General features: G+C 39.1%; 1 protein-coding gene across 2 annotated transcripts; it reads left to right on the forward strand.

Moving 5' to 3' along the window:
* The first annotated feature begins 12,753 nt into the window (after positions 1 to 12,753).
* Positions 12,754 to 100,702, forward strand: USP25 (ubiquitin specific peptidase 25). 2 transcript variants are annotated; one of them, XM_033052136.2, is made up of 26 exons: positions 12,754 to 12,839; positions 33,304 to 33,381; positions 34,438 to 34,582; positions 43,482 to 43,605; positions 49,178 to 49,340; positions 61,990 to 62,076; positions 66,672 to 66,809; positions 67,648 to 67,724; positions 68,444 to 68,517; positions 70,004 to 70,152; positions 72,478 to 72,605; positions 73,362 to 73,457; positions 73,758 to 73,919; positions 76,331 to 76,539; positions 76,750 to 76,820; positions 80,222 to 80,450; positions 81,672 to 81,869; positions 83,289 to 83,428; positions 86,135 to 86,248; positions 87,989 to 88,084; positions 91,302 to 91,480; positions 92,205 to 92,283; positions 94,041 to 94,120; positions 98,646 to 98,769; positions 99,473 to 99,668; positions 100,105 to 100,702. In XM_033052136.2, the coding sequence occupies exons 1-26, from the start codon at positions 12,795 to 12,797 to the stop codon at positions 100,275 to 100,277; spliced, it is 3,354 nt and encodes a 1,117-aa protein (XP_032908027.1). In that variant the 5' UTR covers positions 12,754 to 12,794; the 3' UTR covers positions 100,278 to 100,702. The 2 variants fall into 2 exon arrangements, with proteins under 2 accessions (XP_032908027.1, XP_032908026.1); XM_033052135.2 differs by lacking the exons at positions 86,135 to 86,248; positions 87,989 to 88,084.
* The last annotated feature ends 21,194 nt before the right edge of the window (positions 100,703 to 121,896 follow it).

The raw sequence follows: 121,896 nt of genomic DNA on the forward strand, positions 1-121,896 counted from the left end.
ATGTGCTATTTAAAAGAATAGAAGAAATCTAAATTCTAGGAAATGTATTGTGGCAACAGAACAACAAAAAATACTGGGTTTAAATAGGAAAAAAATTAAATTGGGGGAAAAAAATTCTGTAAAAGAGAAAATCCAGTTCCTAACCAGGTCTGTTTAATGACAATTTCCTAAATCTGCAAATACTTTTGATTCATAGAATAATGAGTCATCATTCTGTAAATACTTTTGATTGATGGTTTTAAAGGGAGAGAAGATTCTTAAATGTCAACTCACAAATGCAAGTGGATCAGATCTCCTGAGCCACCTGCTTGTTTTAGTGGGGACGGCTTGATCATTGTGTGGAAGCCGTTCCACGTGTTCCTCAGAATGGTGCCTCAGCACTGAAGTTTAGTTGTGCCCTTCTCTGTAAACTGGGTGAAGATATTTTCCCAAGCTGTAAATATCAATAGTCTCAGAGGAATTATGCTTTTGCAAAGCATAAGGCTCTCAATTGCCTGAAGTGTAGGCTGCTGTTGTGCAGGAGGAAAGGGGAGCGTTCAGTGATGGTGTTTGTCTTTCCAAGTTACCTGTGATGGAGCTTGGTGTTCCTGGGGGTTGCTGGACACCTGCCCATGGGAGTGGGGAATGAATTTCTTGTTTTGCATTGCTTGTGCATATGGCTTTTGCTTTCCCCATTAAACTTTTATCTCATCCCACAAGTGTTATCACTTTTACCCTTCTGATACTCTCCCCCATTCCGCTGAGGGGGAGTGAGCATGTGCCTGTGCAGTGCTTAGGTGCTGGCTGGGGTTAAAATTCTGTATATTTTAAATTGGGTGTTACCTTTGAAGCCTAAAGAACATGTCAGATAAGCTGCTACCAATCTCACATGTCACCATGGAGTGCTGCAAGATAGGTCTCACTGGGAGCTGGCCAGCATTGGCAGCAGAAAGCTGGGAAACTTTATTTTAAAGACCACCTTCATAACTGGAAGAGGTGTTGGCAGAGGCAGAAGCTTTTAGTGTGAAGGAAGCGGAGTCCATTCATTAGTTCTCCTTGCTATGTGGAAATTCAAACATGAAATAAAAAGAAGTAGCTGTACTGTGCAACTCATCACTGTGCAATGTGCTTTGACTATAACACCCACCAAATGTAATAATCATCTATGGGCCAGATTATCTTTTTCCTCTGAGGATTTTGACCTGTTTCCTGTGGAAACAGATTTTTCTCATGTCACATCCATGCATTTCCCATCACTCTGTAAGCTGAAGAAGAAATATAGTCTGACAAATTAATTAGCTGGAGTTCTCCTATGTAGGAGACCATGTAGGAGTGTGTAGACCTTAGAGGAGTATTTGTCACCAAATGAACATGTCTGTGCTAGTTCAAAATGCCCTTCAAGCTATGTCTAAATTATTTCTCTGTTCAAATGAGTTACTCCTTCTTGTGGGTGGACTCAAGAATCTCGTCCTTCATCTTACAGATTCATGGCAGAATAACTTAGTCATATGAAGGAATGCAGATAACACCTCCCTTGTACACCATGCAGAGCTGTTGTAAGCCAAGGAGTTGTACAGGTAACAGACTAGTAAAACCAGGCCTGGGATGTCTACCAAAACAATTGAGTTGCAAACTCTGCATAGTAAAGTTAATCTAATTTAGCTGTTTGTATAGATTCTTAATCATACATGTAATGTGTACAAGTTGACATTAAAGTTAGAATTAATTACATCTTTCAACTCATCCATCTAAATGAACAATGCTTTGCTTAATGCAGCTTTGTTTTTTTAAATATCCTCCCATTATGCAGCAACTGAATATTCCTGTTTTACCTTGGCTTTTGTGTGTGGGAGAGGTACTCTGGAAACTAAATATATCCTGTATTAATTAAAATATGTATGTCAGAAGGACAGCAGATAATTCTTCTTTTTAGTTTTATAATTAAATTTGAACATGAAAAGAACTCCGCCAATTCAAAATTTTAAGTTCAATTTTAGATCTATGTTTACATCAGTGAGAGTGAGCAACAACTGGCTCCTGTATTTTATAACTGGGTACTTAGTAAAAAACAACCATTTTTGAAATGGAGTTTTGCAAATACTCAGAAAACAGGAAGAAACAATGCACAGGGAAAGGGGAAATGGAGAACAAAACATGGAGGAAATAAACAGACATTTTTGCCATCTAAAGAAATGGGAGGGAGAGAAATACCCATGAAATACAAATCTGAACATGAAAGTCTTGCTGAATTCTAAAAATGACTTGCAGTGTTAGATTGTAATTTTCTTTCTCTGCTTCTTGCCCTGTTAATGCCCCACATATCCCACATTTGATGGCCTTTGTACCTACCTCCATGCCTCATGTCCCGTATGAGCCAGCAAACTTACCCTGGCTCCCCTTGAATCCCATGAAGCTGGCATATCCCATGTTTTGTGCCAAGAGCCCTTTGCAGAGGGTTTCCACCATTCAGGATACAGCTGGTGGCTCTGACTAAGAAATGCTGAACACAAGGGCTGGTTTTTGCTCTCAGCTGTCTGCAGTAAGGTTTCACTTCTACCTTGGATGCAACAGAATTCAAACCTGGAGATATTGTGAACTGGGTGAGCTGAACTCAATGGACTAGAATTTTCCCACTGAATTGCTCTACTTACAAAGTGCCCAGTTCACCTGTCACACAGGTATGCTGTTATTCATAACTTGTGTTTATTCCTTGAACAAAGCAGTTTAGCCACTCTTGCAGCCCAGGGACAAGGAGGGGGACAGCCTTGCAAATTGTGCTGAGGTTGTTAAGAGGCAGAACTGCTCCAGCTGTTTTTTGTGTGCTGTCCTTGCCACAGCTGGTCTGCAGGGGTGGAGCACCTGCACGTCTCTCAGCACAAAGTCTTCTTTCTTGCCCCAAACCAGCTTTTCTCAGCACTTTAAAGAAAATTGCTGGACTTTGCATCTCAGTCATGTACACACAGCCCCAGCATCTGCTTTTCTGCAAGGATGGTTTTCCCTGGCAAACATTTGATAGCAAATTGTGGAGGGCCTAGAAACAGAAGAAGGAAATAATTAATGAGTTTGCAAGGACTTCCAGGCTTTTTTCCATGATATTTCAGAAATCAATTCTTAGTCCCATATAACAGACAACAGATATCTATTGCAAACATTCTCAACCAAATGAAAAAAATATGTGGCAAGCAAGCACCAAAGATTGCAAATATATATTTTCCAAAACTGCCTGTAATTATGCAAAGTAAATTTTATGCAAAAAGTGGCGCCACCTAAATGGCAACGTAACATATGCACACATTCAAAAAGACAGTCTTTTCAAACAAACTATTGCCACAGTCATGCAATAGCTTGAGTCTTCAATTACAAGTTAATCTATCCTAGTAAAATGAATTCTTTAATGTGGGGGTTGGGGTTTTTATGTTTTTCACTACTAAGAGTTTCTACTCTTCCAAGTTGAAACAGTAGAGGCATTACAGGGGAAGGCAGAGGTACCTCCATGTGTGGCAACATGACAGTAGTTTTGCTGCAGCTTTTCACTTGGCAAAGTAAAAATCCAGCTTTAGATGGCTCAGATGTTACCAAAACATGCCTATAGCTAAAGTATTGTAATTTCTCACCTTAAACTCAGGCACAAGTACAAAGCCAGCACATTGCACCAACTAAATAATGGACATCTGGGTTTGCAACCTATATAAACTTGTATCCTTCTTCTCTTCTTTAAGGCAGTTTCACTCTGAACCACAGTGCTGTAACTTCAGCCCAGCTCCCTGGGGAAGCTACAGGAAGAAAATGCAGGCTGGAACAGTCCTGCTTTCTCTGGGTATGCAGCAAAGTACTGCAGCCCAATGCCACGAGAACAGTTCTATTGGCCAGGAAGCACAGAAAAGAAGGTAATTTGGCAAAAACCATAACCATCAGGGTTATTGCTACTACAAAAGTTACTGCTTGTGTTTTGAAAGGTTCCAGAAAAGTCCATGGAAGGGGTTTGAGATGTGTTGGTGCAGATGCAATGATAGCTGTGTCAGAAGCAGAAGGTGTTGCAACTTCCTAAGTAGTAATAATAGATGGGTTGATGCTATCCACTTCCCTAGTTTGTCTTTTCCTGCTTTGTCATGAGGGTGTCTGTCTGGAAGGGCTAGAAAGCGGAAGACTCTTCTGTTTTGAAATATTTGCAATCATAAGCAGCCAAGAAGGAAGTGCATGCCTTGACAGAGGCAGAGTGCATCCCAGCAGTCAGAATGACAAGCTGGGGTCCAAGCTCCTCTACACAGAAGGGAGAGTACTGGTTTTGAAAGTTAAGAGTCTCAGTTGGCCTTTATAACTTTTCCTGTGGCAGTCTTAGGGATGTTGTGTCTGTCAGTAAAGACACAACATTAATGAACCCAAGTTTAGGTCACTTTAAAAAGTATAGCAGGCATGAAGAATAGATCAAAATTTAATATATCAGAAGAAGTGACATTGATTCTGAGAAAATTTATTCCTTCATCTAGGGCCTTTCAACTCTGATTCTGAGGAAATAGATGCCTTCATATGGGGTCTTTCTAGGTGAGTCCTCAAATCCGTGACCCTTGAGCCAAACTGACTCTACAGTCCATAACACCTGGTCTTAAAGTAAAGATCCCGGAGCCAAAGTTTTCCTTCCACTGAATTCACCTAGTGCAGATCCAAACTCAATTTTAGAAGATCCTGACACAGCATTTCTTAATCAATAAACTAAATTCCTGATCCAAACTCATAATTGTGTGAATAAGTAAATCCACCCTTTGAATCCCAGAACTTTACGCAAAGATGTTGAATTCATACATTACATTGATCCATGTGTGTCTCCTCTGTGGTGACCAGAGTCCATTAAGGAAAAAATTGAATTCTTTTCACTGTACCCTGGCCACTTTCCAGGCTACATGCTGCACAGCTTCCACATCAGTCACCTGCCTAACATGGTGCAGAGAGCTGCTTGCCCTCATATTGTGGGGTTGTCCCACAGTCTCTCCTTGTGATTGTGTCCTACAGTTAATGCTTTGCCATCCCTGAGCTCTGTTTAACCATTCCATCTCCAGGCCTTGGTTAACAAAAGTAGAGCAAGCCCTCAGAACGAACAGCTTTGCCCACATTTCTACGTGGACAACTAAACTAAGTGTATGAGACATGACCTCCTTGTAAGCTGACCAGCTACTGATGATAAATCTTCTCTGTCTCACCTTCACACTCAGCTAATCAGTCTCCATCTTTTCCACGTGATTAACTGTTTTATTATCTCAATTTTGTCCATTTTTATATCAAACACTTCCCTTTGGTTTTTGCCTTTGGAGGTTTTCTTGTTTCATTGACTCTCTGGAATACTATATTGAGCTTGTTTTAAATTGCAAAGTGTGCCCATGTGTAGTGTGCCTCAATGAAACATGCATGAACTGCTGTTCCGAGCGGCTCCCGCTGTCATCCGTACACTGTGTTTCTGAGGAGGCTGCTGCTCCCAAGTTCCCCAAAAGCACTGCCTAATGTCAGCACTTCAGTTCCTGTCTCCATTTTAAGCCATGGATTCTCCCTCTCCAAAGTTAACCCTTGCTGTAGCTGTTCAGCACAGAGTCCTAGCTATTGTAGCACTCCCCCCCTTTTGCATGTTCAGTTCCATGGCAGTAAAGCTGGCCCTGAGGATGGTTTTCTTTGGAAATGTGTACCAAATGTGCAATTGTGTTAAAAGCTGAATAGAGTTTTACTAGTGAATACTAAAGATCATCAATGAAAGTCCCCACTGAGAAGCGAGTGCCACTGGAGATCATTTCTCAAACAGTCTGACTAATGCAATTTATGACCCTGTCTCATCTCCTCAGGCTCCTGTTTAGCTAATGTGTCATCCTTTCAATCTTATGTTTCACCCCAGCTGTCCATGTTTTTACATTTAAAGGCTTTGCATGAGCTGTGCCTGATACTGTAGTAGTAAAGGTCACTAAGCTGACTTTACTATTAGGTGGGTTTCATTTTTATACACCAAACGTGATGAGGAAGAGTCACAGTGAAATCTGTTGACAAGATCAGCTTTAAATGTTGAACATATTAAATGACTTTGCTTTCAGTTGGTCTTCTCAGGTCAAGGGGGGACTGGAAATCTCATTAGAATATATAAAGTGACAGATTTTACGGCGCCAAGTGTACTCTTGGAGCCCAATATTGTCCCTCATGTGAATACACAAAGAGTAAAGTTGCATATTTATTTGGAGGTTGGACTACAGCTGTGTCTATAGCAGCCACTGACAACAGCCACATCCACCCTCAATGCATCTCTAACAGGGTTAATAGCAATAAAGGCGTCTTAAAGGGCTGTTATATATTGATAAAAAACTTCCTTTTTCTTTCTTTCTGGTAGGTAACATCCCCAGAATTAATTAGTAAGATGATAACTTTTTAATCACCCAAATAAACAATGTGCTTAGATAAAACCAGTCATGTATGTCAGGTGAAATGGTCTGCAACTGTCAGCTTTCTTCTGTACCATTTAGGCAAATTACGCTTGCTGGTTGAAACCATGACAAGAAAACAAAATATTTTTTTTTGTTTTCTCTTATGTCTTCTGACTTACAAAACTGCTGTTGTTGCAGTCAGTAAATGTGGTCAGACACCATGGATTGCTGAAGCAACATGAAGAATACATTCTTTTCTGCCAAAAATATGTTTTAGAAAGCATTTAGTTTCCATATGCAGGTAAAAAAATACAAGATGGTCTGAGCCTGACCATGCACACGTCAGTAATATTTTGTTATCTACTTGATTTTTTACATATAATACCTTAGAGTCAGTAGTAAGATACAAACCAAACAGACACTTATTCAAGAAAATTAAGGACATGTTGTCTCATAACTGGATATAAAAGAGAGGAAACCACTCTGGGAATGTAAAAATGTAAACATGCAGTTCTTTTTGAGGAAACTTCTACACCTTTTACTCAGTAGTTTCATGTGATGCAGACTGAGAGTTATTAGGTTTAAAAATATATATTTAAATAGGCTGAGGGCATGAAAATTTTTTTCAGCTACAAAAATCCTAAAAGATCCTATTAAAATCCTTTCTTGGGGAAAAAAAAAAGTTGGAATTAAATCCTACTATGGAAGTCACGGTCATTTGAGAAGGACTGTCTGATCTTTTCTACTTTTTTACAGGATGAATACAATTAAACTCATGCTAATGCCCACCATGGTCTATAGAAAACTGCCTGTCTACAGCTGAGTCAACAGAAAATTAAGATTTATAAAGGAAAAAAAAACATACAAATAAAGAGCAAACTCCTATCTAAATTTTTAGACAAACAGACAGTTATCAGAAAAGTTTGCTAAGTGCTGAGGAAGCTCTTTCTGTGTGTATGGTTCAACTCTGCCAGGGCTGAATACCTAAGAACATTCCCTAAATGGGAAGCAGTGGTATTCCCCAGTTCATCTTCCCAGAGAGCACTTGATAGCTGAGCTCTGAGCATGCTGATGGGGTGAATCAACGTGGCATGCAGAGCCTTGGGTTCTTCATTTAAAAATACAGCCACTGAGGGAGGCAGTAATGATGTTTGTTCCTTTTTTAAGGTCCTTCCATTTGGAGTACTGTCCCAGGAGGATTGATGGAGGATTTAAATGCTGTTCCCTCCTACACTGTCAGGGGTTTGGTGTCCACATTCCTCTCATTCCCCTCATTCCAGAGGAGTGGCCAAACAAAGGCTGCAAACCAGGCTGTGATAAGGACATGGTTGGACCTGAGTAAGGATCATTAAGCTTTAGTTGTGAAACATGAACCCTTATGTAAAGCATCTTCCCACCCATTCAGAAGTCTCTTCCTTGTCAGTAGGGTAGGATATTAGGCACGTGCCTTCCCCAGTAATTTAGAATGCTGTAAGTTGCTGCATGTTGTACATCCCAGCTTGAAGCACCCAAGGCCATTCCATACCTAGGACAGGGAACTGGGTAACTAGCTGAGGTATTTTAACATCACTCTAAGAACTCAGTGTGAAATTATGCACTACAGTCTGAGGCCTTTAATTTCTTTGCCTTTGATTGTGGGTGACTAGAAAGACAAAATGACAGAAGCAAACCATGGGAATTTTGTGCTAGTCCCATCAACTCTGACTCCTAGTTTTATGTGTGGATTACAGGATCCTGATGGAGAACAACCCTGTATATCCACACAGACCATTGAATGTAATTGTCTAAGAAAACAATTGTCTGTCATTATTCATTTAAGGAAGAGTGCAGCATGCATTTACATGAGTGCATGTATGAGAATCTTGTTTAGGAGTTGTGATAGGCTGTCATCATGGTCAACAAGCATTTGCTTCAACAAAAAGCAAGAAATGACTGAGAAGTTGAATGGCAGGGAAGAACAGGGTGGTGTTTACCACTTGAAAAAATACATGCAAAGTAAGAATGGGGGAAAAAAAAGCAGAACTGGTTTGATTACTTTGTAATCCAAAATACATTTTTAGACCTTGAAGTGTGAGTGTTATACACTTACGGTACTAAAAGTTATAAAATGTTAAATTGTTTCAAAATAAACGTTATGTAATCATTAGGTAAAGTCTAAACCAGGGGGAATGTTAATTATTATTTTGCTTAAAATGAATTCAGTGGAAATAGTGATTTGTTGTAAAACATGCTTATTTAAATGAGTTAGCTTTTCAATGACAGAAAAAAGTAATTTTGAAACACTTCTGTAAGTTTCTACTTGAAAAACACTGGGTAACGCCTATTGGAAGTAGTTGATGAGCTCTAAATTACTTTCAGCCACATTAAAAAAAATGTTATGGCCTGTCAGGAAATCTGTGTGAAATAATATGATCAATGTGCAAGGGGGGTCAAGAAAGTAAATAAAATGTGAAGATGGCTAGGGTAAAAAGAGCACTTTAACCAGGTTCTTGTAAAACCCATTATTTCTGTGGAATTCAGCTGCAATTGCATAAACTCAGGAGTCTACATCTGAGAATTTTTATTTTTAATGTAGCACCTGACTTTAAGAAGGTACGTGGCCAGACATCTGCTGTCAGGAAGCAATTAGAAGGTCAGGGACCTTAAATTCAAGGTCAATAAACAATGGAATATGAAGTTGTGTTTTGAAGAGCAACAATACCACCTCATTTTAGTTTTAGATTTTCAAAAGGCTTTCAGAAGGCAATTGCTCTCTTTCCTGACTTTGGCTCGTTTTTGTTTTGGTTCCCTTGGATGATAACCACCAGGAGATTTTGCAGGTGCCAAAGCACTGCTTTGATGGTTACTAGTGACAGAGAGTAATTGCCAAATGATGATTTCAGAAGTGTCATGCTATAAAAGCTGCTTGAATGGCTGCAGGTTTGTCAGTTGGCTGCTGACTATTTACTGCAGAGCCAAAAGGCCTAAGTGAAAGTGCTCTGAGATGGGGTTTATAAATGTGAATGCAGGGCAGCTCTTGTCCAGGTTAACTACAGAACCTGTGTTTGTAGCATTCACTGTGCTTTTTAAAGCAGTGCTTTCTCATCCCCAATACAGCAGGTTACACATTTGGGAAAAGAAAACCAAGAAATCCCAACTTCCCCAGCTGTAACTTATGCAGCCACAGTCTAATTAAAGCCCTAAATAAATGTTGCACTTAATTAAAGACAAACCCAAGTCTATTGAAAATGGAGGGAAATAATGAGCTATTTCTTGTTGTACATGATCTTTGTATACAATAAAACATGTGCTAAAGTGTTTTGTGGTTGGCTGATGTTTTGGCTGCTCTTTGCAAAGATGGGAAAACAAGGATTCCTGTGAGCAGGCACAGGCTTTCCCTCTAAATGGTAGCATGCAGATCAAGAAGGCACAATCACTTACTGATTTGAGAAATAGGTGAAATGAAACTACCATCACTGAGCCTGGGTCACCCTCTCTTCTGGGCCAGCACAGCTGTTCCTGCAGCCAGTCAGTGAACCATTTTGGGGAACTGATCTAGCAGAGGAAAACAACCAGTTTAGGGGGGAGGGGAGTCGGTGCTTGTATTTCAGGTGAATCACTTCTCCAGCACTGCTGGTGAGGAGGATGTGCAGACAAGGGGGAGCCTTGCTTAGCGGGGCCAAGCCAATTGTTTAACAACCAAACCATGTTTGGTAACAGCCAAACGCTGTAATATTGTTAAAAGGTGAGGAGCAACTAAGGGGAAACCCAACAAACTTCTGTGGAAATACGCACGTATATATTGTTCCTTAACTGTGGCCCTGACAAAACCATTAGTGTTTTCTGATGAGGTACAAATTCCAGTCCTGTGCTCAATGTACCTCATAGAGAGCTTAAGCTGCCAAAGGAACAGGGAACTCTGCTCCCTCTGGTTCCCAGCAACGCCCTAAATACGCAAGTACGACACAATCCTCATTTGCATGGCTGTGGTTCAGATTATGCATTTCAATGGCAAATCCCTGTTTTGGGACTGGATTGCTCAACCTTTTTTAGTTTAAAGAAAATTAGGAAGCTGGAGGCCTTAGAAGTGATAATTTTATTGGGGTAGAGGAATTTAATGGAAGATGATACTTTGTCACCCTATCCTGATTTAAAGGGAATTGAACAAAATGTATGATTTCTTCTTTCTTTCTGGACACATTTTATTTTAGGACACAGGAAAGCTATTAAATGAAACAGTGAAAACACTTGAAAAAATTATTGCAAGATAAATGTATTTCGTTTAAATGCTAATTTTTAATAATGTTTTCAAATAATGTAAATAATGAATAGTTTTGATGAGAATTAACATAGCACATGTCAAAAGCACAGTGAAGAAGTTGTAAAAATGTATACAAAATAGCATGATTATATATTAGAAGTGGACAGAGGAATTGGACTGGCACTCCTGCACAACTGCTACAGAAAAGCTTTTTAAGAAAAGCCCCAAGCTGCTACTGTTGTCTTTCTTACATGTAGCCATCAGTCTGAGCAGAAAGAATTTCTGCTCCTATCTCCAGAAAAGTAATTTACAAGCCATTTCTGATCCCGTTACGTTATCTGCATACTTTCTTGTCTTTTGCACAATAAATTCTTTGGGAACATTAATTTTAAATATTGCCTCGAATATTGCAGCATAAAAGGAAAAAAACATTAAAACCGATACAATCTATGGGCAACAAACCTGAGAACTGCAACTATTGATTACATTGCAACATCTCCTACACAGAAGCTACAGTGAAATAAAGCAGTGGCTGCAGGTTGTCATGAGCTGTGCTTGTGTTTTATTTAAAGTCCGGGATCTTCCAGTGATGTTATTACCTGATAACCTCAGTTTTAAAAAGATCCATAATCTACTCTGGGGAGAGGAAGGCCTTGAATTACAGAGTCGTAAAGACTGTGCGTGACAGACAAGCAGTAGCCGCAATTCACTCTGTTGCATTAGGTTCCCAGCTCGTGTTTTTTAGGTACTTGGGGCTCTCAGAACCCTGCTGCTCTCTGCAGCTTTTCCTACTGACTAAGCTTCATCAGCCTTGGAAATGGAACTGGGACACAGGTACCGTGCACTGGGCAGGCATTCAAAATGTGGGGTGGGCTTCAATGCTGCCCTTCACCTGCTTCTGGGCAAACGTATTTTGGCCAGCCGAGTCTTTTTGCCCTGCTTGTGCTGATGCCCAAAGCAGAGTTCCTTCTCACCCTTTCCTTAACACCCCAGAGCAGAGTGACAGAGGGACAATCTCTTCCCTAATACTGTTTATCTGTGGTGTCAAAATTCACAGTGTGCTGCCAAGCCCAGCTAAACCTCCCTTCCGTTAATGACATTCCCGTACAATTGGAATTCTGAACCATCACCTCATGGCTCACCCAGTCAAACCCAGCCAAATCTCAGGGAAAGGAACACCTGCAACTTTAGGATGCACCATTGCCGTGTCTAGTTCTGGGCTCCTCAAGGAGCTCCTGGAGAGAGTCCAGCAGAGGCTACAAAGGTGATAAAGGTCTGGAGAATCTCTCCTGCAAGGAGAGCTGGGCCTGGTTAGTCTGGAGAAGACTGAGAGGGGACCTCATTAATGCATACAAAGATTAATGCACACAGAGTGGGTGCCAAGAGCACGGTGGGGCCCAGCAATGGCCATAAACTGGAACACAAGAAGTTCTGCATCAACACGAGGAAGAACTTGTTTCTGTTGAGGGTAGCAGAGCACTGGAGCAGCTGCCCAGGGAAGGTGTGGAGTCTTCTCTGGAGACATTCCAAACCCACTTGGACACACTCCTGTGTCACCCGCTCCTGGTGACCCTGTCTCGGCAGCGGGGTTGGGGCGGGTGATCTCCAGAGATCCCTTTGAATCCGAACGATCCTGTGATTCTGCGATTCATTTTTTGATACGGTCTGTTGTCGCTACGAGGAGCGACAGCGCTGGAACCAGCGCCGGCTCCGAAATTCCCTGGCGATCCCCTGGAAAGCGGCGCCGGTCCGAGCTGCTCTCGGTTCCCCCGCAGCGGGGCAAACTTCGCCTTGCCCGGGGGCCCGGCGGAGGACGCGGAGCCCTTCCCGGGGGAGGAGCGGGGCGGCCGCGGGGCTCGGCGGGGCCGCCGGGCGCTCCCAAGATGGAGGCGGGCGGTGTGACAGGGCGGGGAAGGGGCCGGGCGGGGGCTGCGCCCGGGGCAGGTGCGCGGGGCGGCGCCGCCGGGAGCCGCAGCCGGGCCGAGGGCGGCGCTCGGCGCTCCGGGAGTGGCAGCGGGGCCGAGCGGGGCTGCGCTGCTCCCCCCGCCGGGCGGTGACTCGGGCTCCCCCTCCCGCTCCGCCTCCCGCCCCGCTCGCCCAGCCCGGGCCCGGCCCAGCCGCCGCCGCACGGCGCCGCCGCCACCCGCCGAGCCCGGGGCGCCGCCGGGAGCCGCGCGGGGGCCATGACGGTGGAGCAGAACGTGCTGCAGCCCGGCGGCGCCGCCAAGGTGAGTCTCCGGCGGGGCCCGGCCTGGAGCGGCTCCGCGTCCCCGCCGCGCCCGGGCCTGGCCGCGCCCGCTCCGGCCCCCGCCGTTCCCCCCCGCGCCCGTGCCGAGCTTCTGCCGGGCCTTCCCCGTGCCGCGGCCTCGCCTGGGCCCCGCCGCTCCGGCGGCCGCGGAGCCGCGGCAGGGGCCGCTGCCGGCCCGGCCCCGGGTCATCCCGGCCCCGGGCTTGGCGCTGCCCTCGGGGGAGCCCCGGCGCGCTCCCCGCGGCCCCGGGCGGGCCTGTTGCGCTCGCAGGCTGCCGGGAGGAGCGGCGGGTCCGGGGCTGGGCAGGGGGAGCGCGGGGTCCCGGCCGAGCCCCCCGTGGGCCCGGGGGAGATGCTGCACATGCCCGGCGTGACCCTGCAGTGCCGGCATCCGCGCCTGCCAAAGGTGAACGCTATTTCCAGCGAGTGACGCGCTCCTGCTGGAGTGAAAAAGTGCCGGGTTTAGGGACTCGTGTTAACGTGCATCATGGAACGGGGCTAAGGAATGACGGCGCTTACTGTGCGCCAGGACTCGACAGAGAATGTTTCCCTGTCAAAAGAAGAAAAAAAAAGAGATACCTTCTAAAGCTTTCCTTCGCTTGAACTGAACTGCCAAGAGAAATGTCTAATATTAAATTGCAATGCTTTAAAAGTGATATGTGTGTTTTAGAGGTAATTTGTAGGTTAACACAACTCATGGTGGTATGACTGTTGCCTCTTCCCTGATTTTTATGAATGTTTTAATGGCATGTGCTGCCTTCCTAAGAGGATAAAGGTGTATGTGCTTTGGTGTAGTCGGTGTGGGAGTTAAATGGCTGCAGCCGTAAGAGTGGACAGGGGGAATGTGCTGATCGGGGTGTAATTGGTCACAGTGGTACAACTCGCATTTAAGAAGCTTTTTTGGAGGGAGGGCGTGTCTGGCCGAGGACTGCTGTCATAGTTGGAAGTAGTTGGCAGTGAAGTGATTTTGGCCGCTTCAGCAGGAAGGCAAGGGCTGAAGGGACTGATTTTGTTCCTCTCTCAGTGTTTTCAGTTGGGGTGTGCTCGCAGGGTAATGTAGCAGATTCGCTGCTACATGTGCCTGCTGTGTTGGGAAACTGATGTTGCTGCTCTGCAACTGACAACTTCAGTGAGCAAGTTTGTCTTTTACTCTTGTCAGTTTACTTAATATATTGTGATTTTCACATCAGATACATAGTGCCTTCTGGACCCTGAGCAGTGCTGCCTATTTATGCTTTTTGACAATAATCTTGAAGAAGAAATGTTAGTTTCCAGCTAAACTAGAAGGATCCATAGTTAAGAGTTGAACTACTGCTTGTGGGTCAGTAGTTCAGATTTGCTTGAGTTTCAAATCGAGGATAAGACCAAAAGGAGGTTGAAGATTGATTGTGGTATGCACCAGGTAATCAATGCTGCAGTAAAAAATAAAGCTAGCAATAATTCTGAAGTTGTAATCAGCATCTATGAGTGATGGTCACCTTTTTAAGTGTCTAGGGAAACTGAATAAAATATCAAGGTTTTTTCATGGCAGGAATTTTTTTATTATTATTATTATTTCCATTGAATCATTTGCAGGTTATTTTATTATCTGCAATTGCTTGTTATCCGTTTTATCCCTAATTGCATGCATTTAGGGAATAAGGGGAAGGCAGATCTTAAAAGTGCTTTGTTAAAAAGCTTTATTTGACTCCAAAGTGAGTATCTCATTACTTAGTGAGATTAATGACTAGCTAATTGGATGACAAACTTTAACATTGATCAGGTGTTTGCATGTAAGAAGGCAAATGGTGAAGGTGCAGTGGGCTGATGGATGGATGAAAGGCCAAGAGGCTACCATAGCACTAACTTACTGTTTTCGCTTGAAAGGGAAAAAAACATTTCTGCAAATAAGGGAGTTTGTTCTGAACACCTCAAAGTTTTGTTACAATTGTTTTCTGTTAGCATGAAGAAGCCACACACAAGCAGAAATATACTGGGTTTACAAGAGATGCCTGAGTCATCAGCATACCTTATTCGGAGCCGAGGTTCCCAACATTGTTCATCAGATATTTTCTTACTGTCATACAGGAAGTGTGTGTCAAACTTCAGCAGCACTTGGTGATGTAGGTTTGTATTAATAAATGCTGTAGCTACAAACAGCCCATTTCCCACTGAAGCTATCTTTAGTTTATTGTGTAATTAAAGCAGCTGCATCAAGTCATAAGAAGTTTTTTCTTTCATCTCTACTGGTCATCTTGACCCGTAGTTAAAACTTGTAATTTATGTCCTGAAGCAAATAATTAATCACATTATTCTTGTTGCTCATGCTCCTTGTGTGCTTCTCTGACATTGTTCTGCATCTGAAGGTTATAGGTAATGTTCACAGTAAGACTAAAGCATGTGAATAAAGGTAAACAACGTGAGAAGTTTAAAGAAAAGTAGCTTCTTGTTTTGTCCAGTCTGTTTCTGATTTCTGTCCTGTCCTTTTTTTTATTGTTGGGCATTTTGCTGCTGAGGAATTAAGGCACGTGTGCTGCATGATTTCCAGAACTCCAGGCAGCCTTACATGGCTGGTGCCTGTGTACATCAATTTTCCTCCTGGAGGAAGATCTTCCCAGCCTGCCCCTCGTGCTGTGCAGACCTTTCCCTTGGCCAGTGTCCCCTACACAGTTCAGGGGCTGTGTGAATGGTGATTTTTCTGGGAACTGGAAGTTACATTGTGGGGAGGTCGAACATGTTACAGCATTGCCTCAGCTCTGATAATTACTGTGATGGCCATCTCAGAACAGCAGATTGAAGAAGCTGGGTTTTAATTGTATTTAGTTGGCCTCTCAGCAATGCGTGTTATCAAGTTCTACTGCTTCTGGAGAGAGCCTGACATTTGGTTGATACACGGATTTGAAGGCTGTTTTATCTGTCCTTTGGTTTCCCACACCCACTGTTATTTCAGACTTGTGATTGAGCAGTGCATTGGCAGTGTAATCTCAGGAACAGTAGAATAATAGTAGAATAGAGCTGTGTCAGCTCAGCTCATTTTTCTTTTTCTAAAAGAAGCACAAACTTTTAAGGATATTTACCACTTGAAATAATGCCTGGCTTAAAGCAAGTATGATACAAAATTCTTCTTTCTCGCTGTTTTTTGGGGTAAAAAGGTAAAAATTGTGCTAGTTCATTTGTGCTTCTGCTGTGCTTGTCCCGTGGTTTTGATGTACTTATTATTTAAAGATTTAGCTAATAATATGGCGCTGAGTATTTTTTTTTTCCTAAAAGCAATAGCTGCTTCATGCAGAGGATGATAGAGTCATCTGTCTCCACCAATTGGCATGATGCAGTCCCGAATGGCAGGAAGTGATTGCAAAGTATCTGCTTTGAGCACCTGGTACACAAAGAAGGTATCTTGGGAGCTGTGTACTCTTTTTTTTTTTTTCTTTTTGTCCTCATCTTTTAGGTGGCAACCTTTCAAGGATTTAAAATCCAAAGCTTTAAAATCTCTGTATTTTGAGAGTTGAGTTCAGGGTTGCCTGGTGGATTCAAGAGGCTGCAGGCTCCCTCTCTCATCACGAGGCCAGAGCCACTCTTGCCTGTGACCAATGTGCAGGTGCCCCTCTGCACCTGAGAAATGGCCCCTGGGTCATGGAATGAAGATGGTTTCTGCACGTCCCCATGAATGGGGAGCTGTCTGTGTTTGCACTGTGTGACAGGCAGGTTTGGAGGGCTTGAATATGGGGGGTTACAGCTGCCAGTGCCCAGAGTTTTAGTACTTCTTTGTCCAGGATGAGCAGAATAACAACACTGGTTTACTGAGTGCAACAACTACTAAGTAATTTACAAACATTACTTGAAGTACTGTGGAGTTAGGCATCTTGTTCTGTATTTAAGAAGTTCATATAAAAAAAAATATATAGTGTTTGTAGTTACACCTTTGACACAGATTCCTGTTGATATATCTGAAAGCTAGAGCAAGGTGCAAAGGCCAGTGATTCAAAGTAATTTTGAAAGCCCTTGTCAAACTGGTCTGCTGAATGCCTTGTGGTTTTGTGACTGTTCAGATGGATTTTGGTGGGAGTGGGTGGAGGTGTGTGTGGTTAGTTTTGGGTTTGTCTTTTTTTCAAGCTTACTGAATCTTGGAGCTTGAATCTCAGTATGATATGATATGAATCAGCACCTTTATGAAACCTTTAACAGCAGTTTAAAACTTCCTGCTTTCAAAAAGCCTTTCACAGAAATTCAGACTTTGATTGTGTTTGTAGGAGTTTACAAGTGTAGTGCTATCGTTAGAATTTTTCTGAAATAATGTCTTTAAATATGTTCGGTCCACACCTTGAAAGAAAAAAATACTGCTTCAGAATATCAAAGTGTAAAGTTTATAGATTTTCTTGAAAACCTTTTGTAAGGTTTTCTGTAATAAATTCTTTACACATTCCCTCCACTCCCCACCCCCTCTCCAATTTTTAGGATAACCATAAAGACATAAAGATAAGTGGAAGGATTATTGAACAGTTGCCTTTCTTACACTCTTGTGACCAGCATCCCCTTAATTCTGTGGAGATACAGCTGGTGTCCATGGACTTGGTAACTAAAGGGGAATGAAAAGTAGAACAAAAGATGAAATTTCTGTTCGGTTTCTGGCTAAATCTTCTCCTTTTCCCTGCTGAAGGACCCATCCAAGAGTTGACAGCCCAGTGTTTCAGTCTCTGAGCAGCTGGCTCTAGAGCTCCAGTGATATGAATGGTGAGGTTCAGGGATGTTGTGTGTGCGGGGGACCATGTGGCCAGGTTGGTAAATCGACCTGGGGCCTCAGGGGAATTTGAGGATGCCTTTTCAGGCTGGGCCCAGATCTTTGCAGAACCAGCAGGGAGGTCCCTGACACTCACCTGTGCCAGGAGTTGTCTGAGGAGCTGTATCGGTCACCCCCATACAGCCATTGCTGGCAGTGCCAGTGACAGGGGGATTATTGAGGTGCCCAGGGCTGCTAAAGATATATTAAAATAGTATTGCTCTTCACTTTCCCTAGTGAAGATACTGATTTTCAATTCCCAGCTGGTCAAGAGTCAAATGTGACATTCCTGGTATTCCTTAGCATAAAAAGTAAACAAAAATCTTAAGAGCTGTGTCTTCACTTACATGTTTTTATGTAGGAATAAATTCCTTTAAAGGCTTGAATTTTTGGTTTTGTTTTGTTGGTTGTGTTTTTAGATTTTTGAAAACAGGCTTTCTGTTCTTGTTAGGGAACAGAACTTTTAAAAATCTGAGGGGAATGTGTGTGTATGTGTGAGTTGCTGGGACATGACTGAGAGAGAAAAGTCTTTTCTACTTTCTCTGAGTAGAAAACCACAGTTGTGGGAGCAGATTTTCTTGGAAATGAAAGTAAACCTGATGGCTTTCACTTTTTAGTTCTCTTGTGATAACCACTGTGATTATTTCAAACTGGGTGAAAGTTGCCTTGAGAGACAGTAAAAGGTTTTGTGTGCATGTTTTTTTTTTTGTTTATTGTTTTGTGTTGGGGTTTTTGTTTGGTTCTTTGTTTGGGGTTTTTTTTTTTTTTTAGCTGTGTTTGTTATTAAACTTGCCCATTAAACCCTGGTGACCACTGTGATGGTCTTCAGTCAGCATATGGACACCTTTAAATTGGAAGATTTCAGATTCTCAGCAGGGGCCTGTTAACTTGTGCCTGGGGTAGCATCACTATTCAAATCACAAGTTAAGAGTATTAGGTGAGTAATGTAGGAGAGGCTGTTGTGACAATGTATGTCAAAAGAATTTTATAAATTCAAGGTAGAGTTCAGTCTTCTTTTCACATTATGAAATAGAGATGACTTTTGTTAGCTGATGATTACACTTTATCAGTTGGGGTGCTGCTAAAGAAGTCAACATCTGCCAAGAGTGGAAAATATTAGACTGGAGTGAAAATGGGTTCAGTTTCAGTAGTCAAGTGAATCTAATGTCACTCAGGTGTGACTTCTGCCAGGGAGCTGAGTGTGTGAGATACAGGATGAAAGTTCCCTCTGTTCCCTTTGGTACTGTGATATGTCCAGTGTTCTGGTTAACGGGTGGTCAAACATAATTAATAGGGAAAAGCTGATACTGTGAATCACAGGAGTTAATTGCGTGAAAAACCATGCAAATTGAAAGCTTTCTGTAAGCTCAGCTTTTTTATTATTTAAAAAAGAGAGAGAATGCTAAAGCTGTGGGGCTGATGGAAAGATGAGGTGGTGAGATGCCTTCCTGCAGAGCATACCTTGCACAATAGTACAAACTCAGGCTTTGTGCCAGGTAAAGGTACAAACTCAGGCTTAGTGCCAAGCAAAAGAAATACTTCTGGCTGTTTCCTCAGGTTGATGAATGCCATCTCTTGCTGTTTCTTGAGAACACTTTTAATTCTTATTTTGGCAACACAGTGTGTTCTGAGCAGCACGTGTCAGATTTTTCCATGTTACTTTTCATTAATACTGTGCTGAATATGTACGTTGTCATAAGCTATATTGTGCCTGCATGGCTCAGCCAAGCTTGCAGGTAAAATTGGGAGCAGCTGTAGTGTGTGCAAAATGTTGCTTTCTTCCAGCATGGTAGTTTGCTTTCTCATTGTATTGCAGGGTTTACTTTTTTTTTAAATTGCTAGATTTCTGTATGACTTCAAAATTTGCAATTCGCTAAGAGCTCTACAGACCATTAGTGCCAAATTTTCATGAGACTTCTTTTTGAATGATCATGTTCGTACCATCTTTGTGCTCTGTCACCACCCCGTTTTTCAGAAGTGGATAAAGTATCTCTTGGCTGCAGAGGGTTACACTTCCCTGCCTCAGCATTTGAGGCGAGTACACCAGCCTGTGTTCTGGAGTGGCTGTGGGGGTGTGCTGACTCCTGCTGACACTCACAGGGCTCTATCTTATGGTAGAGGGATGCCTTTAGCGTCCTGAACTACGCGGTAGTTTTCCTGTGGGTGTTGAGCAGAATCTGTGGGTTTGGGCTTTCGAGTGAATGAAATGTTAAGCAACATTGTCTCAAAATGTTGAGGTTGCTGTGAAATGCTATGGAAGAAGAACTGTGTCCTAAGAGGGTGTAGAGAACAGATTGACACAAAATTGCACGAACTGGACACTGTGATGACTTCAGTTGGTGTCAGGCTTTCTGAGTTCTGTTTAATTATGGAGTGGTTTTCCCATGTATTTAATAACATCATTCATTCTAAGCATTCGAAAATCACAATGAAAATCATCTATTCAGACTAGACTCTTGCAATTTAAGAAGGCACTGATTTTTTTTTTTTTTTTTTCTGGTTGGGTTACATAGTTTTCATTGTTTTGTAAATGTCATTAGCTTTTCTTTGCCATAAAGGATGAAATTCAGGAGCATGATGAAAGCCATGACCCTGAGAGTTTCCCTGAAATCTGGTGTTACCTGCTGATAGGGCTTCAACAGGAAGAGCACTGTTGCGAGCAGTAGCACCACTGAGTCCACAGTTTTAAGGTATCTCTCTTCCTAAGGGTGTTGGAGAGGTGGAATCCAAAGGATATGTGATGTGGAACAGCTTGAAGGCTGGAGTGCAACTAGGTTAACTTTGAAAACATCACCTGACACAGATTTGTATATGTAAAACACTTTTTTTTAAAGGCATATGAAATATTGGTATGCAAATTCTAACAAGGTTTATTTTGAGATGCACAGCTTTGACTTTATGCTTTTGTTTAAAGTAGATTTCTGAATTATTTTACGTGGTGGATTCTTGCTGAAAAAAATTATACTCTGCACAGTATTTCCTTTAAAACGTTTCTGTTATCAACTAATTGGCAACAGTCAAGCTTATCAAAGTTTAGGTGCCAAGAAAATGTGGATTGTGCTTAAAATATCCTTGACTAAAGCTTTTTTTAGGCATCAGGTGAAAGCATATTTTCAGCTTTACGGTAAGCTGAGGTAGACAGAACAACATATTTAATAAAAACTTGTCAGAGAGGCATTAGTGCTTTCAAGGCATATTTTCAAGGAGCTGTTTAAATCTAATTGGCCCTTGTATCTTAGCGTACACAGAATTTGTGGAAATGAATGCACGTGATAAATGGCATTCTATCCCCCTGTGGCTTCATCCTGCCAATTGTCACCATTTCACTGGTGTTGTACCCCAAAATCCAGAGGGCTCCCTTTAGAAGAGGGAAATGTTCATTTCACATTAGGGTCTGAGTCTGAGGCGTAAAACTTTGATTTATGCAGCTGCATTTCATGCCAGTTTTTACTTTTGTTGAATAGTAAATGGTAGGCTTGAGGTCACATATGATTTATGTGATAACTCTCCTTCTGACAGCTCTGTGACTCCAAGGAAAGTCAGATACCTGTGCTTGAAATTTCTATTCCTATTCTCACACCAAAAATGGCACTTTCTGATTTTCACTCAAATTTCCATTAAAACATAAAGCCACTTTGAAAAGTTGAATTTAGCTGTGTTTTTACTGAGATTAAGGCAGAAAAAAAAAAAGGAGGATGTCACATTGAAGTTGAAAATAGTATTCATTTACATCCAGGTGTGTGCTGTGAGAGTGCTTTAAAGTATGCATCTAGGAAAGGCTGGGTATGCGTTGGCACATGATGTTCCCTCATTCTTTTCAGAAGAGGAGATGCCAGGAACAGACTTTTGGTTTTGGTTTCATTTTATTCTTCTGAAAGTTAGTTACTTTGAAACAGAAATTTCTCCTGGGACCACAGTTGTTGGAAGAGTACTTTTCTTTTTTTCCCCCCTAACACTTTACAGTGTATAGGTATAAATGGCCTGGTTAGAGGACTGAATACTATATTGTATCCCAGAAATCTTAGATTATGACTGAGAAAGCATTCCTATACTTTGCAGATATTAACTTTTGCTTTGTGTTGATATAGAACCATGGGAAAATATATGAGAACATTTTTAAGTTTATAGATAGGATGGTTTTTTTTAAAGCTAAATGGCTTTACAGACAACTTGCACAGGGATTTCCCTTCTTGCTGTTACCCATTTTCCCATCTGTCAGCTGCTTTTCTTCAAATTTGGCTAGTATCTCTTATGTAACTTCCCACCTCTTTGAGGACCCCTTGTTTCTGTTTAGAGACTTCCCCACTACCATGTAGTTTTCTTACTTTAGAACATTTTAATTATTTGGTGGTAGCAATAAGTAAGTTTTATTAATTTTATTAATTTATTAATTATTTATTTTATTTACTTTATTTTATTAATTCTGGCATCTAAACTTGCAACTTTTTTTTTTAATGGGTTACTACAATTAAGTCTTCTGTCTGTATCCTATTACTTGTTTGGAAATTAAAAATAACCAACAACTTATTGACAACTTTTAGAAGTTCTCTCTGCTCTTGCACATGTTTTATGGGACTTAGTACTGAAAGCCACAGAACATCTCTTGTGCCAGCCCTGTCTGGACCACAGTTGTCCCCTTGCCTGGGCTACCTTTTTGGGTACAGTCTGCTGGTCTACAGGGTAAGCTCTGGATTTATTAATGGTGAAGACAAACAGATTTCCCCATCATCACCAGTTCCAGCTCTTGCTAAGTTGCCATGAAGCTTTTTCTGGGGCTGATTTTAAGGTGACTGGTAAATGTGCTAGTGCTGAGTGGAGGGTGTGTATTTGGTACTCATTTTATTCAAATTAGCTTCTGAGGCTTCATGTAGGTGTGTGGTGATGGCAGAAAGTCATTCTTGGTGATACTTGGTTACGACATCACTGACACAGGGAACACTGGCAGGGCTAAATGACAGCAAATAGTGCTTACAAACCAAAGTTGTAGATTTCTTGAGACCATGTCTGAACATATTAGAGTATAACCCCTTCAGCTTTCTGTGGGAGGTGAGGCAAATGTGTATTTCAATATAAGGTAACTCAAAATCCATTAAAAAGCCCCCCCAAGACTTTAAATATTTTTTTTTCTTCATGAAAGAAAATGACCTAGAAAATTTCAGTTGCCCTCTGTGGAGTGCAATGCTGAATTTACTATTTCTTTAATTATGAAGTAGTAAAATTACACTCTGATCCCTGGTACAGATCTCACCACATCTTTGAATACTGTGGTATCTCTGTTTGAGGTTTCTGTCACCATCACCTGCATCCACCGAGGTTATTACCCAGAGTGAGTGAAAGCTGCTGAGTGCCCTTCACGGGCCGTGGTGTGGCAGTGGCCTTTCCACAAGGACACAGCCCATGCCAGAGCCTTCCTGGTGCTTGACCCAGGAAAAGCTGTCTTGCCCCAGAAGCTGAAGCTGCTGTCAGAAGCCTGTCACCTTCCAGGTGACCTGTTAAACACTGCCCCAGATTTCACGTGGCTTAATGCTATCTGTAGGCTTGTTCTTGTGCAGAGCTGTGCTTTGTGTCTGTCCTTGCCCACATGCCCTTCCCCAGGCTAAAAACATGTCTCTTCTCACAATTTCTCTTTAGATGATTAATAGAGGGCAAGATTAGCTATTAAGTAATTTTACTGTATGCTGCAAATAGTGGTGTATGACTTTCCTGATGTAATTTTGTCTTATAATGCACCAACAGTTGGGGAGGGGGTGACCAATCGAGGCTGTGGGATGAGTTCACCTCTGACAGACCTCACTGCTGTCCCCCTCTGTTCTTCTTCCCAAGCCCTTTGCGTTATCTCCTCTAACTTCTTGTGTAACTTCTTGTGGCCCAAGATGTGGGCAGAGCAGGCAATGTGATCAGGAGCAAAGTGCTAGGAGACCTAGGGGTGCTGCTGAGGCTTTTGGGAATCCCTGGAGCCAGGCAGAGCTGCTGGAGGTGGCCTTGAACTGTTGCTTTCAAGAGGCAGGAGGGCAGACGTGCCTGGGTACGTGCCCACTCTGTGATTACAAGGCATGTTTCTGTAGGAAATCGTGTTACTAATTTTTTTTTTTTTTAATTGGACTGAACGAAAGAGCCTTTATTGAAAGGCTTTCTGTTAAGTTCAGTTGTTTGGTATTTTTTCCCCTTCCTATTCAAAACAGACAGCTGAGCTCTTTCCCCAAACGTGTCCGTTCTATTGAATACAGTGGACTCTTTGTAATACAGATGTTTGTGAAAAAGTGCAATTTAAATTTGATTTACAATTTCTCTGCTGTACTGTGCTGAATTTTGTGTGGAAAAATTGTGAAATCTTCCTGTTATCACTTACCTAAGACATGCAGCAGAGCTGTTTGAGGTGAAGTGCAATCTTTGATCTTTGTGCCATTAACAGCTGCAGTGAATGAAATCCTTCTGGATGTGCACACCTAAAGCAGTGAATGGAGAAGAGTGTATGGCATTTCAGCCCATGCAGGAGTGGGTGTGATTGTGCATGTTCATCTGAGAGAAGTGTACACCAGGAGCACCACATCTCTGTCACTGAGAAGTTTTTAATTGATCTCCCATTGGTGTAAGTTTTCTGCAATAGTGCCTATGTAGGATGGGGACTGCGGGAAGCTTTCCTCCCCATCAGTTTCTCTCATTAGATAAAAGAAGGATTAAAGTAATAGCAGTAAAACAACTCCATAAGGCTACTGCTCCACAGCAGTTGAACCCAATGGAAATTGATGCTGTCTTTGTCTTATCCCCTCCCTTGTCCCACCTCTGACTGTCACTAAGTTGTCAGGAAATCAGTGAATGCAGAGAGTGGCTCTCTTATGGTTTATTGAGAGCCAGAGGTTTGGGCAGGTGGTGGTGCTGGCTCCTGGGGATGAGTGGCATCTGGCAACACCAGCCTGGGCTGACCAGCACTGGCAGGAGCTACAGCCTGGGAAGAACAGCCGACTCCTCAGAAGCAGCTTGTGGTCTGACAGCCCCTGTGAGTGTTATTGTTTGTAAGTATTGCAGAGCTTGGGATCCCACTGATCTGAGGACACTTGGAATTTCCAGAGCTGGTTTGTTTGCTCCTAGAATAGCTGCCCTTGTTATCATAATGACAGTGAGGAGGATGAATGGGGCTAGCTTGGTGTTTCCTTGGGAGTTCTTCTATGTTGTGCAGAGCAGGGTGAGGCTATTGTGATGTCTGTTTGGAGTAAAAACAGCCCTATAAATGCTGAATGTTTGAATGGGGTAGTGGGATTGCCTTTTCCACTTGGGAGTTAAGCCTGTGAGAGGGCTGTGAAGAGCATCTAACATGAGCCAGAATAGCTTGTGTTTGATGTGATGGATTAAACTGTGATTGGGATGCAAAGGAAAATATCTCAAAGTGTAAAAATGTGGATCTCATGGCAGTGTTGTTTCAGACCAGAAAGACAAGACTGAACATTTTTAATAGTGGCTACAGTAAAATTATACCCTAGGCAATAGTCATTCCTGTGAGGGGAAAGCTTAAGTCTTGGTGGTGCTACCTGTTCAGAACTGTAAAATGGGATGTTTATGCATGATGATAAATATCTGTGAAGAGGAGCAAAAAAAAGTAGGAAATAAACTTTTAGAACAGAAAGTAGCCATGAGAGATTTGAAAAATATAATAGAATCATAGAATTATCTAGATTGGAAGGATTCTCAAAGCTCATTTTGTTCCAACCCCCTGTGCCATGGGCAGGGACACCTTCCACTAGACCAGGTTTCTTAGAGCTCCATCCAACCTGGCCTTGAATAGGAATGGGGCAGCCACAGCTTCTCTGGGCAACCTGTGCCAGGGCCTCACCACCCTCACAGTAAAGAATTTCTTCTGAATAATAATCTAAACCTACTCTCAGTTTAACACCATTCCTGCTTGTCCTGTCACTCCAGGCCCTTGTAAATAGTCTCTCTCCATCTTTCCTGTAGGTTCCCTTCAGGAACTGGAAGGCCACAATTAGGCCATCTCCAAGTCTGCCCTTTTTTAGCCTGAATAGCCCCATTTCTCTCAGCCTTTCCTCATATGTGTGCATGTATATGCTGCTTTAGCAGGATCTTGATAATCTCCTGATGATCTCCCCTTCCAACCCCTACCCCTGTGGTTCTGTGTATTTGTATTTAGGTACACCAGTTTGGTGTGTACCTGTTATCCTCCAGCCTCCTCCTCCTTTCTTTCTGTATTCCATTGTCTCTAACTGATCCCATTGGCTTCAGTTTGCCATGACTTGGGAATGTTTTTGGCAGGTCACTTGGTGTTGAGGTGGGATGACCTGTGAGACACTGGTACGGTGGCACTGCCCAGCTGTTATCCATGGTGGGCTCTTGGAGGAATCCCCCTGAATTTTATGTGTAGTTTACAGATAATACATGCCTGGTACTTTGAAAGACTCCTCCTGCTGCCACCTCTAACTAATCACATAACAGGCCTGAATTGGAGCAGAGAGATTTTTGCTAATTACTGTCACAGTTAGTGGAGTATGCAAGAATCAAAAGCAATTTTTGTGAAGCAGATTTTCTTGTGGCAGTTCCAGTGAATACAACCTGAAGTTTAAGTTGTGTCTAGTTAAGTGAAACTGAAGATCTCATTGGTTTTAGTGTAGTTAATTAATTTCAGAGCTACTGTGATTACTATTGGGAAGCTCACTGTTATGCTGAGCAGGGTATGGAGAAATCATGATTGTTTAAAAGACACAGACCTCAGAATTCTCAGTAACTTTACATTTCTGACACCTCTCTGTTTTCAGTAAGTACTAAGGTTTCTTGATTTATCATCCTGTCACTGAGGCTCATTTGGGACTAGCTATCAGTAACAACTGGAAACATGTACTCAAGCAACAGTGTTCATAAATCAATTCATGGACTAATTTTAAAATTTCCCCCTGTAAACTGAGCAGGTGGTTTCCTGATCACTGCAAGAGTATTCCCCATGCAGGTGATGATTTGGCTCGTAACTTCTGGGTGGTTTTATGTAAATGTGTGCACATATGTCAGAGGTGGGTTTACCTTATATTTCATGTCAGAGAATACAAACCAAACTCCTCAAACCTCTCCTTAAAATCTTATTTCAGAATCTTGAACTATTAGCTTGAATAAAGACAAACATATATGCTGAGAGTGAAGATATTTTATTTTTTTTAGCCACATATGAGGGTCAGAATTGTGTTTATATGAATGCATAATCTATGTTGTATAGAAACCTTAATAGCAAACATTAAAATTCATTGAAAAGTCTTTCGTTAAAGCATGGAAATCTTGTGAGGGTATTCTGTGTGTTGTCTGGCGTCAATATAGGTTACATAAAGCTATGATTAAGTAGAATCCTTAATTTAATTTTTGAGAGAGGAGCATACACACTTAAGTAGTGCACTCAAGCCTTTTCCCCCTTTAAGTTTTATTTGGGCTGGGCTGTGGTTGGCTGGAAGTTCTTGCCATACACCGTGTCCTTTTGCTCCTTGAAGTAACTTTTTGCTCTCAGTCCAGTTGCACTTTGTGCAAGCTGCTGCTGTAATTGTCAGATTTTGGCAACCTGTGCAGAGCAGTCCCAGACTGAAAATCTGCTGTCTTTGTGCATGTCCTTTGCTCTCCACAGGTGATTTTTATCTGAACCAAAACTGAGGTGCATTTTGCGTTAGAGTGTGTATAAAAATATATCTCTACCTACTTTCTTCGAGGATGCAATGTCATGTAAGAGGTTTCTCTTTTCATACCTGAACAAAAGGAAACCCAGTTAGCAGATGCTGGGCAAGGGAGCCTAATTCTGTTGTGCTTTAAGGAACACCTTAGAGCTGGTGCAGAGATTTAACTTGGTCTTTGCACTAGCAAAATAGTGCTTTAAAAATATATGTGTACATATAACCACTTTCTAGTTTATAGATTTTTATAAATACATTTATTCTGCACACACACAGAGAAAAATCTTGAGGACAGAGCTGGGAAAAGCAAAGCCTTCTGGAGCTGACTGCACGTTTTCCCTGTGTTTCAACTCAATATTTTCATGGAAGGAGTTAGTTTTTGTTTGCCTATTTGGAACTTGACCAACAGCATATTTAGAAAATGGTTAATGTATCTCCGTTGCTGGAAGCTGTAATGTACAGCAGTGTCTGTGGGCCTTTTAGCTATTCCTGAGAGATATGATTAATGTGGCAGAAAATTATATTCACAGTAGTAACTGAGGGTCTTTAGCATGCTTGTCCTTTGTATGTTAAACTATTTCTGTTTGTTTGTTTGTAGCAGAAACTTAAAGCCTGTTTGTAGAGGATTACATTCATCTAAGCTCTCAGTGTTCTTCTCATTACGGCAGCTTCATATGAGAAAACCAGCTTATTAGCTACTTGTCTGCAAACAATGCCATTAGCAGGTCCTCTGCAGCTCAGGCTTCATTTGAATTGTCTTTAATATGAAATACTTGTGCTGTGTCATTTGGTTTTTCCTCCAATAAATAGGTCTTATAAATCAGTGTTGCACTAGAAAGTGAAGGAAGTCAGATTTGCATGGAGGACCTGAGTCATGATGCCATTCTCATCATTTGCATCTCCCTCTTTCTTTCTGTCTCTAATAAAAAGTATTCATCCCTCAGGAATGAGAATCATGGCCTGGGTTGCAAGGCTCCGTACAGATCATCTCATTCCAACCTCCCTGCCATGAGCAGTGACACCTTGCACTAGACCAGGGTGTGCAGAGCTCCATCCAGCAGCCTGTCCTTGAACCCTTCTGGGAATGGGGTACCCACAACCTCCCAGGGCAACCTGTTCCAGTGCCTCACCACCCTCACAGTAAAGAATTTTTTCTTGATACACAATCTAAATGTGCTCTCAGTTTGAAGCCATTGCCCCTTGTCCTGTCACTCCAGGCCCTTGTAAATAATCTCTCTCCGTTTCTTGTAGGCTGCTGTCATGGGGTGAAAAGCTGCAAGTCACCCTTAAACCATCTCTGTTCAAGGCTGAACAATCCCAATTCTCTCAGCCTTTCCCCACAGGAGACGTGTTCCATACTTCTAATCAGCTTGGTACCCCAAGTGCACTTTCATTATGTACTGTTGAAATGTGAGCTGTGTAGTGAGGCCATAGATCCTGTTTTCTCCTGCTAATGGTTGGATCATCTCATTTGTTCCTGAACATACAACTTTATCTGTGCTTGGAAATGGAAAAGGATTGTTTTATCTTCTGAGTTTTTAAGTGTTTGTGTTGCAAATACAAATATTTGGATGCTGCCATGAATAAAGCCAAAGTGTGCATGTGCATCTTCAGAAGCTACAGAGAGGACAAAATAGATCAAAAGGTGGCTAAATTTCCCTCAAAATTTATCTTCACTGTAATTCAGTATTAGTCAGTTTATGAGATTTGCCTTGTTCAAAAAAAGCATTTGTATCATTTAGCTTTTTACTTTGATTGTAGGAAGTTATCAGAGTTTACAGTACTGTTGTGGAACTAATTTGGGCACAGTATCTCCCTAAGCTGATAGTGGTGCAGATCCTTTTCTGCTTCACTGGTGCTGGCACAACTACTGAATATGCTATTGTGTGAGACTATAAACCAGATAATCTTAATTGGGCATTTCCTGAGAACAAGGGAGGGATGGCTGAAAAAGGAGAGACTTGGAAATAAGGGCATGCATTCCTAATACACAAATTCGGCTTCCATCCAGGAAAATGGGAGAATTTCCTGTTAGTTAAAACCTTCCAAGAGCTGAAAGCCTGAAGATACAGAGTGCATACTTCAGGGAGCCAGAGGAAAGGGAAAGGCTGGGAATAGCTTGTGCATGAAAGCCCCAGGGAAGTGATGTGGTGGGACTGAGGGCTGTGAACAGCTGGATCGCAGGGCAGCCATAGCATCAGTGAACCATCTCCTTTGTGTGGCCAAGGACTTGGGGTACCCTGCAGCAGCTGTACCAGCACAGTCTGGTGTCTGAGATCAGGTCCTGGGGCTTCTTAGAGCTGAGTCAAATGCTGTTCAGGCTCCATGGAGATGGGTGTGCGTGTGACATGTGTGCACATATGTGCTAACACTGCAGATATTCCTGGAGTCTTGACTCACTAAACGGGAGGATCTCTGCTAGAGAAAAGATACATACCCAATCATGTAAATTTGAGGATAGGATGGCAAACAGAAGTGGGTAAAGGCAGATTGGAAAGAATGGAATATTTGGTTTGTGTCTCCATATGAAAAGAGGGGCTGCTTAATAAATTGAAGTACAGTGAGTAATAATTCAGAATTTGCTGAGGCAAGGTTGGAAAAATAGGGAATCAGGAGAGAGCTGCATTGAAAAAATACAGCTGCTTTTTATGTTAGAAGTGATAATTGTGATCTGAAACTTCCCTCACTGACCTGATTTCATGAGCATGCATTGGTACTTCAGACACTTGTCTGCTGCCTTCTTCATTTTTTATCTTTGTTTTAGCATAGGGTGAACTCTTTTGGGTATTTTTGCTGAGAGTGATTCATTATTATAATTGTTTAATATTTGTGTGTTTTTGGACGTTTGATAGTCTATATGCTACAGTCACTTCAGCTTGTTAGCCCAAGCTTCTTGAGCTTTTAGGGTAAATGTAATCAGAATGAGCATTAATAAGAGTAAGGAGGGTGGCTTGCTTTATATATAGAAGTCTGTATTATTGTATTTCTTTTTCTACTTCCCGTCATACAGAAGACACTTAACTGTTTGACAGTTGCACAAGCTTCATTCATGGGTAATAGCAACATAAGTTTCCTGTATGCCACAATAACCAGAGCTAAAGGAATATTATTCAAAATAAATAAAATTTAGCCATTTTTACTTTGCAAATTAGTACAGATGCACTAAAGTCACATCAGGAATTAAGTAATATAAGCTCTCTAAATATGGTTGCAATTGTTTCATAAGTGACTCAAGTAGGGAAAAAAAAGGCAAACAGAAAATTGAATCTCATCCTCTGATAGTGAATGAGGAGAGGGTTTGATAGTTGCCTGCTCTGTCACTTGTAATGAAAAGAAATAGAATTACTTGTTTAATACAGTTTCATGGGTGATAACATATGTCATTATAACAGTGAAGGAGAATAATGAAAAGTTGAACATCCGGTCGCAGAAAAGGTCACTGCACAGTGAAGATGATGGTTGTAGTTGCATCAGATTTGTGGGGATGAGGGCAGATGGTAAATTTGTGGAAGAGAAGTCAGAGTTTTTAGCTGCCTTATGCAGTTTTACAATTGTTTCTGAACATCTGGTAGTCTATTAGCAAGTATTAAAAGAACATGTGGATCAGGTGGAAATTTCAATTGCACTCCTTCTAGAAAGGGAATGTATCCATTCTTTAACTTGTGTGATTTGAAATAAATCAATTAGAAATAAGTGGCAACTTGTCCACATTTAGCTGAAGAAACAGTATTGTCTAAACCAGGCAAATGCCCCAAAGCTCAATTTCAGGTATTCAGGAGAGCTGTTAATTTTCCTCTTAATTCCTGTCGCTTCTAACAATGATCCTTATGGATTCCCCATGTGTTCTTTTAATTACCAGTTAGAAATTCTGGAGCTGCATACCTCAACCTCTTGGTCCTGAGAACAAGTATACTTAGATACTTAAATCATCTCTTGATGAGAAGGAAGCATCTCTGGGTCCAGGTCTGATCTTTAAATGTGTATGTCCATGGGAAGGGAGCCTTGAAACGCAGCTTTTACACTGGAGTACTGAAATGTGGGCAGAAACTACAGATGTCTAAGTTTATAAGTCACAGCTGTGCTCATAAATTAACAGCCAATATTTTGAACTGCTAAGAGATTGTTTGTTGATAAACTGTCTCTTCTGTCTTTTCCCAGTCTCTGTAAACGATGAATATCCTCCAATCAGCCTTTTCAAGTGTTGTATATATTGTGGAAGATACAGAAATCTGTTATAACTTGTTGTTATAATAATTCATAGTGAAACTATTTTCTGGTTTTATTTGCCATCAACATGATGGTGAACAAAAAAGAAATCCACTTTATTTCCATGCCCTTGAACTGCTACTGCCAGTTTTAATGCTGTTGAAAATATTTTTTCCCAAATACTCTATTTCAGTTCTTTGATTTTTGCCAGACTTAGGGGCAGGAAAGCAACTTTATAAGGGAAGCAAGTTGTGGCTTTGTACAGTGCTATGAAATGCACAGAATAAACAAATCAGGGGATGAGGGATCAGGATAGAGTGGGAGTTCGTTTTCCTGCATCACTTCACTTTTCTTGTGCCAACAGAAGGGGTTTTTAAAAGGAAAAGAAAAAAGAAAGAGGCAAATTGGATTGTTAGCAGTGTCTCTTAGGATCATAAATGAAAGGAAGATTGTGTATGTAATTCATAAACATCCTGAACTATACGCCTTCTATTTCAATTTATTAGGGCATGAAGTAGTGCCTGCCAGGTTAATTTCTCACTGGGGAATTCAGCATTCATGCAGATCTTAATTTCCTCCTCTATACAAAGCAGTGATAAGGGAAGAATAAGGGTATTTGAATATTTGATTCTAGATAATTCAGTTTAAAGTTACGTATTTTAGAAGTAGCTGCAAGACAATTATAGCTGCTATTTTAAAATGAATTTGGAGAGTAGCAGGAGAATGTTTATTTGTTCCCGATAGGAAATATGTTTTTGTCATGCAAACAAAACCCTGTACTTTACAAAAAGTTGTCTTTCATGGATGAAATTATGGTTTTGAGTTCAGGATGTGGTGGGCAAAGAATAAAAAAGAAAAAAACGTTTGCAAATGTTTTTTCTCCATTTCCCATCTACCAAAGGAACAATTGAATTTGTTATTATGGAACAATGGTCAGTGGTCTTGTATTTTCATGGTTTTCATGGTTAAGATGCTTTTAATGGTTAACAGGAGTTCAAGGATTGTCTCAGCTTAGTGTCTGATTTTTGCTTCTGTGATGAGACAGCTGAGCATGAGCAGAGTGAATCATCTGTTGGCTTTAAACAGGGGTGGAACCAGATTTTTATTTAAATAAAACAAAACCAAGCCTGAACATTCTTATGGAGTGAATATTTAAGAGACCCAGAACCTCTTCTTTTTCTAATACCAAATGTTGCTTTAAACTTAGTTATGGGTGCTGACTTAAGTGATTTTGATTCATCTGGTCTAGGAAAGCAGTTTGGATGGATTCCTAAAGTTCTGTTTCAGTATCAAGAAACTTGTTTTGTTTGGAATTTTTATAGTATTTCTCTTAAAGTACCTCAGTGATCAGCAAAGTTGAATTTCTTGGTTTTGTGGTTGGAATGACTAGGAATTATTTATATTAAGGTAATAATGGGGTTGAGAATAACTGAGAGTTAAAGAAGTTGGTTTTGGTGGGAGTTCAGTCAGCTATTTCCACTGCTGCTTTTGGACACCAAAGCTGTGGTGTTTTATTTGTTTAGAAGAACCAATTGTGGCTTTATATAGTCTTCTTAAACTCATGTTACATAAACTTACTCATTTTTTTGTTTAAAAAAATTCAAAACCAAGCAAACCCACCAAAATGCAAAATCCTTACATTTGGCAATTAAAAGTGCCCAAATTGCAGAAACTAAGACAAATTCGAGTAATGAACGTTCTACCCTTTTGTGGTGCATAAACCTCATATGGAGATGCCTTTAATGTTTGTGGAGTAGTGTACTCTGTTAGGAATTAGTTTTGCTGTTATTTGGCTCTAATCTTATTTCTATGATCTGTTTTTATTTTAGCACCAGCAAACATTTTTAAATCAGCTGAGGGAGATCACCGGTATCAATGACATCCAGGTACTACAACAGGCACTGAAGGTAAGATAACTGACTTGTAGCTGAATGCATCTTAACTTCCTGTGAAAGCCATAAATCCCACCCTTTCTTACTCCTGTCCTTCTCTTCTTTCTTCCCCTCCCTTCCTTGCTCCCTTCCCAGCTTGATTTTATTTCAGGGAGAAAGAAAAGCTAATAATGATGGTTTGTTCACTTTACAAGTAATCTTGTTCTCTTTTGGTACTGATGTAAAAATGAATCAAGTGTTCAAAAATGAAAAGACAGAAATGTTATGAATTGCCTTTAACCTTTGTATGAATTGTTTTGGGATACATTGGTGCTACTGCAGAGGGTCAGCTCCTGAGGAGCAAAGTGGTGTTTTCTTGTCAAGGTGTGGCTGTTTTCTATCACGTACGGGCCTTGCTCACTGTGTAGAATGAAGAACTCTGAACTTGCCAGCCTTTGCTAAGTTGGTATTGTTTCAATGTTTTTTCAAGCATTGCAATTTATTTCACAGCACAGAAGAGTTCTTTGATGCAAGGAGCAAAATGCAGATCTCTATATTCTGTTTCTGTATACATAAATATATGTAAAAATTTTAAACATTGTCTCCCTCAAGCAGATTTTTTTTTTGCCATTTATACATGGTAAATGAGGATTTAGTAATTTAAATCAAAATGTATGTCAACAACAACTACCTATTTTTGTGTAAGCATAAGTCATTTGCACAACTGCTTTTCAAAAGCCAGGATCTTTGGCTTTAAAAATGAAACTATATTTTCAGAAGAATTCATCTGACTCCTTTTGAAGTTTTACTCCAGTGAATGTGCTTGTCATGTTTGTTGAGAGGTTGACCTATGCTACAAGATGTTTTTTTTCTTTCCTGAATTAAGTGAAACTCCACCAAAACAATTTTTTTTCCTAAGAAGTTTTATCTTTTATTTTGGTTAAAAATAGTGAAATATGCAGAATTATGTCCAGTTTGCAAACTTTCTTTTCAAGTCAGTATTTTACCTGACAGTACAATAGCTATTGATTTGAAGTTGCTAATCAAGGGTGAGGGGACTCTCACTTCTTGGGTATTTTTTTATGTTTAAAGGACAGCAATGGTAATCTGGAGTTGGCTGTGGCTTTTCTCACTGCAAAGAATGCCAAGGTTCCCCAGCTAGAGGAGGCAACTTACTACCAAACAGCCCTTCCTGGGAATGACAGATACATCAGCGTGGGCAGCCAGGCAGACACCAGTAGGTATTTTTTTCTTTTCATAAGTTCGGTTTAAAAGCATGGTAAATAAAACCGTGCCTGTAACATAACTGTTAATCTGCAGATAATTCTTACTTATCAATTCTTAGATTCTGTATTCTCTCTTTTCTTATTTCTATGAGGTTTTTTTTGTTGTTGGTTTATGTTTTTTGTTGTTGTTTTCTTGTTTTAATTTGAGCAACCTTTAGGCATTACCTTTACCTGTATGTATAGTACTGATCAAAGGATGTATAACTGGGCTTTCTGTGTTTTGTTTTCCTTTTATTTCTCCCCCATATTACAGGTTTTATTTTGGGGTCATGCAGTGAATAATTTAAGGCAAAAGCTGGGTACTCCTCTGTCAAAACAAAATTGGAGAAGAGTCTGTCACTGTTTGTCTTAAGAATAGTAAGCTTTAGCATATTAAGAGTAGCTTCTCCCTGACAGGAATGACTTTCCCAAAGGGAGAAATGGGAGGTTAAGTGTGAATTTTGTACTAAAGGAGTAGGTATTTTATATATGAAATTAGTATGAAATATAACTGATTTTAAACAATTTCATTTAGTTGATATAGGAGGTTCCACCACCTGCATTTCTCTAGGTCTTGCAGGTTCTAATCATCTGCTTCTGTTTATAGCCATCTTTATGGGGAGAAAAAAATGAATGTGTTCTGCAAATAAATATAGGAAATAAAATAGAAATAAAAGTCAAAAGAGGTTTTGTAGTGGGAGTGATAGTTGTAAAATCTGAGTTTCTTAATGCTATAGTTACTTTACATACTTTGCAATGCAAATGAAGAATATTTTAATTATATATCAGTTCTTTGACCACATATGTAGCATAGCCACGTAGATTTTATTAAACAAGTAGAATTATTTAGTGCCTTCTGCAGTAGGATTTCTTTCCCCTTTTATTTTACTCTTGGTGGTTTTCAATGTAAAGAAGTTTAGTTAGATCTCCTTATCAATTGTGCAATTATTTTTGTCTGTAGAACCTTCACATGAACTTTTTAAACTTTTCAAAACTAGAGATGGGTATATTCTCAGCATGTCTGATCTGAAAACTGCATTTAAATCCTTGATATTATTAGCAACCCTGTATAAAGTGTCCTGAGTGCATTATAGGTAGTTGTGTTACCATGTACTAAGTGGTGGTGTGGGGTTTTTTGTGTGTTTTTTCTTTTCTCTCCTTTGGAAAGAAAACACACATAACCTTCCCCATATGTTTAATTTTCAGTGTCAGAAAATTGCCTTTGAGAAAATGAAGGCTATTAAGAACAAACTCACCTACTATGGTAGTGGAATAGTAAGCTGGATTCTCTTGGAGTTTGTGTTTAATTAGATTTAATAGCAATCCCATTAATTTATTTAGTATTTAGTTTTGCTGTCACTTACTGTGCTGTACAACCTTACTGAAGAAATAAAGTGACAAGGGATGTGAATCAAACCTGCAGGAGCCCATATTATCCATGGCAGGTGGTCAAACTGAGAAGAGTAGGTCTTGAGCTGTACACTCCAAGGTGAATTTCAGGATTCTGTTCTCTTTTCTGAAGGGCTAAAGGCAGATTCCTTACAGTTGTACTGCACAACAAATCAGTGATCAAGAATCACCAACTGCTGAGGGAAAAGTAGATTTAATTTTTTTATTTTTTTAGCAACTTTAGCAGCTGGTCCGGTCCTCACTGGCAACAAAGATGAGAGCCCTTGGCCAGTCTTTTCTGTTTTAATTTGAGTGAAAACACATGATGAGATAATGGCATCTTTGCTAACTTTTCAGCATGCTGGAGGACTTACAAAGCAAGAACTGAGTACCTACAGCAGAACAAAAGCCTAAACCAGTGGGATCATGAAACCCCCCCAGGCTCCTGTAGAAATGTAGTGAATGCATTGGGAAGAAACCTACACTTTCCTTGTAATGTGCTTGCCTGTAATTATTCGGATTCTAGGTTTAAAAAATGCAGTGCACCAAAAAGGCCAAGACTCAGAGCCCTCTGTTAGTAAGCACTGTCACATAAGGGAGTGTGAAAGAGAGTGACTTGTGAGGAGAGAATGGAAGGGTGGGCACAGGATGGAAAACCTTCAGCAGATGGCTTTGACCATCAGCACTCCCTTAGGCAGAAGAACACTTACTAGCAGTTCTCAGTGGCTATGCTAAGTTGCTGACAGGATCTTGTCTCTCAAATTTGACTCCCTTTATTATCCCACATAGGTATAATTACATGAATTGACTATTACTCACCCTTGCTGTTCCTCAATGCTTAACTACCTCTGTGCATGTGGAACTTGGGATGTTAAGAGTCACTGAGCTTTGAGGTCCTGCCAAGTATCCAAACTGGGAATGAGAGTCACAGATAAATACCAGAGCTGTCTTTCATGCCACAGAAAACCTCCAGCCATTTACAAAGACCACTGAATGTGTTCCTTGCACAAAGATATGTCAGATGTGTTCTGTGAGCTTGGCTGACTACATTTCTTTGACACAGCTGCTTAGTTAAGGGGTAAAATGAAAATGTTGATGTGTACCATAACAGCCAGAACTGTGCACTGGCTCTTCCAAAAGTGACAGTGATCATATGTGGTTTGGGAGTTGCATCCTGGATGGTAGAAGGTATAAGGAAACCTGGTTTGTCTTACTACCAAATGCAGCATTTCAGCAGCTGTAACAAAAGAGTAGGTTTTTATTAACTCTACTCCATCTGTTAAACAAAGACTGACTTGCACAAATCAGCGTTACTCTGATACTTGCCTTTTTATCTGTTCAAAATGGCATGTGCAAGCACCTGCAAATGTATTTTCACATCAACAGTGATGCAAGCTTAATCTGATCCTTTTAAAAAGGTGTTGTTAACATTTTTTTTCCTTCTTCCACTCTGTGAGGAGAAAGTGCTTAAGCATTAGGCCTGCAATGTACAGATGCACACCTTTTAGTCTAAGGTAATTTTAACATTCCACTTGGTAGAGGAAATCCTAGGCGTTGTATTTAAAGAAATAGAGGTATGGTAGTGCTTCCAAAGATTTTCACTTTATTTAATCCTCTAGAAACCTTTTTGTTCCCATTTGATGTAATTTTGTGTATTTTCATCTATGGCTGCACAACAGAATTGTTGGATTGCTAAGAATGTATTCGTTTTCTTCTTATGATTGAAGGAACTTGAAGAAACCAGGGTTAAAGGAAAGAACAGAGTGAAGAGATGTATTTTGGAAATTGTGTTCCAATGAAACAGCTGTCAGGACAAATTCTCTCCTTCCCTTCTTTTGAAAACTCAGTTATTTTTCATTAAAACTGAGTTATTAGTCTTTGCAGTTGCACATTCCATAGCCATAACAAAAGATTTCAAGCCCTTTTATAAGGGCACATTACAGTGTAACTATGAAATGCCACACACAGCAATTTGGGGATTGTAAGACTTCACAGCTTTGGGCTTTTAATATATTCCTATTCTTACTTTGAGCTTTTGCATCTGTTTCAGAAGTCACTCAGCCCTTTTCTGTGAGGAAAAGTTTAGACTCAGTGGTACCTAAATCCTTCTGAAGCAGTGTTTATAAAACATTTCTTACTGTTCCATTCTAGAGACTCTGGAAAGCTTATAGGGTAATTTCTTCTGGAGTTTCACCGTCCCTACTTTTGGATTCCTAGTGTCTTACCTAAATCTCTTTTGCTTTGGGTTAAGTCCTTTACTCCTGTTGAAATGATAGTGCACTTCATTCCTTTTATCTCAGATGAAGCGTTGTGTGCTTGAAGACAGTGTTCAGGACTTCTCTCAGATCTAAACAAAACAACCTAAATTCCTTTCAAGTATTTGAATGCATTTCCTATACCTATTGTCTTTTTTTTTCCTTCCCATCTAGGCCTTCTTTAGTATGCTTTTTTTTCTGAGCTGTGGCACTCGAAACAATAATGAAGACATCAGCATAGTTCTTAAGAAAAATAGGTGAATCTATAAATACCCACGTAGTACTCTGACAGAAGTGTAACACTTCCTATTTTCTTCAGTGCTGGGATGATGTGAATTGCAGATTGAACATGAGTCGGCTGTAGCTCCTGGATCCTTCTTGGCACTAGTCCTAGGCAGTCCTCATTCTCTAGCTGTTCATTTATTGTTTCTGTGAGTAGAGTTTTACAGCGGCTTCTTCTGTCACCTTGCCTAACTCAGCCATCACTATGTGTCTTCATCACATTTCCTTCTATTTCAAGGATTATTTGTGTCATCTCCATCCAGGTTCCTGGGAGTTTTGCCAACTTGGTATGTCAAAATCCCTGCTTCAATATGTCACGAGTCTTGTACCTTGAGGTCCTCTTTTTATCTTACAGATTCACTTGTTGCTTTGTGCCATGATTACCTCTCTCCTTCCCCATCAGTGTGAGACTCGTTGGTTTAAGGTGTTATAATTGTAGGATGTTGTAAATACAGCTGAGATGAGGAATCTGTGGGATAGTGGTGGCCAATATTTACAAGTACAGTACCAGTACAGCAGTTTGAGTTGGCTGAATTGCTGCAGGAGTGCTGGGTGCTCTGCCCCCAAACAGTTTTAACCAAAATTGGCATATACAACCACCTAAATTCCTTTAATCTTCATGTTAGGAGCCTGAGACACCACAGTGAATTTAACAGCACAGAATAGGTGACAGCATGTAGGATGTAGAATCAACTCCATTAAAAGATTTCTCTATTGTTGAAGTGTTGAAATTGGAATGTAGCTGCTGGATTTTCATTGCGCTACTCTGTTGAGCCCATCAGGGTTGCCCCTTCATTTTTTCTCTCCTTGTTCCAGTTCTTGCATCACTGTGGATGTTTATTGCCTGTCCCTGAGTTCAATTGCTACTTCTGATCTGTCCCTCATGCTGAGTTTCCCAGCCTACTTAAGTTTGAAGATCCCACTCTCTGCCTCCTCCTTGTATAAGTACCAAGTCAAAACACAGTAATTATTTTAATGACCTAGGCAATAACCAAGTAAGAACCATTTATTTAAATGATGATAGAAACTTCCTAAGTAAACAGATTAATAAGTTGTTTTTTTTTTTTAAAGGAAGATTTATGGGGATGGATAGATATAGTGTGTGCATTTGTTATACATACATTAGTATATTTGTCCCAGATTTCAATATACAACTTAAAATTGTTTTGTAGAATTGCAAACAATGTCAAACTCTCTGAATCTTATGTATCAGAAGGGCACATTATTATATAATAATGATGTTGTAAACCAAGAATACATTTCTTAGTAAAGCAGATGATTAATTATGAATGATAATTTTTGTTGAATAAAAACACATGCACTAAGCCTGACTGTGTTGATGAGAACTTTCTTTGCTCATGGAGAATTTTTTCATAAGCAAACTTTATTTACTAGTCATGGCCTGGTTAAGAAATTTACATTTTCTAAGGCTATTTGACATTAAAGTAATGAGTACCTTTAAGAGGATGAGTCAATGAGAACTGAAGTGTTCTGTGGGCTAAATGAGAGGAGTATTACAAAACTGGCATGTGTAAATTAAAGTCAGGTAACTAAATTTGGACAAGTAGCATTATTCTTACACCTTTATGAAATACATCCTTCAGCCTATCACAGAAAAAACTCGTGTGTCTGATAAACACTTTGAGTAAAAGTAATCTTTTTTGTTTTTCTCCAAACTCATTCTTAAAACACAAATGTGTTGATCAGATAGGAAACTTCACAGCTCAATTTCATGAGTTTTACTACTAATAACTGTAACCTTAACATCCCCAGGCAAGAATTTATAAAACATGAAGACATTTTAAAACAAAAATGAGGAAAAAACCCCTATGAATTTAATGTATTATATGCACACTTGTGTAATGTATGGCCATCTGACAGGCATGCAGAATGTGGCAAGAAGGTAATAGATATAAAATATATCTATTTATTTTTGGCTTTTTAGGGTGAAGAGTTTAGTCTCAGACTTACCCTTCTTTTATGACTTCTACTGAAGTCTTCTTTATGATCTTATTTAGGATTCAAGTTGTACGTGAGGTGTTGCAGCTTAATGAATTACTGTGTCAGCTATAAATACATTAGCTTAAATGTCAAAACCATTTTTATTTTACATTTGCTATGAACTAAAGGCTTGTGTGAGCTAGGTTACCATGGGTGAGCTGATATTTATAAATGCATTTTTTTGACATAAATTATGCTAGGTAAACCCTCTGTGACATGAATCGATTGCGCCACTCGCATGTAGTGGTGATACCTGGCAGCATGTCTTCACTCTATTGTCTTTTTTTCATGCAGAGCAGGAGCAATCCTAAGAGAATCCTAGGATGTCTGCTCCAGAACTCTTGCCAGAACAAACTCTTTTGGCCTGTCATTAATTTGAATATTAAAACCCCAAATTTCTTACTTCTGCTTGCTTTTGGAAAGAGAACAGAAGTAAAATATTTGGGGGTTAAATACTAAAATTATGTAATTGCTGGTAATATGAATGGTTATGAACTTCTGAACATATAAGGTGGTGGTATAGATTGGTGAAAGTTAGAGAGCTAGGGAGTCTCAAAGAAATTGAATATTTTAATGGAAGTGTGAGTTGGAGGTGATCCAAATAGATTTTTGTATAACAGGGGAAGTTTTGTTAAATGCATCATTTTCACCCACATTGAGTTCTTTTCTAGAAAATAGTCCCCATATAGAGAAACTGACTTCTTAATCTAGCTTTCTTTATTGCCTTATAAAAATGTCATCACTCTTTCCTGACTAGAGATTTGCTTAAGGAACGTTCCTCTCTTTAAGGAAGTGACCAGAGCAATCCCATACTTGTCCATCAGCATGTGTGGCTGCTGGGTTGTGACCATTATTCCTACATTGATAAACACAGCTTTGCTTCAGGGAGAATGAGGTGCTGTGTGTAACTCCTTGTGAATGTGCAGAAAATACAACACAAGCACCATATTTTAGAGCATAATAGGTAGTGTGTGTGTGGTGAGAGGATCCTCTCCTCTCTGTTGACCTCTCTAGTCTCCTTATGCTCTCAGGCTGTAGCCAGGTTTGCATGTCACCCAGGCTGAAATGGTTTTTTCACCCAAATGATGTTCTTAGCACAGCAGCATATTTATCAAAACTTCTCAGCTTCTGCAGGTGGTGGTTGTAATTTCTTTAGTACATCTGAAGGAGAATTTCAGGCATCTGAGTTGAAGTACCCTTCTGTTATGCTGGAAGATCTGAGCTGACTGTAGAAGGCGTAAGAATAAAATTAGGAAGTGCTGCTTTTATAACAATAATGTTTTTCCATACTTCTAGTTCATGACAGATTGCCCAGTGTACTCTGCAGGTAAGAGTGCTCCCTTTAAAGGCCCACTAAATAAAATAGAAGTTCAACGATGATTTGGAGAAAACAGAGCTGAGTTTAAAACTAGGTTTTGAAGATGCTGATGTTACCAGAAAAGTTTCTTTACAACTTATTTCTTGTTTCTGTTTTGTGCAAGGACGGGTCATCCTGTTTTCTGTTCATGCATGATTATGGCAATGATTTTTGTATACTGTTTAGCGTTTTGTTCTGATCCAATGAGAAACATCCCCAAAAAGAAAGCTCAGGGGAATAGGGGAAGCTGCGATTTCTACAGTGGGTCGGCCCATGCAGGAGAAAAGAGAAAAGTCAGAACGTAGATAGACAAGCTCTTTGGAGTAATTGGCTTGGCCTGTGGAAGGAGAAATGCTGTCAAACCTCTTGTCTCTCTTTGTGAGCAATTGCCCGTTTCAAATCTGTATTTCTCTCTCCCAGAACCTTTCAGCTTCTAGTGGCCAACCCCCAGGCTGGAGACAAGTCCCTTTCATAACTCTTTGGGTAAACTTTGCCTTGGAAGAGGAAGACTCAAACCAGCCCATGCTCCATGTGCATGTCTGTCTGATATTTCATGCAAAAGTCCCTTTTGCACTTCCCCTTTCGTTCTGTCTGACTTGGAAAATGAGACTTCTGCCCCTTGAAATGGTGATAACCAGTGACCTCGACTTTTTTGAAGCAACAACAGACATTCTAGCTAGCCAGGCTCTAGCTGCTCTGAAAGCTTGGCTCTATGCCTGATGGGAGCATGATTTGTGTTGTGGTATGTAGTAGGTTCCCATCTGAACTGGGAGCAGAGATGGTGTTGTTGCCCTCAGGAAATAAGGAAATTTTTTGGGGCTGTCAGTCTTTGATCCTTTGTATAATAAGAGTTGGTGTAGAAGGCAGAAGTAGAGTTGTTTTCAATCAGTAGTCCATCCAGTATTCCCCATGTATCCAAGTATGGATCCTTATTTTGTTTCTAGTACTTGTTTTTTTCATGTTGAGATGGAATACTTTCAGTACATGAAATAAAATTTAAATATGTTCAGAAAAGGAATGCGCAAACAGGATAGAAAATAATTAGGTTGAGTAAGGAACTCTCCCACTTGTTATGAAACTGTGTGAAAGTATTTGGCTCACCAGGGTACAGAAATACTTGTAGAATTTGGGGCTGCATTGGGAAAACTTCATTACATGTTCCTTCATGAGGAGGAAAAATCAACTATGCTCAGTTAAGGTATCCTTTTTAACTAAGGTCTTCCTCATCATGTGTTCCCCAAAGCAACTGATCTCAGTAGCTGAAGTAATGCATTGAAGTGTATTGCTTTAAGAAGGCTTTCAGAAAACATGTATTCCTAAATTTGTCCATAGCTTTGTGAAACTTAAGAACATTAGGAGCAAGGAGAACTACAGCCCATCGTACCAAGGGTGAGCTGCTGAGGTTTTTAGCTGGCTTGGAGGCAGAAGGGAGCTGTTAGCAGGGTTAGTGGTTGGAAGAGCGTAGGGCACAGGAGGGATGGACTGGAATGGTGCTCAGCAATCCACGTGGGCTCTCTCCTCTACAGTAAGACTTACCTTTCATTCTGTTTCACTTTTAATTTTGAGAAAGATAGTTTTGCTTTTCAGATGTGATTGATCTCACTGGAGATGATAAAGATGATCTTCAGAGGGCAATTGCCTTGAGTTTGGAGGAATCAAACAGGGCATTCAGGGAGACTGGAATAACAGATGAGGAACAAGCCATTAGCAGGTAAACAACCAACTTATATAAAGCAGAAATTAAATTAAAGAGTTGGAGATTGGCCTGTATTGCTTTTTTAAAATTTTAACAAATAATAACTTGTTTACTTTTACTTGTGCTACTGATATGCCTGGCTTCAGGATGCTGCTTTAATGTATTTTATGTTCTACACTGGAAAATAGTCTATTATGTGTGGACTAGGATTTAATAGTATGTTTCATATTTATGTATTTCTTTAAATATGGAGGAAGTGGATGGAGATAGAGGATGTGTGGTCATATTTAAATAGGACCTAAACCCAGAAATTTCTCTTGTGTACCAGGTAAAAACCAAAATATAATTAAGAAGCTAATAAATACTTTGTCCTGTTTTTTGCAGTGTTCATTTTTTACACTAACATTTTCTTCCCTTTGTGCTAAGACTGAGATTGAGGGAGTGGGTATTAATATTATGACTGGAGGATACTATAAGAGCAGCTGCTCCATTTTAGCAGATGAAGAATGTTATTAACCTATTTAACAAATAAGATTTATAGGCTTTGAGTGAAGTTCTGGATTTAAAATTTTATAAACTTAACTCTCTTGGTTTGGGTGTGATAAGAGTCTTTGAGCTAACTTTTGATAAGATTTTATGATAACTTTTTTTACAGTATATGTTTTTTGGTAATGTTGATACAATTATGAAATATCTGGGACTTGAACTAAGCCTGGGTGTAGGGTTCTGGGGGAGGGATGTTGCTTCTTTTTTTCCATCTGTAACTGGCCTTGGGAGGAATGTTGAGTTTTTCATTTGTGGCTGACCTTGTTCTAAGGGAAACAGGCAGTGATTTGATCCTTGATAGGCAGTAAAGTACTTCCTCCTTGTAAAAGACCAATTTTATAAAAAAATAATTTATATGGGGGAGATTAACCACAATAATTCTTTTTCTCAGTTCACTGTGTTTGACAGGCTAAATGACTTATTGGAAAATTCCATTTCTGAGAATATGGATATTTTATTGCTTTATTTGTATTACTTTATCAACAGTAATTTTCTTTCCCCTTTTGAAAAATAAATATGCTAATTGTGAGAATAAACATGCCCTTCTGCCCTCCCCCCACCATTTGTGAAAAAAGTAATCCTGTTATATGAATTTAAGATGACATATTTTAGGAGGGAAGGGTCAGATGAAAGGGATGTATATTCTCATTAACAACTGGAAGAAGCATTTAAGGGGATGGTTTTTCTAAAGCCTCAGTATGTGCATATATACAAGAGGATGGTGGCAGTTCTGTCCAATTTTTTTTTCAGAAGGTCAGCTCTTGAGTGTTCATGTTGAAAGGCAGAATTGTCGTAATTACAGAGTTGTGATTTAAGCATTAAGATGGACCTATTTCTGGAGATGGAAAATTTTCTCCCTCTTTTTATTTGCCTAAGCCTGGACTACTTCTGTTGCACTCAGTTCTTGGGAGCCTTGAAGATTTAGGATTTTTGCTGTAGACTTTGTTTTTCATTTTTGAAACTGAAAACTCCTCTTTGGTCGTATCTGCTTAGCCCATAACTTAGTATTATAAATACTTTCTCATTAAATTACAGTGTATATTTTTCTGGCTGCAGAAAATAACAAAGGATGCCTTTTTTCCTGTATGTACAAAGGCATCTAGACAATCTGGTTATTTGTAGAGAAAGTGTTGGCCTTATGAAATAGGGACTTGCATCTAATGGCAAAATTGCACACAGTAACATGTGCAATGTCAAATGAAGAGCTTGTTTCAAGTCATGTCCCCCTTGGTGCACGGCACCACTTTTTCTATTCTTGCTGGGGAGTTTGTTGGATCATTTATTGCACAAATTCATTTCACAAAGCCATAAAAAATATTCACTGAAGGATCCATAGTATTTCATGACACAAGGAAGGGAATGGGACTTGGCTTGTGAATGGAGGCAGAGAAGAATGAGGGTCTTGAAGGTTTTGGCAGCACTGAGACATTGGATCAACTCAGTAATGTAGTGAGAAGCACCTTGAGCTGATGGCAAATTATATCAACATTGAACAAATATAGGAAGTTCAGAATTCTTGAATTCTTGATCCCAACTATTCAATCAATTTCGTTAAGGTGGGACTTCAGACTGGTTTTATTAAAAAAAAGCAAACAAACAAAAAAGAACAAAAAAAAAAAACACCACACTTCATAGTTAACACCCCACAGAAGAATGTTGGCACTCCAACAGAAAGCGCAGGATCTGTGCAGAACTTCTCAAAACAAAACGTAGAACAGTGTGGTTGTAAACAAGTCAAGTTACAGCCATTTACTTTCTATTTTTTAGATAAAACAAGAAGCAGAAATCAAATAGGATAGGAGGTCAATAATAAGCTAACTTAAACTGTGGAAATGTTTAATTTTTTAAAATGTAGGTCATATGCATATTTAAGTAGTTTTTACTGTGGTGGGTATTTTTTTCAAAGATATTTGTAGTGGTTGGAATTTAATTTGTGTTAGGGTTTCCAAGGGAGAATTAATGGAATTTTTTTACTTGTGTAATTTGTGTTGTAATGCACGTAGAATTTGTCTTCCTGAATGTAATTGCTTTAAAATGCCTAATGAGGACAGATCTGATTACTGTGTAGGTGTTGAGAGGAGTGCATCTGAAATGTCCTAGTGTCCAAGCTGCACAGATTGTACATGGCACATTTAAAGTCTTTTCCTGTTTCCTCTTTAAATCTCCCAGAGAAATGTGCATGATCAGTGTATTTCCTATTGTGAAGAAGTTTCTCCTGTTTATATTGCTGTGACTGGATTGAAGGAGTCTGAAGCTGACCAAATAGGGCTTCACTAGGGAAGCCAGTGAGATATTACTGGAAGGAGAAATCAGCTGGCCTGTGTTGTGCCTGTGGTACTGCCTATATAAAAATTAGTACATGCTGTCAGTGCATAAAGGATGCAGCCCCTGGGCTTTTTTAAAAATCAGTGCCATAGAAGCGGCTGGGGACTCTGCACTGTGGTTAAGCACTGTGTGTATAGATCCAAGGTGGGGTTGTGCAATGTTGTAGAGTCAGGGATATATTCCTGGATACCCAGCTGCAAGACTGGCACAATACAAACACCTTCCCATCCTCTTTTAGCTGAGTAACCTGACAGAGTGGGCTTTTCTGCAGCATGTTGCGTGGGCTTCCTTAGAGTGGTTTGATTGAATCTTTGTGCGGTGGGCTTGCCTTGCCCAGGCATTTCTGTTTTGTTTGGCGAGCCCCCTGCAGTTCTGCAAAGCTGCTTGGCTGTGCTCAACTTATTCCAGAGAAATAAAACACTGCTTTCAAGTCTCATGCCAGGCCTGGCACTAACTAACCTGTGCTACAGCAGTTCCCTCCAAACAGGATTCCAGCCCTTGGAGGTGTAGGTCCTGTGAGAATGCCAAACCCTGCTGATGGAGCTGATGGCTCTGTGCTGGAGACTGTGCTGTTGTCCCCAAGAGTCACCAAGTGGGACTTCAACTCTGTCATCAAAATTGCTAAGCCCTTGTAATAACTCTCTGGAAGGATGCTTGTTTTGTCAAGCAGTGTTAAGATTCTTGATCCAGGTGATGTCCCAGATTTGTGAGTCTATGAATGTAAGACAGGGAGTATTTTATGAGATCCTCACTGAGGTAGTAAATACATTTATTTATGTAGCTTTTGAGCTGATCATTAGGCTCCTATTTATTGTGCTCACTACACTTTATTTCACTTACCATTTTTGATTTAACTGCATCACAGCTATTAGGTCTGAAAATGAATTCAGCACATAGAATGTGCAGTTATTGCATGTACTTTCTGAGGGCAGATAGTGTTATAAGTAGAATTACGGAAAAAATACCATGATGCCTTCAGAAGCAGATAGTTGACATGAGAACACATTTCAGGTCGAGTTAGAGATGAGTAAATCCCTTACCTGCTAAAGAAACGCAAATTCAAATACAAAAAAGAAATTTTAGTTGGTAATTAAGCTGATGAATGGTAATACTCATGGGGTCAGGGAATAGTTTCAGTTCGAAAGTATTTATTTTTCTGAACTTGAATCTTGAAATACCTTGAAATATTCTTGAACTTCTGGGGGAAACAAAAAAAGAGAAGGTTCCATCCCTGTTTAGTGTTTGAACAGAAACTCTTAGTGGATTATATGCCTGTCCTTTCAGTGCTGTTTATAAGGTGGTGTAAAAAACTAAATCGATTAATCCTTAGGAAATGACCAGATTTAGGTTCTTCCTGAGACAGATACAAAAGTGGTGTTTGTATCAAATGGTCTCTCAAATTTAGAATGCCTTTTTTACTGTACTTTTTCCGAAATAAGTATCAATGACAAATTAGTATGTTCCTCAGAGCAGTTATCTGCAGTAAATTAATATAATGCTTCATAGTTCTTGGTAAGATAGCTTTTCATTCTTTGGCAGGAACATAGCTTGAATTAAAAATGTAGGTAGGAAACAGAGAGATGATGGGGAGAGGGGCTGTCCGTTCCTATGTTTTCTCCTAACACGTTCAAACTTTATCCTTTAGGATCTCCCTTTACAGACCAACCTAAACCTGCCTTTCTTTGGTGATTAGTGAGTCTAGAACTGAGAGAGGACAGCTCTTCATGCTGCTCAGACTGCTTAGATGCTTGTGATGCAGCTTGTGAAATCTTGTGCTTGGTGGTGGAGCACTGCTCAGCCTTTTGTCTGAGAGTTGGATTGGATGGCTGGGGACAGTGACTACTGTGTCAGTAGTGCACACACCAGACTCTTGGCTTATGAGTTAGAGCCACTGTTGCCTGACCTCAATGCATCCATCTCCATCTTTCTGTTTAGAATATACCTACCCCAAATTACTTAAAAGGTCTATTTTGTCACCAGGCTAAGCATAAGTGCTGATACAGAAATAATGTATCAAGTGAAACTTGAGTTGGAGAGCTTCGCACCCATCAGATCTTAGTGTCATGTGAAATATGGATATTCAGCATAAATCACATAGGAACAGTTTCCAGCAAAGAAAGTGGTCATTGAAGCATGCAATTAAAGTGTTGGGTGGCATTTGAAAAATTGCAGGGAGATGTCTTTCTATGGCTCATAAAGTAATTACTTGCCATGTAAAGTGATTAACACAACTGCATAAGTTGCAAAAATGGAAACTAAGAAAATTGCCTTTGTTTTTGAAAGTTGCCTACCTAGCTTTGGCTTCTTGTCAGTAAACGAAAGATTGGTGACTTTGTGCTTTGCTTAGCAATAAAAGTGTTTGAGGATGAAAGCACTGTACTATTAGTGCTGCCTAAAATTTGTCCATCCTGTTTGAATCTGGTTCTTAAATAATTGACGACTTGTAGACATGGCTCTTGTATCTAGAGCTCTTACAGGAGATTCATGCACTCACCAATACCATTTTCCAAAGGGTAATGGAATTGCTGTAACATAGCTAAAAGTTAAATAGCATTTTTGAAGACATGTTATTGCATATATTGTTCAGCAACAATAAGTGAATGATGTCATTGTAATGTCTGTATGCATTTTACTACTTGGTGGGGTTTTTTAAATTTTATTTTCTGGGGTTGTTGTTTTTTTTTCTCACATTTTTCTCTCCCTTCTGTTCCCGAAGAGTTCTAGAAGCCAGTATTGCAGAAAATAAAGCAAGTTTAAAGAGGACGCATCCAGAGGTATGGAGTGACTCTCCAAACCCTTATGATCGGAAGCGGCAAGACAACTGCCCAGTGGGATTAAAGAATGTTGGCAACACGTGCTGGTTTAGTGCTGTCATTCAGGTAAGCACTCTTCAGTCAGCTGTGTGCATTCTTCACTGTATCTATTGGGAGGTGAGTCAGCTGATTTTAAGTGCATTATTTGAAATTATCTTTTTTCCTGGGAAGTTTAGGCCACTGCATGAGATGTCTTTAGACATTATTTGTTGCATCTCTTAATGTGTCTATCCATAAGTCAGACTGAAGTGTAGAAAGGACTGGTAGCATATCTAAGTAAAGCTTCAAAATGTTTCTTATTAAGAAGTTGTTGAAGACAAGAAGTTGACTCTCTGAAGATCATGGGCTTATGCAGCTCATGCTGAAATCAGTGACAATTGTGGATGCCTAAAAACATGGGAAAACTGGGTTACAGATGAGCAACCACTTCTTTTATATTAAAAGGAGCACCTGCAAATGACTGAAAGGGGGGTGGCTGATGGTGGAGGTAGGTGGAAGAAATGAGATACCTCCAGTCATGGAGTGCTTACTCAGGTGGCTACAGCTGGGTAGAGTAAAAGGAGGAATAAATGATAAAGAAGGAAACTTCAGAAAAATGAATGGGAAGGTCTGATATGGATGCAATTGCAACTGGTTTTGGTTGTTTTATGTAATGCAATCAATGTGTGTTGTTTTTTTTTTTTTTTAAGATAGGGTGAATAGGGAAATGAGTACAAATATGGCAACTTGCCTAGTGAAAGCTAATGTTCTAATATCAATAATTGATGTATATAAACTTTATTAATCCATCTTTTAAGAGATGTATGTTTCTGTAAATAATCTGTAGATCTACTGAAAAGCATTTTAACCTACAGAAAACTGAGGGTGAAATTGCAATACAACAGTGGGAAATTTATTTTTAGTCTACTAGAAACAAATGGTGTCTACAAGAAACAAATGTATTGTAACTTTTCATAGTCTGAGGTTTCTAGAGAAAGAAAATAAAATATTTAATACCTATTTTTAACAAATTACTGTCGGGCTGAAGCACTTTAGATAAACTAATCCTGCTACCTTCATAGTGACTGTTGAAAGATGGCTGCTGTACTTCAGGCTGAGTCCATTTAGATCAGTGTTCTGCCTAGCAATTTCCACAAATGGATGCTTTTAGTGGAGTACAAACAATATGCATGATACTGCTCTGGTAAAACACTCCTGAGCCTCCCACTACTTTTATCTTGGAAGGTTTTTTTTAATCTACTGCAGTTTGGTAAACCCCAGGGGACCTTCCTTGTATGTTGTCTTCCTTGATCTCTGCAAACTTCTTGCACCCTAAAGGGTCCTTTGGGTGTGCTTGCTGTTGCATAACGGGCTGCCATGGTTTTGTGTGGTGTTTTTGAACCTGGCTCCCACTATCTTTGTCCAGTAGCCTACATGTCTCCTGGCAGACCAGACAGAATTGGTTCCATTACATTTCTGTGGGCTGCTCTCCTACTCTCAACACCTTAGTGATCTCTTTTCTTCCAGACTGTATGCTCAGTTACCACCTGTAGAATGTGTTCTAAGCTCTGATCCACTTAGTTGCTCTACTCCAGATCCTTTCTAGCTCTAGTAGCACTTTAATTGGGGATGGGGAAAGCTCCTAAGATGTGAGTGTGCTGTGAATTGGGGGGTGGTATGAGGGAGAGATACAGGCTCCTCAGGAAAGACAAGTAGGGATGACAAGCAGAGGCACTGCCTTCTTCCTGAAGGAGTACCTCAAATGTGTGTGGTACTTGTGTGGGACCAGGTGGCAGTTTAAGATGAGAGTCTGTGGATCAGGATCAGAGGAGGGGCTGGTAGAAGTGCCACTGTGATTAGTCTGCTACAGACTATCCTCCTCAGGATGAGGATGGGAACACAACCTTCTTGATGAGGAAATCTCTTGGTTACAGTCTGTGGTTCCCATAGGAAACATTAATAAACATCCTCACCTTTGCTGGGTCCAACACAGCAGGACACAAACAAACCAGGTTTCTGGAGGGTATGAGGAACAGCTTCTTAGTATGAGCACTGATGGGCCAGCTAGGGGTGATGCACAGCTGAATCTGCTGTTCCCCAGAAACAGAACTGAAGGTGGAGTAATGTGGGTACTCTTGACTGCAGCAACCATGAAATAGTAGAGTTCAAGATGCTGATGGGAGCAAGAAAGGATTAACAGGACCAGACCCAGTGTTCAGGAGAGCAGACTTGTCTTTTAGAAGTTGGTATTTGGGGTTCCACAGGTGACAGCTTGGAGGAGCAGAGATGCTTAGGAAGACTAACAGTATTCCCTCATTGCCAGAAGGGTCCATTCTGCTCTTACGGAGCTCATAGCCAAGCTTCAGCACAAGCAGACAGTGTGCAGGATCTGGAAGCAGAGATGGGCTGTTGAGGAGACTGGAAATGTTGTCCAGGCATGAAGGAATGGTGTTAATAAAGTGAAAGCTGAGCTGAGTTGATGTCTCAAAAGTTTCTAGGGTAACAAGAAAAGGTTTTGATGTTATACTGGCCATAAAGGGCTGAGTGAGGAGAATGTGGCTGAATGTGAGAGCAGGTGAGGTACTCAGTGCCTTGCTTTGCCTCAGCCTTTACCAGTGAGATCTCCAAGACTCATAGTACATAGTTGAGGGAACTCTGAATAGGGTTAAGGATCTGAGTAAGAGATTACTTGGGGAAGCTTGACCCATACAAGTCCACAAGACCCTCTGAGCTGTGTCCAGTGGTGATGAGAGACAGTGGGGAGAAGTCTTAGCAAGGCAACTCTCTCTCATTTTTGCTAAGTCATGGAGAATAAAAGAGGCTTCTGATGTACTTGAGCCAGGTTTTTTAGAGCAGTGCATATTGGGAGGATGAGAGGCAATAGGAGTCACTGAGATAATGAAGATAAAGCCTGGATATAAAGAAGCATTTTTTCCCATAAAGACAGGCAGGCAGGAGAGGTTGCCCATAGAGGCTGTGTAGGGTTTTTCAAACCTTGGAAAGTTTTAAGATACCTGAAAAAAACCCCTGAGTAGCCTGGTCTGATCTCATAGGTCAATAATGTGAATAATGCTAGTTAGTTTGGTAGCCATCATCTTCTATGAATTCCAGTAATGCTTGCCACCATGTACCTCACTGTACACATAGTTTTGAATTTAGCTTTCTTCTTCCATAGATACTCAGTCTCATGTGATGTTTTTGTCAGTTCATACTTTCCAGCTCTTATTTCTACTACACTACAAATCTCTTTACTGAGCAGACATCCTCAAAATTTGCTGTCCTTTTCAGATCACTTCTGAGTTTTACTTACCAGTGTGGAGCTGGTGAATTTGCAGTAACCTCCCTTCAGGCTGGAACAGATGGTTGTTCCTCTCTTAATTTTTAATTGCCTATTTGTTTGTACCTGGATTACTGTTATACATGTTCTGCTTGACTTGGAGGTTGTTGTTTTGTTTTGTTTTTTGAGGTGGGTCATTTTGTTTGTTGGTCTGGCTTTGTATTTTTAATGGGAAGGATTTACCTGTAGGTTGTGTGTAGGTAATGCTGTAGATAATGAAATGGAAAGATTTCTTTATTTGTTCTATGACCCACCCCCACTTCCCATTGAAGTTTTTATGTTCTTAGGCCTCTTTCAGCATTTAACAATCTAACATGTGTTTGAATTTTCTGTGTTCTTAGAGATCTTTTGATACTCCCCTTTGTTCATCTCTCCTCCTTTCCTTATTTCATTGTATGCATAGCTCTTTTTGCTAGAGCAGAAACATTGTCTTTGTCCTAAGAGAAACAAAGATTTTATTTCTATAAAGATCTTTATGGAGCTAATGTGACTTCTTGTCTTACCTTCTTTGTTGTGTGATCAGATTTTACTTTCCTTGCAGTCCTAAATCTAAAGGACTGATTGCATGTGCATTTTTGTTGAAGACTTTTTAATATAGGAAACTGAAAATCTTTGAATACATGTTTTTATGGAAATTTTTGAAGTTTTAATTTGTTCGACACAGAGATAAGAGCTGAGGGCAGAGAATGTAAAAACCCATGCTAGACCTATGATCTCATGTTATTTATACCCAGTGTGCAACTTTATACCTTGAAAACAGATTAGAAAGAGACCTAGCTAGTTCTTATGGTCTGCAGCCATACCATGTGAAAGTCTGTGGTGTCTGGAACTATAATGGCTTGATCCTAAAAGATAGTGAAACTTCTGGAGTTAGGTCTATGGAATGTAATTCAAGCAAACCATTGAAAGATTTATAACTTGCTTGAAAATTTAGGTTATTAATATTATCTGTCAGCCAGGAAGATTTATGTTTCAAGCAACCATCCCAGGAAATTTAATGCATGTTAATTTAGAACATTAGCTAATACCATATTTATTTATCCACAGGGCAGATTGACTACTTGGGTTGCATTGACTATGTAGAAGTATTTTCTTGCTTTCTTTGGGAGGCTTTTGTAACCTGACACATCACATAGGTCAACAATATCTAAATGTTAACTACTGTCAGTCACAATGATATATTGTGTAATAAAATCCAAAACTAAATTGCAAAGAAAGAAAAGCCTTCTATTTAAGGGGTGCTTGTTAAGGAAAAAAAGATTTTGACATTTTGATGCTTTCCTTTTGCAATGTATGTTTTTTATAGGCACCAATAAACTGTCTTAGTCAAATGCAGTCATAAATGGTTTTTGTATTTGCATTAAGAGCATGAAATTCTTGAAGAGACATTCGTTGTGAGTGACAGAAAACTCTAAAGATTCAAACATCTCTGGAAATGTTGCCTTCACCCTGTATTTATTTGTGCCTTAGAGAAATAGACACATGTGAAAGTCATCTTCCTCTGCAGGGGAAGAGGAGAGTCTCTCTTCAGAGGGCTCTGCAACAGTTTTCCTTTCAACAGTTACATTCAGCAGGGTTAGAATGAACAGTAGTATTGTTCCCACTGTGTAACTTCTGAAAGTCTTGCTCTTGGGGACTTCTGACTTGATAATAACATGAATTTAAAATTGAGTCCCCAGAGAGTATGTCAAAACAAAACTGTATTAAATCATGTTCATTTCTTCCTTACCTGCCAAGAAATAAATCAAGTTCCTCAACAGTTTTTCTGCTTCTTCTTAAACTTGTAATAAACCTACATTTGGGACAGCAGTTCACCCATGCAAGATTTTGCTACTGTTAGACAAACATTTATTAAAGGATCCATAAATCTTGAGGCTTTAGACTATTTTTTTGTTGTTTGTGTGTTGATTTTTCATTCTTTAAAATTCTCATTATTGTAACTACATATGTCTGCTCTTGAAATAGAACTTAAGACGTCAAGTTCTTTAAACAAACAAAACACAAGTATACCACCATGTGTTTTTACTTCTCTGCAGTAGATTTTAGTGGTCCTCTTGTGAAAAGGTAATGTCACAGTTTTTCTTGGCTGTAAGAGTTTACAGCCTGAAAATGGCTTAGAAATAATAAATTTATGGAGCCTGTGGAGTGGTTCCTTCATCCCATGCTGAGCACAACTTAAGGGTTTTCAGGACATGGGATGTAGAACGCAAGTAACTCACAGGACATGAATATGTTGCTGGAATCATGTCTTAGGCTTGCTGCCTGTGTAAGTTCTCCCCCAGATGTTTTAGTTTAAGACACTGCACCAGAGTTAACTTTATCTTTTGAAGTCCCAAGTGGGGTTCTGGTGCAAGAAGTAATGTCCTGGCAGGACCTGCCCTGTGGAAAAGGTGCCATGGGAGATGTCCAGATCGTTCTGAGGATGTCACTGACTCGGTGTGCCGAGGTGGATTTCTGTGGGAGAAGGAAAATGTGTGGGGAATCAGTGAAAACTGTACTGTGAATGCTGCTGTTTCCCCTTTCTCTGGTCCCATTCCTCATGTACCATGTGCATTCTCTCCCCCAGTCTCATGACTTCCAGAGGGCCAGGTTGCAGCTCCTCCCTTTACCAAATGAGGTAACCCAACAGGACAGCTGGGGCTGCTTTCTCCGTGAGTCTGTCGGAGTCTGATATTTTTTTTCTCCAAAAGTGCCTAGCTTGCTGAATGAAGTTGCCAAACAAATCTCCAAGGGTTCTCTTTAACTTCTGTTTCAGGGTCCTTAGCACCACTTCCAGCATTTTACTCTGTTGCATTGTGTTTGGAAGCAGCCTTCTTGTTTTCCTTATGTCAGTATGCTTGGGGTTAGGATCTCCTTTGATCCTAGACTTCTAGTTCTGGGAAGAAGTGAAGCAGCTTGATGGGTGAGAATCAAGCAAATATTTTCTTCCTAGTTGGTGGCTCAGCTGTTTACCAATACTGGTCTTCTTGAAAGCAGCCTACCACAAGTATCTAACTTTTACATTATTTTATGTTTTTTATTTGTCATGATGGATGGAAAGGATTGTGATGGATGATATGATAGTGCATTTATACCAAAAAGCCTAGAATAATAGTTTTGGAAATCTAGTTTCTTGCTTCCCATTTCTCTGTCACTCCCTCTGTTTCTCTTTAAAGTAAACCTGTCCCTTCCAAATTCAGTCATCCTATGATATCTGCTGACATGGTATTCCTTTTCCTGCTTTTTGTGCTTCTGTAGTCTCTGGTTCCCTCAGGTTGCTTGTGTGATATTTCAAACTCTTTCCTTACATCTGGCAATTAGTAATATTGCAAAATTTGTTGCAAAGGTATGGAAAGCTTTAATGGATCATGGCTTTCACTTTGACTCATAAATAGTTGCTCATTTAATGGAAATAAAGGATACGGGATGTATTGTTTAGGTGTGTTATTTAAATTTACATCACTAAATTTGGGCAAAAAGTTGAAAACTGTAACCATGTAAGGGAATGCTGGCTGTGATTTTTTTTGTCCTAACAGATTTTTTTTTTTTTTACTTTGACCATGTAATAGAGGAGTGGTTGGATGGCATTTCTTAATATGTGCCAAGACACAAGCATAAAGTGAATTCTTCTGGACACATATCATACTTAACTGTCTTCTGAATTGCAATAATGTTCTGAGTTTGTTGCTATAAACAAGTAAATGTTCTCTAAATGCAGGCTGGTCATTCCATGGTGAACTGTTTGTTTAAAATGTTGACTTAACTCAAGCCTGCTAGAGGTCTTAGTTTGACTTTGTAGCTCAAACAGTGTGCAAGCTGTTTTCCATCTTCTTCCGTGTTGCACCTCAGCCTTTTCGAGATGCAAGACATGATAACTTAAAACTGCAATTTCTACCTAAGTTTTCAAGGTTCCTAGATTGGAATGCTAATTGGTTGTTTGTTTATGAATAAAAACGTGTTTTTAGAGGTACTTTTCAAAGTTTTTGAGACCTGGGATTGAATCTGGCATTCTCTAATTATTAAATGTTTTCCTTATCACTGCCACTTTACATGTGGGGTAGTTGTGCTGAGGTTCAACCATCAAGCAGTGTCATATCTGTCTGTAGGAGTTTTTGTTTCAGAGGGGAAGAGAAATAGCAAGCTCCTCTTCCTATATTTTCACAGTGAAGTTTGAACAGGAACCTGCTCAAGTCTCAGCTTTGAACCTGCTATGCTCACTTCCCTTCTCTTTTCCTTACATGAAGTTGTCTAAAGAATGCAAGGGAAACTTTGGATTGTGCCACATCCTCAGTGTATATAAAGAGGCACACAGCTATGTTTTGGGTGACTTCCTAATTTTCTTAATGCCTGTCATTAGTCTCTATTCTGGAAATGGGATTTACCACTTAAGAGAAATAAGACTCAAATAGGTGGAGTGGGAGATACCCCCAGATTAAGTTACAAGGAGGAGCAGGATAGAAGGGAGCATTGTGCCCAGCAGAACAACCAGTGCAGTAGCAACAAGCAGGCACTTTATGGACTTCGTTGTGAGAAAATACTTTCAAGAATATGAACCAAAAAGAAAAAAAAAAATCCAGAAATAGGAAAGCCTTAAAGAGGAGAGAGAAGTGATTCTTCCAAATTAGGACCTAAGAATGGCCTGGATTGGTGGGGATCTTAAAGATTATGTTTCCAACCCCCTGCCATGGGTAGGGACACATTGCACTAGACCAGACTGGTGAGAACTCCATCCAACCAGGCCCTGAACACTTCCAGGGATGGGGCCTATGCCAGTGCATCATCATCTTCCCTGTGAAGAATGCCTTCCTAATATCTGATCTAAACTTATTCTGTGAGTGTGAATGCTGTTACTCCAGGATAGTCTCTCTCCATCTTTCCTGTAGGCTCACTTCAGGTGTTGGAAGGCTACAGTTAGGTCACACTGAAGCCTTTTCTTCAGGCTGAACAATCCCAATTCTCTCAAGATATAGGAATATAGAGTTCAAAAGGCTTGCAAGTTGGTGAGAACTGGACTCAGCTGTCAGTGAAGGTGCTCATGTTTTTGCAATATGGAGCTTTGGACACTCATATTCAATCAGAGGCATGTAGGAGTATTAAATCACTAACTTGTGCAATATTTAGATGTAGTTTTTACTTTAAACCTTAGCACTTCAAATACTGGTAACTAGTAAATTTCAATTTTTTTTTTCTGTTAGAGGAAACATGGCAATGCGTGTAGGAACACACATTCCATAGCTCTGTGTTCTTCTTTGATTTGAATTATTAACATGAATAAAATGTTAACCCTAATAATACTCAATCTACCCCACTAAAACTGACTCTATATACATTAAACCACCAACATGGTTTATAAAGTGAAATAAGAACATAAATCTAATTTGTCATGTTGACAGAGGCAAACTATTGCAAATAATATACTTTGACATAGGGCTTTATTTTTGCCTTTTATTATTAGAACAGTAATGATGTATTCACTGTTTAAGATTGCTCTCTGCTTGTTACACAAAATGAAGGTATATATGGTCTTGGCTGTGGGACTTTAAATAAAAAATGAAATAAATAAATAAATGTCAAATTGGAAATGCATAAAAGGCCCCAGATGACTAAATGAGGAAAATGGGTGTTGTGATGTGCTGATACATACAAGTTTTCAACTGAGGCAATATCATGTTTTAGTTAAATGCTGGAACCCAAAGCAATTTGTTTAGGAGCTCTGTAGGAATGTTTGCTTTTCTTTTTCCTTGCCCAGAGTTGTTTTTCAAGCTCTCCTAGTATGATATATTTAGTTTTCTGTTTTCTTCCTTCCGTCCTGTCTTCCCTCTGTCTTTCCAACCTTAACCTTTTGCAAATTCAATGGGAAACTGTCTGTGTTCATGGCATTATGAACTTCAGGTTTTCAAGCAAACGTATAAAGCTGATACATGTTAAAAATGCACAGTTCTTGTGGACATTTTTTGCCTCTTTCTTGTTTCTTGTTCTCAGTGCTGGAAACAAATGCAAAATTGGTAGTCAAAGAGAACCAAATGTTTTCATCCATCTGTTAGTGAAACAGCTGGTTTTAGTGACCAATGCTTACAAACTTGCAAGAATCCACCAGAGAGCCTCTCTGAAGCTTTCTGCAGCAGCTTGTTGGATCATCTTGTATCTCGACTGAGCAGCAGTGTTTTCCTACTCTCTTAAGTGTTATTGGTGTTAGTAACTTTATTAATTCAAGTCTGCTGGTGGTCTTTAATGACCTGTGTTGCATGCCAGAGATTTATAGATTTAATATACTGACTAATTTATATTCTTGCAGCATTAATGAAGCACCACAGTTCTTGAATGTTAAGAATTAATCCTTTAGTCGGCCCTTAGTCAACCTAAATTTTGGCAAGGTCCTTATGCTTGATAATCCTAGACTTTAAGGGAGGAAAAAGGGATAAGCAGAGTGTTTTAAGGGAAAACCAAGGCAACTTACTTTCAGAAATTGTGTTTGAACTCATAAAAGTGGATGTTTTAGTGTCTTACAGTACAGAAATTGCAACTCCAGTTCTCTCTGGTGTGACTGAAAATACATCATAACCACTTAAATCAGGGGAAAACCACAACGTCTGTTGCTGTTCAGCATTGTTGGTGTGAATGCCTTAAACTGAGACTGGATTACTGTTCTTGTTAGTCTCATTTATTTTTACTGTTTTGTTCTCCCCCCAAAACTGACAGAATACAAGGCATTATTCTAAAAATCTGTTGATGTTTATGGCCATTAGAATTGGTATAACTTCATCAAGTTTCCAGATGACAGCTTTTAAATGGTTAAATGCACTGGGGAAAATAAGCCACAAGCCCTCCTTGCAGAGAGTTTTTCTTTCATGCATAAGTTTTGCGTGTTTTAGTCAATTGTAAAGGTGTTTGATCAAGGATAGATATGAAATATTCACCTTTTAGATGCAACCTGTTTTCTTGCACTGGGAGTTCTGACACCTTTGTGCAGCTGAAGCCAAGTGGGTAAGAGGTGAGGTGCTGCTCCCTGCAGTGTGTTTGGAAAGCAAATGTGTTTGGAGCTTTAGGCTAGGGCCTCTTGGTCAGGGACAGTCTGCTTTGTCTCTTGGTGGCTGCAGAAGAGCAGCTTCTGCCTCATGGGCCACTTACCCTGGGTGGAGGGAGCCTGGACAGAATTTGGCTCAGCAAACTGGGAACTGTTTTGCCTCACCCCTTTCTGGGCTCTGGGGTGGTTGGCCTTGGGAGGTCTCTGCTGGGTTTAGGTGAGCAGGTTCCTCACTGAGATACTTCAGGCACAAAAATAGTTGGTTTTAGGCACTTGTTTACACTTTCACTGGGAAATGATCTTTTTAAAATGAAGGCAGAAGATTCCTTAAGTTGATTTAGCTCTGTACAGGAGAGCTACAGCATGACACTGTCCTGTGTGCATTAGTGGTGTTGGCAGCAGATAAACTATGAGGGCTCTGCTGCATCTCAAAACAACCATGCATAGTGTAACCTTTTCTGGCAAGAAGTTTAACAACTAAACATCTTGCATAAGAAATTTTGAATAGTACAAGGCTGAAGAAGAAAAGAGCAAATCTGACAATACTCTTATCTTAGCAGATTGCACAGATGTTTGTTCAGGTCAGTCAGAAACCATGGGATTATTCAGAGTTCTGAATTAAAGAGACTGAATTTTTGTGAAAAACTTGTTGGATTGAATGCCAGGCAAAAATGCTAAAGTTGAGTACAATTTTTTGTACATAATTTGCATGTTTGTATTATGAAATTGGCTTGCTCAGCTGCTTGGCACTTTGATGGCATTTGGATTAGTTATGGAGAGAATTCACCCTTTGGACATTATATTTCAGCAGCTGGTTTATTTTGTACATAAAACATTGCCATGTTTTACTTGATGAAGAGCCCACCAGTGGAATGCTCTTACATCATGAGACATAACTTCAATTAACATCAGCTTCTAGACTGACACTTGAATTAAATATTAACATTTTCTTTGCTTTGAGTAAGTAAACAAAGAACTCTGTTTTAATCTCCCATCTCTGCAAGGATGGATAAAAGGGGAACATATATTTTGAAGAGCAAAACAGGAAAAAAGTTTGACTACTCAGTTGTCTACCTTGATTCAGCAAGGTCAGAAAGGTCTTTTCTTGGCTGATGTTTTTGATACTTCTTACATCTAAAAAGAAATGTGATAATGGTAGTCTCTTTTGTTGGGGATGCTCTATACTGTGGGCATGGGGAAAGGTTAGACTCTGGACAGGCTCTTTCACAAGGAGAATCAGGAACATTGCAATTTTGGACAACCTTTTTTTTTCCCTTACCAGTATGTTCTAAATTACTGGAATAAGTGCATTACTTCTTCACAATTTGTGTTTCATTTATTTGGCACTGTGGTGTTGAAAACTTGTTAAACTGATGTGGTCTGTGATTCAAGTCTTTACATGGGTAGGACAAATTCTGGGATCAAAGTCTATTGCTGGGGTAAGCAAACTCTGCCTTTCAAAACAAATGGGTAAGATATGTGATAGAGTGGGAGGAGAGTTAATTATAGATTGTAAACCCAAGAAAGTAAGGAAGGCAGATCTTTCCTGTGCTTCTGTGATGAGCATGTTTAAGGTATTTCAGACCTTTCCTCCTACACTGTCTTCATCAAAATGTTCTTCTGTAATGAAGTGATTTTTAGTTAAGATGCTTTTTTTTGTCTGTACAGAAAAGCAGTGATGCAGTTCCACAAGTACTGAGGCATCCAGTTCTCAGCCCAATGCGTTTGACTTTTATTGTTTGCAACCCAGAGTCATCTTGCTCTTGCACTCTCTTGGCTCCAGGCTCTGTGTTACACTCAGGAGTTCTTTGTGGGTGTGCCTGCAGACACCTGTTTTCCTGCCCTAGACAGACAGACACCTGTCTATTCATGTGTCCATAAAATGGGAATGTTATCAGTCCCTTACATGCAAAGTTGTATAACCCAATTTCCTTACTCTGTGCATCCCTCAGATCATATAGGAATGGGAGGACAGAATGCAGAATGTTCAGCTAATGCACGTGGAATTAAATTGCACGAGAGATGTACTCTGTGCACTGAGTAGATGAGAGGGCTTACAAGATAAATTTTAGATGGCTAAACAGTGTTTCATGTCAATTTGAAAACTGACAGTTACACAATTCATAAAATTCTTGTTGTAAAATGTAATTTGCCTAGCATGTAAAATTATTGTTCCTTTTATGTGATTAAGTGCAGAGATATTTTTTATTACACTGTTTTCTTGGTGAAAGTAATGGTCTTCTGGAGAAAATATGTTTAGCAATACTCTGCCTTCTGAAATAAAACTTAACATTGCACATATTTAACACCTCATTTGTTTTGCTGAGGCTTATTTGGAAGAGTTTTGTATTATTTGTAGAAGTGCTTAAAGATGTTCTTAATTTTTTTCTTTTCAGTCATTATTTAACCTACTGGAGTTTCGAAGACTAGTTTTGAATTTCAATCCTCCTGCAAATGCTCAAGATTTGCCCCGAAACCAAAAGGTAAAACGAGAAGCTGACTTCCTCTTGTGGCTGATGAAGGCATTTCTGTTTTGTATTTTGATTTTGCACTGTTCTCTATCTCGTATCAGCGTGGGTTTTAGAGGTGCCAGTTAGCAGTTCTCTGAGCTTCCTGTTGTGGATCTTACATAAATGGCATCAGCCTCCCAGCAGAGTATGGGGCAGGGTGCTGAGAGAGGCAGAGCATTTCTCATGTGAGTGTAGCTCGTCTTAGCAAATGTATTTTATTTCAGTTCCCTCCCACTCATGATCTGACATTGAGCTTTTGTTTATTAGCTTGTCTCTTCTTGTTTTTCAGAAGGTGATTAGAAGTATAAATTTTCTCATGTTTATCCTGGTACTCACATAGGACTGGGGAGGGGAAGGTCTTGGATTGGGTTTCTTGTGGCTTCAGACTGGCAAGGAGGAATGGTCATGGAGCAGGGACAAGACAGACCTGTTTTTCTTCCTTCATGGACATCCTTTGAGGAGAGATACAGTGGGGGCCCCTTGATTTCTATATTATGAAATGGGAAGGAAGAAATTGAAAAGGAAGTGGCTGTATGACATGTGGAGACACTTGGTTACCTGATTTTTAGCAGGGACTTACAGAGCAATTAGTTTTTGCATATCCAGAAATTGGAATCATAGGATGGTTTAGGTTGAAAAGAACCTTAAAGATGAACTGCTAGTTCCAACTCCTGTGCCATGGATAGGTGCACCTTCCACTAGACCAGGTTGCTTAGAGCTCCATCCCAGCTGACCTTGAGCACTCCCAGGGATGGGGCATCCACAGCTTCTCTGGTCAACCTGTGCCAGTACCTCACCACCTCACAGTAAATTATTTAGACTATTGTCTGATGCCCCTTTTTGTCAGATTTAAAGAAGAGGGTGTGTTGTCTGTTCTTAGTTGTTTGTCCCTTCAGGCTTATCTGGCATGTTCACTATCAAAAGTAAGAACTGTAATTAGAGAAGCAAAAGAAAACAGGCAAAGAGAAAACAGTGTCCGTTTTCTAAACCTCTGGGTATGTTCCATAAAAGGGGTGTTGAATGTTCAGTCAGAGCTGGATAATTTCTCCTCTGCCCTACCCCCTTCTTTCCTCATCACATTCAGAGTGCAAGAAGTCACTTTTTTTTTTTGTTGGAAAGCATATTTACCTTAGGTCATGAGATGGTGTGAAAATAAAACATGGGTAGTGTTCCCAACACAAGGTGGGGATGAGGCAGTGCATTTTAATAAGAAAGATAAGTCATGCTTTACAAAGCATTGTACTGAAATCTTTTTAGAGTGACTTTCTGCCCAGTATTTAATTTTTCATCATATAATTTGTTTTAGTAATGTCCTTCGGTACTCAGAAATTCTATGTTCATTTTTCAGCATGTGAAATGCAATTGGCATCTAAAAAGTGGTATGAAATAGCTGATGACAAGCTGTTGTCTTCATAAACATCTTGCCCAAGCGTTGACACTTGCAGCCAAATGCCTTTAGCTGTTCCAAAGTACTTTATTTTAGAAATTCTGGCCATGACAGACAATAAATTTGTGTGAAATGGTGTGACACCAGGCAAGTGCATGGATTTGTGCAGAAACCTTGCTTTCTGCAGGCCTGCTAGAAAGAATCTCTGGCAGTAGTTTGTGCTCTCTCCTTTATTGACTTACATTCCAGAATGAAGTAACATTATTGCTTGGTGTACTCATCTGTCTTATCTAGCTGAAAAACGATTGAGGAGAATTTAGGATAAGGGATTGCTTCACTAGTTTGAATTTAGACAGAAGACATGCATGCCCCCAAATGTGATGCCTTTATTTCTTTATAAGTGAAGGCAATTAGTGGCAAATTGATTTAGAGTTGTAATATAAGTTACCAGTTGACAATAGAAAAAAAATAAAATAAAGCCCTGGAATTTACTTCCAACTTATTTAAAACTATTTTCCCTCAGTTTTGTTTTTGTTTTTATTTTTATTCCAATATTAGCTACCATATGTGACTGGCATTCTCCAGGATCAAATTTCCTTGCTAATAAAGGACATGTTTTAATAATCCCAGATTTTGAATACTTGAGTTTGCATCCTGTTGTTCTTCCAGTTGATGGGAATTAGTTTAATGCTGGGGTCATGACAATCTCTTGATTTAGCATTAAAGCATGTGGTTATACTTCAGGGAATATTGCAGAGCAGGGTGTTTGTTCTTTCCCATCAATATATTGAATCCAAATACTATGAATAATTTGGCATGTAAACTTCTTAATCCGGAAGTCATTGGTATAAATTTTTACTTGAAAAAACCTCCAAACAAACAACAGCACAACAGCCCCACCCTATTTATCTCAACTAATTGGCTTTGATTTTCTGGATTTGAGCATACACTTTAAATCTTCAATTTTATTTAATTCAAATTATTTTTATTTGAAAATAATTTGTCTTCCTTGTTTTTTTTCTATAGAACAAATACAGTTCTCTGTAGTTACTGCAGCTTCTTTGCTGTCCCATTCTTTTGGCTCTTGCTGTCACATGAACACATATTTTTGCTGTACACACTGAGACCAGCTAAATATTTGGTCTCAGTGATATCTTCAGGAAACATTTTATTATCAGAGGAAAGGGGTTACTGTGCTCCAGGTTAGCACATCCTTCTGCCTGTTCTGATACTATTGTAATATTATCATTATCTCTCCTGACAAACTGATTTGCCATAATTAATGTTTGCTATGTATTAAATATGTAGGCTGCTTTAAAAGCATTTCTAATAATAAGTTAGTCCCACATGTATTAAGAAATTATTTATGCAGGCAGGATAGGAGATAAAATGGAGAATGTCTTAATTATGAAATTTCCATACAGTGCTTAGTTAAAAATTATTTTAATCTTTTTTTTGTGTTGGTACATGTACAGGATGCTTTAGAAGTGAGAGCTGTATGTTTTGCTGTGATCACTTCATCAGTACTTTGTTTTGATGTGCAAGTTCTTTTGTGAAACTCAATGCCTTATTTTAGGGACTGGCCCACCTTATTTTGAAGATTTTAGGGTTTGTTCTGGTCAAGGATCATGGCTTGTGCATTAAACTGAGCTTTTTTTCAAAAGCAGCAAGGATTTCCCTTGTTTTAGAGAACTTTGGTAGTCTTTGTAGATACTTGCTTTGAGTAGTTTTTCTGACATTGGTAGGCAATTGTTCAAGCTACAAATATGGCTAAAAATCAGCCAAAGTTGTAGTGTGAATTTGGGTAATACAGTAATGTACTATGTACATTATAATAATGCCTATGTATTTCAGATTTAACTAAAAGAAGGTAAAATCTAGAGTATTGTGGCTAATCATTTCTATTAGACATATAAACTATCACTGGTATTGAAGCATCTTTATAAAATGTATCTAAAATTTAAAATTTCATTTGTTTTAATAGAACACTATAAAAACAGCAAGAAAAATACAATATTTTCAGATTGTATCTTTTGTTGTTATATAGTGTTTTAAGTGTCTGAATGGGAGACTGATTTGATTTTGTTCTTAAGTTAGGATGATTTGATGCTGAATTAGGATGGCGCTTGAAGTGCAGCCTTTTCTGTGAACAGTATTTATAACTGTTTTGCAAGGTGGACTAGAAGAGCAAAATAAATTCTGAGATTTACATGACTAGAAGTATTTCCTAGGTATTATGTGAAACACATTTAATTCACTGTGCACTTTTTAAATCTGAAGTAAACCAGATTTTACATGCAAAAGTGTTTATACCTCCTGGATTGACACAGGAGTGACTAAACAAGTCTGCTGTTTGATGAGCATGTGAACTAGTTTGTTATCAAGTAATTCCAGTTTGACCAGTATCAGACATCTGTGCTGACTATGAATGATACTTTGTTCTAAATGCAAGTGGATATTACATGGGGTTTAATTTCATAACTATTTGCCAGCTATGTATTCAAGAGTAGATATCCAATCTCCACAGCATTGGTAACCTGTGATTTAATCTATGGTATTTGTGTTTCAGTTTATTTGTTTTTCATTATGCAGGCAGAAAGTATTTCTTCTCTTCTGGAAACCAGCAAAAGAATGCCACAGGCACATGAACTGTGCATTAGAATTGGGTAGAAAGGAGAGCAGCTATTTTACTTGTGTCAAGAGAAATAATAAAGGTTAGTTAGACCTTAGAAATTTAGTCTGCAGCAAAAAATAAGCTTAAAAAAGGTGCTGAATAGTGTGTAGGCTCACAAGAAATTCTTCTAGGAGTATAGAGGAATACTAGTTATCATAAAATAATGTATGTTGTTGTAGTATATTACTTAAGGCTTTGTAATTCTTAAGAGAAACATTTCTGTCCTAAATGCAACTCTCCTTGTCCAGTTGTCAATTCAGGCTCACTTCAAGACAAACAGTATCATCTAGATATGATTTCAGGGAGCTTTTAATTTCTGAAATGGAATTTTCTTCCCAGTGAACTGCATTATTTTGTAACACTGACAAATAAAAGGCATGCAGCATTAGCTTGGTAGTACTGCAAGTAACCCTATATATTATGACATTACTCAGTTTATTGGGTAATGCTTCTGTTCAGTAGATTTCTGTTATCACTTTGTTAACTATTTTTATTCTTCACATACAGGAACATAGGAATCTGCCTTTCATGCGTGAATTGAGGTACCTGTTTGCACTTCTAGTTGGTTCAAAGAGAAAATATGTTGATCCATCAAGAGCAGTTGAAATTCTTAAAGATGCTTTTAAATCAAATGATTCCCAACAGGTAAATTCCATGTATTTTCAATCAAGTTTATGCATGTTTTTATATGGTCATATTGTAATAGGAAATACTTACCATGGACAACAGAATTTCAAAATGTCCACAGAAAAGCAACTTCTAATTAATTTGACCTTTTCCTATAACATTATGTGATTTCTGGTTGCATTTATTGGAAAGATTAAAAAAAAAATCCAAGCAACAGGACTACTTTATCTAATACACTTTCTTCCTATTGTTTTAGAAATTAATAGTTCAGCATTCTTGCTTTTAGGATTTGGTTTAGCTTCTAAGTCTGGGGGTTTTCAAAAGATAAATACTCTTCTGATCTAACAGTACATCTGGGGCTGTATTGTCAATGTACAATCTCATACTGCTTGGAGGATCTAAATATTCATATTCAGGATCATTACCCAAATATAAATATGCAAATTCTGCTTTTTTTTGAGAAACATTCTCTTTCTTCAGATGCTTTGTTTTTCCACATGAGGTTATGTGGCAGAGGTGTTTAATTACAACAGCACTCTGAATTTACTGCTTGATGAAAGTAATATTAGTCACTGCTTGCTAGATACCAAAGGGTTTGAACAATGGGATTCACGAGATGCCTTTGGACTAGCATGGTGTGAAAGCTGAGCCCAAGTAACAAGGATCACAGGACAGTGTCACTGCTGAGGAACACCAGAGCCACTCATAAAAAAAACAATCATGGCACAGTCTTAGACATTGTGTGATTTTGGAACAGTGGTGGAGGGAGAAAGGAATTCTGCTAAACTGATCTTGTAAGGTGACACTTTGTTGTGTTCTGTTACATATGTGAACTGATCACTTTATTTTTTAACAGCAAGACGTTAGTGAATTTACACACAAATTATTAGATTGGCTAGAAGATGCCTTCCAAATTAAAGCTGAAGAAGAGAGGTAAGATTTTTTTTTTTTTTTTGTAGCTCTGCATGTCGAACATTTAGATAAGAGGAAAACAAACCAAGTGACCAAAAAGCCAATTCTCTCTATGGCTGAAAAAAAATTGACTCTGTAGCTTGTTTTAGTTCAAGTGTATCTTTTTCCATACATGTCAGTACTTTCAAATTTTTTCCAAAAGTAGTCTTTTTTCACCCTCTTATGTAATGTTAGAAATCTAGCTCCATTAAGTCCAGAGTATATAAAGAGTGGAGGTATTTTGTAGATAATCAATTAGGATTTTTATTTTAATGCCATTTTGCTTTTTGATCCTGTAGTTAAAGTACGTACTTCAAAACCTCACTCCTCTTTCTCATCTGAGAACTAAATACTCATTGTATAAATGGGCATCTGGAAACTCTTTTGAATGTATGATTGTTTCTATAATGTTTCAAGAAACAGTTTTTACAAGGGTTTTGTAAAGTGTAACCACTTGTAATTGAATCTGGTTTGCATAGATTGTCCTAGACTGAAACACTTGTGAAAATTAGTTTTTAAAATGTACTTTCCCCTGCAAATTTCTGAATCCTTGTCATTAGAGGAAAGTGCAAAAATAAATTGATAGTAAAATGGGCATCATTTCTATAATGAATTCAGAATAGTCTGTTCATAGTTTTATAAGTCAAAGGCTGTGACTTTGACTTGGATTGTTTTGCACTAACACAGATTCTGTTTTTTAGGGATGGAGAGAAACCAAAGAACCCAATGGTGGAGCTGTTTTATGGACGATTTCTCGCAGTAGGTGTGCTTGAAGGTATGCATCAGAATTTACTTGGACTTCTCTGGTCACGTCTGCTCTGTGCTTGTCCAAGCACACAGATGACTGATGCAGTTTTAGGATTTTAGCTACTTCTGCAGAAGCAGATGTGGAGAACACACATGTATACATTTGTCTGTGACAAATGGTTGGTCAGGTATGAGACTGAGGAGCAGTGCAGTGAGCTGCAGGGATCCACAAAGACTGTTTTCATAACCTTCAGGAGCTGAGTGTATGTTCTCAGTGCAGCACAAGTTGGGATGAGATGCAGAGGGAAAATGCTTGGAAGAAATTACTGGGGTACTGTTACCGTTTACTAATGGTGGACAGAAGGCAAGATACTATATTTTGCTGAGCTGTTGTCTCATGCTCCCTCTGATTCATGTAATCCAATGTAAAACTTCAGTTATTGCATTTCTTTCTGCACAATTTCTCATATGGAAAACTCACCTCCTAAAAGTACAGTTGGCTGGAAAATGAGTCAGTGGAAACCTGCTGAAGGGCAGTGTTGGAGAGAGCACTAAGGAGGTACAACAAGCTTCCCTTTATCTTATCTGTATGTAATTAGTAGATCTGCAGAATTGTACTGTTCTCTATTTTCAAGAGCCTATGAAAGTATTTTGATTCATTTTAATGTTGGTGATTCTGCCTCCCATCCAAATGAATGACTTTTGCATTTGAATGAAGCAGGTATTGTCTTTAAAGTGGCTTCCAGGTTATTCTGTGACCTTGAACATGTTGCTGAATTGTTGTCAGATTTCAAAAGCATTCTGCCGATTTCTTGCTAGTAGCTGGCATTCTTGCTCCTTTATATTTAGCTACTTTCATCCCTTACATTCTCATTGTAACAGAGGAGATACGTAAAAATCAAACAACTAAAGAGAAACTAGGAGATGCAAGACTGGTTACTGACTTTTAGATTGAAATAAATTGAAATTCTAGGTTGAACTCACTTGTCCCCATATTTCTCCTCATGCTTGCACTTATGCCTTTATACAGTGTTACCACATTAGAATCGTTTTTCAGTACAGAAATGAATGTTCTCTTTTGTGGCTTTTCTTTTTTTTTTTTTTTTTGCAAAATGTACTTAAACAAAGGGCTTTTCTAAACCAGCAATTCCATTGACTTTGCTGATACAATATACATTTGTATTACGAACCTCCTGTATGCACAGGAGGACTTTGATTTATGTGTGTATAACTTCCCATGTGTCTCTGGTGCCAAGTAATTTTGAGTTTTGCTTTTTACCAAAAGATGCTAAAACAATACAAAAAATGAGCTGAAGAGGAAAATACAGTAATTTTCAATATTATTTGAGCAACAATTTTGAAAAAAAAATATCTTTGGACACATAATTAAATTGTTCAATAAGAAAATGTGGGAAATGATCAGTAGACTAGATCAATTGATCTAGGATTGATAGGGTTTTTTTCAAGGTAAATGTTTGTTCTAAAACATTAACTGTTTAATTTTTCATTTGAAGGTAAAAAATTTGAAAACACAGAAATGTTTGGCCAGTATCCACTACAGGTTAATGGCTTTAAAGATCTTCATGAGTGCCTAGAAGCCGCAATGATTGAAGGGGAAATTGAATCTCTCCATTCAGAAAACTCTGCAAAGTCTGGTCAGGAGGTGAGTTAAGTGTTCATGTGGATTTCTCTTAGGATGTTGCTGTAGTGCCTTTTATTTTTGTTTGGGTTTCATGCCTGGTTTTTATGGTTCATGGCACCTGCTGTATAGATGGGAATCCCCATTTCCTGTAAAGGCTGAGCTACTTTCTCTTTGCACAGCTGTTCATGTTTCATCACAGTTATTTTAAAGATGTGAAATCTTAGGAGATTTTTTCCTACTTACATGTGAAGTTCAGGTATAATTTTTTCCTTGATGTCAATCTTTTGAAGTAATGAAATTTTTCTTCTTTTAATTGTATCGAAGTACACACGGGGTTTAATTGTGAAGCCTAGTGACACACATTAAAATCATCCTCCAGTCTGAAGTTCTGATGCCAATTCTGTGTTTTACAACAGTTGTTTCATGGCATCTCTTTTACAATGAGCATATTTCCTGAAACTTAATTTGAAGAAAACAGAATCTCATAAATTTCTTGGTAAAATCCCAAGTTTAATTTCTTCATGCAAGGTGAAGACACTTTGTATGTACCTACTGCAAGAGCACAATTATTCATCTTATGAACTAAAGGTTGTCTTGCAGTTATAACCTGTGTGAATTATGCATGCAATGTCAGTTCTGTTATAAATGCTTGACTAGAAATGTCAGACTTGGGTTTTGTGGGTTTTTTTGTTTTGGTTTTGAGGCTATTACAAGTTAACTTTTTTGTTTTGGTTTTGAGGCTATTACAAGTTAACTTGTAATATTGGGAAACTGGGAAACAGCAGGATAGTGATGTATAGGTCTATACTGTTACTGCTTAAATTCTGTGAAATTGTCAGCTTGGCTTTGCATGTGGAACTGGAAGTGAATAGTCATATAACAGATTGACAGTGGTGGAAAAACCAAGAACAGTGATGTGTTAAGTCCTATTCTATAAAAAACATTGCTTCATTATTACCAGGGCTAAGTAAACTGGTGACGTTTTCCTGAAATCATTCATAGTAATATTTCTTCTTTTAGTAACTATGCTTAAATATAATGCCTGAAAGATGTTGCAGTGCATTGGAAGGTTTGGAAGTACTAAAAAACTCCACATTTCTTTAGTTTTAACATGGTCTATCTCAACTGAAGAAATATTTCAAGTAACTTCTCTGAGCTGATTGATATCAAAGCTTAAAGAGAACAATAACGTGTCACACATGTCGAAAGATCCTCAAAGTAGTATTCTGTTTTTTTTCTATATTCCACTGTTGACTCTAATGGGGTATTTAGCATGACTATTAGTAGTAGTAGTAGTAGTATTGTTATTAGTAGTATTGTTATCATGATGCTTGAAAGCCTCAGTTACTGAGCAGGGTGTCAGCAAGTGAGCTAATGTAGGAACAGGAAAAGGACAATCTCTGTCCTGAGCAACTTAAATCCTGCCTCAAGAGAATTTTAGCCGTGAGCACAGGAAGAAAAGGCTGTTGGCTAGGTATTGTATGGATAGACTATTCAAGACATTTGGCTGGATGGGAGAACTTGAAGTGAGCCCTGAGTTAAATGCCACATCTGGACTATGACACTGATGACAAATGTATGTTAATGGTGTCTGCAGCAATCAGAGAAACTTGAGGTGGTGGTTAGACACCCAAAACTTATGAAATGAGTAGACTGTGGTAGCTATGTTTGAGAACAGAGAGGAAAGAAAAGCTCTTCAGTACTGGAACTGGAGCTGGATTTGTATTATAGTTTAAAAACTATGCATGTAACAAAAATAAATGAGTCTGGGTAGACCTCTGTTGACTAGTCAAGGACAAATGGGGTAAGATGATGATAGCAGCGATTAGAGACTTGAGTAGAATCCTTAAGCTGTCAGTATGGAGGAAATGTCAAACACTTGCTGATCCTGTTTCAGAAGGGGTCATTAGAAGCTTTGAATGATAGCAGGTGAATGAAAGGATCAGGAAATTGAGTCTGAGAGAACTATAGCAGGGAGAACACTTGCTAACAACTCTAGTGTAAACAACTCTTTCAGTATCATTGAGGAACTTACCTGCCAGTTGGCAAGACAGGTAGGCTCAGGCATGAGCTGACTTTTGTATGAGCAAAATAAATATGAGTGGAACAAGTATTTCTGCCTCCTCTGCTGGAACACAGATAGCAAAACTCTTAAGCAGCAGGGGCAACAAGTGGTCTGTGTTTACACTGAAGGGAGAAGGTGGTAGCATTGGAAAATTTATGCTGACCCACCCTCTAAAGCCAGTTTCTCTCACAGCTGTGTCAGTCTGCAGGCATTGTACCATTATTATTGAATTTCTGCTATTTGAAGACATTAATTTTGGGAATTTCTGTTTCTTCATCCAGCACTGGTTCACAGAGCTTCCTCCTGTCTTAACTTTTGAGCTATCAAGATTTGAGTTTAATCAGGCTTTGGGGAGACCAGAGAAGATACACAACAAATTAGAATTTCCTCCAATTTTGTATCTAGACAGGTATGGTATAATATCAAAAAAATTCTAGTGTGAATATAAAATAAACCTGTAAGTTTGCTAAAGTTGATGATATGTCTTATGCTCACTTGAATCATAGTAAATTTCTATTCTGTTTATACAAGTTAGTTTTCATGGATTTCACCTGTTTCAGAAAATACACATAGATCACAATTTAAGACATACTGCTGCTTTGTGTCAAAAACCTGCTTCCACTTTCATTTATTTCTAGGTACCTCTGTACACAGGCAAAATACTCTGAAAAATCACACTGTTTATGGGTCCATTTGAGAAATTGGGTGACAAGTGGGATATTTTGTGGTGTTTCAGATACTCTTCAGACATGCAGTCAATTCTCAGCATGAGTGCATGCAGTTTCTCTGTAGAACAGAAATATCAGGATGGCTTTCAGTTAGCTACTGAATGTTGTTTATGAACCTAAATAATGAAGTAGAAGTATTGCTCTGTAGTTGCTGCTTAAACTGCTTAATTTAGAATCTCACTAATAGTGGCTTTCTCATACATGTTTCTCATCCATGGTAGCAACAGAGCTTTTGACACTGGGGATAAAGTATCTTCTGAAAGTTGTGGAAGGGAAGGCTCATTTTCTTTCCAGTTCTGTTTTAGTGCTTAGTATTGTAGTTTCTAGAGGGTGTGAGTTTTTATTAGTACTAAGCTGTATGGCTGATGGAGACAGACCTAGTTTCACTGTTGGGATACTATGGACTGACACTATTTTCTAAATTTCATGTTTTACAGGTATATGCACAAAAACAGAGAAATAACAAGAATTAAACGAGATGAAATCAAGAGACTCAAAGAGTACCTCACAGTTTTACAACAGAGATTAGAACGGTACTATAGATAACCATGTAAATGCAAATAGTATTGTGGGCTACATAGAATAACTCTTTGCAATTTTACACACTGTGTATAGTTATTTACCTGAGATTTCCTTTCTCTATCTCTTTTCTTTTACCCTTTCTTTGGAAGCTGTGTATAAGTGTTGTTATTCTGATTCATGAAACGTGCTAGGAAAGGCTTGCTTTAATTAACTGCAATCAATCAGAAAAAAATACAAATTTTTTTTTAATTTTTTTTTTTTTTTTTTTGGTATCTGTGAGTCATGGCATTAATACGTTTTGTGGTTAACAGATATTTAAGCTATGGTTCTGGTCCTAAACGATTCCCCTTGGTAGATGTCCTGCAGTATGCCCTGGAGTTTGCCTCCAGCAAGCCGGTGTGCACGTCCCCCGTGGATGACCTGGGTGCCAGTGCCCCTGCCAGCAGCACACTGCCACCACAGCTCCCCCCCAGGTAAGGGCTGCCTGCTGCTCCCCGGGGCAGAGGCCACAGCAAACCAGCCTCTGGAGACAGAGAGCACGTTCAGCTGCTTTGTTCGCCACACCAGGCATCTCCTAAGGGAGTAGTGTAAAGTTTCTGCTCTTTTCTTTCAGCACAGCAGGCTTAAATAAACAAAAATCTTAATAACCTGGGTTTGTCTCGTGCACTCACAAAAACGTCTTCACAAGGAGATTTGCCATTTTCAAGCACAGCCCAATTCCATCTGCAATTCTAAATAGACAGAAGATTCTGGTGAGGTCACTGATTCCCATGTGTATTGTTTTAGAATCTGAATTGGGTAGTGTGTATGTGCTGCATAGCATCAAGGTTTCTGGTGTGCAATTTATCTGTTACTTTTTGCCTGGGAGCTAAGCTCCTTTGCTGCTGTGCAGTTTGCATATCTTACCAAATTTGTCAGGGGCCAAAATAATCTGACTACTTAAATGCAGAGTAGCTAAAGTACCAGAGAGATAAAAGTCCTGTAATGTTTTTCTCCTTATTTAAGCTAGTAACTCAGTTTAGGGGACGGAGTATATACTCAGTCAGTTTGCAGATGATGCCCAGCAGAAAAGGACCTGGGGGTGCTGGTCAGCAGTGACTGAACATGAGCTAGGAGTACCCAGGTGGCCAAGAGGGCCAGTGGCACCTGGCCTGGATCAGCCATGGTGTGGCAGCAGGACCAGGGCAGTGACTGTGCCCTGTGCTGGGCACTGCTGAGGTCACACCTCAATCCTGTGTTCAGTTTTGGGCTCCTCACTGCCAGAAAAACATTGAGGTGCTGGAGCATGTCCAGAGAAGGGCAATGGAGCTGGGGAAGGGTCTGGAGCACAAGTCTGATGAGGAGCAGCTGAGGAATCCGGGGAGACTTTAACCTGGAGAAGAGGAGGCTCAGGGGACACCTGATCACACTCTATAACTCCCTGACAGGAAAGTGTAGCCAGATGGGATCCAACCTCTTCTCCCAGGTAACAAGTACACAAGGAAACTGCCTCAAGTTGCACTAGAGGAGGTTTAGATTGGATACTAAGAAATATTTTTTCACAGAAGGGGTTGTCACGTGTTGAAACAGACTGCCCAGGGTAATGGTGGAGTCCTTCCTGGAGGTATTTTATGTATGTTTGGATGTGGCACTGAGGGACGTGGTTTAGTGGTGGACTTAACAGTGCTGGGTTAATGGTTGGACTTGATCATTTTAGAAGTTTTGTCCAAACTAAATAATTCTATGGTAATAGAGTATATATTTGGATAACTGGACAGTAACAGTTTATAATATAGCTTTGTATGTTGTGTTTGGACAGTGGAGTTCTGTCTCCTGGGTCAGTCAAGGTTGTTAAATTTGTCATTTAGAGAAGTGAAGTACATGAATCTAAAAAGGCTTTAAAAAGGTTTCCCATGCCTTACTGATACAATGCCAGTTGAAATGTTGATGATTGATAAGAGAAGACAAACTTTTAAAAGTTACCTCTGCTTGCATGAAGTGCAATATCAAAAGTAATAAACTTCTCAAACTCATGTAAAGGAAGTTTGTTCTGTAGAAGTATTGTGGCTTTTTTGTCCATCTAAAACACCACAACATGCTATATGGAGTGACATTTTCAGCTCTTAAAGTTCTCAGAGCTTTCTAAACTCCTGAAGAATCAAAGTTCCTCAGTCTGTATCATAATGCTGTATACAAAGTGAAAACTCAGTGGCATGCAAGAAAGATATTCAGATTCCTCTTATGGAATGTAATTATATAGACATGATCTTGCTGATGGCAAGAGAAAAATCTGTAACAAGTCTTAATTTTTATTACCTTGCTGCTCTTGCAGAATTCTCTTAGGATGGCTGCTTTGCAGTTTGAGTTAAAGTTGTTTGGAACAAATTTAGATCAGTTGGTAACGCATTTCCAGTGAGGCATAAATATCAGAGGTTCCTTCATTATTGCTGTTCAGCTAACATAAGCTGTAGGTAGGACATTAGGAAAAGTATGTCTGCTAGGAATAAGACACGTGAAGGAAGTTATTAAACTGAAAATTTGTGCTTATTGGATTTTATGGTCAATGACCATAAGACAAACTGCTGTGATTTCTCTCTCTGCCATTTGGCTGTAAATGCTTCAAACCACAGTTATTTACGTATATGACATGATTTGAAATTGTTCAGTAGTGTTTCAAATAAAGCAAACTTTGTTGTTGTGCTGATATGTAATATACCACAAAGCTTTCAGAATTTAAATACTAATTCCATATTGCTATTGTAGTTACCTGTTCTGGATTGCATTTTAGGAAATTGTTACCTTTAAAACACCCATTTTCAGATGAATAGTTTATTTTTATGGTGCAACTTTTAGTGTGTCTGTGTGATGATTAAATTTTTATATTTCATGTTTTGAATGAATGCAGCACAATAGAGCAGCAAGGGCCTTCATCATCAGATGTCCCAAGCACATCTCCTGTACAGAGATCAGTAATACATAAACCATTCACACAATCACGGATTCCCCCTGACCTGCCCATGCATCCGGCCCCAAGGCACATCACGGAGGAGGAGCTCTCTGTCCTGGAGGGCTGTTTGCATCGCTGGAGGACTGAAGTAGAGAATGACACAAGAGGTAATGCCACACACTGGGCAATGCATTTGCTGTAGGAAAGGATTTGTGCAAGTGGGGGAAATCTTTCATCTAAGAAGGTTTAGCTTTTGGTGTGTAGATAGGTGTACCACAAGTGAAATGCACCATCTCTCTTTTTCATGAGATAAAGATGTAATCATGTGCAATTATACAGCCTTGTGGAAGAGAGGTTCTTTCTTCTTTGTCTTTCAGATTTACAAGAAAGTATATCTAGAATACATCGGACAATTGAATTGATGTACTCTGACAAAACAATGGTCCAAGTAAGTACAGTTTTGGCATGAGATAATTGAAAAGAGATCCTTTTTGGCACTTTTTAAAAGTTGTTAGATGCTTGAAAACAGAGCAAGTATACAACAATTATGTAGTGTTTTTAGAAATTTCATTGGAAAGTCATAATGGGTTTTGTAAGCCCTTTAGTTGTGTGTGTGCAGTGAGATGAAAGACAGTGTTGCAGTATTTTACAGGTGTCATGCTTAAATTCAGGCAACCGTGACGAGAAACCCAAATATGTTCTATCTCTGATCCCCGTTTTTTACCGGAATGCAGATTCACATAACAAAATTTTCTTGCCCTGATTTGCCCACATTGCTTAGTAACCTTATGGCTTTAAGGTGGTGAAGCATTAGACACAGGAAAGTACTATTTTTGCTGCTTTTAGTGCCACTGTGTATTGTAACTTCCATGCTAATACATAGAAATTCAAGGCTCCTGATTTTGATTTGTAGTTAATTCCAGTGAGTGGATTTGTTGCTATTGGCTTGGTTTTTTGTTTAGTTGTTTTTTTAAAATTTTGTCTAGATTTTGTATCAGTCACAACTTTGATTATTAGTCTAAGCTGTCTTCTAGCAAATTCTCATTCTGTGTAATCTGAACAGTGTTTTTAGAATGTTTTACTGTGGAGTTGTGACTCCTCTGCTGTTTCTTATGTTCACATACTCATGTTCTCTCACTCTGACAGGTTTAAGGTTAAGGATTACTTCCTCTGTTACTTTCTGTTAGTAAAAAGAACTATTTTCATTCCAAGTAAGATCTGTTCAGCTTACAGTTTTCCTTGAGGTATGTTTTCATTTTGTACGTGGCTTCTAATAGTTACTGGCAGCTGAACTCTGATGTTAAGGATTTCAGGCAGATTACCTAGATGACTTTAAGCTTGCTAATAGCAGGCTTTTTTTTTTTTCTTAATACTTGTATTATAACAAGAAGGCCACAGGCTACATGTCATCTAACAGTGAAATGAGTTAATTTGGTAACTTGCATCTGAATAGTCTACCTGTGTGGGCTTAGGTGTTACAGAAGGAAAAACCTCTGCATAGCAAAGATGCTAGTCAGATGTCATTACAAAAGAAAAAATACACTGCTTAGTAAAACACAAAGTAGGTGCTGAACCCATCTGAAATCACAGGCTGGAAGGGAAGCTGCTCTTCTACAGCTCAGTTGGTGTGTCCCTATGGCTGTTTTGACCTAATAGAAAGGAGGCAGATAGAGCTGTCTACTTTTCTCTGCCTACCTCTGTCTTGGGGTGGTTTCATAGCTGGGTATTGCCCCATTTCTTGGGAGCAGTTTCACAGTTCTGTACAATACAATTGCAGGATTGCAGTCTTGAAGTCAAGTTCTAGGCACATAAAACTAGATACATTTTTAAGACAAACATCTAATATTTGCAGGATGCTTCCTAGTGTATTTATGAACTGTTTGAGAAACTCTTTGTCTTCTCCTTTTGGATTCTAAGGATATACAATAGTTCATAAAAACCTTTGTCAAATTGTCATATGAAATGCATTCCCAAAATCTTTGTTTCATTCTCCTGAATGAATGTTTCATTAGCTGCTTATTTATTTCCTTCCTTCTGTGAACTTGCTATTGGGAAAGAGACACACCTGTTTTTTTAATGTGGAAGTTCATCTTGGATATAGCAGCTTTGACATACCTGTTCTATAGCTACACATGATAGAGCTGGTGAAGCTCCATTGCTGGTTCATGAGTAGTAAGTGTAAACTAAGAAGTTTAATGCCACTTAGGTTTGTGTTGCCTTGTGCTATTAATTACTGTTGATATAATGGCTTATCACAAGAGATGCCTGTTGGCACTGAACTCATCTGTCAGAGACCTCTGTGGGGAACCTTCCTGAAAGGTCAAAGTGGATGTCTGACAGCTACTTCTCCTGACTTGGAGGAAAGGGTGAGGACCCTCAAGCTGACCCACTTATCATGGTTTTAAGTAAAATGATTTCAATTCAGTGGGGATATTTAGTTCCTGATTTTAGGGTAAGAAAATTTTATTTTGACAAACTCTAAAGAGAGACCTTTTTAAAAATCAGGATCTGCATACAGTTTTGTGCATATACACATGCTTTCAGTCATTTTAAGGAGGCTTTCACACTGGTTTAATAACAGATGTTAAAAAACCCAGAGCATTCAGATTTAAGGACTTGCCAGGATTTCTTCTGTGTATACGTCTTGTGTTTGGGAGATTTAGATTGTGTTTTGGTCTCTGGAATGACAGACTATTTGATTCCAGATGCTGTGCAGTCACTGTGCTTTTCAGTTCAAGGGGAGTTGCAAAATCTCCAGAACTTGCATGTAGCCTGGAAGAGAAAGATCAGGTTAAAAATAACTTCAAGGAGTTTTTCCAGTCACAGTTGTGTGTATATTTACAGTTGTTGCAGTACTCAATATTTGGGGAAGATACTGAGTACACCTTGAGTTAAAGAGACTGTTTATCTTCAGTCCAGATTGTGACATCAGTACAAGCTGGCTTTGGGGTTTTTCATCCCAGCTAAGCTGTTGTCATTGAGGCACACTGTGCCAAGTGGGGAAACTCAGCTTTCCCTTTTATGTTGCATGTGCTATTCCAGCAGGTTAAAAGGAGTCAATCACTAAGATGTTTTGAAAAGACTTGTAAGGAAGAACTCATTCGTTCTACTTCTCTTTCTCCTTCAACTTCCCAATTCCTTAGGTAGAAACTAAGTTTCCCATTGTTCTTACCTCTTGGTTTACAGATGTAGCCTGGAATTAATTTTACATTGATCCCAGAAAGTGCTATCGTCCTTTGCCTCAGAAAGAGGAGAGGAACTTCTCAGGATTTCCATGCTTTATTTAACTTTTCCCAATACAGTAAAAATACTGGAAAACAATCGTATTCCTGTTCTAATGCAGGAATTTTATTTTGGGGTAACTGAAGCAGATACTAATTTAAATAAATTCTTTTACTGTCACACAGAAAACACTGAGTTTATTACCTTGAATTTGCATGTGCCTTTCCAGATTTTTTGACATGTTTGCCAGATTGGAACTGAAGCGAATCATAGATAGTCAAGATTGACTTATTTGAGGTTTTTTTGGTAGATACAATGAAGGTAGGAATATTAAGGAATTAAAAAAAGAGGATGTGTGGCAGTAAAGACAGAGTAGACATTTATGTCATACACTGATATTTTTAAGATCTTCTGTAACTAGTAGTGGTAAGTAACATAGTTCCAAGTCCTTATGCTTAGTGGATTGCTAGTTTTACTTGTTTTTTCCTCTGAGTTGTGTTTTGATCCTGATTAACTTTATTTCAATTTGTTTTATTTCATGTAGCAATTTTTGCTGGGATACAATAGGAACTAAATACTGTCAAGAAGGATTTAACTTTTTTTTTATTATTTTTATTTTTTTTTAAGGTTCCTTATAGGTTGCATGCTGTCCTAGTTCATGAGGGTCAAGCGAATGCAGGACACTACTGGGCATATATTTATGACCACCACCAGAACAGATGGATGAAATATAATGATATTTCTGTGACAAAGTCAACTTGGGAAGAGTTGGAACGGGACTCTTTTGGTGGTTATAGGAATGCCAGTGCATATTGTTTAATGTATATCAATGACAAGGAGCAGTACTTGATACAAGGTAATGTTATCGACACAGATTCTGCATGGTATACAATAACTGAATACACTAGTAAAAGAAGTTTCTTTCAGATTGATTTCCAGATTTTTGCAATGTTTTTCATAGTTATTGAAAGTTTTATTCATGCTTCTAACTGTTAGATTGTTCTTGTGGGTGGGACAATTGCTGTTCAACTTATAGATCAATAAAGATAATGCCAGTGTTTCAGTATTATTAAGATTAAAAAAAACCTGTTTGCTAATTTGTAAATATTTAGAGAAGAGATTGCAGAATTTTGGATGGTTTATCTCAAGTTTGGAAGAGAATTATGGAAATAGAGAAATGAGTCTTTTGACATTAAAATACTCATTTAGCTGCTTTTTTTCCTTCTAAGCTTCAGAGCTTTGATATACTCTACTGGAGCATGGAAACTTGAAATCTTATGCAGTAAATTGAAATGTGAATAATTTATCCCTACTAACCACACATCAAACCTAAGTAATACATGGGTTGGGAAATTTTTTTCAGGTCATGTAGGAGTATGCAGTTATAAGGCTTTGTATGGAAGTATTTAAAGAGAGGACAGAGATCCCTTAGCACAAAGTTTTTGATAATGGTAGACAAAGAGGTATCTGTGAAGAGTGTCCAGAGATTCAGTAGAAGGTCATGGAAAATATTAATGTTCCTGTTTTTTCATAAGGCAGAAGGCTCAAGTGCTCATTTGTTCAATTTCTAAATGAGAACCAATATTACCTTTAACATTCCTAAGTTGCCAGGTTGGTGATGCACTTGCAGCCCTGTAGGATTCCTATGCCATTCCAATTAAATCTGAGGCCTGCTCACTGCAGGGAAATTACTGCTGGTGGATCCCCTGGGATCTGGGATACCCCTGCAGAGACCATTCTCAAAGCAAAAGGAAGATTACTCAATTTAGCTGGCTTTCTGAATTCCTGTAGGTCCCCTCTCCCACTCTCCTTCCCCTTTTCTCTTGGGAAGTTTAGTTGTGTCCAGCTGTCTGTGGCAGTAATACAGTCAAGTAGTGGTGGGGATTTTGTGAGTATTCTCTGAAGGATCACACAGAGTGCTCAACACATAGTAAAATCAGTTAAAACTAATATAGATTTGGAGGTTTGGTGCTACACTGTACTGGTAATTCACTTGAGAATATCTGTTGAACATACTTTCTACTTTCTTTTGTACTATTCTTTCTTTTTCTGAAACTTATATTTCATGTTATCACAGAGGAGTTTAACAAAGAAACGGGGCAGATCCTTGTTGGAATGGACACTCTTCCTTCTGATCTAAGGGATTATGTCAAGGAGGACAATAAACGTTTTGAAAAAGAACTTGAAGAGTGGGATGCAGAACTTGCTCAGAAAGCACAGCAGGAGAAATTGTTATCTCAGATACCCAGGGCACCAGCACCCTCACCTGCTCCAGGTTGGCTGCTTCTATCTGTTTGGAAAGGGAGCAGGAACAAAAATCACTGGGGCTTGTATATATCATTTTACAACATAACAAAAGAAGAAAAAGTTAATTTGTGTAATCTTGAATTACAGCTATTTACTCGACCAGACAACTATACTTGAAGTTTAGCCTGTTGGGTTGGGGTTTTGCATTTCATTTTTAAGAAAATAATTATTCATTGGTTCTTCTGCCTTTTTCCCTCCCAGTTGTCTTGAGCTTTTTTTTCTTTTTCGTCCTCCCCATAGAAACGGAAGCTTTTTAAGATAGGTCTCACCAGTCTGTTTTGAGGATTTGTTAGTCTGTAAATCATGTATTTTTTCTATTCAGGATGATTTAGTGTGAGACCTACATTCACATTTTAAATTAGAACAACATTTAGATCTGAAGAGCATAATAATGTATTTGTTGCAGTGCATTGAATAGATTTAATTATAGTAGGGCCAGCTTAAGAAATTACTGTGTGGAAATTAGGGTGTTAAAATTGTGGAAAAGATTGTGACCAACAACTGTGAGGCTTGTAGGAACCCAGCTAATAAGGACCACTGGCAATCTGATTATAAACCAGAGCTGCCAGGGTTTTTGTAACATTCACTTTTTGCTTCATTGCAGTAGGCTGTATATTTTATGTGAAAGATGGCATGATGAATTTTCTGTCCAGATGTTCTCATTGCTGTATTTGAGTCCTAAAGACTGAGCATACATTTCTCATAAGTATGTGTGACTGCAGAATGAGTGCAAGAAGTGCTGTGATTTAATGGCATTGTCTTGCAAACTCTACAGACAATTGCCTCATCTTTTTATGAGTTCACAAACACTTTGCGATTCATTCTATTTCTTTTGTTAATAATGGAAAGTACAAAACAAATTTTTAGTCTGCCAAAATTTGGTTTCATCATGTAAGGAATATAAGATGGTATTTATACTAATCAATTTATTGCTCTCAACTGGAGGAGACTGAGATCTTCCTTAAGGCAGAAAAATGTATTTATTATTTTACAAAGTAAAAATAAATCTTGCACTCAAGTGGCTGGAGGTCATTCCATACGTTGAGCCTGTTTGCCACAGAAACTCCAGCTAAAATATCACCTTTGTTCTCAGTCATCCCTGATGATTGGTTGATGCACACCCCTCACTCAAGAGCCTTAATAGGTCTATAGACAGGACAGGTCTATTGTTTCTAGTAGAAAATCAGGGGTGCATTTTTAGAGAAGTGTTTAAAGTGCCATGGGACACAGACTGGTGTAAAGTTGTATTTGTGAGTTTTGTGACCTACCCTGCATTTTCTGTGTGATTACCTTATCTATGAGACAAATAAATCTAAATAAAACTAATCAATTTAAAATTCATGCTTATGTTAACGCACAAAATTGTTATCTTATTTCTGTCCCTAAGTTCAAGCAGGAGAACCAGAGTATTTAGAGCAGCCATCAAGAGCTGATATTTCAAAGCACTTAAAAGAAGATTCTGTTCAAGCAATCAATAAAGCTTTAGCTGAACAAGAAGATAGAGGTCCAGAAGCTATAATGGATACGGTGAGGATATTTTGAAGCTTGAAATACTTCTTTTGCTTTTATTTTGCAAGTGAAAATGTTGTAAAAACTGATAAAAGGGTGTGAGTCTGGAAACTTGATAACTGAAAATTGCTTTTTCTTCAGGGACTGTCCAACACTAAAGTCCATCCAGAAACTGTGTACATCAGTAATGGTTGTAGTGCGAAAAAGATTCTAAGATCAGTGTTCTCTGTGAGATTCAAGTGCTTGTCAGGAGTATTGTTCAAATTGCAATCAGCTGATTTGTCCACCATCTTTTAAAAATGTTAGAAGGTCCCATGTATTTTTGAGGAGTAAACATTGACAGTCCATGTAAAAGACTTGAAAAATATTGCTTTAGACATTCAGGTTTTTTCTGGGAAATATAAGAATATAATTGAGTTCATTTGACAGGCCTGTGAAGGTAGATGTAGCTTTCAAAAATAAGGGGTTTTTCAACAGTATTCTTTAGCTTTAATGCAGATACACAACTTGATGAAAATATTTTTTTCTGATTTACAGGATATCTATATTAATATAAAGTGTCTATAATAATTAGTGTTGAGAGTTTCTGTTTTCAATTTGTACAAAGTATACTAGTAGGAATGGGACATTAACTATTTTATGTGTTATTAATGAAACTAGTATTTGACTTTTTTGTTTCAGCACATATTTTGTCTTCCCTGTAAGTGTGTAGATAAATGACAAATATGTTTGCCACAAAACTAAGTGCCATTAAAACAATTTATGCATCTGTCTTGGAACTATATCCATAAATGTACAGTACGGCTTCCTTAGGTATCCCTAGTAACCACTAAGGATATGAACAGTTTAGATCTGTGCAAAATGCTTCCTAAGTTCAGATGTGCATCCTCATTAAACAGAAGCAGTCTGGCCCCAGATACCTTAACATCTTTGAAAATTATGTGACAGCTTGTTGGCACCCTGTTGACCTGCTGTGTTTTCCACCCCTCCTGTGGTGTCAGGAAGGCAGGGGACGCACACTTGGTCTGCTAAACTGAAATCAAAGCTAGCAGGGAAATTCATCTAACTCTGGATGAAAAGATACTCAGCCACTAAAGCCTTAGGCTGCTGCATATTGGCCTTTTTTGAGTTCTCAGAACAGCTTAGTGGGAGGCTGTTTAATTCGTGTTACTCCAGCTGAAAAGGTGGCTATGGAGATACCAAAATTCATGATAAAGTGTCCTTCATAAGGCTCCTCCTTCCAGGGTTTGTGGGCACCATCCCAGTGGGATGTGAAAGAATCTTAGACCTTTTTCCATGGATCAAGTGTTGTAGTTCAGGATAATGGCACTTGGCACAGTGGTCAGCCTTAGGACTTCACAAGACTGGGGTTGGGGAATACCATGGTCTATTTAATGAGACAAAAGAAAAAAAAAAAACCATGCAAACATTACTTAAAATAAATGTACTGCAGCTGTTAAAATGTAAATTTCTAGTTAATCTGAAGGTACTCTGTTAACATTTAGAAGCTGTTCTCTGTATTCTCGTTTCACTTATGCAGGATTGTGCATCCTTAGTGTATCAGCATGCTTTCTAGTTATTCTGGTTCCATATGCATTCAGACATGCAGGCATATATTCCATTACTTCATTTTTAGTTTTTCCATTTTTAAAAGAAGGAAAGCCAACATCAGCACATATAACAGGATTGTAGGTTATTCACCACATGTTCATTTTATCCATTTTATATACTTTTTCCTTTTTTCTGCCCTGTGATTGTATTTGTATTTATTGAGTGTTGGGTGTAAATAGATACTGAGTATGTTTTGGGAATCTTTGTTAAAAGGTGACAGTTGCAGAACAAATAGCATAGCACTTCACCATTGTTTGGATTAGAGTCAAGGTTTAAGTTCTGCAAATGTTGCAAACTGCCTGTTACTCAGTGATAGACTATAAGAGCCAAGACTTGTCTCCACTGTTGTTTAAAACTTAGTTTAACATACCAAGAATTTTAGGGACTAGGATAATTTTCTCATTTTCTGTTTGATTACTCTTCTAGAAATAACCCAGTTGAATGCTCCTTTAAATATTCTTTAAAACATCTATCTTGATGTTTAGAGCCTATTTTTGTATTTTTTTCTCCCAGAGCATTGGGAAATTTTAGCTTTTAGTTTTGTTTCTGTCCTTTAGTGTGACTTCATCAGGTATTTCAGCTATGAAGTATCTGACCTGGCCCTCTTCAAGATTAGACTGGAGCAACCTGATCTAGTGGGTGACATCTTTAGGACTAAATGATCTTTGAGGTCTCTTCCTAAACTATTCTGATGTTTTATGATATACTTAGTAATTTTGGGGTGTACAAAAAATGTACAAAATATGTACAAAAAATGGTGGTTCACAGACTCATCCTTTTCCAAGTGACTTCAAAGTATAATGGATATTAGAATTGTAGTACTGGTATACTAACCTGTAAAAATAGAATTAGTGAATAAAGAAAAAATGAAATAATTTTAGTAATTGTGGCTTAACTTTAAAATGTACTGCTTAAAAATTATAAATATCACTTATATTCTCTAATTAGGTACAGTTTCTGAATTCTTTCAGAATTTCAACAGTGAAGATTATTGTGTACTAGAGATCAACCTGTCAGTTTGCCTCTCTCCATAATTCTGCTGTATTTTCTGATGATGATTATGATGATTCCTTTTTTCCCCGCGCACGTACTGATAATGGTTTTCTTCTGCAGAGCTCTGATAATGCCCCAGCTCAAGCAGCTCCTACCCAGCGCGTGGTAGAGGTGGCGATCCCTGATGTAGGGACTTTTGTGATTGAGTCAGAGGAGGGGGGTTATGACGATGAGGTACCTCTGATTGCAGTTGTGTGCACCACTCCTTCTCGGTGCTTCCTTGTGCTGCCTGATGAGAAGTTCTGGCATGTTTTTGCACACTGTGACACCTAACAGATTTCTGCAAAACTAAATGCTTAGCGATTTTTTACTCTTTACCGATGTCATAGTTTGTCTGAAAGATGAAAGGAAAGCACTATGAACTCTAATTGGGCACGCTTTGCATGGTATCATCTACACTGGAGGTGTATTTGTCTCTTCAACTGTGGAGGTTGAATGTTTGTGTTAGGCCAGGTAGCCTTCAAAATGCTGGTGATAGACTGCACACTGCTGCATTATTTAAAAGGTGACAGGACACTCAGGGATGTTCTTCATGTTTGTGCTTCCTTGTCAGTCCACTAAAGCTCATGTTCAAGTCTGATCTCTTACTTGCCAAGGTTAAGCTTTTCAGGCTTTGGGGATTAAATTAGCCATGGAAATAACCTAAAACTGACATGGTTGCTAGAACTGAGCCTTGCAAATCTTAAAAGAAATTCAGACTCAGAGTGGTACACATACCTGCTACTACTTGGGAAATAATTGAGAGGCTCATTATTTTTCTGAGACATTGTTTTTTACTGCCCAGTTTCAGCAGTAGAAAGCAACACTGCTAGTCATTAGACTGGCCTGCCTTATCATTGCCTACTCCACATTTGTTTTGGGTGGGAATGGGGTTGGTGCAGCCTGTATTCTCAGGGGTCTGAACATGGATGTTTGGGGGGGCTTTATCTTCCCTAGGCAAATGGATATTTCAGGTCATTCTGCCCTGGAAGTGTGATCAGTTATAACTGGGAGGATGGAGTGGGGAATAAAATGGTTTAATTGACATCATCACACCGAGTTTAGCTTTTCACAGATGTGTAGTCTCCACCTTGGAAGAAACGAGGATTTAACCTCCCATAAGGACCTGCTTGCTTGTTTGTTTGTTTTTACTTTTGTCCCCATGCATTTTCTTTCTAGAGGATAACTTTCTTGTCTATTCCCTGTTCATTTTCTGAATGCATTCACCTTTTTATTTACTGTGTTTATGTGCCAGCAATACCTTGGGCAGGGAGAGGAGTGTTTTCCTTTGTTTACAGAAAAAAAAAGGGGAAAGGCTTTTCTGAGTAGCTTGATGTATCAAACTGTGTGTCACTGATGTGAATAACAGTGAGAGATGTCTTATGTTTGGCTTGGTGTTTGTTAATTGTTTTGGGTTTGATGTTTGAGAAATTGTCTACAGATGCTTCAGAGGTTGATTGCATTTGCAGCAGTGAGTCTTATTTTGACCTTGAAATATGCATAAAATGCAGGTGGTATAGTTTACTGTGGTTTTAGTGCAGTATATCTGAAGTGTGATTGGATGATTTTTCTACTTGGAATTTTTTTTTTTGTTTTTGTTTTAAGATGGCCATCAGTGTGCAGTTTCTGCTTGGTACTAATGCTGAACTGTGCATGATCCTTTCCCAGAAAGTTTGGTCCATGTAACTTTTTTTTACAGTTTTCTTCCTTTTTTTTCTTTTTTTTTTGTATGATTCCTTTAATGTTACAGTAAAACTATATATACACATGATTTGATTTGCAGAATATGCTCACCAGATCTGTATTGAAATGTGCCATATCAATGTATGCATGCTTTAAGTTGCTTTTTCATCTTGCATGAGACTAAAAGCATATTGAATTTAGTCATTGAAGTATTAATCATTCAAAAATTTTACCTTAAATCCCTTGTGGCAGGTCATGCTGACCCCGAACATGCAAGGTATTATCATGGCTATAGGTAAAGCCAGGAGTGTTTATGACAGGTGTGGGCCAGAAGCAGGGTTCTTTAAGGTACAACTAACATTTTCAACTTTTTCTCCTCTGACTTTTCCTGTTAGATATGCTACTCCCTCTATCCCTTTCTGCCTATAAAGTCTTTTCCAGCATTTATACATACTTATCTATCAGTCCCTCATTTAGATATTTCTCCCTTGAAAAATAGATATTTTTGCCCTGTTGATATCAGTAGATCATATACCTTTCTGCATTTTAGCTTTTTAATAATAGTAGCAAGTAACAATAGTAACATGAAACCTAGATGTGTAATCAATAATAGTATATGTAGGTTTTTTTTCCTGTTAGTAATAAAACCCATGCCTTTGCTAGACTGTGGGACAAGGATTTTTTTTACCAGGGAATTTTAGTAATTTGTTGTTTATTTCAAAGAGATGCTCTTGCTTTGTACTCCTTGAAAGATTTTAAATTAATTTAAATTGCATGCTTTTGTGTAACCACATGGGTGTCAATACTATTTATTTAAGCAGTTTTTTATTACTAGGAATTAGACATTAGGCTTTTTATGGTGATTAGTCTTCACTGTGACACCAGATTTAAGAATGTGTTCATTTTCTTAAATACACAAACTTCTGAGCACTTTTAGCTCGTGGCCTTCTGAATTTTCAGGGTATTAGAAAGGGAAGTGCTTTGACATGATGTAAAGTGTAAAATCCTCTCAAATGTGACTTGAAGAGGAGAAAGAAGTTTCTTGCTTGTCATTGAGTAGTGGTGTGCTCTTAATTGTTATGGTGTACTTTCACTAGAAGAAATGCTAAAAAAATTAAACCCCCAAACAAGCAACAACCAAATAACAAACCCTAACACACCAACAAAAAGTGCTGCAACCCCTTGGTAAGGAAATCAAAACCTCATGGGTTGGTTGGTTTGTTTGTGTGGGTGTTTGAAGTGGATAGAGAAGGACTGTAACCATAAAGTGTTTGCAGAGCTGTCTCTGTTAACTGTGTCTCATCTCAGGGAAGGGAAGAGACACCTGCCACAGCCTCTGTTCAGTGAAACTGGGTTTGTTTGGGATTCAGTGCTGGTTGCTTTTTTTCCCCCTTCAAATTTATTAATGAAAATATGTCAGTTGTTTTTGAAGTTGAAAAAAAAATCCTTATTTGATCAAATCACTCCTTACCAGAAAGTTCAGTTATATCTAATCATATTTTTTAATATGAAGGGTGTTTTGATAATTTTAAAACAGAAAATTACTTCCAAATAAAATTATATTTAATACTTCAGAGTTATCAAAACAATGCTCAGTTTAAATGATTTTCACTCTTTAATTTTGAACCCTTAAACATTTAGGCTTCACGGGGGCAGAATGTCTTTGAGTGAGAAAATGTTTTGACATAAAGTAGAAAACTTTCCTTACTCATTTTCTGCTGAATCGTGTTTGCAATAGCTTAGAAGAGGTGAAAGATGGTTCATTTTGAAGGAATATATTAGTATGAATGGATGCAGATGAAGTGGGGTTGTTTTGGGAATGAACTCTTTGTTTTGGGATGCATCAGATGAAATTCACATTTTCCAATAACTTACCATAAAAGCCTCTAAGATATCTTTTAATACTGTTACTGTATTCCTTTTTGTGTTTGTTTTGGATTAAATTAGTGTTTTCAGAAAACTTGGGGGGGGTTCTGTATCTTTGTTTTAATGTCACTCAGGTGAAACACTTTTGGTGTGGGTCATTGTTACTGCCAAGCTTTCACTCCCCCTCTAGATCTTCAGACATGACTAACATTCAGATATTTCTTGGTCAGTAATCTCTTCAAATCATTTTGCTTTAACCTTTACAGACAACTCCTTGAAGAATGTTTCATTTAAGATCTTTACATAATATCCTCAGGGAGAAAATGAAAGCATATAATTTTTTTACTGTCCCTTTTTCTGTGTAGAGAAATGTTTATTTCATTTTGTTAAAGATTTCTGAATCTGTAGAATACCACATTATTTTAAAAATATAATAATTTTTTCCCCTACTTCTAAGTAATTCTATGAAAAATCTAATTGCAGTTTAATTTGCTTCCTCTATAAACAAGGTTTAATTGTTATCTATGTTGACTTTCTAATGGTAGAACTTCTGATGTGAGATAATAGATCATCTGTGGCTTTTGACATTTATAATGTTGTCCTAAACATCCTTTTTAATGGTAATGCAATTAATGAGTATTTAAACATTTGGATGCAGAACATTCTCCTAAGTTTTAGAAGTCTCCACATGCTCTGTGTTTAAACCTGAATGATTATTAACCTACATGTTTAGTCCTGAAACAAAATGTGTTATAAGCAGAGGATGGGAGCCCAAATTTCTGATAGTTAAATGTCAACTATTACAGCATAAAGGTGTTTGAAATACTGAACAGGGGATTTTTTGTGAGTGCTTTAGTGCTTATTTTGTGCATACATTGTATTGAAACTTTGCTAATGTCTTAGGAAACCATCTGGTCACCTCCCTGTTTTCAGAGGGAATTTATGGAATGTGTGGTAACATTTGTCACCATTTTTCTAATTATTTTTCTTGTTGCTCCTGTTCATGCTGTAGAGTTTCAGTGAATAAAATCTAATGAACATATCAAATGATGTTCATTAAAACCTAATGTGCTGGCAAAGCTGGAAGAATAAATTAGTCTGATGACCTCTAAAATATTCAGTGAGGGCTGCATCCTGTCATATAGGGCAATACTGTTCATGTTGAATTATTATTTTCTTCAGAAATCCTATCATTTGTTTTTCATTGAAAGAAATATTTCATTCCCACTCTAGTATTTTCCAATTCACACATGTTCACTAAACTTTCTGTAGGGTATTTTTATTCATGTCTTTCCATTTAACCATATATTAGAGGTACTTTTTTTTTACCTTATGAGACTTCAGAAAATTTCTTAAGGTCAAGTGCCTGGGATCTTATGCCTGGCTTGGGCTTAGAGAAACCTCTCTAAGGATTGGATAAATCTCCTCTCAGGGAGACATAGCACAGGATTGGAGCTACTTTTGAAGGGAAGGTTTACTTGGGATTTTGTCAGAGAAAGTACCAACTTGACAATTCATCTGTAGTTTTGTTTGTTTGGTTTGTTTTTTTTAAACATAGTTTAGACTTCTTAGAAGGGTGGTCTGTGGAACTGTAAAAAAATTTCATAGGCAAAACGCCATGGCACATAAAGTGTCTTGTGTCTGTGTTGTTTGAGTTAAAAGCCAGAAGGAATAATGTCTATTTTTTTTAATTATGTAGGCAATTAAATTGGAATACACACGTCTGCTAAAATTAGCCCAGGAAGATCCACCACCTGAATGTGATTATCGTTTGCGTCATGCAATTGTTTACTTCATCCAAAACCAGGCACCAAAGAAGATAATTGAGAGAACATTGCTGGAGCAGTTTGGAGATCACAATCTCAGCTTTGATGAAAGGTAATAAGATCTGCACATCTCATTTCCTGTCTTCATGAATGTTCTCTGATGTGTGGAAACAACCCCTTCATATTTGACTGGTGTGTTTGGCTTTATCTCCTAGTTAATAGCTTTGCAGAACAGATTATCTTTATAAAAATCCCTCTTAAAAGAGTAATCAGAAGTTGAGTTTCTACTCATCTAAAATAAGTAGAAATGCTCAGTGTTGTTTGTAATTTTGCATGTATATTATTCAACCTTCTTTGACTGTTTCCTCACTACCAGCAGAAGAGGGCAAAGCCTTTCTAACTGGGTGAGTGACTGGCTTGAGAGCAAGACAATGTCTCTCTTCCACTCAAAATTCCATCTACTTATTTGTATAAATAGGTAGATTAAAAGTTAGAAAACATCTGATTTCTGTGTTGGAGATAATCTTCTGCGAAGTAATTGTGAGGGAGTTTCAAACTATCTGAAATTTAAAATTAAAAGACTGAGGAATGTAGCAATTTAGCAAAATAAAAGACATAATCCTTTAAATAGCACAGGCCTCCATCACACATACTTCAAAAGTATGCCCTCTCCTGCTGATTGTACCATGCATAATAAAATGTACATTTTCCATGCATTTTCATACTGGTTTGCATAAGACTGTAGCTCATACTGTTGGAAGCTCCTGTCCTTGTAAGGATAATACCCTCTCTGAATTTCCAGTAATATTTCATATTTTTAAATTGCTTTTTCTAAGGTGCCGTAACATAATGAAGGTTGCTCAAGCCAAACTTGAAATGATAAAGCCAGATGAAGTAAACATGGAGGAATATGAGGTCAGTATTTCTCATGCTTTAAATTAAGTTGTGATGTGAAATAGTTATTAGTAAAGCTGAATTTTGTCTTCACAAATTTCTTCTTGTCTCAGACTGACAAGTTAAAACTGGCTATTTATTTCAAGACCCCTTATTTGTCCAAAGGCTGCTCTTGAGCTAAAGCTGTTTTTTCCACATCTGTAATTCCAGAGTTTGAGCCATAAATAAGTGTCAGGCTGGAATCTGTCCTTACTTTGTTAACGAGTCTTGACGTCACTGACAATATTTTGTAATTTATCACCACATGAGCCACATGGCTTTTTGTAGGCAGTCACAGCTGGCAGGGAAGGAGTAGAGTGGTCTGTGCCTTGATAGCTGCATAGCAGGCACAGTCCCATTTGTGCTTTTCCTCCAGCTGTCTCTGCAGCCATTCCCATTTTCTTATGAGCAGCAGATTCTTTTCTTTGCCGAGGCCATGCATGACCAGCTTATGCATTTAATTTTTCCTCCTGTGTTGTTTAGAAAAACTTGGGGGGAAAGTGAGAGTGAATCTTGGACATTAAATAATCGTGACTAATAGTTGCTAAAATAATTCATCTCACATTTAAAGCTAAGCCTGTAGCTGATTTTCTAGCATCAGTTTCAAGTCTGAGCAATACTGTTCATTAAAACCTCTTAACAGTGGGTAGTCATGTCCTGGGCAGATTCCAGTGCACTACCTGCAGTTCCTTATTGTGCTGGTAGGTCCAAACAACTTGATCAGGAGGATAATGGGAGTAATCTTTGCCTCATAAATCCAATGAAAAATACTTTAATTGACACTTCACATTACCAGATTTAGGCCCTACAGTAGATGCTACTGCATTAGAGTCTGCCTCCCTGGTCACTGATAGGGAGGACCCTCAGAGTGGCATCTTGGTTGCATTTTCATGGCTGTGCAAGGCTCAGTGTTTTACCATTTTCTGAATGATGCTGCACAGAGAGAACAAACCTGGACCTAGCTGTAAGAGTGGGGAGTGGGGGTATTTTCTGTTCCTCTGCAGAAAAGTACCCCTTTCTTAGTTCCTGCAGTTGGTATTTGGGAGTTTCTCCATAGATTGTGCCAGTCCAGTATAGTGAGTTGGCATTTTATGGATGCTTTCTCTTTCTGCTGAATCTGCTAGTAGCTATGTCTTAGGGTGTACTGTCCCTTATTTTATCTTTATTACATAATTGAAAGCCAGCAGTTAACCCTCTGTAGAGAAAGTGCCTTTCTCACCTGGAGCATTTACCTGTAAAGTGAACCATGGTATAAGTGGTGATGCAGTGAAATAAATGTTCTGCTCTGGCAACAACATCTCATCTGAGTTGCATTTGTTGTTTGTTTTTTTTAGCACTTCCCATGTTCAGGCTTTTTCTATGTCATTCTTGTATTGGAAATTAAGCTTATTATCTGGCATATAAAAAAGCTTTTCAACACTTTCTGAGTAGGGAAGAAAAAACAAGATGTCGTGTAATTTTACCTGTGCCTCTCCTAAGATGCTTTGTGTTCCTTTCAAATGGTAATAGGTTCTGTAAGAATACTCTCATCTAGAAATGTTTAAGACATTTAAGAATTTTCTTTTTATTGAGGGAGGGTGGATTCAGGTGACTTTCCACATATGCAAGCTTACTGGTGTCCTTAGTGCTTACTGTGACTATTGGACACTAAATTTAAGTGGAGGGGGGTGTGTGTTTAAAAAAATTAATTATATTTCAATTTTGTGGATGAAGTTCTATTTCCCCTTTCTTACATACAGAGATGGCATCAAGACTATAGACATTTCAGGGAAACAACCATGTTTCTCATGGTAGGATTGGAGTTTTTCCAAAAAAAGAGGTAAGTGGTAGTATAGAACTCAAATGTAGCAGAACGATGTGAAGGCAAAATGTAATATTGATAAGTAAAACTATTTTTTTCAATTAAGAAGTGTTTAATGTATTCATCTCAGATAAGCATTTATTCAGTCTACTAATGTCTTCAGTCTTGCATCTTCCTATTTTTAATTTCCATTTCCAATCTCTTATCAAACCATGGGTTCTTTTCAGAGCACCCTCCCCATGCACCCCCTATTCTTTGTTCTCTTCTATTCTTGAGTGCTCTGGGTATCACTCAGCCATGAAAATTCTCCTTCTCTGGCATCACCTGTGCACATACATTTATCTGCTTTCATCAGCAGACGCAATTAGTCAAGTCTGTGTCTTTCCTGCTTTTTGACTGGGTCTTTCCACTGAAGTGGTTTTACCTTCTGCATTAGTCTGAACCAAAACTCCACCTATGATGGGCTCTAAAGGTCAGGAAAACAGAACATATCTGAGGAAAAACTATCATGCATAGCTGTCATAGTTGTAGCTGATTGTCCTTAACTCCATGGTGATTCATTCCCTTCTCTTTTTAAATCAAGTCAGAAATTGTGGCTGTATAAAATGGATGATATTTATGTACTTAATTCAAAATAGCTCAAATTCATTCTGATCTACACATGCAACAAGAATGGTGATTACAGTATAAATGTAGTCAATCACTGATGATTCATATATAAAACAATAGGTAGGGAAATCTAGAACAGGAGTCAAATTTAGTTGTCTTTTTGTTGTGTACTAAATTGCTCCATATTTCTCATTTTGTATCTTCTCAAAAAAGAAAGGCCCCAAACAATAGAGGAAAATTGATTGCCAAAGACACAGCCTTGCCTTTGTGAATGCTACATGTTTTTATACTGGCTCACACAATGAGCCCAGAGTCTTGGGTTGCCTTTGGGTTACCACCACGTAATAAACAGTACATTTACTAGTAATCTAAATTGAAATATGCTACCCTATTGGTCTTAAACAGTTTGTGTACAAAGGCTAGTCAGAAGATTGCTTGGCTTATTTGAAAAATAAACACCCTGGTGTTGCTTCATTGCTTAAAGAGGCAAAAATGTCACAGGCATTGGTGTGGGTTATAGAAACCCCTTCATGCACTCTCTAAGATTGCAGGCAGGGGTGAAACATCTTCAAGTTTCTTGGCACTGGGACTCCAGAGTGGCACCTTCAATTGTAAAATACCAATGTCTTCAATAAATTCCTTTTTGCCATAATATATTCTGGTTATGCCATGGAGGAGAGAGGGAAGCACATAGCAGGTTTCTGCTATGTGCCAAAGTTCTCCATTATTTATAATAACTTGCAGAATTAAGGTGAGGTGTTTGTTAGAAAGCATCTTCATAATTTAGAAAACAAGCCTATTATCACCAATCTTACACTCTAATATGAGTCAGAAATAAAAGGTAAAATTTCAGAAGTGCTTCACGAAATAAGTGATACAAAGACACTAGGACTAAAATAAAGCTAGTGGATGAGTGAAATGTGGGTGACCTGCTCCAAAGGTATCTTTGTGCAAATACATACCTGTTTCAGCTTCAGGTTCTCAAAGGACTCAGAGATTTACTGAGGTTCCCACCTTGCACACTTGAGAGAGCAATGGTGCCATGCTGGAAATGAGACTAAACTGCTCAATGCTCTCTGTCAGTTCATTTAACACTAAAACTCTAAAAATATATCTTTAAAAATATTCATGAAAGGATAATCTTTCATAATAGAAATATGATCTTCATTAGTAGGACTGTTTCAAGGCTTTTTTTTTTTTTGCCCCACTAACCCACCTCTCTGACAACAAACTTTTCTTAGCTTCAATAACACTGTGATAACCTAGCAGCACTTAATGTCTTGATGGAGCCAAAAGTCGGGCATTATTCAAGCAGTATTTATTTCTTTAATTGCAATGTGTTGAACAAACACAAAAATCAACATTACAGTATTTTGGTGTATCTTTTTCATGCCTCCTTTCAGTGGTCACTCATGATTGCTGATGGCAGGGTGACAAGGCCCACCCTTCAATGCAGGTGGAGAATTAAGGGGTCTTTCAGCCAGATCTCCTCTGACTGTAGTGTGGAGTTGTAACCTGCTCTGACTGAGAAGAACCCAGCCAGCTAATGAGCCTTGGTAGGAGTTTTGCCTGCAGCTCACTCTTGTGGCAGCAGCTTAAAAGTGAACAAGCTGTATGCTTCAGCAGTTGCCTTTTAAGTTTTTTGCTTTTTGGTTTTGACTGAAATGCCTTTTTCAAAGCTGTGCTAAATTTTGCCATTCTGTGATTTCTGTGTCTTTTCCAAAGTCTTGACCTAGTGAGCTCCAGAATTTTGTGAGCAGCTTCAGTGATTTTAGGCTTAGGCTGCACAGGCTTGAGCTTATGTGCAGTTCAGCTGTGAGAAGACAGAAAGCCAACCACATCCTGGGCTGCATCCAAAGCCCTGTGGGATTCTGTCCCTCTGCCCCCTCTGCTCAGACCCCACCTGCAGGGCTGCATCCAGCTCTGGGCTCCAGCACAGCAAGGACAGGGACCTTCTGGAGCCAGCCCAGAGAAGACAACCAGGATAATCAGAGGGTTGGAGCACCTGCCCAGTTAAGACAGATGAAGAAGTTGGGGTTGTTCACCCTGAAGGAAGAGAAGGTTGCATGGAAATCTGAAAACAACCTTTGAGTATCTAAAAGGAGCCTACAAGAGGGATGGAGAGATATTTTACAAGATCACAAAGTGGCAGGACAAGGGGGAATGGCTTCAAACTGACAGAAAGGAGGTGTGGATTGGTTATCAGGAAGAAATTCTTTACAGTCAGGATGGTGAGGCCCTGGCACAGGTTGCTCAGAGAAGCTGTGGCTGCCCCATCCCTGAAAGTGTTCAAGGCCAGGTTGGATTGGGCTCTTAGCAACCTGGTTTAGTGGAAGATGTCCCTGCCCCTGGCACAGGGGTTAGAACCAAATGACCTTCAAGGTTCCTTTCCAACCCAGGCCACCTTATGAGTCTGTGGATCTGCTTGCTAATTTTACTGTAGTCCTGTTCCTCAGACCTAAGATATATAAGGAGTCTGAGCTTGGCAGTCATGATAATCTAACATAACTTACCTTGGTGTTAAATGGCATCACAGTTGTTTCAGGAAAGGGTCACACGTGAGAGGAGGAAGGAACAAGAGGAGGGCGACTGGAAATAAGGCCACTACCACCACTGAGTTTTAATTTTCATCAGCAGAGAAGTTGACACTGTAGATTCAACTTGCAGTTTCAGAAATAACTGAACTAAGAATGGAAGAAGAAGGTCCTCCTCCTCTGGCTTTATAACTAGCAGTTCCAGTTCTTGTTATCATCTTTTCTTCCCCTTTCCTCCTACATTAAGTTTTCAGCTGTCTGGTTGGTTTTATTGGTGACCAGTGGTATGAAGAGTTTTCATGGTGAAGAAAAATGGACTTCAAGTAACCCTTTCCCTTATCTTTATATTGCCTCATTGGGAGGTATTACCTTATGTCTTGAGTTTTTGACTTTGGAAAACTCTTGACTTGTATTCAGGTATGCTCTGCGTGTGCTCATAATTTTTAGCCTTTTTCAACAGCTCGGTTGTTTGATTTTGGTAATTTCAACTTGACCATGAGCTCATACTCTCATCAAGAGGGAGTGCACAATTTCCTATAACCACTCCATGAGGAAATTACTCCTTGTAGTTTTTGGGGTTTTTTTTAAATTTGAATAAAAATGAGATATCAAACTGCCCGTTTTTAGGGTAGCTACTGGAACTACTTTCAGTGCTTGTCTGTCATAACTGGATCTTTGTAAATCAGAGAATTCACCATTTCAGGTGTTTGCAAGAGATGGTGTGCAGCAGTGTGAGGCAAGATTGTTCATCTGTGCATGAAGGGATCTCTGTCAATTATTAACTGATAGGTTCTTGAATGCTCTCTTATCCTTCTCTACCAATTAGCCTTGCATTTATCTTCTGCATTCTGATTAAAGACAGAAATATCAACAGTCTAACAGCACTTCTGCTTTTGAAATGCTGTGATGACTTCTTCCATGACATTAGATTTCAGGTAAAGAACTTACAGTTAGTGAAGCTTAAAAATTCACAGTTTTTGTTTCATAAATAAGGTAACAGTTTTAAATCTTATTTGCTGAGATGTAGAACACTATCAAGATAGTTATGGCAATGGAAGCTCAAACCCAGTAATGACATAAATTCAGTCAGGAAAAATTAAGTTTTCATGGATACTCAAGGCCAATCTAAAGCTAGTTAAGTGAGTGCAATTATACCCATCAGTTTCAGTGAGCTTTGGATCAGAGTTCATGTGTAATGATCTAACCTAATGATGAAGTAATTTGTTCTAATGTGTGTAAAAGACAAAATTCTATGGTTTAAAAAAAAAATATGAAGAGATTGGTGGGGAGGGGTGGACTTGCCATCCAGTAAGTGGAGTTATCTGTCCTTTGAGGAATACAGTACTTGAAACAGGTGATACATGGATGTGGCATCTAATACTTTTGTTTCTTCACTTCAGTTACATGGAAGCCTTGCTCTACCTTATCTATGCTTACCAGAATAACAAAGAACTCTTGTCCAAAGGCCCATACAGAGGGCACGATGAAGAGCTGATATCTCACTACAGACGAGAGTGTTTGCTAGTAAGTGAAGGGGGATATGTCTCAAAATGTTGAGTTTGCTGCATAACTCTCATAAAATTAATTACTAGAAAAGTGTTGCTGTCATGTGGAACAAACCCAAAACCTCCCTGCATTAAGCAATTCAATACTGAGGCTTGTGAGGGGAAAAAAAGCAAAAGTAAAAAAGGAGACATTATTCAGCGCCCCGCCCCCCTCCCCTTTTTTTTTTTTTTTTTGAATAGCCAATCATTTTCTTTATGATTATAGTGGGCTCAGTGCCATCATGTCTGGGCTAGGTGGGAACAGTGGTTGACAGTGTTGCTGAGCAGACTCACCCTGCTGCTGTGGTTTCATGGGGAGACAAATATTGGGAAAGGCATCAGCAGTGATGCCTTGCCTGAAACGAGGTATTTTTATCTTGTTATGTCACTTTTAACAATAGTGAAAAAATAAAAGCAGGTGATAGAATCTCAGTCTAAACAAAACATCTGCAAAATTGGAGTTGGCAGGTATGAAATGAAGTGGCTTGAGGAACTGCACAAGTTCAAGTACATTTGTAGAGCATATGCATCATGGAGTAAATGTTAAAACACAGCTGTGGTTAATTCAAATTGCCAGGTAATTCTGTAGGATGACTGTGCTTTAAAACAAACTGATAATGATGCATGGTAGACTTAAATGCTGTGTACTTAAAGGCTTTCCTTTTTTGTGGTGGTTTCTGAAGAAACTAAATGAACATGCTGCAGCACTGTTTGAATCAGGAGATGATCAGGAAGTCAATAATGGCCTGATCATAATGAACGAGCTTATTGTCCCATGTTTGCCATTACTACTGGTGGATGAAATGGAAGAGAAAGACATTGTTGCTGTGGAAGATATGAGAAACCGTTGGTGTTCCTATCTTGGACAAGAAATGGAACGTAAGTTATTTATTATTAAGGGAAAAGACCCTTCTGCACCTTTTTTATTAGTATGATGTTTTCAATGTCTGGAATTAAACCTGTATCTTTTGTGCCTTGGTAATGTTTTGGTTTTTTTTGAGCTACCCTGACTTTTCAATAATCCTGTATACATTTAAATAAAAAGTTATTCCTGGGGTATCCGTAAAGGAAACATTCTTTTTGAATAGAAAAATTTGTGGTGTTAGACCATCTAAAGGGGAATTTTTATCAACATCTTACTGGGAATTGATATGTCCTAGTTATTGCTGGTAGATCTAAAGAATCTGAATTATTCCAAGTGAAACTCCTCCTCTTCCACACACTAATTTAAAAAGAAGTCAACATTGGGCAGAAAAAGGACAATTCTACGTGCGGACATAAATGATTATGTTTATTTTTCTGGTTTGATTTGCAGCCAACTTGCAAGAAAAGCTGACAGATTTCCTGCCAAAACTGCTAGATTGTTCTACAGAGATTAAAGGTTTCAATGACCCGCCAAAGTTACCCTCCTACTCCACACATGAACTGTGTGAAAGATATGCCCGAATCATGTTGTCACTCAGTCGAACTCCAGCCGATGGAAGATAAATTCTGCAGACCTTCCTAAGCACATTGTATAAACTTTTTTAGTTCTTAAACCTTGCCTTCCTGTCACAGGGTTTGCTTGTTGCTGCTATAGTTTTTAACTTTTTTTATTTTAACAACTGCAGAAGAGAAATGACTGTACAAACTTTAGCCAGACTGCAAACGATTAAAGCTGAGAATCGCATGGCACTCAGTCGTTTCATCCAGAATTGATGCAACATGCAAGTCTGATCATTATGGCAAAACTGCTTTTTTGCCATTTATCTGTTACAGTATTACTTTGCTTTTATCTTAAGATCCTTTACTTTATCAACAGCTGTCTGGATCATTTTGTGACTGCAACTACTTTAAGTGTCCAGTGCTGTGTAAATACATGGTACTTGGTAGCTTGTAAATGAAAAGAAAGAATAAAGTTTTATTTATGGCTACTTCTGTGTTTGCAAGCAGATACCTTGTATATTATTGTAAAATACAGTATTTTTAGAAGAGATACAGTATATTGATGGGTTACTCAATTTTATAGATGAGATTCTTCAGGATTTATGGCCAGTTTCCTTTCAGGTACTTGGCAATTACTGTATGTGAATATATTGAAAAACTGTCACAGTATTATACACAATGGTGTTTTGTATATTCTTCACTGGTCTGTATGATACTGCACCTGAGCACTTTAGTGTGCATGTGAATGGCCATGCCAAGTCTTTTCTAATAGTGTGGACTGGCTTCTGAAGCAAAACAATAATGGCACCTTCCTTCTATTCTTAGAAAAAAAATTGAAGTTAAAAAATTAAAAGTATTTTCAGTATAAATATATTACACCCTCGAAGCAAAACTTCTAAAAAATGATTTAAGTAGAGAAAATAAAGGTTTTAAAAAACTGCATTTATGAAGCTTAAGGATTAATCCATTTTTAATTGGTATTTGAGTCATGTAAGTGACCAGAAATAAAATCTTAATTTGAATTCTTTACTTGAAATGGGTTGCTATTGTTGCAACAAAATATCTCAAAAATATTTTATCTGTCCTAATTAAATTTCTATTGGAAGTAAAAGAACATATCTATTGGGCTTGTTTTATAGAACTGAAATACTGTCTGATTTTAATGAAGAAACTTAATTATTTTGTGGAAAAAGAAATTTAATGCGTTCTTAGGTAATCCTGTTACCTGACACTATTTTGATTCCTTCTCTTTTTAGAGAACGTTATGTGTTAGATCAGTAAAATATGTGAATATTTATTTGTATGTTTTTATTGGAGCGACACAACTTTTCCTTGCAGGCTTTCAAGTGGTGTTTGAATATCTGCTAATAAAAAACCACAGGGGAAGGGGGAGGAGTGATGAAGTTCAGACCACCTAGAAATGCAGTGGGCAGAAATGTGGGCATCTCATATACAAGAGGTAGCAGAGTTCAATCTTAGCACTCATCAGTCTGGGAATTTGCTCACTCTGGAGAGACACTGGATCACAATGTACAGGCAATAGAATGTGGCCTTCAATTCAAAATCTGTTCAGGGCTGTTCTCCACTCCTCAGTATTGCCGCCCTTCACGCTTTTTCAGACCACCCATTTATTTTATCAAATTATTAAAAAAAAAAAAAATTGTCCTGTTACAAGTGAAATACTGCACAGGAGCATTCTTTTAGGTCTGAGACTGTTGAAGGGTAAAATATCCCCCTTAAAGAAAAAAGGTATGCTTACTGTGAAATGGGAGAGGATACATTTTAAAAGCTTTTACATTTTGCACCTATTCCAATTTGATTTGAAACTCAAGAATATGCTTACTTAGCATTGTATTGTTAAGGCTTTGAACAGATCAGACTTCCTACTTTTTTAATAATAGTAAAAAGAATTAGATGTGAAAAAGCAACTTTATTTCATTATGGCTAACAGGTTTTGGGTTTAAATGTTTGTGAAAGCTTTTAAGGAAATCTCCCCTCTTACCCCAAAGGAACCAGTTACCCTCATTTGTTTAATCTTTCACAACACATGGGGAAAGGCACTCTTTCTAAATTTAAAAAGAGAAATAAATTATTTATTTCATTTGGGAAGAATACCTAAGGTATTTAAATTAAAAGGAAGCAAGGAAGGATGAGACTTGATTTTTGTTTTCAGTTTTTTTTTATTCAGTTTCTGAAAGTATCAAAATAATCCATTGAAGTTCATAGCACTGAAAGTAAATGTGTATTCCTTTGCAAAGACAAATTTTTGAGTGGAATTGAGAAGGTAGAAGAGCAGAAATAAATATCCATGTATTTTGCTATTTTAATATATTTTAAATATCTGAGTTTAAACCTTCAGTGAAATCATTAATTATTACATTCATGTGAAAACATTAATAGTTACATTAATTTTGTCTTAAAAGCCTTGCTTTTCTCACTGCAGTAAGGCAGTTGATAGCTTGGATTTGCAATACCCAGCACAAAAACTCTACAAGTAACTGTGAGGTAGTAAAGCACACAGTCCATTTGGCTACCTGATAATCTGTGACTGAATTATGTAAGGAGGTATGGTCTCTTCAGGATGGGGATTATGAAAGGTTTTATCGTCAGTTAACATAACACAAAAAGATTAAGGAAATTTAACTAAAATTCATTTATAAAGTCACCGGTACCATCAAATGAAAGGTGGAGGTTTTTCCAGGTGTTGTTTCATAGTGAAAACCAGCTTGAATTTACCCTTTTTTAGGGTAAATTTACCTTTAATTTCCTTTTTTTTTAATCTCTCCCAAACATATGTCTTCATTTTAGTCCTATTGCTTTACCTGAAGTGGTATTTTGGTAGTATCAAGAATCCTGTTGTTTCTAGTTCAAGCTACCATAGCAGGTCTTTCAGCCTCAGCCTAGCAGAAAACCATGAGCAGCAGCAGAATTGAGCTGAACAAATGAAGAGGAAGGATGGAGTCAGTCTGTACTTAGATGTGGGATAGTTGGAATCACACCAGACACCAAGAACTTGACCTTCACTATGAGTCAGTGTTGCTTTGTGGACAACCTGTGCTTTACTGCAGGGAACAGGTTTTGAGAAAACCTAAAGTATAAGCAGAACCAAAAGCACATGCTTTGTATTCAAGCATTAACATACCAAAATTTCATCATGTCTCCATTAAGTTTCTTTCAGGTTATTTTTAGGCTACTTCTGTGAAGATTGCAGCTCCCGAAAAGGAACTGAACTCCACCAGTAGCACACAGGAGACAGCTGGATACTGCCCAACAAACGTAAAGGTTCATAAAGGGAGACAATGGTTGCTGCCTGTGTTCTTCATTTTGTCATGTTTCCTTCTCTCAATCTCCAGTGAGTCCAGATGTATGTGGGAGGCCTTATATAACCACAAGGTAAAGAATGTTGATGGAACAATGCACCACTCTAGGTCCGCAATGAGTCACCTCATCTGTACGGCATTTTTCAACATAAATGTATGTTTTGAAAAAAAAAATCTATTTTAGGTTTGAGTCTATAATAACGCAAAAAAAGCGAGTATCAGTCTTGGCAGTGAAAGGAAAGTGGTTGCAGCTTTCCGTTTTGTTTTTTTTTCTGGAGAGGTCAATAATACAGATGTGAAAATGCCTTGTCTAAAGAGGTCTTTTAGCAAAATGCAGTAGGTAGAATTCCAAAGGGGAGTGGTTCAAGTGAAACACTTATTTTTCTTGTGCTTGAGATCCAGTTTTTCTTTATGTACTGTGTGTTGAAGATCTTTTGAGGTCCTGGTGGATAAGTTATTAACTGGAAACACTCTTAAAGAACATAATTCTTTATATCCAAAAATCAGAAGAACATTGCTGCTTGGTTCAGCATGTCTAGTTCAGTTCTGAGCCATATAGGAGCAAAGCCTCTGAACTTTTGCAGACATGTGCTCCAGCTTTATTGTCATGCCCTTAAAATTTTGGACTTGGCCATGGAATGTTCTCAGTTATGAATTTCAGATCTTTGCTGCAAGTAGCAAGAAAGGACTTACTCTTCTCAAAAACTGTTCCTTGCATAGCACTCTGAAAGAACAGCTTGACTTGCTTTCTGGTGGTTGGGATCAACCCAAATCCCCTTCTCACAGGCTGGGAAATGCATAGTGGGAAAGGCTTGTTTTCAGGATGACGGTTACAGGATGGATTCATCATGAATGTTAGGATGTGGTCATTCTTTATCACTCTATTCATATCTAAGCTGAACTACCTCTTAAAGTTTGGGCTCCATGGTTAATTCTTTCACTTTTTATTTCGCCCTCCCCTGTTGTTCCCCAGTGAAGTCACTTGAATATTCACTTTTCAGGCTTTGTAGTTGGTTAAGTCTTGGATTCACCATCAGCTTGAACTAACCACTGTGCCTTCACCACCAGGATACAGAATCAGGACTCCTCTGCTTCCATCTGATTAGTGTGGGCTTCAGTTTCTGTCTTGCTTTTCCTGGAAATGCTTGTGCGTGATCTACAGATCATATAACACCATCCACATGGACACTGTCTGGCAGTTAAGCACTTGAGAGCCTGAAAGAGAGAAGTTACGGATAGTTAGCCAAAGCTAACTAAACTGCAGAGTTTTTCTGTACCGTGTCTTGGCATATCAAGAAAAGAAAAAAAGGAAATAATTTGTTGGAGCCTGACTTAAATGAGCACTTTAGGAGTGTGAGGGGTCTTGTGCATTGTATCTCAGCACTGTCCTGGTTTATGAGGGTTGTAGAGGCTTTTCCTCTTGTGTATAATTTTCAGTTTACACTGATCTTTATATTTTGCCTCAAATTATTAAAACTGCATTCAAACTAACTTCTGGCAAAAAGCAGCTTTTCCTGCTGTACTGATTTCCAGTTATAACCCATGTCTATGTTCTGTGTCTGGGTATTGCCTATCAGTGTTGAGGACGATATCTGCTTTGTTATCTGTATTACAGTTCCCTGGGACCCATGTGTGCTATGTGGACACACAGACAGTAGGGGAAGGGCAGTAATTCCTGTAGATATTCTTCAAGAAACAAAATTTGCATTTTGTCTGTGACTTTTAATCTATAACAATGTAACTTTCAGTTGAATGTGGACTAAGGGCTTGGAAATCTGTGAGAGTCTGAGGAGGGGTTGCTTTCTTTAAAAATTATTGATAATACAGGATCATGAGATGGAGGGAATTGCTGTTTAAGTATAGTAAACTTTTATGTGGATTAGAAAAAAAAATATTATTTGAAATAAGTTTTAAGCAAAGAAGTCAGGGTTACATAATGCAATTTGAAGAAAACCTCCTGTGTTTTTAGGGAAGAGTTTGGATTGTTTGGCTTTTGTAAGAAACCTCGATCAGTGAAACTGAAAAGCTTGTAATTTTTAATAGCTTAAGGTAATACATTCTCATAATCTGCTTATGAAGGTCTTTTGTCTGGAAAGTAAAAACTGTCTTAAAAAATTAAAAATTAAATAACTCCCCCATTCCTTCAGGAAGATAATATTGTTCTGTGAAGTCCAAGTTGAGTATGGATGTTAAAAAAAAAAAATCTTATTTCCTGCCCTCCTTGTTCAGTCTGTTTGAAGAAGCACATTATGTTTTGAAAAGCATGTAATTTCTCTTTGAATTTCTGAAGGAAAATTTGTCATCTCCAATAGTTTCAATGTGAGATTAAGACCTGTCATTTTATTTGGCACTGGCACTTGTTCCACCCTCAGCTGATGGTGATTTTTAGTTACGTGGTTGTTGAAAGAAGCTTCAACAGATGATTTGTCACTTCAGCTTCCTTCTGTAGGATGTAATCCTCAACATTCTTTGAATACAAAGGTTTATACTGCTGTGTTTTAGGAATTTACTCTCCTTCCCCCTTATCTTGGTTCAGTTTAAGGCTTTTATTCAAATGCTTTGCATTGAGCAAGGGAAACAGCACTGATTCTGTATGCCAATGTTCAACTCCACTGGAGACAGTGACATCACTGTGCTACTTGGATTTCTTAAGAGATTTTGTGGTGCTTTGTGCTCTGTGAATTTGTTTGAAATGGAAGGTGATGGAGTTAATCACCTGTTGGTTGCAGTTGACAGAGAAGAGCCATAATGTTGTTTTCTATTTAATAGCAACGTAAAATGAAATAATTTCTCCCTTGAAACAAATCCTCACTAGATTAGGAAAGCTGTGTATCTTTTGTAGGAAAGTAGAAGGTTCTAGTTAAGATCTGGTAAGTGTTCAAACTGGTCACAATCCCTTCAGGAGGGCACTTGCATATAGTGTGTTTGTCCTGTCTTTGTCTAAACATATTGATTTAAAAGTATTTATGGTGGATTTTAATTTGTTCTGTAGTAATTTTGTATGTTTTCTTTGGATAGGCTTCCTTGTAAATGCCTAATGTCAGTTCTTGGTGTTAAGCAAGAAAGTATGATGCATTCCAATGGGAATTCTCTGTCAGTTCAGTGAAGTTGTGAAACTTTGCAGCAATTATTCTCAGTTATGTCTATGCTATTATTTGGCTAACTCCCTACTGTCCCCAACCAAGGCACTTCTAAAAACTAAGTCGTGGGCTCAGGGAAGACTATAATTTTGTTGATTGCTTGGGGTTTTTTTTCTTTGTTTTTTTTTTCAAGGAAAAGACCAGTTGTGTGGCAAAGAGAGCTACAAGAGGTTTAAGATAGACACCAAATACTGGTAAGCTCTGGCTAAGAGAGGAAGAGACACAGGTAATACAACCAGGTTTAAACTTGCCTGTCTTCAGTTATTTCTACTATTAAGACTAATTTATAATTAGTCTTATGAATAATTTGGAGTGGTTGCAAATGTTGTTCACAAGCCATCTATAAAAGGGTGCTGTGCCAAGAATGTCTACAGAGAAGTGCTGGACAGTGAGTAGATGTTGAGGGCTTCTAAGTGCTGTAGTCTAACACGTCTTTCCAGAGGGAGAGTATTGTGGGGTTTGATCCCTGCAGAGTTCAGAAAATACATGACAGGTGTTGTCAGATACAGAGACACTCAGAGGTGTCAGTGGACAGAGATACTCTGTCAGCATTTCTGCAGGTGGCTTCATTCCCTCTTCCTGTATTTGATTAACCACAGAGGAGACAGTGCTTCTCAATAATGTAGGGAAAGCTGGGTTTGTCCATGAGAAATGATGGAGTGGGGCTCCCTACTGTAGAACAGGTGTATTTTGGACATTAACCTTAAGGGGACAGGCATGTCTTTTTTGGAATGGGGACAGCTGAAAACAGTTGGACAGAATCCCATCTTTTCCACCAGAGTCACTGTCTGCACACTGACTGTTCCTCTCCTTGTCAGCAGCTGAGTCTCAGCTGTCTGCTTCCTCAGCTGAGTGCCAGCTTTGCCACACTCTTGTGTAGTGTCACACCTGCGAGCTCATTTTTATTTCAAGTCCCTTCTGAGCCTCTCCTTTCTAGGCACAAACCTTGTTGGATAAGGGAAGGTTGGCCTTATTTTCTAAATAGTGAAGGGGTATATCCTATTTTAAACCTGCACTCAACTGAATTCAGCTCACTGAATACTCAGCTACATTGTGATTGACTGACTGATTCATGGCAAAATGTATCCTTCAGGTTTTTCAGATTTCTATAGTCATTGCTTGTATTTCAGCTCCCTGATAAGAGGTCTTTGCAGGATGTGACTTCTTCCCTTCACTAGTAATGCTTCCTCTGGAAAGAAGTTCTCAGTAAGAAGAAACCCCTCCTGTCATGACATCACAAAAATATCTATGGAATAAACAAAAAAGTTGTGTGTCCTGCAGCCAAGAAAGCAAACGGTCTCCTGGGGTGCATTAGGAGGAGCATTGCCAGCAGGTCAGGGATCCTGCCCTCTGCTCAGCCCTGTGAGGCACATCCCTGTCCTGGGATCCTCAGGACAGGAGGGACCTGGAGCTCCTGGAGTGAGTCCAGTGGAGGGTGACAGGGATGATGAAGGGATGGAGCATCTCTCATGAGGAAAGGCTGAGGGAACTGGGGCTGTTCAACCTCAAGAGGAGATGCCTGAGAGGGAACCTCATCAGTGTCTGTCAGTGCCTGCAGGGAGGGGTCAGAGCACGGACCAGGCTCTGCTCAGGGGTGCCCAGCAATGGGACAAGAGGCAATGAGCAGGAATTGGTGCACAGAAGTTCCACCTGAACATGAGGAAGAACTTCTTCACTGTGCAGTGACCAGCACTGGAACAGATCACCCAGAGAGGGTGTGGAGTCTCCCTCAGTGGAGATATTCCAGAACCATCTGGGCATAATCCTGTGCTGTGTGCTCTGGGATGACCCTGCTTGAGCCGGGAGGTTGGACCAGATGACCAATTGTGGTCCCTTCCCACCTTCCCCAGTCTGGGATTCTGCAATAAATCATAAATTTTGATCTTTTGGCCACCTCAGACAGCATTAAAAGCCATGAGATTGTAATGGGGAAACTCCTCTGGTGATTAGTGGTCTCTCTGAAGGGAATGATGGAGTTCCATGTAGCACCTGGTAGAGCTGGACTTGGGACTAGGCTTTCTTTGATACCAGCACAGTGTGCTCTCACTCACAGAACAGTGTGCACAGGTCTGCAGTGATAGCAAACGTTCCGACAGCATGTGCAGCAGGACTGCTTGTGGGAATCTACTTTACATGTAAACCCCAGAGCTACAAATTTCAGCATCAGTCCTACTGATTCAGGCCTCCTACACTGGAGGAAGATAAAAAGGTAAAAATGACATCAAACACACTGCAAACGAGCACAGATGTGATGAAACTGAAATGTTTACTGTCTGAAAATCTTATATGGTGACAGTCTAATGATGAGGAATGCAGCTAAAACACTTGAAGTTCAGTTTTGACCTGAAGTTCAGTTCGTATTACAGTATTTTAAAAGTTTCTGTTTCTTATATGGCCCATCTAGTTAAACTAAGAATCTGGAAGTTTTCACTGGAGTGCTCAGTGGCAATGGACATACTTTTTCATATTTTTTTCAAACTTGTTGAGCTTTTCCTCTGACCTGCATAGAAAGCTGTTTAAAATGAATGCACTAATTTGAACAGTGTTTCTTCTGTAAATATATAGAAATATGTGTGCTATTGACAATGCTTTTTATATTGCAGATTTTTCAGAGCTTGGGGGCTTGTCTGGGCTGGGGTTAGTTTGCTTTTATGCCTTTTAATGTTTTCTGAATAGCCTAATGCTGGCAGTGATCCCTTCAGAGCCCCTGATGCTCCACTGTCCCAGGGAATAGGGGCTGCTGAGGGCTGAAGTGTATCTCTGCCATGCTCTATGAAAAACATGAATGCTGCCTGCAGCCATGGACACAGCTGCCATCTGGGAAGGCTGTGGCACCTCCAGACTAAAAGGATTCGGCAATACTCTGAATTTATTGAATCTATATATATTTATTGAGAGTATTGAAGTCTGGATTTGGGTGGTGAGAACCGTGGACTGCCCAGGCAGCTTGTGCATCCCCATGGCTGGCAGCATTCAGGGCCAGGCTGGAAGGGGCTCTGGTGCGGTGGGAGGCGTTCCTGTTCCCTGCCTGTGGCAGAGTTTGGAGCTGGATGCAGTTCCACATCCCTTCCAGACCATTCCCTGCCCGTGGCAGGGTTTGGAGCTAGATGCAGTTCCACATCCCTTCCAGGCCATTCCCTTCACATGGCAGAGTTTGGAGCTGAGTGCTGTTCCAGATCCCCTCCACCCCAGGCCATTCCCTTCACATGGCAGGGTTGGAGCTGGGTGCAGTTCTATTCCCTTTCCAGCCCAGGCCATTCCCGTTCCCTTTCCATGGCAGGATTGGAGCTGGGTGCAGTTCCAGTCCCTTTGCAGCCCAGGCCACTCCCTGCACATGGCAGGGTTGGAGCTGGGTGCAGTTCTATTCCCTTTCCAGCCCAGGCTGTTCCGTGCCCCGTGGCAGAGTTGCACATGGCAGTTCCAGTCTCCCCAGCCCAGGCCATTCCCATTCCATGGCAGGGTTGGAGCTGGGTGCAGTTCCAGTCCCTTTCCAGCCCAGGCTGTTCCCATTCCGTGGCAGGGTTGGAGCTGGGTGCAGTTCTAGTCCTCCCCAGCCCAGGCCATTCCCGTTCCCTTTCCACGGCAAAGTTGGAGCTGGGTGCAGTTCCAGTCCCCCTCAGCCCAGGCCGTTCCCTGCCCACATCAGGGTTTGGAGCTGGATGCAGTTCCAGTCCCTTTCCAGCCCAGGCCGTTCCCGTTCCCACTCCATGGCAGGTTCGGAGCTGGACGCAGTTCCAGTCCCCTCCAGCCCAGGCCGTTCCCATTCTATGGCAGGTTCAGAGCTGGGTGCAGTTCCAGTCCCCTCCAGCACAGGCCGTTCCCATTCCATGGCAGGTTCGGAGCTGGATGCAGTTCCAGTCCCTTTCCAGCCCAGGCCGTTCCCATTCTATGGCAGGTTCGGAGCTGGATGCAGTTCCAGCCCCCCCCAGCCCAGGCCGTTCCGTTCCCAGGCCCGGCCATGGCGGCCCTCCCGCGGGCCCACAGCGGCACCTGCCGGGCCGGGCCCGGCACTGCGGGCCGATCCCCCGCTCCGCCCGGGATCGAGCTCCGGGATGGCTCCTGCCGGAGAAGCGGAGCCCTGCGAGCCCGTCCGAGTAAAGCTGGACACTTGGTGTTCCCCGCAGTGCGAGCTCCGCTGGGGTGAAGGGCTCCGGAGAGAGCCCGTAGGAGCTGTTTTGTCACTCACAGCACTTCAGACATGCAGCAAGCCAAAATGACTTTACACTTTTAGTGGTGTGTTCGCGTGAATCAGAACGATTCCTTCCTTCCCTTGGCCTGCAAATGACGTGTAGATTTTGCCAGGGACAGGCAACTTCTTTCAGTAGTTTGTTCTAAGGGCTGCAGTTCCTGTGGCAGATTCATACTGAGCTGCTTTCTGAATTTAAAACAACCTGGGGTGTGTTCTTAGCAGCTGGTCTTTTTCCTCTGAAATTCACTTTGTCATCGGTACCACTGCTGTGGCAGCATGTACCAGCTCCCAGGAAGCATTCCTAGGAAAATCAGTGGGGCTGGGACTTTCCAGGACTCAGGTGTGCCTGTGAACAAGAGAATTTAGAATGGTTTATTAGCAGATGTTAGGGAAAAAAAAAAAAAAAAACAAGACATATTGTGAATTTAGCCTTTCTATCTTTAAGGTTGTATATAAATGGGAGATTCGGGATAGCCATACACCGGAAATTTTTAGGACCTTTTGTTATAGATAATTTTGGTTTAAGTTAGGCTTAAATGTCTGTGAAAATCATAATTTTACTTATTTGTGTTCACTTTTTATGTCTGCTAGTGATGGCTACCAGAAAAAAGAAAGAATAGCTTATGAAATAATTATATGAATTTTCATTCGGATGCCTAGGGCAGGTTAACTGCTAATTAGTGGGTTAGTAAGTAACTGATGGGTTTTGTGCATGTTTGGAAGTGTGTGCATGTGAAGAAACAGCAGTGCATACAAGATGATCTGACTTAGTTGAGGTCACTAAGGAAAAGTTCCACAGAGATATTTGAGTGAGAAATAAAATTGCTGATTTTTTTTTTTTTACTACTACTCTTCACAGCAAATCAGATAATTTTGACCTCATGTGCCCAAGAATGGCAAAAATAGCATGTGTGGCAGTGTTTGTCATGATCAAAGTATCAGCATCACGATATCATGACAGTGGAACACAAAGTTTGTGGCTTGAGTTTTATGCTGGATTTGGGTTTGCTCTGAAGTTCGGATCTGAGCTTGATCAGGTCATTCCAGTGCCCACCTGAGGCATTCAGGGGCTCCAGCATCCTCTTTGCTGCCTGCAAAAGAACGAAGAACAGATTAATCTTTATTGTGCTCACCTATTTTGAGATTCAGTAGGCAGACCAAAGATTGCTTTAGCTAATTAGGCTCTCTAATTGGATTTTAAAAGTTATTAACCTTTCAAATAGGCTCTCCAGAGTGGCATGTCAGCATGTTCTCAGCTAATGTGCAGCCAGCTATTGGTTCCACTTGCAGGGCTGACAAGCACAGGGCAGGCAGGGTTCAGTTGCTCTTTGGGGAGGGGAGGGCAGGGAAAGCTCTGTATCCCTGCTCTGCAGTGGCAGGGCTGCAGGAGAGGAAGGTGGTGCAGGTTCTCAGCACGCCCAAGTAGCTGCTGCCTTACATTCTCCATCACTTCCTGCTCGTGGAACCAGCTGAGATTTTATAAGGAGGATGAAAGAAGGAATAAAACTTTCACAAAGAAAGTGCTTTACTTTCTCCTTTGGTGCTGTCTTGCCTTTGTGTTTGCCCCTCTTGTGGCATGTATTGCATTTTTCATCCCACAGACTGTAGAGGAATTCCCCCTGAGATGCACATTACAGAGTACTGAGAATGGCTGACCAAACTGGAGGGCAGGGTGTGTGTGTGTGAAAAGCTACAAAATAGAATATTATTATTTTGTGGGCATATTGGAAGGTATGATTAGTCTTCTACAATTTTTGGACCAGGTGTGCTGGTGACTTTTCAATTCTTGATGAGTTTAAGTAGCTGTCAGTGTTTGTGCTTCTGTGCCACTCAGTCCCATGTGTGCAAGACCAAAATAGCCCTACATGAACATGTCAGAGATAACCTGTCATGACTAGAGATAACTAGAGATATAGACATGGATGAATAGAGATGGATGTATCTACTTTGCTGTAACATGTCTACAAGAACTCTCCTGCACACTTTTCTCCTTACCCAAGGTGCTTTAGGACTTGTGAAATTTTCTTTTTAGCCCAGTGTGCAGTGTATGAGGTCACATGGGCAAGAAAGAAGATAGATGTGTGTTGACTGAAAGTTGCCCTATGAAATGGGAGCCAACATACAGGAGAAAGTCTCTCTGATATTCAGTTTTCATATAAGAAGGAGTTTAAACCCCCCCAACTCTCAAGACCCATTGCATTTTTCTTTTGTCATCATAATTACTTTTCCATGGCTTGTAAGTTACTCTGTGAGAGCTGGAGACCTGAGGCCAGCGCTGAGCCATTTGTGTTCATGCTAAAGTGCTGCCGTTTGATGGATTTAATTAACACAGCAGCTGCTCCATGCTTGCTGCTCCCCTTCCTGCTGTCTGGAGCAAAGCTGATGCTCTACTGGCTCCAGAGAGCTCAGCCTGACTTTCCCAACCGTGTCACACCATGTCAGCACGTCACAGGGCTGCCAGCCTGGTGACAATGGACTTCTGTCAGTGCTCAAAGCCCCAGACAGCAACCCCCAGCTGCCAGAACGGAGGAAATAGGCCATGCTTCTGGTGCTTTTTCCATGGTTCCACTTCCAAATGCTCTGCTGAGGAGCATCAGGAACTTTCTTCAGCTGCACATTGTACTCACCGTGGAATATTCAGAGAGAAAATTGCCAAAATCACGGATGGAGATAATGGATGCAGTAGCAGCATTCAGTGATAATGCTTGGTTCTTTTATCTTTGTTCTTTTTATGGAAATCTACCACATTCCACCTCGAGTGAGAAACCTGTAGCTATGGAATTGCTGGCTGAGATATGGAATTTTTCATAATGGAGTAACTACAGTGGTGGAAGAAGTAAAATTAAAAGGGCAATTTTCTTAATATAAACTCAAATCCCCCAGTACTTTACCTGCCCTTATGTTATTTCCAGCTATATTGGTGTCTTGTTGCAGAACCAAAGCATGCAGTAAATTGGGATTTTGCCATTATAATCCTTGTTTTTGCAGTTGCTAAACTCTTTATAGAATGTACTGGGAGATTTCTGAACTGATTAGTTGTATTGTGTGCTAAAACTAACATAGTGTAGTGCTATCCCCCCTCACACATCAAGGCTTGTAAGTCTGTGTGGTTCCTTCAGCAAAGTTTGTGCTGTAATGGAAACGTTCACTGGGAATATGTAGTTGTGACCTGTACAGTCTGAAATGACGCACACTTGGAAAAAATCTTAATGTGCTATGTTGTCATGAGGGGTTATAAAAACATGAAAAATAGATTGCTGCCCTAGTCCTCCTCTGAAAGATTGATTATACGCTTGGAAATGTGGTTTCAATTTTGGATTTCCAAGTCGTGGTTTATGACCAAGTACCCCAGAGCAAACTCAACCCTGCAACAATTGGACCTGACACTCACTTGAGGAGGGGAGAGACACAAGACTTGGGGATGTGTAGTCTCATCATCACCTTCTGGTTTGTGTTAGAATATGTTCTTGAAACCCCAGCTGAGGGAAAAGTTCTGCTGCTAGTGTAGTAAAATCAGTGATGGTAAGAGTGAATAATGATCTTGAACATCTTTAAATTTTAGAAGACAGAGTGGAGAAAGATGTGTCCTCCCCAGTGCAGGGAAAGGAAGTTGAGCAGAAATAAAAGAAGGGTGAGGTTGGGCCATGTGTTTGAGGACTGTATTTCTATTTGGGGTGGTGTCTCCCTTCTAGAGCCGCAAACTTCTAGTGAAGCTGGTTGAATGTTCCTTCTTTGCCACTCAGGAAAACTGAAAATATGTTTAAAACCAAAAAGTCTTGAATATTTACTGTCAAACCAATCTTCATTTGCACCTCCTAAAGATCAGACAGAACAGTTGCTGTCTGTAATCTGGGATTGGCACAAATAACTGTGTATGAATAGACATATATGTATGCATGTTTGTGTGCTTATTGGGATTCTTTTTCCACAAAGGATTAAATAGAATATGCTGTGTGTTCAGAAAAAGGCAAAACCCTTCAGACTCACATTTTAACAAGTCCTGGATGCCTGTAGTCTCTGCCACTCCAGCAGATTTGTTTGCGAGGGCTTGGTAGTTCCACCTTGAAAGCTGATAATCAATATTTTAGTTCAAAGCTACTCAAATATCTGCAAGCACACAGCCTTAAAATAACCTTAAAGTATATTTGTTTGACTTCTGAAAAATTAATGCTTATAAAACAAAAATCACTTTCAAATGTAATGAACTATATAAAAAGCATAAAAGAAACTGAAAAAATCTATAGAGGTCATAGGTCAAATGCAAGTGTCCAGGTTTTTAGAATGCTGTGTGGAGCCAACACTTTCCAGAATATTAGTTACCATGGGTATTTGATATGTTCACATCACAAGTCTTCAATAATATTGTCACTTTATAAAGAAAATGTTACTTATGATTTAGTTGAAAGCAGAATAAGACTCATTATAGGGTAACTGTAACGTCAAAGTCAATTAAAATTCAGCTTTATTATGCTGATATAAAAACTATTCAAGTGAGCACACCATAGGGAATTGTTCACCTATTAGCCAGTTCTGTGCTGAATGGAATTTCAAAAAAGCTATTTTTGGGGGTGCTAAATGCTAAAGATAAAAGTGGACTTAAGCTGTCATTTTCAGCTTCTAATTTGTACCTTTTCCCCCCCTCTGTTAAAGCCTTTGTATTCCAAGTGAAGATTCTGTACTGCTGTTCTAAGAGACTGTAAGATTCCAGAGGTCAGGAGTGTTTTGTGTGTGGCTTTCTGCATGGCTGCCATGGATCACTGTTTGCACAAACAGCAGCAGCCACTTGGATACCAATGCAAAACACCCTTGCTCAAATGACCATTTAGTGGCAGCTCATCCTAGGATCCAGCTTTTAGTCCTTATTTAGCTGTACTTCTCCCGAAGGAAGAGGAGGGGAAGAGGCTTTCTGTCATCACTCATGTCAGAATGAACTGCTTTCCAGTCCTTTCAGTCCTGTTTCAGATTGCACCAAGTATTGTGCTTTGGAAGGGACCCACAATGATCAATCAGCAAGTCCAGCTCTTATGTGTACGGCCTGGGCTAGGATCAAAACCACAACCTTGGTGTTATTAACACAGTGCTCTGCCCAGCTGAGCTAATCTCAGGGTCTCCTAGTAAATCAAACCACTGTGCTAGCTCCTCTTGTGAGCATGTGGAATAAGAAAATCCACAATAAACAACTCCCATCCCATGATCCTTGGGAAGCTGAGAGGAAACAGAATTGAATGGAGTTGCTGGCATGGTACTGATGATGCTGCAGAAACCAGAGAGGCTCACAGGAGATGCTTTCACACAGGGGATGCTTCCTTGCAAAAAATCTTCAGCACTGTGCTGCACAATTGCTGGTACCAGTGATACAATCATAGCAATAGTAATTGCAATTAATAGTATGGCCCATTGCCCCACCAGCACTCCAGGGACTGATGAGTAAGGATGGGCATTAGCACTCTTTAGCCCTGATAGGTTTTGGTGCCTTGTAAAGTAATAGTAGTAATATTGACAAAAGTTATTACCATTTTGCTTTACAGACCTGTGCTGAATGTACTCCTTTAAATCCCTCCTCCAGTCTTCAAAGCAAAATGCCCTGCTTGGTTTGGAAGTGGAGGAAACCAGCAGGGTTTTGGAAATCCTGTTCTTTCTATAATCATGGAAGACAGACAACACCATTAGATCTACATGTAAAACATGACTTTATTTTCCTTTCTCTGGTGCAGTCCCAGCTCTTTTTCTAAAATCCTTTCAGCACTTTGAGGAAAAGTTTTAAGTGCCAGAAAAATTCAAGCACAAGGTAAAAAGTGTTTATAAAAGGAGTGCCAGAACTGGGAAAATGTGTAACAACAGCAATATGAAACTGGATATATTGCTGCTGTGTTTTCTATACCTGGTACTCTGATTACTATTACTTATAACTTATACAAGTTTATATTTCTAACTATAAGAAAAGATCATTAGAAAATAAATACTATTACTTGCTATTAGAAGTGAATGAAGCACTGAGGTTTTTAACTCTCATTTCTGCAAACCAATTTCGATGCCCAGTCACACCCCACCTTTTTGTTTTTTTGTTTGTTTTGTTTGGGTGGGGGGTTTTGGTTTGTTTTTTTGGGAGTTTGTTTGGTTTGGTTTGGATTTTTCCAGCTGTCTGTCTTCTATGCATAAATTTTTACATGATCAGGTTGCTTTTGTTTGGCTTAGGCATTTAAGTACTGTGAAAAAGATGGAGAATAGTGAAGAATGACTACATACTAATGATTGCTACATCTGTGTCTATGCCTTTCACGTTTCTTTTTAATTTAAAGTGAGATTTCAAAAGAGTCACTACTTCAGTAAGCACCTTAGCATCTTTGATATTTGGGAACAACACTACATTCCCTTAAACCTTTGAAAATCTGAATTTTTCTAGGCGATGAAGAAGTGTTTAAGCAATAGGATGCATGAAAAATACCTGCTCTTCCTTTAAAAACAAGAATGTGATCTATAATTGCTTTCATAAACTTGTTCCCCTTATGCAGATCTGCAAGTTTTGATACCTAAACAATGTGGGTGTGCTGTTTTACAGTGTTCATATAAATGTACCTGTCTTCTGACAATAATGGAGTGTACAGGAGCTGTGGCTGTACTGTTTTAAATACTGATTTGTGGTTTTTTAACTGTTCACTTAGGCATCTAAAAGTCATGCTTGAATTGTGCTTTTAAATATTGACTTTTCAGAACCACAGTCAATTGTTTAAAGACATTGAAGAATTTTATCACATAGGCTTGGGAAACACTGTACTCTTAATATGTCTACAATATTGTGTTTTACTACTAGTTCCAAGATCTGATTATCCTATTTCTTAAAAAAAGGTTTGGGGTGTTTGGTTTTTTTTTTTGTGTTTTTGTTTGTTTGTTTGTTTTCTTTTTGTTTGTTTGTTTGTTTGGGTTTTTTTGGGTTTTGTTTTGGTTTGTTTTTTCCCCAGAGGACTGAGGAGGCACTAAGAAAAATTGAGCAGTTTTAATAGAGGAAAACTTGCTCTTCTGATAAATATATTTCCTTGCTCATCTGATATGAAGCAAGTGTTCATTAGCAGTGTAAACAGCTGGATTTTTGTTCTCATGTGCTTCAGGTTAAATATCTTCTGGGGTTTTTTTTGCATTCTACATTACAAAATGTTTGCCTATTCAACAAACTGAGACTTCAGAATATACCTGTGTGATTTCTGGGAAGTTAAAACTGCTTCAGAGCATTTGCAGTGAATCAGTGAAACTGATCTTGGTATTAAAATAAACTCGGTTAAGTTTTTGGTATAAGCAAACATTTAAAAAAGTTTTTATTGAATCATCTCAAGGTTTAAGATTGTATAACACAACCACAATTGTTAATTGTTGGCCCCCCTCCAAATACTACATAAGGTGTCACATGCTTTGGTTCAGTTTCCAGAAAAAGACTCCTCTTCCTAAATGTGTTAGGTGGTGATGAGATTGTGTGATCTAATTTCTCCAGTTTTTTCTCTCCAGCTGAATTCTTTGCTCTCTGAGTAACTTTTCTGGTTGAGGTGGAAATAAATGAGTCCTATAAATCCAGGAGAGCTTTAGCCCTGCTGTAACCCTGGAAAGAAATGCCTGTAAGCCCCAAGGCTGCAGGGTGCTGGAAGCTGGGAGCAACCAGTAGCGCAAAAATTGTGGTGTACTTGCCTGTGTTACCCCTAAGACAACATCTGGGACAGGATGTGGGGCTGGAAGAGCTTTTGACTCTGGCCAGTAGAGCCCTTTTGATGTTGTTGTTGTTACCTGAGGGGTCTGAGCTGTCTTCCCTGCCTTACCCTGCAATGTGGACTTTCATGGCATGTCCTGTGATACAGCTTAGAATCCCCCCAGAAGCTTCCCTGCACCTTCTGTGGCTGTTCTCTGCCCACTTCTGCAAGAGCAGGTATACCTGTGAGTCTTCCATGCAATTTGCTGACCCTCCATCAACAAGGGAAAACCAATCCCAGCAAGGTGCTTGGAGAGGGGAAGAACAGAAAGTAATTAAATTGAGAAACTTCTGTACCAGCTGTGTTTGGCAGTGCCTCTCAGTATAAAGTATATTTTTTTATTCCTGTTTAAACTAAGACTGAAATTTAATTTGAATATCTTCTAGTCATGCAATACCCTGGGAATGTAAAACAGCCAGTATCAGGCCTGTACAAATTGTAGACTTGCTTAGTCTGAATTAGCTATAACTTCATTATGTTAGTACAGAATAATTAGCAGAAAACTGAAATGCAATTTTGTCTAAAAGAATGGCAGTTCTGGGGCTTTACCTCACCTATAGCCTTGCAAGGCTTTTAGTGTCCTGTCAAGCAATATGTCAGAGCAGGAATGTTGAGTGCATTCATTTTTTACTTCAGTTCTTTTCTTGCAGGAGCTCAAGTGACTCCTCTGAAATTCTGGCATTTATCACAGACAAAATTAGGTCAGAAGAGAGCACAGAGGTACTGAACTGAAAAGAGATAAATTCATCTTTAGAAGAAAACAGAAGTCTCAAACTGCAAACTTGGCTTCTATTTGTCTTTTGTCTCCTCCATGTAAGGTAAGACTTTTCCTAAGGGATTTTCCAGGCAAGCTAATGGTGTCTTTGATATAAATGTATTATTAAGTTTTGTAGGAAGAATATTAATTTTTTTTTTTGTTGAGCTATATAACTTAAAGTAACTGAAGAACATTATTTTTCCTAAAAGTAAACAAAAGCAGACTAGGGAAGACTCTGTCCAGTTTGGTCTAGTGCTTAGTGTCCAGTCATGGAAGTTGTTGAGCACGTTTAGGTAGCAGCAAGAGTGATGGGATTTATTTCTCATTATTAATTGCAGAACCCCAGTATTTGTATTCGGTTACTCTCAGTCTGGTGATAAAGCTGATAGAAAATCTGATTGTATGTATGACTGACTGACATAATCTGATGCAAACAGTTGCAGCTTTCCAATTTGCATTTAAGGAAACAAATATTAACATCTTTGCTGTAGAACATGCTCCTTGATTGCATAGGCTGTTACAATGTAAATAAGGTTTGCATTTTTTGCTGGGTCTGATGGAATATGTCAATACAGAAATATCACACTGCCAGGAAATAGCCTCTTGAAGAAGATGCCTCTAGTTTTACCTAAATATCTTTCAGAACACCTTGGTGCATTTGCTATTTGCTCTTCTTCTCATGTAAATCTGATTTTACCCAGATTTTCTTTTATAGAGGAATTATTGTCCAAAAGCTTTTGGAAGCAATTAATTGTCCTGTGAATTCACTATCTAAAGCTGTCATTCTATTGCCTCAATAAACTAAATGAGAATGGGTAACTCCAGATTTATCAGTTGTTTATGATACAAACCCCCCAGTAATTATTGAAAATTTTCTTACAACTAACCTACAACTCTCTGCAAGAGAGGGCTCTACAACTAACATTTAATAGTCCTGGTGAATCAGTCTTTTGTAGCAGAGGGGAAATGGGGAAGAAGATTGGAAAGAGCAGGCAGGATATTTGAATGAAGATCTTGTTTTCCCTTCTCTCTTAACAAAACTGTGTGGGAGTGTACTGCTGCTATGCAAAATGTTTTTGACAAAAGCAGTAGGTGTCTGTTTGAGAGCTTCTCTTGTTACCAAGTAATTTCTAATAATAGCTTAACTTTTTATACTCCTGATATTACAAATATTTTCATAAATGTTTTATAACAAATTGTCAAATCCTTATGTAAAAGAATTTACTGTTTTTGCAGCCATATCTTGGGGTGCGAGACATTAACTTTTTTAGCTAATTTAAGAATTATTACTCTCATTTAGCACATCCCATGGTAAAGTCAGATATTGAAAAGTAAGGACAGACTTTTTATAAGATTGGTAAATCAAAGTTAGTCTGTCAAGATCCTACTGTTATTGCTAGAACATTTAATTAACCAGCTTCTAAAGAATTATCGCATCTACATATGAGAAGAATAAATCACTGAGGTAGAAAGCAGAAGACCTTCTTAATGTCCTTGTAAATAACATGGAAAATCTGAAGATTTGCCTGGAAGCTGTTGTAAAAGAAAAATCTAGTTTAATGTGCTGACCTGATTCTGTTCTTCCTGGTAACCTTGCTATAAGGTTTTAAATCGGATGGAGCATGTCTGAGGATTTAATAGAAATCAGAATAAAAAATGAAGTGTTTTAAATGAAATGCAGAGAAATATTGGTAACTTTTGGGTTGGGGTTGAGATTTTATTCTTGTTATTGGGGCTTTTGGCCTTTCAAGTATGGTAAATTTTAGAACATAAGTATGTACAGCAAAGTGTGTTTGTTTTCATATGCTGTCGCTTAAATTAAAAAAATAAAAACCTGTGGTTTTGTGCATTGGCATACATATGTATGAGTGTACACATGCATTATATTTCATTGAGATGGAAGATAATGATTGCTTTCTTAAGGATAACAGATTGCATTTTAAGGCAACCTTTAAGAACTTAATGATATTTTTTATCTATTCCTATCCCAAATGGATACAGCTATTATTTTCTTCAGATTTAATGAAAATAAATACATTAAATTACCTTTTCTTCATCTTAAGTGTTCATCCTTGTTAGGTATCACAGCCTAAAAATAGGACTGAGAAAATTAAGCTGTGTGTCTCACTAAGTAATAGTTTATTTTTGAAAAATATGATAATGGGGAATTACAGTAGCTCAAACTACTTTCTCTGATACCAAATGCTAGAGCATTTCTCTTTGAAATGCTCCCAAAGCTGCAGTTGCTCAAGGGCTATAAGGGGCAATCATTTGAGACAAGGACAAGTCAAATGTCTCTTTTGAAGTGCCAAATTGTATTTTTTCAAGCAGTATTCTCAAAATGGAAGATAAAAGTCCAGAGTCTTTTGCAGGAGAGCTTCAGTGCAATGTGCACTTTGGAGGAAAGTCACTGTGGTTTAAGTGTGAGTGATAAGGACTTTTTGCTGTACTAAATGAAAGAGCAGGACTTCAAAGTTCAGTGTTTGCCTTGCAACAAATTGCCAGTTTCTGATGTCCAGACTCTGAAGTGAGGTTGATCTTTG

The sequence above is a fragment of the Catharus ustulatus genome, chromosome 2, assembly GCF_009819885.2.
Source record: "Catharus ustulatus isolate bCatUst1 chromosome 2, bCatUst1.pri.v2, whole genome shotgun sequence".
Lineage (NCBI taxonomy): Eukaryota > Metazoa > Chordata > Aves > Passeriformes > Turdidae > Catharus > Catharus ustulatus.

What these genes read in the sequence shown, in the direction of transcription:
- USP25 (XM_033052136.2), top strand. Translation starts at nt 12,795, where the DNA reads ATGACGGTGGAGCAGAACGTGCTGCAGCCCGGCGGCGCCGCCAAG. An exon ending in AGCACCCTCACCTGCTCCAG is followed by an intron (nt 81,870 to 83,288) that starts GTTGGCTGCTTC and finishes TCTGTCCCTAAG; the next exon opens with TTCAAGCAGGAGAACCAGAG. An exon ending in AATCTCAGCTTTGATGAAAG is followed by an intron (nt 91,481 to 92,204) that starts GTAATAAGATCT and finishes GCTTTTTCTAAG; the next exon opens with GTGCCGTAACATAATGAAGG.